This window comes from Pleurodeles waltl, chromosome 4_2 (assembly GCF_031143425.1).
Source record: "Pleurodeles waltl isolate 20211129_DDA chromosome 4_2, aPleWal1.hap1.20221129, whole genome shotgun sequence".
NCBI lineage: Eukaryota > Metazoa > Chordata > Amphibia > Caudata > Salamandridae > Pleurodeles > Pleurodeles waltl.
In genome coordinates, this window is record NC_090443.1 from 111,969,849 (window position 1) to 112,114,027 (window position 144,179).

Below are 144,179 nucleotides of genomic sequence, written 5' to 3' on the forward strand. Positions count from 1 at the left end.
AAAAACTTATCAGAAACTGACAGCCAACCCTATGACTGAACCAACCAGGATTATCAAACAAAGACTTGATGTGTGGAAATAACGTTGTTTAATCTCGGCAGCAGAATATCGATACCTCTTTAACCCCACACCCAGGATACCACACATATATATCTTACCTAACATTTATAGGAGGGATATGACTTTCCCCCAGGTAGACCCATCATGTAGGTTCCCCCACTGAGAACATTTTGGACTATATACATTTATTATTGCAACCTTTCATACTGACCTTGCCAGCTTACATGACTATTGAATAAGTTGACAGATTTTAAATGGACTGAAGGTAGTCTTCTGGGGACACTTGATGTCAATTTCCTTTACAATTGTATTCCTAAGGACAAGGGACTATTAGCTGTGCAACATTTTTTGGATACAAGAAATGCCACACTCTACAAGCACACAGAATTGTTGATGGGCTTGATCAATTTAGTTTTGGATAATAACATTTTCATTCACAATGTCACCTGGTATTGCTAAATACAGGGTGTTGTCATGGGTGCTAGGTTTTCTCCATCCTATGCAAACCTATATATGGGTTGGTATGATAAATGTCATGTATGGTTTAATTGTCTCTCAGGTCTTACTGAACATTTCATTTATTGGGGTAGTTACATAGATGATGTTATTATGTTTTGGCCAGTTAATAAATCTCAATTGCAACTGTTAAAAAAAAAAAAGTATTTTACAGTTTGCTAAAAGATTAAAAAATCAAAAAGGTGATAGCAACTATTTACTGTTTTTGCTTTGCAATCGAGAAGAGAGCGCACATGACTATACACATACATGTTTATGCCAATAGTGGTTTAACATATCATATTAGTTCTTTAAGGATCTGCTAACAAACAGTACATTGAAATGCAGCACTGCACAATTTGATGAGGTGGACAATCCAATATTTGACACCAGGATTCCCAGTTATATTCAGAGTCATTTTTTAAAAACATATTTAATCTTTTGCAGCTTAAATGCACCAACTAAATAGTAGAGACAGTAAAACAAATTGAAACAAAACATAACAACTACAGCAATATGGACTATGGATAACATGAAAATGGCCAACATGGAAATAGGCATTTGGTTGCATAACAGAAAATTAAAAAGAATTAGCATCGCAAAAAGGAAAAAATATATAACTCTAAACGATTGTTAACTCACCCATGTACAACCATTGAAATTCAGATTTATACGTACAGGAGTCATCACAAGGAACCGAGACATAGGTACCTGTGGGGTGGATGTTGCAGTGGCACCACGGGGCGAGAGGGGCCATCCTTACCTCCACTAGCTGCAGTTATTTATAAAAGTTCCAACTTCCTTTTTATGTTCTGAATTTTTTTTTTCATGTATTCAAATGTTTGAATTAACGCATCACTAACGCATAGACACGCTAACGTTCTTTGTAGAGAGAAAACAGGTTCCTTTACTTTTGGATTGAATATAGCTAACGTCGGCCTGAATTTTAAAATGTTTCCCACTGTGTACCATATTGTTCTGTGACACTTGAATATTTTAATTACAAGTGAGCTGGAGTACTAACTAATGAACATGATCTCATTTCCTCATTCACGTGGGAAGACATTTTTTATTTTCTCTGTGATAATCATGGATAGTGCATTCAAAAGACACCTCCAGTGTACATGCTGGTTTCTGTGTCTCATCCAGTTACAGATAGTGTAACTTTGAAGGGCACTGAAAGACGTTTGTGAGAAGTCCTGAGAATCTAACAAGCATATAGTTGTTTCATCTTGTTTCACCTGACTGGACTGTATCAAGAGAACTATCTACAGGTGTGACAAATGTTAGAAGTGTGTGTTGTACTTTAGTGTAGTCTACATTAGATTTTAGAGTTTCGGTGAAGCATAGAGCAGAGTTGAAGATTAGAAGTACTCACTGAGAGAGAGGACTGACTATCTTTTGCCCTTCCCTTTTTAAGAAGACTCTGTGCTAGTTTGTCCCCTGGTTTAAAAGATTAATTTGTACCCCTTTTTATTTGATGCATTTGTATTTTGATTAGTAATTTATACTGTTAGCGCGTTGGTCCTTAATAAGTAAACTTACAAGGTGACGCATATAGGTCGGTGAACCTTTTGATTTACACGGAGTATCCTAGCCACACTGTGACAAGTGTACGCAATAATCAATGCACAGTTCATTAACATTAGTCAAAGCATTAGCAATTTAATCAAGAACACCAATTAATTAACGCACCATTACCTTACAGTCACATATAACCACACCTCAAATATATACGTTTAGTAGATTTATTGCCCTTTGATTACAATTCTAAGTCATGAGGTTAATTCAAAAGTTATTCAATTCAATAAAACACGACTAATCAATCAAAAGATGCCATGAGCATAATCTAATCAAAGCTTGCATCAAGATACATTCTAGAGCATTAGCACAAATCAACAAGAAGATCAATCCCAACAACCCAGTCAATGGCATAAGTTCAGCGGGATCCATCCGTCAATCAATTGTCAAAAGTCATGTCAAGTACCATCATGTAGAGAAACCTTAACTAAACCAGATTAGCATTAGCTTGTGGGGCGTCACGCAAAAACAATTTAGAACACAAATTTGGAGGAAAACATCTAACTAAAGTATGTTATATAGACAGCGCAGCTGGTACCAAGAAAGTAGAAGCAATGCATTACAGTCACATTGTCATATCTGCCTATCCTCAGTATGGGTCAGCAACAGAGTCAGCCTTCGTCCTCAGGTCATCAGTCGATCAGCATCACATCAGGCTGTCAGTCAGAGAGTCGAGCCCTATGACAGAATCTCGACTCGCCGCTGCAAATTTCAATACAATCTGCTCCCCTCTCCCTATCCATCTGATGTCTCTTCCCTCTGTCACGATGTTATATCAAAGCCGCCCAGACTGTCCCCTAATGACTAATTGGTCAACTAGTCACGCGTTATTTACATAGCCAATGGATAAAACACACCAAATCTATAGATTCTAATATTTCATGTTTCTCAGGCTGTTGATTGGCTCATCTTACAATGCCCTCATCAGCTGGCTAGTCAGGTATTGAAAATGTTGCATCTTCTTCTCCAGTCAGTGTCCCCATTGTTCAAGTCCTGGGAAAGTACACCTCGTCCGGCTTGCATGACATTTGCTACATTTCTAACTCTACCAGCTCCTGTCCCTTGGTTCTCAAGAAGACTCCTTGCTAAGCAGATTTTGTTAAACAATAGGCAGCTCATCGTTAGTTCAGCTTTTACCAACAATTTTATATTTACCATCAGAAACGCAGCTTCTGCAATGAGGCCTGGTAAGACTAAGCCTAGACCATTGCTAAGTTAAGGCACATGATTAATACAACATAGGTTATATCCTTCAATATCCTTCAATATGTCACATTACTACATGTTTTTATTACATTTTCATTATTTACGTATCTTCTTTTTAACATTTTCATTAACATTTGACGGCCACTCCCCGTGGTCACAATTTCAAACGTGCACATTATTCTATATTATTCATATTTCTACTTGTTTTATTACATAACCACTCATTAATAATTTCTAATTAATACATTTGCGTTATCAATACTAAACTGATTGTCTTCTGTATACAATTAACCTTTAATAAACCTCCATTGTTTGAAACAAATGTTGTCCTTCTAGTGGAGTCTAATGCACTTCACATTTATTGCACGTAGTGACTTGTTTATTACGCTTTGTTTTGGAACTCACTCCATCCAATAGCACTTCGTGGTCCCCAAACTTGCACAAAGAAAAAGTGCTAACAGTTCCTGTATCTGACTGTTGGCTTTCTTCTACCTTATGACTTGCATAGTGCATACTGACAACTGCGCTGCCTCAAGGTATCTGGGTGAGACCCGTTGTGGGTGGGTGTGCATGATGGGGAAAGACTGAAAGCTTTAGAGTTCAGGTTGAAGGCAGTGTGAGTTTCCCACAGTGCCTCTCAGGGGGTCATAAAGTGTTCAGAAAATGCTCATCCAATACTTGGCCTCTCTGCAGACAGCCGAGAGTCATGTTTACCTATGTGCCAATTTTAAGAAGCATTTAAAGGAAAAGTTTCAAAGGGCGAATACACAGCTACTGAGATTTTGAAGGCATCGAAAGAAATTACTGAGTGTGCTTTAGGTGTTTGATTTTGTTTTTTTGTGATAGGTCTGGATGGACTAACACAAGACTCACAGGGAAGCACCTTAGTAATGTTACCGGAGCGCAGCTATCAATTGTGATGTATGTTTGGTGGTACAGTGGCGTAGGAATATTAGGGGCACCTAATCCTCAATTATGACTTTCTTTAACCATCTTACTGAAAGATGAGGGGCGGGGTCAGTTTGCACGCTATGATAAGGACCCAGGGCTCCCTTGCTATGCCACTGATGAGGAAGAGACACTTGAAAAAAAAAATATTGAGAAAGACTTGGTAGGACAACACCAAATAGGTTCAAATAGCGAGACCACCTTAAATGTAACAACCAGTCTGATAATGACTTCCTGGAGGGCCATCAACAGTTTTCTGTCAGAATGAACAAACATTCCGTGGATTCAGCGTTAGCGTGAGACACACAGTAGTAAGCCAGCAGGTCCAGGCAGTTAGTGCTATGGTTGTAAGTAGTCTAACATACTGTTGAATGCAAGCACTCGAGCAGATGTAACGTATATGCTCAAATTCAGAGCTGAATAGTCCACTGGGCTAAGCTAAGACATGATGGGCCAAGTGTCAAGCCAACTACTGAAAGAAGATGATAGAAGAAAGTCAATGGTTGAAAGTGGTGTACCCAAAGCCCACTCTGTATTTTGTTAGCATTGGACCATTTGTCATCTGCACTGTGAAACTTCAGGCCAACAAATGATTAGAGGAACTGTCCGACAAGTATATAACAGATGCAGGTTGTCACTTTAAGCTATTTTGTTGGGGAATACGGTACAATGATTTTCTTTAGACATAAGTCAGGCCATGTACATAGAGCACAAAGAGTGAAAAAGGTGGGCTAAACGATGCATCCTCACTTGACAGATTTTGTATCTGAATTCAGTGGAAGCTGCATTTTGAATTGTAGACGGCTCAAGACAAGGCATGGGCCCAGGTAGGTTGGGAAGTTTCTTCTTCTCATAGTTCATGATGATGCACTGTACTTTTCAGGTGAGCAGTTGAGCACCAGACCTCACTATGGCCTCGATTATGAATGGTCTCTAAACATTTGGGCTATTTTCCTGCTCTGGAATTGTCGTTACCAGAGGTCCCCATAATGTTGGGGGCACAGAAATACCAGGAATTACACGTTTTTGGGGAAAAAATGCAGAAGTTGATGTTTCCTTTCTGCCCTGTGGTGGAAGAGTTTTATTAAATATTGGGTTCACCGGGCACACTAATAAGGGTGGTAACACCCTGATTGATGTACATGATCGGTTATCTGTGTTATACTCTTCTTCTTAATTTGATTCCCCGTGGCATTCTCCTTAAGACAGGCCATTTGTTCCCCCTCCATTTTGTTGTGCACTTGTTGTCTGGACAGAAGTGTTCCCAACATGATTTGTTGGCATGAGCCTCTGCCTTAGGTGAAGTGGAAAGTTTTGCATTTTAATTTGGTCTTAGTTCAATCAAATATGTGTGTGCTTGCAGAACCCCTGAGTAAGCTACTATGACCCAGAGCGGGCTATTTGATCTGCAGGGGCACACCAAGCAAGCCTTCATTTGTGAGTATGACTACAGTCAGCTCAATAGGTGCAAGCAACAGCCCACGGTGGCAACGTGAACTCCGAGTTGTAGAAAAGGTTTTGTAACGGGTCTCCACATGGTTGTAAAATGACTTGTTCAGTTCATTACAACCAGGTTCTGCACTGCACACCTGTGGGTGTGCGAATGTAGCATGAGAAAGCAGAAATATATTCCGTGCCTTTATGTTAGTGACTTACTATGAACATGCCACTGCATGTGCTACCTTTACATACACTGATATGTGACATGACTGAACTTCAATGTCGCTTTTATATTAACCTGAAGTGCACATTAATGTAATATGTCTGCAAAGTTTCATGTATTCTTGAGGCCTAGAACCATTTTATCCAGTGTTGTAAAATTGCACATTTCTTGCTCCGTGCAGTAAGCGTAGCCTTGACATGATGATTTGCAGAATGAAGGGTATATTTCAGGAAACGGTGAACTCAGCATTAGCCTGGGTATCTGTATCTTATCTCTACCATCTTCTTGGATTCCGCCTTGTGAGAAGATTCTGCATCCTGCTAATCAGTTAGTTTAGTTAAAATAACAGTTTCTATCACGTGTTCACATTTTGATGGACTTGTATTGGGAGAAAAATGTATAAAACCTGTGTCTGAAATATATAGATTTTTGCCTTACTTTTATGATGTTTGGTTTTCGGTTTCAACCGATTTTCCCCAGTAAGAGCGGCAGCAGCTGCAGACCAGAGCGCAGGGCAAGGGACAGGAAGGACTTGAAGTCCCCTCCCTTTCCCCACCAGTGGTACCTGACCTTACTATTGTTTAACACAGTAGGCGGCACAGGTGATGGGAAGCTAGATGAATCCAGGATTGCCCTCAGCTCTAAAAAGCAGGGTTTTCAGCCCCTCCTTCTGTTGCTGTTGACACCCGCGAAGGACCCTGCACTGATGGACTAGAGCCAGGACGACAGGTATTTTGCCCAGCCCCGCTTCCCACCTACACTATGCCGACCCCGTGGGGATCGTTATGCCTGCTGGGCTCAAGAGCCCAGCAGGTTCTTACTAGCAGAGCTGGAAGGAAGAGCTGACTGTCTGCTGGAGTCGGGGTCAAGGCAGACAAGTATTGTAGTGGCTGGCGGAGCACTGTCTCAGTACCCCCATCGGAGGCAGAATGCCAGCCGAGTATGCTGTCCTGGCAGGCACATTGTGGCAGGTTGGGGGGCATTACTGCCTGACAGGGATGTGGTCCCGACAGGCCACTGTCAAAGGCGATGGGGGAGATCTGTGTCAAATCTCTTCACCCCATTGGACCATAATACTTGCCGGGCTTGAAGTACCATCAGGCACATTATAGCATGGCTGGAGCGGGGAGCATAACAGCCTGCTGGATTTGGGATCCTAGTGCACCAGTATCTGAATGGGAGGAGGAGCAATGTGTCAAGCTTCCTCACCCCTGTTGGATCAGAATGCCAACCGGGCTTGTGGTCCTGGCAAGCGCTTACTGGCAGGGCTGGGGGGAGCAAGAAGGCCTGCTGGCGTTGTGGTCCCAGCCGGCCAGTATTGGAGGGGTTGGAGTAGCATCTGTGTAAAACTCCCCCACCCTATGGAGATCAGAATGCCTTTCAGGATTATGGTCCCGGCAGGTGCTTACTGACCAAGCTGAAAAGGAGCATGACAGTCTACCTACTTGCTGCACACTCTCTTATGTCATGCCGAAGAATTAAATATAGCGCATTAACATTTGCTATAAAAAGGAAACATAAAGTGATACCCATTTAGTGGTTAATGCGCACAAACCGGAAAGCTTGGGCTCAATCCTCGCTTCCCCACGTAACCAAACTGTGTTTTTTTAGACCAATATTTTATTTCACTGATCCTCCTTTTCCTTCATTATTACATTTGCGATATCTAACGACCACTAAATATAAGGTAGCCCTATCTGTAATTCGAATCTAGGCCAGATATAGGATGCACATTCCAAATTACTTGCCTTTTAGTTCATTAACGGCATTATCAGGAGCAGGAATGCTTGTAAATCCATTTTTAAAAACGATCACTTCTAATGAGTTGCTCTTAAAGAAATGTTATACTTTGATGTATAATATGATGTACTAAATTGAAACACTTTTGCATGCTAAATACACTTTTTATCATTTTAAGGAGACTTCAACATATTTTTTTCATGAATCATGTGCCAAATATTCTCAAGACTAAACTCGTGCTTTGGATCTTGGAGCCCTAATTCTGCTCTGGCTCAGCTCTGACTGTTAATTTGTTGGCTCACCCAACTATGGAGTTCATGTTTCCAGACCTGCCAAGTTTCCCAGGCCCTTTTGTGATATGCTGCTCCATTCTAGAGGAGAAGTGTGGTACAATGGTTAGAGCGGCAGACCCTGGTGCAGAGAGCTGGCCTGGGAACAGGGTTCAATTCCTACCTTGGTGGGTTTTGGGCTCAATTCCCTTGGACCAGATAATTCTCATCTCAGTGCCTAATCAAATTAATGGGTCCCACTCTGCAACTCTGGGCAATAGCTTCCTTAATCTCCACAACAGCTCTTGCATGCCAGGCTTCACTCTAGGGGTTGCCCAGGAGTGGGTGCCTCACAGGGAAAAGCCATGGGGGGTTCCACAGTGGTATGCATACAGCGCCCTGAGACCCTAATGGGTGAGTAGTGTGCTATACAAGTGCAAAGTTTACAGTTTTTTCTTTGAATTCTGGGACTTACAGTCTACAGCAGCACATTATAAATGGACCTGGGAAACCTGGTAGCTATGGATTTAGAATGGCTGTTCATAATGGCCATGATGGAGAGCTCTGGAGTTGAGCTGAAGGCAATGCAAGTCTCACAGTGCCTGTCTGTGGGTCACAGAGGTGTTCAGAATACTTCATCATCCAATCCTATGTGGATGGAATGTGTCCTAGAAATAATGAAAGCAAACCTGTTTCCGGATATGCTTTATACACTACATCTCAACTTACTGGGGGGCGCCATTTACCCAATGGAAATATACCCAGGTTGCTGAGCTCGTTGTCCTTAATAGAGCTTTTAGTCTTGCACCAAATAACACTGTAGCTGTAGTATGCATTCAGAGTTATGCATTACTTTGGACTTGTCTGATTGCAGAGTGTTTTCCTGACATCTGCAAGCACCCTAATTAAAAATGTACTGTATGGAAAGAACCTGTTTGAGTGCCATGCTTTTGCTGCTCAAAATCACAGTTGACAAATGTGCTGCCCACCAATATTCTCATTATGATCTTTCTCAGGGAAATGTCCTTGCCGATTCTACTGCTAAAGAAGCTGCTTTAAATAGCAGGCAACTATATATATTGCACAGACTGATTTGTTTCATGTCCCTCTGGAAAGGATGTCTCTATTGCTTAAGCACGTTCCGAAAGCTGAAAAACAGTACTGGACAGGGAAAATTGTACAAGGGACCTGGAAGAAATGTGGAAGGACAGCTGAGGGTGTGTGGTCGTACCAAAACTTCTGCTCTCTAACCTTGAGCAGTTGTATCATGGAGCTGCCCATGTTGGAAGGGATGATATGATTCATGCCACTGCAACCCACTGGTAGGCACACTTAATTTCTTCCACCGCCCTGAACTATTGCTAATCCTGTGCCATCTGCCAGCCTCAAGACATTGTAAGGGAATCAAGACACCCCTGCTGCCCATTCACCTTCTTCGTGCCCCTTTATCCACCTGCAGATTTATGCTAATTATTATATTTTCTGAGACTCTAGAAACCATCACCTGGTTTGCAGAAACTGCCTGGTCCATCCTCCTTCCTCCGAGATGGAGGCCTTGGTTAAATCCAAGCCTTTGTTCCCCTCCGTGATGCTGTTGCTTAAATCCTTAAGGCTATCGAGGCTGCCTCTCCCCATGCTCATTAGGAGGGCTTGCATCTGCAGAGTTTATGAATTAGATTTTAAATCAGAGCCACATTTCTGTTGTTTCAGTTCTTGCTAGATGTGTAATGATCAGCAGAATCTGTGATCTTCTACGGCATGATCTATGACCCAGGGGAGTATCTTGATCCAAAGGATTAGGGGGTGTGACCTGTAGATTTTCCAACAATCACAGTGGCATATCCAGTTAAATTACAATAGTACGACAAGCAGGGCATGAGTGGGGTCTAAGGGGTAGTAAGTGGCAAGAAACATAACTAGTTTGTAAAACAACCAAGTGTGTGTGCTTTCATCTGAGTGTATATTTATAAATTCACGAGAATTCACCATACCCGACTGAGAGGACCTATATCCAATGAGTTACTTCAAAATACATTTATTAGGGGGCTGCAACACCCCTGACACCCTTCTTGAAGCTCCTTGTCAGCCTATACCAACTGGCATCAATTATTCTCTCGTTTTCTCTTGTAACACATTAACAAACGCTGACACTAGGGCAGCTTGGCATTTGTTGGCTGCATCCTAATTCCCTGAGTATCTCTGAAATACTTTGATAAACTGCAGAGCGTATAAAGTTTGACTTGTTTTCTCCCTACTTACTTGTAGTGATCATAGTCCAGTCGGTCTTTTAGGGTCATGGTTTCTACAGCTAAATTTGTCTAAGGGTTTTCACAGTGGCTGTGGTATCTCCATTATCATGTCTCTATGATCTGCAGCCTTGGTGAGACACTCCTTTCTCTGTCTATTTTACTTTCTTCTATAACTCGTGTGACATTATTGCAGGCATCAAGGCTATGATCTCTTACTAATATAGTTTATAATAGATTATGATGAACTGAAGAGTTTGTACAAAATTCTCAGGGTTCTATCTAAGAGCTAGAAAGTCCCTGGCTGTGGACATCAATGGGTTCAGTGGAACATAGATAAATGTTTTGTTGTGATCTCATGGACCACGGATCTATTGCAAGGGCATGATCATCCCAGGGTTCTTACTATCCTCATCCTCTCTCTCTACATCCGCTCTGGTCACCTTTGTTTACTTACTCTTTCTAGCCCCTTGCTGCAACTCTAATCAGCTTGGGACACCAGGGGCACAGGAAAATCCCAGTCTTGTTTCCTTTCCTTCTTAGCCTACGACTTTGTGGTCATAGGTCTGCAATTTATTAACTCCTAGTACTTTTTAAAAAAATCATTTTTATTAAGGTTTTGGCTGTTCAATATACAAACATCAAAGTTGCAAGCATCAACGGATGTATTTGAAAGGTCTGCCACATTAAGCGAGAGTACCTGTAAAATACCAGTACTTAAGTAGATGTTGATATGAATAACAGGCTAAAAGAGACAGAGACATTGCTGTAACCAATAATAAATGGTAAATACTTTGTCCTGTCCATTATAAAGTGTTGTATGCAAGTGTTATCTTCACAACGTTAAACACCAAAGAACTAAAAGGCAAACATGTGCAACCTCCTTTCCCCAACCTCTCCTCTGGCACACTGCAGCGGCATCAAGTGTTGTGGGGGACTCAAGGCCTGCAGATAGCATTCGAGCAGGCGTTTGGGCAGTACTCCTTTTATTCAATGTATCAAAAATATAAAAAAAGCAGGTGAATTATTCCTGCCCGCCTCCCAGCCATGGGATTATAAGGGTGCATAAGAGGGAGTGGAAGGCGAGGAAACAAGCTGGTAAGGCCTTGATGTTGTGTGTGTGTGGTAAGGTGCACGAATCAGGAAGTCCCTCCTGACGCCCTGGAAGAATGGCACATAGATATGGTTGCCAATAGCATGAACTTAATTAGGCTGGCATTGCATTGTCCTTAAAATGCTTTATGAAATCATCAAGTCAAGAATGCCAGTAGTCTGCTATTAGTCTTTTGCACAGGCCCCTGTTTAGGACTCCACTAGACAGCACATGTGCTGTCTCTTCGAGACGTGTTGTTTACATTTAATGGGCTTACAGCCCACCGAGAGCTTACTATTTGTTTGCTTCAACATCTCTCTGGTATCTTTCATCCCCATTTGTCATGACATGCATGGGTCATGCCTCTTCTTGTGTTTGGTCCACCCTCAGAGCATGGACCAAGTACTTGTGTCCATTCACTGCTCCTGTTTTTAGGATCTGCTTTTTTATTTGTCTGTAAGCACTCTGTGGGAGTGCTCATGTTTTCAGTCACTTCTTTTACCTCCCGCCCGCCCCTAACCCTGTTGCTAGTTTTCCGCCTAGAGCCAGGTACTCATAGTTTCAATCGCTTCTTTTCCCTCCCACCCATCCTTGATACTTGTTTTCCTTCAAGAGCTCAGTAGCAATCAGGTTAGTGCAGGAAAGATGTGGTGTAATGGCCAGACCTGCTGACTTTGGAGCTGGGGGACCAAGGTTTGAGTATCAGCATTGGCTTGTGATCCTGGGCAAATCACTTAATCTCCCAGTGCTGACAAAACGTTTTCTTGTGTGTTGTAACTGGTAATAGTATACGTGCTCTAGTACCTTCAAATCAAGTTTGCATTTTATTAAGAAATATAAAATGTAAGTCACAGGTTCAAATCCTGTGGCACACGTAAAGCTACTCATCTTTCCAAAGTTAACAAAACAAACAATGCATCTTTCAGAGGTTGGTCAAATAGGTGCCACATATGTGCTTAAAAGTGATAGATGTAGCCCATCTTTGTTACTGATGTTTAACACAAAGTGAAGAGTGCCCTGTGGTAAAGGGGTCTGGATAGGTGGGCCACTGACAATCTAGCCTGGAAAGGAGACTGTGCCCAGATGGCTCTACCTAAATGAACAACTGCCGGCATTGGAAACTGAATTCCATTGCAGGGCCATTTGTGCATTGATGCTGGCAAATGTGTCCTTTTTCTGATCCCTAGCCTTTGTCCTGGAAACAGCAACAGACACGTCATGAGGGGAGGGAATGGAACCCGACCAGCTACCACATGGCTTCTGCATCTATTTGTGCCACCAGTCGTGTGGCCGGTATGCCATGGGCCCTAGAGCAAGAACGCAATGGGCCACCCTGCTGCTCTCTGGATCATGAAATACAGCAATAATCAGGGTTCAGGGGGGCCCTCAGTCCTCTCTGGCCCAGTGCCACTGCACCTGTTGTACCAATGGAAGCTAAGCCTCAATGTGGCGCCTCTGACTTTTGCTGGATGGTTGGTTATGATTTGGACTACAGATGTGTAGTGGAAAAAAAGGAACTTGCTGCTGGTTAGTCAAAATACAAATTGATACAATTAAAAAAACACATTACACAAACCATTAACAAAAACGGAACACAACCTACAGGGATTTCTATCATGGTGTACGACTAAACTGTGAGATTGATCTTAAATGCAAAATATCCGTGAAAGAAGATGTGGCGTAATGGCCACAGCTGCCAACTTTGGAGTTGCAGATCGAGTCTCGGCATCAAAATAACATCCTGTGATTCTGGAAACATCACTTAATTTCCCTGTGCACACAGAAAATGGCTGGCTCTGGGTGTATTGTAACTGGTGCTTATCTAAAGTGTTCCAATATCTTCAGGTCGAGTTCCTGCTTTACAAAACTGGAAAAAAACAGTTAAATTACAGAAGAACTTATTAATTTTTAGGTCTCAACTAGACAGTACATGAGCTGTCTCTTCGCCTACCTGTGTGGAGTTAATTGTCCGAACCCTCCTGCCACAGAAAAGCACTATGACATGGCCAGCGCTGGCCGTATCATAGCACTTTTTGCTGTGGCTTTCAGCCATGCTGAAAAGCAGATGTGCTGCTATATAACATGGCTAAAAGACATTCCTATTAACAACGCCAATAGCTCTTGCAGTGCCATGACCTATTGTATCTACCAATGCTTGTTACTTCTCTGAGAAGAGCAGTATCTTCCACTCTGGCCCATCTTATGACCTCAGTTCTCCAGATGGCCAGAAGAGGAGGGGGGTTGGACTTCCAGCATATGGAATCGCTTGCCTGACTAACAACAGCGAGAGGTCTGTGAATCTAGTAGTGACTTTTTTATCTCTAGTCCTGGGAAGGAGGTCAAGCAGGCAGCCCTGCAGGTTCTCTTCTATTGAACATTTAGTTATGGTGGATAGGTCCATGGTTACCTTTGACCAATGCTGTTGTAATGATGGGCAGCTCTAAAACAAGTGGATATCAGCTGGACCTGTATGGCATCAGATTCAACCTTCTGGCGCCGCCAAGTATATCCTATGAAGTGTGTATGGGGTTAAATAAGCTCTATGCAGGATGTGAAACTGCATATACTTTTGGGGGTATTCCAGGATTTGTACCCACTCTACGTCATTAAAAGACTGCTCACGTGCATGCTCACATTTGTCTCATATACTCGTGCCCCTTTATTGTTGGATTGCTTTATACAACCAGGTGACTCAATGCATGCCATGCCCAATTGTGTATAGTGTTTGCAGGATGCTATTTGAATCTGGTTTGGCCTGCTGTATGTTCCACTGTATTTTTAAGGCTTCATGAACTCTACCATATAACAGGTCAGTCAGAGGCAGGTGGTAATTTTAATGAGGGAAGGCAGCAATCCCAGTCTCGTCACAGAGTGGGATGGGGTCAGTGAGACTGCTGACCCCACACCTCTCTGTGACAAGGTGTCACTGATTGACACTTGTCTCTGGGCACTTCAGGGCTTAAAACTGAAATGCCCAGGTCTGAAGCAATCAGTGACATTCCCCCTCATCATGAGGGGGGAGGGCCTCGAGGCACCTTTGCCAGGCTGAAGAGGTCCTGCTCATAGGGTTGTTACTTCTCCAGCCAGGCAAAGCTCAGCTCAGGCAGTCAGGATCTGCACATTTACCATATGTCCAGTTCCTGGCTGTCTGCCCTGAACCAGAAGAGTATCTGTCAGGCTGTCTTTTGTTCAGCCTGACAGACACTCTTCAGGTCAGAAAAAAGGTACGGGGCATGGCCCCTTAGCCCATATAGATCGGCTGCTGCTGCAGGAAATTGCTTCCATTCAAGTCATGTATTTCCATTAGGTCTTGGAAACTAGCTAGGAAGCCCTCCTTGAAGACATCTCCCACTGTAGTCAAACACACCTCTGTCTATTTGGTGAGCTCTCTACATCAGAGGGGATCCATAGGAGCCAGAAGGCCCGGTTACGGTTTCGCTGGGGCATATGGGTTTAACAATTTTGCATAGAAGATCGCACGTTTTAAACTTCCTAATTCTATATTGAGTACGAGGTGGCGTGTATCTGTCTTTGCCATGCTTGGGGATAGAAGTGGGTGAAGGGCCCTGTGTTGAATCTTGAGTTCGGGAGACACCGGTCTCTTGTGTGTGGTAGTCCCGAGTCCATACCCCAGCCAATGTAGCTGTGCTGCTGCGAGATAATAACCAAGAAATTCTGGTGCCCCTAGACTGCCAGCATTAGATAAGGCAACTTGTGTCCTTCACCTGCCACAGATTAACGTAGCTAAAGAGATTTGAGGCTCCTAATACATTGCAATAAATAACAAGGTCAAGTGGTGGATAGACCTATTATTCAGCATACTGAAACCTAAGAGTGTGGGCTCCAAATCCATTAAGAGCTGCCAACTTTGCTAATAAGCCCTTCAATTGTTATAGCATTTACAGCCTTAAAGATTGCTTCTGGTTCCTCTTTTTCTTTGCGACTAAAACTTAAAATGATTCCAGAGGCCTAGGCATGTCAGTAGGTTGCTTCATGTCTCTTAGTAAATCCCCTGCTTGGGGGGAGGGAGGGAGCTAAGGTTGTGAGTTTGTGGCCTCTTTTCTCCTCGCTCATTACCACCTACCTTCTGACTCTTGAAATGGAGGAGGCTAACAGAAAAGATACACCACTATTGCATCCTGTCGGACTTCCCTTTCTATCTTTTCTTGGGTAGAGCTGGGTACAGCCCATTGCCCCACCCCTGTTGTCCTTAGTCTTTTGTGGAGTTTTGTTTCTAATAGCTTGTTAGATTGTGCTAAACTACACATTCGCAACTGATCTTGTCCTTTGCAGGCTTCCTCAAACCAGCTGCCGGCACCCTTCCACTGCTGCTGACTAACTTTCTTTCCCTTTTTCTTCATTACATATTCAAAATCATGTTGATTATCCTTATTAAATGGCCCCTCTACAGAAAACCTCAGGTCCGACATTTCCGTTGTGCGATAGGTCCATGTTTTCAAATACTGACATGTCTTGGCCCCAAACTTCCACGTGACATACCAGTGAAAGCTTTGCTGGCTTGGGTACTTCCTCCCTCAATCATTCTCCAAATCCTTGACGTTAGATGCAACCATGAAGTCTAACTTGATCTCACCCTCCCCAGTCACAGACATGATGATGTAGCCTCACTCATGCTCCACAGGAGCAGACTCAAACAATCCCTTACAATCTATCTCCGACACACACAAGGAGTCTCACTCATTTCCAAAATCACCATTCTTATACAGTCCTACACAGGTTTATGTGTTTCCCATATTGCCATTCTAGGATGCTCTGATGATATCTCTCAAATTATCGCTAACCACTTATCCCCTGTAGTCTCAGTCTTTCCCAAAAACCCCAGTCATAGAGAGAAGCTTAGAATCTCATTAATTCTAGCCACTTTTAAATGTTCTCACATCAAGACTCCACTACACTCCCATGGATTCTCCCTCATTCTCAGACTCACTTGTTTAAGGCGTTGCTACAGAGTTTAGCTTTTTCCCCACACCACAGTTCTCATATACTTTCATGGAGTTTAACAGGTGTCTCACATCACCAGCACCCTCCAGTTCCATGGAGAATCACTCATTCTACAAATCTCAGTGTGCGCGCAGCACTGGAGTCACCTTGCCAATATTTAAACCTGACTCTTTGAAAGATAATTTGCCTGAATTCAGAGGTGCTTCTTCTCCACACCTTTTGAGACCTTCTAACAGTAGGCACACTTCTACAGACTGAAAAACCTAATCCCAGAAGGCCCTATTCGGTCTTTTATCCTTCTGAGGTCCATTGCAGAGGACCAAGTGGGTACTGGTAACCCAAACATTAAGAGACAAACACATTATTGATGGTCAGAGTGCACAAAACCAATATATTGTGGCAGGATGGGGATGGAGCAACCTGGGCAGTTGCAAAGATGCTGTACTCTATTGCAAGAATTCCATATAATCAGGGCCTCTAGAATCTTGCCATTAAACAGCAGCACTATCTACATTCAAATGGATTCATCCCACTTACTACATAGTCCAGCATCTCCGTCATGACTTGCTCATTTCTTCAGAAATTAAGGGCCTCATCCACAAGAAAATGGTGCAGTGCGGTGCCGCAAGCAATCTTGCTGTGCCGAGCTTCAACATTTCCAAAATGCAGGGATGCGCCATATTTAAAAGACTACAACGCATCCTTGCGTTTCCCCCTGCGCAGCCGCTAAATTAGCTGCCTAGTGCCAACGTGCCACTCTTGAGCCATGGTGCAAGGATGGCTGCGTTGCAGGGGATATTGTTGTTGTGCAAGAAGGGACACCTTCCTACACAAAATCAATCTTTAATTGTGATTTGCTCCTTCTATGTGTACTGCAGAATGCAGCACACATAGAAAGAGCAAAAAACAAGGAGAAATAAAAGTATTTCTCCCAATTGCTCCACTCTAACGCCTCCCTGGGGGAGGCCTTAGTTTTTGGCGCTGCCTCAGGTTTACGATTTCTCGTAAATCTGAGTGTGTCAAAAAACAATGAGTGTTGCCTGGGTACGCTCACAGCAACACCCATTGCACGTCCCTCTGCCGCAGAAAACGGCCTTGGGGCGGCCCATATCTACAGCCTGCGTTAAGTCAGGAAAAGTGATTTAACACTGCCTTGTAGATATGGTGCATTGCACAGTGCCACCGGAGCGTCACAAAAAGTGACACTCCGGTGGCGCTAGGGCTTTGTAAATGAGACCCTTTGCTTCCAGCTCAAATGGATCAAAAGGATAACTGCTCAGCTGTTGGTTGCTGATTGCTGTATCCAGGTGTTAGGCTGGTAATAATGAGCTGAAACGTTTGCAAAGACAATATTAATATCTGTATTTATACTGTCTTGCAAGAATTGTAAAATAATACAACCACAAAATGTGCAGTATTGGTGCATAATTTGCCTTTTTTGCAGCATAATTCAGTTATCCCTGAAGAATCATTTCATCCTCCGCTACTGCCTAATCCTAGTGGCCTTAGGGATGAATCAATTAGCCAAGAAGCCATGAACATTGGTGCTTCCTCACACAACCAATTGATGAACAGGAAGACATTTTTATTACTAGATAACTGTACTTCAGGACTGAAACTAGATCTGCCAAAATCCTTTGCTTAAAGGAGGAATATTTCCTGTTAAGTGGGTCCTGTAAATGCACAGTCTGCAGCACTATCCCTTATGTTCAGAAAGTCATAACGGCTGAAGGCCATTACCGATGTAATACTGCAGCCCCGTATGAGGGGGGCAGAAGGCAGACAGGGTCTACCGGAGTCCAATCATGGCTGGTAAGGCTGTTTGCAATTGGTGTTATCTGTTCATCCTACTATGCTCCCTAAACTGGACCGAGTGCACACCTTTCTGCACTTCATTTCCAGAACAGTGAGGGCGAGCAGTCAAACGCCTCTCAAGGAGGTAGCGATGGGGACATTAGCTCAAACCTCAAGAGTCAGCCAACAGACACCATACCTTACTGTCCAGCCCAGTGTTTATCATTTGAGGTAAAAGAAAAGCACCTTGATCACACAGCACAATGTAACACTGTACATTGTAATTAGGGGAATCCGGCACAGGGTTGTCATCCTATTTCCAATCTCTTTGAGGCTCTACAAAGTTCGGTACACGCCCTCCTATAAATACCAGTAAACACTGGCGTAGAACTCAGGACAAGACACTGATTAAGCACTGGTGCAGGTCTCTCAAATCACCCCCAAGGTATAGGTGCACCCTACAGATCAGTTTGCTTTTACATCTTTCCAGGCACTAGGCACAAGTCCTAAGAGCGTTCCACAGTCCTCAGTTTGCTACTCAGTCTCTCGTTCGCTCACAGTTTTTAAGCCCCTCAGTTGCTCTCCCTCCTTCCTTTCTTTCAGATTGGGATGGAAGAGTGTAGCGCTCCTACTCCAGTGGTAGTAACTCTTGTGCTGTAGTGGCCGTGGCTGTGTCCTCTCATGGAAGCCGATGACCGCAAGATTTCAATGCTTTGCCTCTTGTGGCAACTCTCACCTTTGGAAGTCATTGCCTTCCTAGATCTCGAACAGGTAAATACGACTTAAACCTGAGAGGAGAATGACAGGGCGGATCACTCTTTGCACTCTCAGCAGAGTGCGATAGTACAGGCGGGCCGAAAGCGAGACCTTTGCAAGTACTTATGGTGCCCCGCACGGGAACACTAGAAGCAATCTCCTTTCTGTCCTTGACCTTAGGGAGTTCCATCGCTGGTTTTACACCCGCCACACCTTCTGGAAGGCAGAATCTTATTTCTATGTGTTTCATGGGTTGTACGATTCGAAGTTGAGAAGCATCATATACAAAATATAACACAACACAATTCATAAAAACCTAGAAACACACGGACTTTCTCTCTCTCTCGTGCGCCCACACACACAGACACAAATACCTACGTGTTTCATTCTCACCTCCCCATGTCCAAAAGCAGTACCTCCCAGTCTGGTCTCTGACCCAGCTGAGGTGTGGTCAGCCAGGCAGTCGTGGTCACGTGACCACGTTCGGTTCCCAGAATTTTATTTACTCAGGCCGTCAATTGCGGCGCGGGGACTGAACGACCCTCTAAATCCTTTTTGAGAGGCGAGAAAAGCAACATTTACAGGTACGTTTATAAATGTAAACGCCCCTCCGCATTTCTCTCCTAATCCTCCAACCCCCACCTTCAATTCTCCCCTAACACCCCAATGCTTCCCTCCTGACCTCTGTCTCATGACTGCCTAGGTACTGCAGAGCTTTTAACAATAATCTAAATTAATTATGGGTTTCACTTCTAGGCACAGGAGTCAATGAACTCTCTTTAAGTGCTTCCCCGGGGTAGTATCCCCAAGTGAAAGAAATCAGATGTTAACGCCTGTGGATGGAAAATGTAGCACGAGACATGGGCAGACTGCATTATGGTGTATTACAGCTCGTGTCTGCATCATGAATTTTGACCAGTCATCAATTTAACAAAAAAAAACAATTACACCAGTCTAAAACATCACATAATACTAGTAAACATAAATACAAAAATGTAAAGAATTACTTTGGTGCTATAATGTCGCACCTCATAAAAGCAAAAAAAAAATTGGAACAAATACTAATTCTCATTTCTCAACTCTCAGAAAGAGGACGGCTACTGACGGTGGGTGGGCGGGCATGCTGAAACAAAAAGCAAGCTTCTTTAATTAGTTACTGGGTACCCTCCAGGTCTTTATTTGTATAATATATTGGTAACCATGCCATGCAGCTAAAAACCACCTCAGAGCGTTTGGGTGGACTTACAAAGGAACTATGCAAGAGCAGATCTAGAGAAGAGAATAGGATGTGACTGTATGTTAAATACCAAACTGACCACTGGGGAAGCATGGAAGATCCTTGAGAAAGACCAAGCGGGTCATGTATGGGCCATAGAATAGCTAGAAGTTGGATTTCATCTTAGGTATCCGATCAGGCTTAGGTGCTTTGGAAAGTCTCCAAGGGACTGAAAAAAGAGAACATTTTAGCCATAGGCTGAATGGAAGACAAGTGTCTTCAGACTGTTTGGAAACTTCAGGAAATGTTTCTTTAGTCTGGCGTATGAACAATGTTGCTCATTGAGAAAGACCGGTCTATCACCATAGGGACTCTATCTTTAACAAATGATTTGAGGAAGCTGCGTTTCTTGGAGGCCCAAGCAACAACACTCACACTCCTGATCCTTGCTCATCACATCTCAATATCACCTTGCTTGTCACATGCATTCTACCAGCCTCTCCACATCCCATTGTGCATTTCCAAATTTCACATCTAAGCAGGGAATCACAAGGCATGCGTAAGGCACAACCTGTAATTTCCCGCATTGACAGCACAAGATCCAGGAAATCGCTCAAGAAATAGAACACATTACAGCACCGCACCTTGGATTCAGTGCAAGCCAAAAAGTAGGACATGAAAGTGCATAGGGATATGATTGATTCGAGGTCGACATTCTGAATGTTATGTTACGTTATGTTTAGGGCTCCCGGTTTTATGGTATTTATTTTATTAACAGTTCAGTCTGTATTTATCCATATTTATTTTTGGAACATTTTGTTGGTATTTATCAATATTTCTTTTATGTTTTGAGAATAAATTAAGTGGTAAAATGGGATACTTCCACATTTATTTAACTGATAAACACGCACTTATACTTTGATACCTGTCACATTTTAGCAAATTAAACAGCCAATTATGACAAAACACTACACTGAAAGGTAAATATTAGCATTATAGGCAAATATATGTTAACATATGCCTGTATTTAAGGGAATATCATACTGATTTTAAATCTCCATGGTATCTGTTAGAAATGGGTTTTTTGGTTGGCAGTCAGGTTACCCCCTGTCCAAGCAAAAGCCCTCACTCTAGTCAGGGTAAGTCACACACAATCCAAGATTATCCTGTGCCCACCCTCTGGTAGCTTGGCACGAGCAGTCAGGCTTAACTTAGAAGGCAATGTGTAAAGTATTTGTGCAATAAATCATACAATACCACCATATAGCACCACAAAAATACACCACACAGTGTTTAGAAAAATATATAATATTTATCAGGATAATTGTAGGTCAAAAAGAATAAAGTTTGCAATGGAAAATTGTAGAGATATCACTGAAAAGTGATATAAAGTGTCTTAAGTCTTTAGAATATAAACAAAGTCTCTTTCAAGCACAAGTACCTGGTTTAGAGTGGAAAAATCTCCTCAGAGGGCCACAAAAGAAGAGGTGCGTGGAAAAAGGGTGTGTGCGTCGATTTCTCCCCAGCACACATGGACTTGCGTCGTTATTTTCCACGCCGGGAAGTCGTGCGTCGTTTTCCGGTGCGCGGACAGTCTCTTTTCGTGGATCGCGGGGATTACCAGATGTCCCGGGTCTGTGCGTGGATTTTCCTGCTTGTTTTCCGGCTGCGCGTCGTTCTGCGGGGCTGCGCGTCGAAATTCCGATCTCACGGCAGGCGTCGCGTCGATTTCTCCTCTAGAGGTCGGGCGGCGTTGTCCTTGCGAAGCCGTGCGTCGGATTTTCGGTCATCCAAACAGCGTCGCGTTGATCAGCGTCGGTGTGCGGCGTTTTTCTCGCCGCGGAACAAGCTGTGCATCGAAATTTTCGGCGCACGGAGCGTCCAAGTGAAAGAGGGAAGTCTTTTTGGTCCTGAGACTTCAGGGAACAGGAGGCAAGCTCTATCCAAGCCCTTGGAGAGCACTTTCACAGCCAGACAAGAGTTCAGCAAGGCAGCAGGCCAACAGCAAGGCAGCAGTCCTTTGTAGAAAGCAGACAGGTGAGTCCTTTGAGCAGCCAGGCAGTTCTTCTTGGCAGGGCGTAGTTTCTGGTTCAGGTTTCTTCTCCAGCAAGTGTCTGATGAGGTAGGGCAGAGGCCCTGTTTTATACCCAAATGTGCCTTTGAAGTGGGGGAGACTTCAAAGAGTGGCTAAGAAGTGCACCGGGTCCCCTTTCAGTTCAATCCTGTCTGCCAGGGTCCCAGTAGGGGCTGTGGCAGTCCTTTGTGTGAGAGCAGGCCCTCCACCCTCCCAGCCAAGGAAGACCCATTCAAAATGCAGATGTATGCAAGTGAGGCTGAGTACCCTGTGTTTGGGGTGTGTCTGAGTGAATGCACAAGGAGCTGTCAACCAAGCCCAGCCAGACGTGGATTGTAAGGCAGAGAAAGATTTAAGTGCAAAGAAATGCTCACTTTCTAAAAGTGGCATTTCTAGAATAGTAATATTAAATCCGACTTCACCAGTCAGCAGGATTTTGTATTACCATTCTGGCCATACTAAATATGACCTTCCTGCTCCTTTCAGATCAGCAGCTGCCACTTCAACAGTGTAGGAGGGCAGCCCCAATGTTAGCCTATGAAGGGAGCAGGCCTCACAGTAGTGTAAAAACGGATTTAGGAGTTTTACACTACCAGGACATATAATTACAGAGGTACATGTCCTGCCTTTTACCTACACAGCACCCGGCTCTAGGGGTTACCTAGGGCACACATTAAGGGTGACTTATATGTAGAAAAAGGGGAGTTCTAGGCTTGGCAAGTACTTTTAAATGCCAAGTCGAGGTGGCAGTGAAACTGCACACACAGGCCTTGCAATGGCAAGCCTGAGACAAGGTTAAGGGGGCTACTTAAGTGGGTGGCACAACCAGTGCTGCAGGTCCACTAGTAGCATTTAATCTACAGGCCCTAGGCACATGTAGTGCACATTACTAGGGACTTATAAGTAGATTAAATAGTCCAATCAGGTATGATCCAAAGTTACCATGTTTAAAGAGGAAGAGAGCATATGCACTTTAGCACTGGTTAGCAGTGGTAAAGTGTGCAGAGTCTAAAAGCCAGCAAAACAGGGTCCAAAAAGTGGAGGGAGGCAGGCAAAAAGTTAGGGGTGACCACCCTAAGGCATGTCAGGTCTAACATGTGTCCCCCCCAGCTGAAAGTAGGGAGAGCTACCCCACCTCCTGGGAGCTCTCATCGCTAAGGCGGAAGTATCTGGAGAGACCATCAGCATTGGTGTGGTCAACCCCTGGGCGATGCTCCACTGTAAAGTCCATCCCCTGTAGGGAAATGGACCATCTCAAGAGTTTTGGATTCTCACCCCTCATCTGCATGAGCCATCTGAGGGGCCTGTGGTCTGTCTGAACCCGGAAGTGAGTCCCAAACAGGTAGGGTATTAGCTTCTTCAGTGCCCAGACCACAGCAAATGCTTCTCTTTCAATAGCACTCCACCTTTGTTCCCGTGGTAATAATCTTCTGCTAATAAAGACTACTGGTAGGTCTGAGCCCTCCTCATTCAGCTGTGCTAGAACAGCCCCTATGCCATGCTCTGAAGCGTCTGTCTGAACAATAAATTCCTGGGAGTAGTCAGGGGCCTTGAGCACGGGGGCCGTGCACATGGCTTCCTTCAGAGAATCAAAGGCTTTCTGACAGGCCTCTGTCCAATTCACCAACCTAGATTGTTTCTTGGAAGTGAGTTCAGTCAAGGGGGACACAATGGTACCATAGCCCTTGACGAACTTGCGGTAGTATCCAGTGAGGCCCAAAAAGGCTCTCACATCAGTCTGTGTTCTAGGTGGTTGCCAGGCCTTGATAGTTTCAATCTTGGCCTGGAGCGGCTGCACCCTTCCACCACCTACGAGGTGTCCCAAGTACACCACTGAACCCTGCCCAATCTGGCACTTACTAGCCTTGATAGTCAGGCCTGCCTGTTGCAGGGCCTGAAGCACCTCCTTGAGGTGGAGCAGGTGTTCCTCCCAGCTGGAACTGTAGACAGCTATGTCGTCTAGGTAAGCTGCACAGAAGGCATCTTTACCAGCTAGGACCCCGTTAACCAACCGCTGGAAGGTAGCGGGGGCATTTTTCAGCCCTAATGGCATCACCCGGAATTGGTAATGGCCATCAGGGGTGGAAAAAGCAGATCTTTCTTTAGCCCCCTCAGTCGGGCCGATCTGCCAGTACCCGGAAGTAAGATAGAACGTACTCAGGAACTTGGCAGCGCCTAGCCTGTCAACGAGCTCATCAGCTCGGGGGATGGGGTGAGCATCAGTCCGGGTGACTGAATTGAGACCCCGGTAGTCCACACAGAACCGGAGTTCTGGTTTCGCACCTGGGGCGGTAGCCTTGGGAACCAATACCACAGGGCTGGCCCAGGGACTACTGGATTTCTCAATAACCCCCAAAGTCAACATCTTGGAGACCTCCTCCTTGATGCTGGCATTCACCTTATCTGACAACCTGTAAATTTTGTTCTTTACAGGAGCACTGTCACCTGTGTCAATGTCATGCACACAGAGGTGGGTTAGTCCAGGTGTAAGGGAGAACAGGGGGGAGAACTGCTCTAACAGCTCATAGCAGTCCCCTCTCTGTGTTGGAGTCAGGGAGTCAGAGAGAATGACACCACCTACTAACCCATCCCCTTCTTTGACAGCGAGGAGGTCGGGGAGAGGTTCACTCTCCTCTTCCATGCCCTCATCGGTGACTAGGAGCATACGGACCTCAGACCTCTCAAAGTGAGGTTTGAGCCGGTTGTGATGGAGGACCCTTAGGGGTTGCCTAGGGGTCTTGAGGTCCACTAGGTAAGTGGCCTCCCCTTTACGCTCCTTGATCTCAAAGGGGCCAGTCCAGCGGTCCTGGAGAGCCCTGGGCTCTACTGGCTCCATCACCCAAACTTTGTCTCCAGGTGAGAACTCAACTAGAGTGGCCTTTTGGTCGTACCACTCCTTCATCACCTCTTGACTGGCCTCGAGGTTACTCTGGGCCTCCTTCCAGAAGCGTTGGGTTTGTTTGCGGAGGGCCAGCATGTAGCTGACCACATCCTGGGGAGGGGCTTGGGGAGCTCTCTCCCAGCCCTCCTTAACGATGCTTAGGGGTCCCCTGACAGGGTGACCATAGAGAAGTTCAAAGGGGCTGAACCCCACCCCTTTCTGGGGCACCTCTCTATAAGCAAACAACAGGCAGGGTAGGAGGACGTCCCACTTACGCCTCATGGCCTCAGTCAGGCCACCAATCATGCCTTTCAGGGTCTGGTTGAATCTCTCAACCAGCCCATTGGTTTGAGGATGATAAGGGGTGGTAAACCGGTAGGTCACCCCACACTCATCCCACAGGGTCTTCATGTATGCAGACATGAAGTTTGTGCCCCTGTCAGACACGACCTCCTTAGGGAATCCCACACGGGTAAATATTCCCATCAGGGCTCTGGTCACCACCTTTGCAGTCACTGTTCTCAGAGGGATTGCCTCTGGATAGCGGGTGGCATGGTCCACCAAAACCAGGATAAACCTGTTGCCCAGGGCAGTTTTGGGGTCCAAGGGACCAACAATGTCGATGCCCACCCTTTCAAAGGGGGTGCCAACGACTGGGAGTGGGATCAGGGGAGCTTTAAGCCGTTTCCCTGCCTTCCCACTAGCCTGGCAGGTGGGGCAAGCTCTGCAGAAGTTATCTGAGGCTTTCCTCATTCTGGGCCAATGAAAGTGGGTGTTAAGCCTGTCAAAGGTCTTGTCTTGGCCCAGGTGTCCTGCCAGGGGAATGTTGTGAGCCAGGCCTAGTGGGAATTTCCGGTAACACTGGGGGACCACCAGCACACGGTGTGGCCCAGGACCTGGAATTCTACGCTCACTGTAAAGGAGATCATTCTCCCAGTAAATATGGTGAGCGCCAGAGGCGTCACCTGCTGCGTGGTCTGTGGCCTGCTTCCTCAGACCCTCCAGGGTGGGGCATTCTCTCTGCGCCTTGCAGAAGGCTTCCCTGGTTGGCCCCCCCTCTACTTGCCAGCCAGCAAGTTCAGGTAGGTTACCCAGGGCAGCTATGTCTTCCCCGGTTGGCTCGGGGGCCTCCTCTTCCTCAGGGACCTCGTCTACCACCGTGGGAACATTGGATGCGGGTTTCCCGCACCCCTGGCCCCCCTCTTGGGCGGCGGTCTGGGCCATTTTTCCAGGCTCCAGACGCCCTTGATTCCCTTCCCGGGCAGCCATGGACCTGGTGGTCATGCAGACCCACTCAGGTAACCCTAACATCTCCAGGTGAGATCTGAGCTCTACTTCTTTCCAAGCAGTGTGCTCAAGATCATTGCCTAACAGACAATCTACAGGCATGGCAGGACTCACAGCTACTTTCAGAGTACCAGAGACCCCCCCCCACTCAAAGGGAACCAGAGCCACCGGTAGGTGACTCTCACGATTGTCAGTGACTATGACCTGGTGGAATGTATTAGGGACTATCTGCTCTGTGGACACCAGCTGACTCTTGATAGTAGTCATACTGGCTCCTGTGTCACGCAGAGCCTCCACCTTCTGCCCATTAATGGTGACCCACTGCCTGTACTTGGAAGTATTTCGGGGCATGTGGGCTTTGGGCACCATTTCTCTTTCTCCCAGGGACACTAGGGAAATCTCTACTTGCTCCCCAAAGCTATCTGGGCCCATCTCCCCTCCAAGCGCTACACTAGTTAGCCCAGGTGTCTGTCCGGTAGTGGACGGTGTCCTTTTGGAGCACTGGGGGTCGCCTTTATAGTGACCATACTGGTAACACTCCATACATTTGGGGTTGGATTTTCCTGACTTATCAAATGTCCCTGGCTTCTTCCCAAATCTAGAGAAGGAATGGTTGCCACCCACTCCCTGGGAATTCTTTTGGGGGCCTTTTGAGAGTTCCTTATCTGTAAGTTTATCTCCCCCCTCTTTCTTCTGTTGGGAACCCTGACCACCTTTGTGGGAGTCCCCCCCAGGTACCTTTTTGGACACTCTGGTGCTAACCCAGAGGTCCGCCTCCTCAGCAAGCTTCCTGGGATCAGTCAGCTTACTATCTACCAAGTGCTGGCGCAACTCTGTAAAAGTAGTATTAAGCATATGCTCTCTCAGAATCAAGTCATATAACCCTTTATAGTCATTTACTTTGTTGCCCCGCACCCATCCATTCAGTGCCTTACTGGAAAAGTCAAAGAAATCTACCCATGTTTGTGTGTTTTGTTTGGTGCTGTCCCTGAACCTCTGACGGTATCCATCAGGGGTCAGCCCAAACTTGGCAAGTAAAGTGGCTTTCTGAAGTGGGTATGTGTTTTGATCAGGTTGATCCAATGTGAGAAGTGTGTCCCTCTCCAATGGCGGCACATAACCCCACATAGCTACCCCCCATTGCCCTTCAGGAACCTCATGAGCCCTTAGTGCAACTTCATAAGCAGCTAACCATTTATCTATGTCATCTCCCACCACAAAACTGGGCACCACATTTTTGGGTATACAAACCTTCTTTTCTCCAGCAGGTCCTCTCTGTATGCTGCCACCATTATTGCTGGATTCAGACTGTCTCGCCTTGATCTCCAGCTCCTTGAGACTCAGTTCATGAGCCAACAATAGTTTCTTTTCAGCCAAAGCTCTTTCAGCTTCCACCTGTTTGGCTGCTCTTTCAGGTTCCGCTTGTTTGGCTGCCCTTTCAGCTTCTGCTTGAATCTGTTTGGCTGTTCTTTCAGCTTCAATCTGTTTGGCTGCTCTTTCAGCCTCAGCTTGTTTGGCTTCTCTCTCTGCCCTTCTCTCCTCCTGTTGAGCCTCAATTTTCAGTTTTGCCATTTGCAATTGGAACTCCCTTTCCTCTCTCCTTTCCTCTGCGGTCAGGCTTTGCATAGGGACACTGCTCCCTGGTCTGGAAGGGGGCACAATTGCAGTGGTAACACCATCCACAGATAGTGAAAATTCCCCTGAGGTGCCATTTTCTGGCTCCTCTTCCTCATCATCCTCTAAATGGGCTTCTGCCCAGGACCTCAGCGCCACTTGAAAGTCCTCCTTTCTGGAGGCCCCTTGTGTGGGTACCCTCAATGCCCTGCAGAATCCTCTTAGTTGTTTGACCGTATATGTATCCAACTGGACTAGGTCAAAGTCCCCTGTCTGAGACCCAGTCAGAGACATGTTGAGTGAGGATTTAGTTTTTGAAAATTGTCAGGAAAAAAAACGGATTTGCAAAAAGAGATAAAAAGCCAAGTTGACCTTCAACTGTGGGTAGGTAGTGAAATACTTAGCTACTGTATGTCACTGCACAAATACAAGTCCTATCCTCACCGCTGATCACCAATGTTAGAAATGGGGTTTTTGGTTGGCAGTCAGGTTACCCCCTGTCCAAGCAAAAGCCCTCACTCTAGTCAGGGTAAGTCACACACAATCCAAGATTATCCTGTGCCCACCCTCTGGTAGCTTGGCACGAGCAGTCAGGCTTAACTTAGAAGGCAATGTGTAAAGTATTTGTGCAATAAATCATACAATACCACCATATAGCACCACAAAAATACACCACACAGTGTTTAGAAAAATATATAATATTTATCAGGATAATTGTAGGTCAAAAAGAATAAAGTTTGCAATGGAAAATTGTAGAGATATCACTGAAAAGTGATATAAAGTGTCTTAAGTCTTTAGAATATAAACAAAGTCTCTTTCAAGCACAAGTACCTGGTTTAGAGTGGAAACATCTCCTCAGAGGGCCACAAAAGAAGAGGTGCGTGGAAAAAGGGTGTGTGCGTCGATTTCTCCCCAGCACACACGGACTTGCGTCGTTATTTTCCACGCGGGGAAGTCGTGCGTCGTTTTCCGGCACGCGGACTTTCTCTTTTCGTGGATCGCGGGGATTACCAGATGTCCCGGGTCTGTGCGTGGATTTTCCTGCTTGTTTTCCGGCTGAGCGTCGTTCTGCGGGGCTGCGCGTCGAAATTCCGATCTCATTGCGGGCGTTGCGTCGATTTCTCCTCTAGAGGTCGGGCGGCGTTGTCCTTGCGAAGCCGTGCGTCGGATTTTCGGTCGTCCCAAGAGCGTCGCGTTGATCAGCGTCGGTGTGCGGCGTTTTTCTCGCCGCGGAACAAGCTGTGCGTCGAAATTTTCGGCGCACGGAGCGTCCAAGTGAAAGAGGGAAGTCTTTTTGGTCCTGAGACTTCAGGGAACAGGAGGCAAGCTCTATCCAAGCCCTTGGAGAGAACTTCCACAGCCAGACAAGAGTTCAGCAAGGCAGCAGGCCAACAGCAAGGCAGCAGTCCTTTGTAGAAAGCAGACAGGTGAGTCCTTTGAGCAGCCAGGCAGTTCTTCTTGGCAGGATGTAGTTTCTGGTTCAGGTTTCTTCTCCAGCAAGTGTCTGATGAGGTAGGGCAGAGGCCCTGTTTTATACCCAAATGTGCCTTTGAAGTGGGGGAGACTTCAAAGAGTGGCTAAGAAGTGCACCAGGTCCCCTTTCAGTTCAATCCTGTCTGCCAGGGTCCCAGTAGGGGGTGTGGCAGTCCTTTGTGTGAGAGCAGGCCCTCCACCCTCCCAGCCCAGGAAGACCCATTCAAAATGCAGATGTATGCAAGTGAGGCTGAGTACCCTGTGTTTGGGGTGTGTCTGAGTGAATGCACAAGGAGCTGTCAACCAAGCCCAGCCAGACGTGGATTGTAAGGCACAGAAAGATTTAATTGCAAAGAAATGCTCACTTTCTAAAAGTGGCATTTCTAGAATAGTAATATTAAATCCGACTTCACCAGTCAGCAGGATTTTGTATTACCATTCTGGCCATACTAAATATGACCTTCCTGCTCCTTTCAGATCAGCAGCTGCCACTTCAACAGTGTAGGAGGGCAGCCCCAATGTTAGCCTATGAAGGGAGCAGGCCTCACAGTAGTGTAAAAACGGATTTAGGAGTTTTACACTACCAGGACATATAATTACACAGGTACATGTCCTGCCTTTTACCTACACAGCACCCGGCTCTAGGGGTTACCTAGGGCACACATTAAGGGTGACTTATATGTAGAAAAGGGGAGTTCTAGGCTTGGCAAGTACTTTTAAATACCAAGTCGAGGTGGCAGTGAAACTGCACACACAGGCCTTGCAATGGCAAGCCTGAGACAAGGTTAAGGGGGCTACTTAAGTGGGTGGCACAACCAGTGCTGCAGGTCCACTAGTAGCATTTAATCTACAGGCCATAGGCACATGTAGTGCACATTACTAGGGACTTATAAGTAGATTAAATAGTCCAATCAGGTATGATCCAAAGTTACCATGTTTAAAGAGGAAGAGAGCATATGCACTTTAGCACTGGTTAGCAGTGGCAAAGTGCGCAGAGTCTAAAAGCCAGCAAAACAGGGTCCAAAAAGTGGAGGGAGGCAGGCAAAAAGTTAGGGGTGACCACCCTAAGGCGTGTCAGGTCTAACAGTATCTATCTGCTTAACAGTTGGTCTGGAATTCATGAGTGACAACAAGGAGAGCCACTGATAAGAAGCACAATTGTCTGTATTTTCCTGTGCTTCGAGGCCTCTTGTAGTGCCTACCTGTTCACAGTAGTGGTTACCAGACTTTCACCGGGAGAGACTGTTACCTCGTAAGGATAACACACAATTGGCTGGGATCACGGACATAATATAGTGAACATTAATATTGAGAGACAAAAATATTGTGATCCTATACTTATCACGTAAAATACTAAAATATTGTGTCAAAACTATTGTTGACAAGAATATCAATCAAAATAAGCAAAATATTGTTTTTCAAATAAATAACAACTTTATTAAATAAATACAGGCAGAAAATAGATTATTTTCTGTCCGTATTTATCTGTAAAAATCAGTAAAACTTGAAGCCTTATTCATGTTATTTTATGTTATGCCAGTTTGTAGAGTGCACCAAGTATCCTGGCACTAAGCAAGTGTGAGTCAAGCCAAGCCTAAGGACTCGTGCAATTACTCAGAAAGTCAGGTCTTCAGCTTCTTGTGGAATTTAGGAAGTGAGGAGGAGCTCTTATGTGTAGTGGAAGGTTGTTCCATGCTTTAAGAGCAATATATAAGAAGGCTCGACCACCAGATCTGGCTTTTCATATGTATGGGATGTGAGCAAGTAGAAGTCCGGATGAGCAGAGGTGTCTGTGAAGTCAGATGCAATCTTTAAGGTGTGTTGGGCCAATGTTATATAGTGCCTTGAAAGTCTGGTTAAGAAGTCTGAATTGTGCTCATTTATGTATGGTAAACCCATGGAGCACCTTCAGGTGCAGTGTGATGTGAGTGCAGTATGGTAGGTTGAGAGTGATTCTGGTCGCGAGTTCTGAATGGTCATAGCCTTCTGTTGATGTTTTTGTTGATCCCAGAATAGACAGTGTTCCTGTAGTCCAGCTTGCTTGTGATCAGTGGGTGCCTGACAGTTTTCCGGACACTGCTTGAGAGCCATTTGAAAATCTTCATCAGTATCGTCAGGGTATAGAAGCATGAGGCGGTGTTGGCGTGTGCATTCATGTTGATGACGATCCTGAGGTTCTTGGTGTACATCGTGGGGGTGGGTGTCAGTCCTAGCTCTGTGGCTACTGTTGGAGGCTGCACATTCTGGTTGGCTGAGTCGAGTCCCTAGCCAGGCAGAACCTACCACTCCCATCAGGGGTGGGTGATTATACTCACTGTATAACCTGTGCTCACCCTTGGGTAGCCTGGCAATGAGCAATCAGGCTTATCACAGAGGCAATGTGTAAAGCATTGGCACAGCACTGTTACACAACAAATACACTGAGCGTCACAAATGAGATTTCACACATGTATGTAAAGAAGATTTGTATTCAACACATAAATTACTTAACACAACATGTACATCATCTACTTTTGGGCATAAATCACATTCGGAATAAACCCTAGTAGTACTAGGCCCAACTATGTTAAAACAACATCAGCAATATGTACACTTGGTCAGAAAATACTACTTTCCCTCCCACCACCCTCATGCGGTACAAAACCTTGTCAGCATTAGACTCACCCTAGCAATTATTACAGTTCAATACCACACAGTTATAGGGTGCACCCCGATTCACAACTATAGAGGCAATGTGTACACACCGATATTTACAGTACTTTTAACTAGCCTCGTGGGCCTAGGCTGCATGGGCAGAAACCAATGTCAACTGTGATAATCATTTGGCAAGGAACCAACGTGTAAGGCAATACCGCCATGCGGTGCAGTTGATCACAGGCAGTCACTCCCACACATTCACTCCACGCTGCTATTCAGTGCCACTCAAATTAGGCAGGCTTGTATAGCACGCACTCGCACACACTCTCTCCCAGCACCCTCATGCGGTGCACTGATATCCGGCAGGTGAGTGGTCACTGTACTTGCAAACCGTGTGGGCTCAAACCCTCCTCCACCCTTCAACCAACCCCTTTTGCCCTGTCCTCAAGGGCTGGAGATGAAAGAAACCTTTCCTCCGTTGCTAGGCCGATCATGGCCGGAGTCACACTTATTCAGGGTCCCGGGGGGAAAGGTGGGGGGAAGAAACAGATAACAGGCTGGTCAGGCAGCAATCAATAAATGGGTGTTTCACTCCCACACAGGAAGTTCACTCAAATGTCTCCTCACTGTTCCTTCTAATATGGGCCCTTTTCTGCAAAGCATGGGGAAAGGGTGACCGTAGGACACACGCTGCTCACGATAGCGCCCGCCAAGCCAGGCACTCCAGTAAATAAATCCACTCTTCCACGCCCCCTTGGAAATGGGACACAATGTCTGGTGCGCAATGACTTGAGTTGAACCAGATGATTCCACTCGCAAACGAAGAGTTATCAAATCCGTACCTCCCTGGAATGAGGTGTAACAACTGGTGCGCCATGACTTGAATTGCACCAGACAATCCTGTCACACACAAAGATTAACCAAATCCGTACCTCTCTGGAATGAGGCACAACGTCTGGTGCGCAATGACTTGAATTGCACTAGACAATCCCAGTCACACACAGAGAGCGCAAGTTAAGCGGTGCCACATGAGGTAGAATGCGGCACTGATACAGGTACGACCCCTCATCTGAGGGTCGCAACCTGTGAATCAGACACTACATGCAATGAGCATGCAGTCAGCATGTTGCATGAGAGAAATGCGTCGCGGTCAATGAAGTGGGCCACGCGGGCTCCCGCAACGGGTGAATCCGCTAATCACCAACAAAATGCTTATGCATGTCAAGGCCCCACGATGCAGGGCCACACTCCTTGAATACAGGCCATTCCTCTGGGGTTATGCACCAGGCAATCAGGTCTCCAGACGCAATACTTGGTTCCACGCTCACATGGCTGCTAACAGATGGGATCCAGCAGATGATGTTGGCACTTGAGAGGGCACCGTTCCCCAGATGTCACCGGTAGAAGGTGTAGATCCCTCGTTGGTGGCCTTTGATGCCCCTGAGACCACCACAAGAGAAAAGGGGGCAAGCCAACAAGCCTGTGGAGAGCACACTTTGGGGTGCCAAACAGCAGCAGGCAATCAGTCCAGGCCAGCCACGATTTAGGAAGGTTGTGTGGTCCCTTCCAAAGGCAGTGATTACTCCTTGTGCACAACAGATTCCTCTGGCAGTGTGCACCACACAGTCCAGTACCTCCGGCCCTGCATCCCCACAAGTGTACCTCTAGTTTGCTGCAGTGTGGCACCAGTAGGCATACTGTAGTGTGCCTTTAAGTTGGGGGCGGTTCAGAGGGTTCCCCATTGAACAACCAATGTCTCCCCTAAATTTTAGTCCTGTCTGCCATGGGGCCGTGGAATGCAGATCTTTATCTTTATTGGGGCCATGATCTGGCTCCAAGATGCCAAGTGTCAAAACCTCTCCCTCCAACTGGACCCTCAAAAGGAGGAGGTATGCCATTCCAGTTGTGTGCCCAAGGTTTATAGCTGTCACTGAGAAATGCACAGATGTGCTCTCCGGCCTCCAGTGTGAGCTCAAGTTGAATTTAAAAGGCACAAAAAGCCTTTTTGAGTAGATAAATGCCCACTTTTTAGAAGTGCCATTTCTCAGTTATTATTGACAAAACCACCTTTACCGTAAGGAGGGGTTTGGTAGGACCATTTCAATGATAGGAAACAGTTTGAGGCTGCTCCATTGCAATTGCAGCTAGGAATACTTGCATATTTTCTCTATGGTAACTTGTGGGCAGAGCAGGTCTCAGGTACAGTGAAAACACACATGGGTATACATCACTCCCTTGGCATGTGTGCCCTTGCGCACACACAAACCTGCGATGGCAGGTTGGACACATATTTAAAAATACCATAGGTGCAGGTGCACATACATAGGTCTGCTATGAAAGGCTGCATACATGTTTGAGGTACCATAAGTGGAAGTGCGCACACCCAGGCCTGTAGTGACAGGCTGAACGCATGTTTGGGGCACCAGTGGTGCATGTGTACACACACAGGTAAGCTCCCCTTCCTAACCTGTGTAGGGACGGTGTGCGCACGTTCACACTGTACTTACAGTGGGAAAGTGCTCAGAGGTCTAAGGCCACTGGATAGAGAATCAGTAAAACCAATGGGAAGAGACGATCCTCTAGGTAGAGAAAGCCCACGTTGGGGTTCTTCACTACCGGGGCATGGGACACCCATGTGTTCCTGCCCAGCCTCCCAGCTAGCACCTGCTGCATCCTTCAGGGGGTGCCTTTGGGGTAGCTAAGGCCCCACTCAGGACTGGCCGAGGAGTTAGAAGTGCCAACTGGAGCACCAGTGTAACTGCGCCTCCACAGGCCTGCATTGTCAGGCCAGATACATGTTTGACAGGCTATTCTGGTGGGTGGCGCAATCAATGCAACATCCCACTAGTACCCAGGGCTGTACCTGCCCTGGGTAAGTGGTGTTCCATTTTACAGGGCACTCCTGGGTACAGCACCTGAATCAATCACGTAAGCGAGAAAGTACCCACAGTGATAAGGCCACACAAAGAGAGTCAGCAAAAAAACGAGTGGAATAAGTAAAGAGTTTCAGGTAAATCCCCTAATAAGGGCCATGTTCAACAGCCACCAAGAGGTGTTCCACAGTAAAGTGTTGTTCCTGGAGTTCAGGATTTCGGCCTTTCCGGTGTTCAGCTTCAGGCAGTTGATCTTCATCCGGTGGGCAATTTCTGTCCTGCGGGTACTGGACATCTTGTTCATGAGGGAGAGAAGGAGTTGAGTGCCATCAGCGTAGGAGAGAATGCTGATATCATGAAAGCAGATGATGCTTGCTAGAGGGATCCTGCATGCGATGAAGAGGGTAAGGCTCAGGGAAGATCCTTGAGGGGACTTCACAGATGAGGCTGAGGTGTATGGTGCCAGGTTGACTGACTGGTTCCTTCTAGTCAGGAAGGAGCAGATCCATTGGAGTGTGTGTTCTTTGATTCTGACATTATGTAGTTATTGGATGTGGATTGGATGGGAGACCATGTCAAATGCTGCAGAGAGGTCTAGGAGGATGAGGGCCACTGTGTCTCATGTGGGCAGAGTCATGTAGATGACATCCGTGGCTGTGATGAGGGCAGTTTCTGTGCTGTGGATGGGTCTGAAACCAGATTGAGTGCTGTCCATGAGTTGGTGGGCATTGAGATACTTGGTGAGGCATCTATTGATGATTTTCTCTAAGACCTTGGCCAGGAATAGTAGCAGGAAGATTGGTCTGTAGTTAGAGAGTGTTGAAGGGTCTGCAGAGGGCTTCTTCAGCAATGGAAGGACAGCGGTGTGTTTCAAAGGTATTGCAAATGTTGCCGAATAGGTAGAGGCATTCAGAATGGGCCTGAGCATTGTGCTGATGGGTTCCAGTCCTTTGGAGTTGTGTTGATGGGGGCCGGGGTCTGATTGGGGCCCCTGAATGAATTGACTTCATGGTTGCGGCGGTTTCTTCGGCAGTGATGACAGGACATTTGGTTAGCACTGGTTCTTTGGATAAGGTCGGGAGCTGTGCTGGTGAGGTCTGTAGGGTCTGGTTGGGGGTTGAAGTTGCTATAAATGGTGCTAATTTTATTGCTGAAGAATTGAGGGAGATTGTTGCAGAGGTCCTGCGACAGGCTGAGCAAGTTGGAGGTGGCCACTGGTGAGGCGAAATCCTACACAATGGACGAAGATTTATTTGCTTCTGTTGTTGCTGGCATTGATGTAGTCTGCCAGAGTGGTGTGTTTAGGGGTCTGGATCATTTTGTTGTAGCATTGCAGGGCAGATTTGAATGTGCTCCTGTCTGTTTTGTCCTGGCTCAGTCTCCAGTTGCGCTCCAGTTGTTTGCAGTGGTGTCTCATCAGTAGAGTTCCTCTGTGTACCATCTCACTTGGGGTCTAGTTTTTGTTGTATTGCTGTTTTTGGGTTGGGAGGCGGCAGGGAGTTAGTGCTGGAGGTGATCCAACTGTGGAAATTCTATTCTTGATGGCTTTGGGGATACTATTGCTGTGTTCAGGTTGGTGGGTCAGTGATGCTATTCCAATGTTGGTGTACTGGTCTAGCGGTGGAAAGTGTGTGTTGGACTGGGACGGGGATCCTGAACTTGATGAGGGCGTAGTCTTTCCAGGAGACTGTGTGTGGGCTGGTCAACTCTGATGTTGTCAAGGGTGCTAAAAAGAAGGTAAAGGAAGTGTCTGATGACATGGGTATGACCCTTTACTCACCAGGTGAGACCAGTCCATCAAAGGTCCTCGATGAATCCTTTGAATTGGTGTTGGTGTGATCTTCCAAATGGAAGTTTGGGTCTCTGAGTAGCATGGAATTGCTAGCAAGGGGTGCGACAAACTTTGTCATGGTGTCAGTGAAATTGGTGCGCAGTCCCGGTAGCCTGTAGATGAAAGTGCTGGTTGGGGATTTCTGATAAATCCAAGAAGTAGCACAAGTAGTTGAAGTAAAGTAGCTCAAAATTCCCTGGAGCACAATGACATGATGGTGTGTCTTTCCATTTCCTTGAGGGCACAAGCAGGCACCTGTACTACTTCCTACCCAGCATTGTGGCTATCTTGCCCACGCTCTTGTGATAAAGTCCAGTGGCTGGCACTTGTATAGCCTCTTGTTCAAGGTTTTGCTTAAGTTCTTTGTGGTAATGACCACCTGCTGGCACCTTTGTGACCTACATGACATGTCTTTTATTTCATTTGTGTTTTTAATATTTATGCCCTCATGCTCAAAGCTGCAACACTCAGAACGTCACAGGTGGGTAAAAGGAGAAAATTGGTTTGTAAATGTGAGTGGATTCCCAGCTGAGCAAACAGTTATAAATTGTTATATGATGTTACTGTTATTTTAACATAAATGCATAGTGCCTCAACCACAAACAATATTATTCTACCTTGTCTTACATAGAGCAGGACAACCAGGAGACCTGTGATGGCGTTTTGTGTCCAGCGGGATTAACAAAAAACAGGCTTTTTTAAAGTTTCTTTTCAAAGCATAACATTTATTTGTTAAAGTTGACTCAATAGCCGTGTGGAATGGACTGTTAAACCTTCTCCATCTGCAGATGCTTGGGATACAGTAGAGTTTGTAATAGGTGTCGATTTGAGAGCACAGATCTGAAGTCCTCTTAAGTAGTTAGGGTTTCTCAGCCTTACGTGAATTACTTTTTTTAAATCTTGTTTTGCAACCTTTTGGAAGGATGCAGTTTCTAGCTTTGCTACTTCCATGTGAAAATCAAAATGGCCCAGCATAAAATATATTTCAGTTTAATGTTCTTCTGTTGGGCAAAGCCATTGTGCACACTATATCACAGTACAAGGTAGACTTGCCGAAAAGTAAACATTGTGCAAACAATTGCCAGTGTTACCAGAAAATATTTTCAAAAGATAAACTAGCATAGAAAAATTCTGTACACATGTTCCTGCTTGGCTAGGAGTGATTAGACAATTATTGATGCAATACAGTAAAAAAAAAAAAGCGCCAACATTTAGATCTGTTCTCTGCAGCAGCCATATTAACCCTCTGCGCCACTTTATACACGAGTCAGCACTGCCACTGGACAAAACTCCGATCTCTCTCTAGCAGGAACTTTAATCACAAGAGTTGTCTCGGCATTTTTATTGCTTCCTGAAACTGGACGCACAAGGATCTCTGCGGCAGGTGCTTTTAAATCAAGTTAATACTAAATACAGAGCACCCCTGCGGTCAGTGCCAGCCCTCGCCCTCTAGGTCAGCGCCCAGTGTGGCCGCACCAGTCGCACTGCCCTAAAGGCGGCCCAGTGCCGAACAACTGTGGGTTACACCTGACAGCTTCAGCTAGACCTGGCTTTTTATGCAACAGAACGATGCATTCTTGGGTTTGTAGTTTTGTTTTAAGCATTGAAAGTGTGCAAACAATGTGCTGTTGGAAAAATAAAAACCGGCCTGGCAGAGGTATTTACATAGCTTGGTCTAGAGATAAGATAGAAAAGGGGCACATATTATAGCTAAAGTGTATGCATATCACAAATTGTCTTTAGAGAAGACTATCATGCGCGTGGGAAACGAGAGAAACATGCAATTCTCTCCACAAAAGGGGCTAAATGTTGACAGCGAGTTGAAAACCAGTAATAGGATTTAAAAATGCCTTCACAGACACATGATAATCGTAGTATGAGATCAAAAGCACATTTGGAGACTGAGCAAGGGGTGTGGTGTGACCCCAGGACCCCCACTTTGATGTCCTGGAATATTAGGGCAACTAGCATGAATACCAGGATCTGCAGCAACGCACCTGCCCGGAGAAAGCAGAAACCCCAGTCTGACCCCTCACACGGTGGGGCATTGCTGTCTGAAGGTCGTCTGTCTGTTGACAAATGCACCATTGCATCACTGCCAGCCTGTGATAGCTGAAGTACGTGTTTCGGTGCCTACCCCTTCTTGGGACTTCAGCATAAACATTTCACACCACTCAACTCGACTCCCTTAGTAACGTCTTCCTCTCTCCAACAGAGTTCTTACTTTTCTCGCATCTGTGGCTGTGCTTGATCAGCACATCTAGCCCAACTGTTTTCCCCACCTTACTGGTGCTTATAGTTTTGTTGATTTCATCATAAACCCGTCATAAATTTTGAATTGCAAGTAGCAGAATGCTAAGAAGTGGCGAGGAAGAGCGACTAATGCTTTTGATCGGGCACCTTAACACCTGGTAGACAATGCCAATCGTTTCCATAGATGTCTGTAGGTCCCCCAACCCAGGAAGCCTGCATCCCTCTGCCCACAAGCCTGAAAAAGCGAATCGTTTATTATAGTAAATGCACACAGTAGCAAAGAACATATTGAGACACATGCAGACAGACAGAGCTACCACCGTTTTCACCAACAGATAAAGAGGCATCATTGCAGAGAGGCAATACACTGGACACACAGACATGCTCACTGGAAACAACCTACTAAGAAGTCTCATCCATAAGAAGTCCAGCCCACGTGAAGGACTAGGAAGAAACAATCCAGCGCTCGCTAGAAGCAAGCGATCAAGTTCCATCCAGAGACAGGCGTAGACCAATGGAACGGACTATAAAAAGCTCAGCCACGACTGTAATGATGTGTTGAATAGGAACGCTTTAAGAAAGGTTCCAAATAGAACTCTAGCACGGCAGTTAATGTTAGAGCTTAGATGAGACGGTTCACGGTGTGCGGGGCTTGCTTTACTGAGAAATAAATCCTTCAAAACTTACCTGCTTCTGGACCATCATCACAGAATTTGGCGACGAGGATAACCGCTTTCCTCGTCACCTGTGTCTTCACCTATTACTCTTCGCGTCGTTTGTGATCTACAATCAACACGCCGGGATTAATTTATGTTTAAGGTCTTCGTCCGAGGTTCCTGGTAGGTGCCAGTAATGTCCTCAACTAGGATTATTCCCGCTTCCTAATATGTAGGGTGCGCCTCGCCTCCTGCGACACTCTAGGTGCGAGTTTCCGCACGCGCTTCGGCAGCTTCCAAAGCTGTGTCGCGCACGAGATTCAACGCGCGCAGAGACAACGCGCGCTGATATTCGACGCACACAGTGATTCCAAGTGCTGTACCTGCGTTTTAGACTGTGGTGGGCTATATCCGACGTGCACAGTGGTAGTGCACCCGTTTTGTTAGGCATCCTGGGAAGGCTGACAGCATACAAGTTGACGAAGACACTCTTTAGAGGAAAGAACCTTAAGAGGTACACTCTTAGAGGAAAGAACCTTAAGTAATACACTTTTGTCAAGCTTTTAGGAGAAATTCTCATTTATGATGACTTCTTTGGAGTGTGAGTGATCAAACACCTTTGCATCTTTATTGGAGTGCTCTTTAATTGGGAAAAAAAAAACCTCAATATTCAATTTCTAGTGTGACAATGTCCTCTTTGAATTTACATGCACCACAACCATTTCTTTAAGCTAAAGGGGAGCCTGTCATGCAGTGGCAAGAATGGAGAGGATATTTCTGCAATTATATTGACACTTTCGAAGAAGAAGAATTTTCGGCGGAAAAGAAAAAGAAAATTTTATTGCATTGCATAGGTCCTGGAGGCTTGAAACTGTACAATGAGATGGAAAAAAAACCTAGGAGCGATACAGACAGTGGGAACGTATTTACACAGGCGTTAGAGGATTTAGACGCTCATTTCTCTCCATCAGTTTGTGTAGCAGTAGATAGATTCAAATTTTTTTCAAAGAAAACAATCTAAATCTGAATCTGTTGAAGAGTACATGTCAGCTCTTACGAACTTAGCGAAAACGTGCAGATTTGGAGGATTACAGGAAGAATTAATTTGTGATCAAATTGTTATGCATACCAGTAATCCCGATATCCAAGATAAATTATGGGTAAATGGAGAAGCACCGTTGAAGGAAGTTATAGCGCTTGTTAAAAAAGCTGAACTTACCGGTAGATGCGTCAAAGCCATGGGAGAGGACAAGAATGATATTAAACAAGTTATGTTCACTAAAGAAAATGCTAGTTACAAAAACGACTCGAAGAGTGTGCTTTATAAGAAGAAGGATCAACGAGATCAACATTGTCAACAACGAGATCAGATCAATATTAAAAAATGTTACAGATGTGGAAGTGCTGACCATTTTGCTGATTATAAGAAGTGTCCTGCTAGAAATCAGAAATGTTCTTTATGTGGTCGTTTGGGACATTTCGCAAGAGTATGCAAAAGTTCTAAAAGAGGAAATATTAAATTTGTTGAAGAAGAGAATGATTTGGATAGTCAGGAGGGTCAGGATGATGAAAACGGGTTCTTTTGTATTGAATATGATTTATTGGATATTGAGCAATGACTGAATAAAAAACCTGTATGCGAGCTGAGCATGGGTGGGATAGCAGTCAAAGTTACAGTTGATTCTGGTTCGCCTTTCTCTATAATTGAAAAGAAAATCTGGATGGAAGAATTCAAAGAAACGTATGGACACACACTAGACAAAACGGATGTGAAAGCAAAAATTTATACTGGGGAGAGAATAGATTTTGTAGGGTACAAAAATATGGAATTTGAATTTAAAGGAAAAAAGGCTATGTGCAAATTGTATCTATCAGAAAAAGGTCCTTCAGTTTTGGGGTGGGTAGACCAAGGAAAATTAGGTATAATTCTTAACCCCAACAGTCTTGAACCTGTGTTATCGACTGATAGTAGTGTTGATAATGATGAAATTGTACACAAACACCCCAGGGTGTTTTCAGGAAAAGTGGGGTGTTTGAACAATTTTAATCAAAAGATAGTGTTGAGGAGTGGTGTCAGACCAGTTGTTCACAAAGTTCGCTATGTACCCTTCTCGGTCAGAGATTAAGTTTTAAGCGAACTTAAGTGTCTCACAAATGAGGGCATAATAGAGCGTGTGGAATCAGCAGAATGGATTTCTCCTCTGGTTGTGGTTAAACGTACGAATGGTAAGATCAGATTGTGTGTCGACGTGCGAAGCCTGAATGAGTGTATAATGGTTGATCAATACCCGTTACCGAAGATAAATGAGATGTTTGCATTCACGAAAGGTATGAGTTGGTTTTCTACTCTTGATTTAAAATCGGCTTATCACCAAGTTAAGTTAGATTTGAGTAGCAAGAAATTGACAACGTTCATAACACCATTTGGTTGTTATCAATTCACGAGGGTACCATTCGGACAAGCTTCGGCTGCTGCGATGTTCCAGAGAATTATGAGTGATTTACTATTAGGTATAAAGGGCGTCATGTTCTTTCAGGACGATGTTTTAATAATGGGTAAGACAAAGGAAGAACATGATGAGCGATTACACCAGGTATTGGATGTGTTTGAAATGAAAGGTTTGACTGTGGAATTTGGGAAATGCAAATTAACGAGCAGAAGTGTTAAATACCTGGGTCATGAAATCAGTGAAGACGGCATTAAACCTAAGGAAAAGCCATCATGATGGCACCTATTCCACACAATAAGGTCGAAGTCCGTGCTTTTTTGGGTCTGGTGGAATTGATTTAGAAATTTTTCTGAAAAAACTTTTGCCAGAAGACAACTACTGAAGGCTAGAGTTAAATTTGTTTGGTCCAGGAATTGTCAGGAGGAATTTCATAAGCTAAAAGTAGAAATTAGTAAGGCTCCTTTCTTAAAAGGTTTTGATCCTTTAAGCAAAATTTTTATCACCACAGATGCCAGCGCAAAAGGATTAGGGGCTGTCTTATCCCCAAAAAATTATGAAAATGAATAATGGATTGTTGGCTTTGCTTCTAGATCATTATCTGAGGCGGAGATTAAATACTCAGTCATAGAAAAAGAGATGTTAGCGTGTTCTTGGGCTTTGGTACATTTCAGGCAATATATATGGGGACTTAAAGTAATTGCAAGAACTGATCACAAGCCTTTGACAAAAGTTCTTACCAGCAAGGGGTTGCAGAACGCTTCTCCTAGACTAGCCAGAATGTCTGTAAAACTATTGGATTTCAACTACGAAGTACAATACATACCTGGTACAAAGAATAGAGTTGCTGATTTTTTAACTCGGCTACCAATACCATTTGATTCCAGGAAGGATACTGATGAGGGGTTCATGGAGTATGAACAGGTTGCATTGCTGTTTGATGAAGGTCAGGATGGGGTCAACATAGATGAATGGAAAATGGGCATGAAGACTGACAAAGAATTACAGAAAGTAGTGACGTATGTGCGTCCTGGGTGGCCGAGCAAAAAATTTCTAAGTGAAATAGAACGTAGTTTTGGGGAAGTTCGCAATGAGCTGAGTGAAGAGCAAAACATTCTCTTGAGGGGTGGTAGATTTGTTCCACCAAAGTTGCTACGTGCGAACATTTTGGGAGTGTGCCATGAAGGGCATTTAGGTATTTCCAAGGCGAGAGTGAAGAACATGTACTGGTGGCCAGGTTTGGATGTTGAGGTAGAGAGATTAGTAAGAGAATGTGTCGCCTGTGAGAATGCAGACAAAACACCTGGGACCAGTGGAAAATGTACAGGGTGAAAAGAAATTCATTATAGTAGCTATGGATCACTTTTCTAAATGGCCGGAAGTGAAAATCACAGACAACGTGCAGAGTGAGGATGTTGTGAAGTTTTTGGATAAGTTGTTTATTAAGGAGGGGCTACCAATATGTGTAATTTTTGATAACGGTCCTCAATTTATTGCTGATACATTCAAAAAGTTCCTGCAAAGGAATGGAATTGTTCACAGATTAACTTCTGTATATCATCTGGAAGGCAATGGTTTAGTTGAGCGGTTTAATCGTGTAATTAAGAGCAAATTACAATTGGCAGCTAGTAGCGGTTTGAATTGGGGAAAGGAGGTTTTCAAAATGATTTGGGCGTACAGGATAACCCCCAGTAATAGTACAGGTAAAATTCAGTTTGTAATTATGAGAGGCAGGGAACCAGTGAGTAAGGAGTGTGCATGGGTTCGGGAAGGAAACGTTTCTGAATGGTCATTGGAAAATGGAAAAAAAAAACTATTAGAGGCTAAGAAAATGTACAAGTTAAATTATGATCAGAAGCAGAATGTGAAAATTGTTCCTGTGAAAGTGGGACATTGGGTAAAAGTTAAAGAAAGTTGTAAAGTACGTAAGGGAGAAAGTAGGTTTAGTGAACCTTTGAAAGTTACTGAGTTATTTTGTAATTCGGCGCAATTGAGTGATGGAAGGGTGTGGCATTTAAGCTGCATGGCTAAATGTAGAAATGGGAGTGATAAGGGCAGGATGAGGAATTATGACTGGATGTATGATGTGTGTGGTGGAGGTAGTATTGGAGAAGATGGGGAAAGTCGAGAAGTAAGAGATGAGAATGAAGCAAGAATTGAGAATGAATATAAGGATACTCATTCTGGAGGTAGAATAGGGAGGTTCGGAAGAAACATCAGAACACCAATGAAATTGAGAGATTTGGTACATGAGTTATACGTTAGCTATGTCCATATAAAGTGAATTTGTAATTTGCGTTGCAATGTAATATTACAAAATGTTTTACCATTAGTATATTAACTGTGTTTAAATTTAATGTGTTTGTGTAAGATGTTATAAGGAAAAAAAAACATGTTCAGAGGGAAGATGTGTAATGATGTGTTGAATTGGAACGCTTTAAGAAAGGTTCCAAATAGAACTCTAGCACAGCAGTTGATGTTAGAGCTTAGACGAGATGGTTCACAGTGTGCGGGGCTTGCTTTACTGAGAAATAAATCCTTCAAAACTTACCTGCTTCTGGACCATCATCACAAGGACCATTTACTAGACACAAAGACGTCACGAAAGAAGTAAAAGTCCGGCTCTCAGTATGCACTATTTATAAAGAGGGTTTTGGTCAGCACCACTCACTGCAAACAGTCAGGAAGCAGTAGGAAGTCCCTTTCATTCTCAGTCAGCGCCGCTATATTAAGGCCACAAAGAGCCAAACCAAAGCCAACACCAATTGTTAGAAGCAATCATTCAAGACACGTGAACCACAGATATTTCCTTCTCACAAGAAGTCTCAAGGAGGCCCAGTCCTAAACACAACACTACTTATTTGAACCAAACAAGTATGAGGCCACAGGAAGTCTTATTGACAAGAAATCTATCCAAAGTAGGTACTATAAAAAGCCAATCACTCTCTAGCGCCATTTACTAGAAGGAGAGAACTAGAAAGCCATTTCCACTGGAAGTCCTGCGAAAAGCATTATGTGAACACTATGCTTACCAAGTTTCTAGATGAGAACTGCATATTGGATGCATCAGAAAATGGTTTCAGGGTTTCTCACAGCACGGAATCTGCACTTCTTGTAGTTACTGAGCAACTTCACAGTGCTTTGGATGAAGTAAGATCCTCAGCCCTGATTCTGCTTGACCTGAGTGCCACTTTTGGCATGGTGCCTCATAACATCTTACTTAGGTGCATTTAGAACATTGGCATAGGAAAGGGCTGCTCTGTCCTGGTTTTCTTCTAATCTATCAGAGCGCTCCTTTTAGATCATCTCTCCTCCTTTTTGTTCTCAATCTCATGCGCTACACCAATGTGTCCCTCAGGGCTCCTCACCTAAGGCCCACCATATTTAATATCTATATTCAACTATTAGCTCAGGTGGTTAAATCTCTGGGACTTACGTTGGTGTTGTATGCTCATGATACTCAGCTTGTGCTTTCCTTCTCGTCGGATACCCCGTTGCAAAACATGACCAATTTCCAATAAGGCATGCTCGCCGTTGTAGGGTGGATGAATAACAACCACCTTCCCTCAATGGGAATAAGACCGACATTCTTTTACTGAGCAAACAAACACATTCCTGGTGCAACCACTTTTGGCCTTAAACCCTTGGACCGCCCACTAAACCCAAGTTGTCCATTAGGAACGTAGGAGGTTGGATGGATAACACTTTGGCCTTTGAGACTCAAGCCATTTCAGTTGTTGGCACCTATTTCAGGCTCTTGCGAAAGCTTAAACCGATCTTGAGACTTTTTGACCTACGCACTAGTCAAAGCATCTTTCAGGCGGATATTCTTCCCCATTTGGACTCCTGCAAAAGTTTGTGTATGTGATCCAACAAATCAGTCATCAGAAGGCTTCATCTGGCTCAAAATGCTGCAGCCAGGACATTATTTTCCATCCCTAACTGCTGTTCTGCCTCTGGCTTGCTTCAGAGGTTGCACTGGCTTCCCGTGGACAAGTGTATCAATTTTACTGCCCATAAGATCCTTAATTCTCAAGGTGCTCCAATCCTGAGCAACATCATCTCTTTACACCAGCCTCTACTTTCTTTGCGCTCTGCCAGTCTTAACTTGGCCAGCATCCGTCACGTCAGGAGAGTCAGAGCAGGTGGCCATTTATTCCAGGCTCAGGCACCTTACCTCTGGAACTCCCTTACTTTTTCTATCAGGAACATTCAAAACCACCTGTTTTTCAGGAAATCCCTTAACACCTGACTTTTCTCTATCTATGCCGCCTTCTCCTGTTTTTGTTTTCTGGCATTGCAGTTATTATCCTCGGGGTCTAGCTCTGGAAAGCCCCATTGCTGGGACAGGTATGCGCTATACAAGACTTATAACATAACATAACAGGAAGCACTATATAGACTCAAGCCAGTAACACTCACTACAAGCTAAAGGAAGTCATACCCACAGGAAGTTACATTTTCCCCTAACAGAGTTCACTGGTCAAGCCGGCTATATTTATCAGTGATAAATGTGCAGGAAAAATATATGCGGATATTAATGCAGAAACACTGATTCTACAAGTAATTTCTCATTTTTCTCACACGCACTCAGGTGAGGTGGTATTTACCACTCCATTTAAATTTCTCAACCCAGGTGCAGTAAATACCCCCCTATTTGATCAAACTCTTAATTAGTCTTAAGGCCAGTCACCAATCACCAGTCACTGGACACAACCTAAAAGGAAGCATGTGAAAGGTCCAGAGCAAAGTCCCACCCAAGGAAATCCTAACAATAGCGAATAACAATCCAATTTCAGTAAAAACAGGGAATAAAGAAGTAATGAAGTCCCACCCACAAGAAAGAAAATAAAGAGCCATGTCAGTTCTAGTCACTAGATACGAACTACCAAGAAGCCCCATCCACTGAAGTACTTTCCACTGGAAGGAATATATAGACAGCACCAATAACTAAAAACAAAAAGAATTCCTGCCAACGTGAAGTTGCTCCCACAGGAATGACTACAGAGGCAATTCCATGCCAACACTAGTAACTTGAAGCAATGAAAGTGGAGACGAAAAGAATCATATCAAAGATGCCCCATAAAGAGTGATTCCCAAGCCATCCTCACTCACTGGAAGTAACCACTCTGGTAGGAACAGGGTGTTCCATCCAAAAGCAAGTCTATACAGAGCTAAGCCGGTGACGCTGTCAAAAAGCAACTAATCAGAATGCAATGGAAAGTCCTATCCACAGAAGATCCCCCCTTACAGGAAAGACCACAAAGAGATAATATATAGCAAGCATCAGTTCAAGACTGAGCAACTGGGAAGCAACAGAAATAACGTTTTAAGAACGCCCTACATGTAGGATATCTGAACTAAAGCAAAAACTATAAAGATCAAATCAGCACCATATCGCTCAATAGTCCTAACCAGGAAGCTTCAAAATGACTCATCCACAGAAGAACTATCCACAGGAAGTCCCATAACAAGACACCATAAGCAACCAATCACGAGACAACAGGAACTTCGACCCTTAAGAAGGACTGTAAAGGGTCAAGCTAGTACCACTCAATAGGGCCAACCAATTAGGAAGCAAATGGACGTCCCACTCACAATTAGTCTTACCCAGAGTCATGATTTAAAGACACACCTGATCAGGAAGCCTCAATCAAATTAAGTTTAGGCCACAGAAAGGATTTGAATACAACCAATTAAGAAACAGCATGAGGTTTCGTCCACAAGAAGTCCCAACCACAGAAAGTCTCATGAAAAGCCAATTAATGTCAAACTCAGTCACAAATCACAAAATAATGTGCAATTGACAGGAAGACCTATTCCTATGATGTCCTACCCACAGGAGGTTCCAGTGCAGGACGTTTTATAAACAGACAATTCCAAACCAGAAACACTCACTTTAAGCCAACAATCGGAAGACAAGATGTCCGCTGCACAAAAATAAATCCCATGCCACTATCACTGCTATTCTCCAATTACGAGGTTGGATCACAATTCCGAACCCAGACGGATTTTCCACATGGGTTAATTAATCGGGAGTGAAAAACAATACACAAACCCTGATTTTCCCAGACCAGTTTCAGCAGGTCAAGCCTTCTGAAAAATTGGTTGGAAATGTCTGGAAGGCATGATATATCCAATTTCTGAGTTGAAACTCAAAGAAGAAGGTATTTACAGATATGGTAAACAACTCTCTTTGCGATGTTGGGATTTACTGGGTACAGGACAAACCCCAAACACATTTGGGGTCTTAAAAAGCATCCATCCTAGAAGCAACAGATAGACTCCATCTACGAGACGTTCCAGCACACAAATGATGATAGAAAGCCACTCTTATGCCAGCAATACTCACTAAAACCAATAAAACAATCAGCAAGCTTCAGTCACGGGACTTCCAGCCAACTGCAAGGAGTATAAAGAGCCAAGTCAGCACCGGTTGCTAGATGCAATCACGAAGCAGAGGGAAATTGTGCCAGAGGAAATTCCTCAGACACCAGAAAGGACTGTAAAATACACTCCCAAGCCAGCAGGCATCACTGTGTTATGAGAACCCAAGCTTGCTTTGGGGGTCACACCGGAGTAGATTTCCCAAACAGTTATTTCTTACCCTACCTCAGAATTACACTTAAAGGAGCGAGAGCGTGTTCAAGAGAAAGACAAAAGTGACCTGCCCTGAACCCACAGAGTTAGTGTGCACACAAATGCTGGTATTTTGTTTAATATTTATTATATACTCTTGCTCTGCAAATCATTTGAATAAGAATTGCCACCGTGATTGAAATTATGAAATATTATCAGGATGAAAAAGAGACACCCCAAACACTGTTCCTCGCATATCCTAAGCCAGTTAGAGTAAAACTCCTTTTCAACCCTGCGGTATTGCGTCTGAGCTCACCAATGCTACAAGTAAGAGACAATGTTTTCAGCTTGGTGCTGTAAATAAGGGTTCCGTGTGAGTAAGGAGAAAACTGTAAAAAATGTTCTTATAACTGTAACTCGGAGAGGGGGAGATTAGTTTTTGGCTGAAATGCTGTCAGATGGACGGCGAATTGAAAGCGTTTTGGTTTCTAGGTATCCAGGTGTATTACTTGGCTCAGCAACAAACTAACCAATAATAAGCTCTTTGTTACTTTTGAGATCCGTTAACATGGACAAGGTAAGCTTGTTGATGTGCTGCAGCCGCAATCACTGCCAGCATTCAGCAAGAAAAGGGAAAATTCCCCTCCCAGCTGAAACAAGGTGAAACAAGATATATTGCAATTTTGCACATGCAAACACTGGCAGCTTTCACAAGATGAAGACAGAACCGTCATGTTAATCCTGAGGGGTGATTTTCAGGCCTACCACGCGTATCCTATGTGAACCAGTGCTTAATTGGAGCTTGTGGTTGCCGTTAGGGGGTACAGGCACTTTTCTATATCAGATATTCCCCTAAAGTGAGAGAGGGAAAAAACTGTGTCTGGCAGTGAATTAAAAAGACCTAAAGTTTATTCATGATGGGCACGGACGCCTCTGTTTAATTGCACAGGCCACAGACTTCGGAGCAGAAGCTTGGACACCAGCACTCTTCCTGTTACAAATTAAGGGCCTGATTTAGAGTTTCGTGGACAGGTTACTCCGTCATAAACATGATGGATATTCCGTTCACCTTATTACAATCTCCATAGGCTATAATGGGAATGTAATACACTCCATACACTCTGGGGCCCCCACGGACCCATGCCGCCATCACATCTTCAACAGAGCTGCAGACACCATCGCCCCCAAGCTCTGCCTCACCATCAACTGCTCACTAGCTGCCGTCACCTTCCCCAGCGACTGGAAATATGCCGAGATCAACCCCCTCCTCAAGATACCCTTGGCAGACCCCACTGACCTCAAAAACTTCAGGCCCATCCCCCTATTTCCATTTCCTGCGAAAGTAATTGAAAAAGCAGTCAACAGCCAACTCACCACGTTTTTAGAAGACCACAACATCTTTGACATCTCCCAATCCAGATTCAGGTCAAACCACAGCACCGAAACAGCCCTCCTGGCCGCAACAGACAACATCCGCTCCCTACTGGACAAGGGAGAGACGGCAGCACTCATCCTACTTGACCTCTCGGCAGCTTTTGACACAGTCTCCTATCACACCCTGATAAGAAGACTCCACGAAGCCGGCATCAGGGACAAGGCCTTCGACTGAATCCAATCCTTCCTCTCTGGCAGAACGCAATGAGTGAGACTCGTCCCCTTCCTCGCAGATCCCACACCCACCACTTGCCACCCACCACTCCCTCAGCCCCACGCTGTTCAACATCTACATGGCCCCTCTAGCCACCCTCGTCAGAAGCTACGGAATAAACATCATCTCCTACACCAAAGACACCCAACTCATCCTCTCCCTCTCCAACGAACCTGACAAGGCCAGACACAATATTCACGAAGGCATGAAAGCAGTCACCAATTGGATGAGAGACAGCTGCCTTCAACTCAACACAAACAAGACAGACATACTCATCATGGCCCCTCAACCCAATGCATGGAGCGACTCCAAGTGGCCACCCACACTCGGAAACCCACCCATCCCCGCCAGCCAAGCCTGCAACCTCGGAATCATCCTGGACTGCGACCTCAGCATGAACCATCAAATCAACTCCGCCACCTCCACCTGCTTCCGCACCCTCCACTTCATATGCAAGACCTTCAAATGGATCCCCCTCGGACATAGAAAGACCGTCACACATGCCCTCATCTCCAGCAGACTGGACTACGGCATCACACTCTACGCCTGAATCAACAAAAAACTCAACCACAAATTGCAAAACATCTAGAACGCCGCCACCAGACTGATCCTCGACCTACCCCAACACTGCCACATCTTGCAACACCTACGTACACTGCACTGGCTCCCAAAAGAGAAAGGAATCACTTTCAAGATCCTAACCCACGCACACAAAGCACTCCACAACACCGGACCAGCCTACCTGAATCAGCGACTCAATTTCCACGTACCCCACAGGGCCCTACGTTCAGCCCAGGTCTTTCTTGCAGAAGTACCCTGTATCAGGAAAACCAGAACAGGAGGACACTCCTTCTCCTACCGCAGACACCACCTGGAACGCCCTGCCCATCCACATCACACAAACCACCTCCCTCCCCAGCTTCACGAAGGAACATGGCTTTTTTAATCCACGTCACCGGTACATGCTACACTTCCCTCACCCCCCAGCGCCTTGAGACCCTAACGGGTGGGTAGCTGCGCTTTACAAACACTGATTGATTGATTGATTAATAATAAGGCGGATGGGATATCTGATGGAGATCGTAGTAAGGTGGATGGAATATCTGTCATGTTTGTGATGGGGTATGGCCCTCTGTCAAACTCGAAATCAAGCCCACAGTCCCGATGGGAACATTGCACTAAACATGACTCAATGCACAAACCCAGACATGTTAACATAGCATAAATGCCTGTAATACATTAGTGTGGCTGTGCATAGCAACTAAAAGCCACCAATCAGGAAATCCTTTCAAAATGAAGTCCTCACCCACAGGAAAGAACAGACTAGCCAATTTGTTGCTGACAATATTCTCTATGAACAAACAATTGGGAAGCAACAGGAAAGGGTTCCTTAACAAAATAAAATTTTAAACTAGGTGAGTCTAATGACGAGGGGTCTATTAGTGGCAAGCTCCAGAAGTATAGGCAGGGCCAAAATTTATAATCTACCACAAATGAGTTTCTAGTATTGATGACATGGGAGGCATTCATACACTAATAAGAGCAGAAGTCTTACTGAGATCATGAGAAGAACGTCCATTAGTAACCAAAATATATGTTTTCGATTTAGCAAGCTACTCATTTATTGCTCGCCCTGAGAGTCAAAATACAAGGTGCCTCAGTATTTGAGACAGGCACTTTCTACGGGTAATGTTAGCCTGCGGGAAAAAAAAGCGCGGCTTAAGCAGGTTACAGTTACGTTCATACAGACAGAATGACTCTAAAGTTTTTCACATTTGGTAGGCTTCCCCGTAGGACAAACAGACAACAGAAGGAACTTAGAGCCAAGCAAGCACTAACGACTAGCAGCAACAATTCAGGAGGCTACAGGAAGGTCCACCTCTAGAAAGTATTATAAAGAACTAATTCTAAGGCAGCACCTTGACTAGCAGCAACTAATCAGAAAGCAACAGGAAGTTTATTCATAGGTTTCCCTCAAGAAATAATGACTAGAAAGAGACAATTCTAAGCATGCACTACTAACTAGATGCAATCAATCGAGAAGAAACACAATTTCCCATCCAGAGGAAGTCTCACCCGCACAAAGCAGAAAGAATATACAGAGCTACACTATCATAAATCAGCAGATGGAATGAGAAAACAAAAGCAAATCCTTACAGTAAGGAATAGAATATTAAGAGGCAATCTCAAGCCAACACCACTCATTCGAAACAGCCTGTAGGATGTCTCACTTACAGAAAAGACCACATATAGCCACGAAGTTCCCACTCACAGTAAGGGCCATAAAGAGCTAATTCATCACTAGTGCCTGACACTAGAACAAGCAATCAAAAAACAACAAGTCCTATAAAGAATTATCCTAAACCAGTATCACTCGCTAACAGCAGCCATTCAGGATGCAACAAGAAGTATCAGATACAGAAAACAACACAAGGAAATTCCCATAATGAGTCAATCGCAAGTCTGCAGCACTCACTAGAAGCATGCAATAAGGAACAAAAAGAAGTCCCACCTACGTGAAGGGCTATAGAGAAACAATTCCAAGCTACCCACTACCACAAGAAGTAATTAAATAGGAAACAACAGGATGTCCCATCCACAGGAAGAATTATAATGCAATTAAATTGAAGTAGCAACCAATTTCTCCCCAGGAAGTCCCAGGTATAGAGAGTCACATAAAGAGCCAATCACAAGCCAAGCTAACTCTTTAGAAGCAACCAATGAGGAATCATCAGTAACTCTTACCCACAAAAAAAAGAAAAATGTTAGCACCATTCCCTAGATGCAAACATGAAGACCACTCACAGGAATGGCTATAGAGTCAAGCCAATTCTACTCATTCCAATCAATTGATGAGGAAAACCAGACCCTTTCCTTCTTTTGGATGAGCCATATGGTGTCCTCACTCTGGCTTCTCAATTTAAGGGCAAATAGGTCAAGGGTTGCCCGTATTTGGTTTGTTTATGGCCTAGAAATGTACGGCCCTCTATTACCCACCTCATGTGCCTTTTTTCATAAACACCGTGTACAGTGCCATTTATGAAACACAAGTACATCATGTGTACATAGGCAAGCCTAACAATTATATTCACAAACCACCTTCTATTACAAACTAAACACAATGCATCTCATGTTAGCTGCAGTGAGACATGCTGCCGACATTATTTAGAGCATATAAGGACACAACTGGATGCTCTTTCCATTGCAGGAACTTGGTCAATTACCACTACTACACTTTTTGATGTCGTAGGCCCATCATGTTAGGGTATCTGTATCTTGATGACCATAGATTCTCGAGGAGCCGTACTCTGTCAAGTATTTTAATTTTTAAATCTCTTCATGACATTTCCTTCTACCTACAGCGGGAAACGCCCTTAAGGCCGACTCCCGAACAACGAAGTCCTGGTTAACTAAAGCGGAACAACGCTTTCGTTAACCACGACTTCGTTGTTTTGTGCCTTAACCACGCATGTGTTGAACAACGCACATGCGTGGTTAAGGCACAAACAAGGGAGTCGGCTGAAGAGGACGAGGTGACGACTCAGGAAAGTGGGGCGGGGGTGGGGGGTCGGGGTTTTAGTTTTAGGGGCGGGGTGGGGGTTCGGGGTATTTTCTGTTTTATGGGCGGTGTGGGGGTGGGCGGTCGGGCTTTTAGTTTTAGGGGCGGGGGTGGGGGGTCAGGGTATTTTCCGTTTCAGGGGCGGGGTTGGGGTTTTAGGTTTAGGGCCAGGGGTGGGGGGTCAGGGTATTTTCTGTTTTAGGGGCGGGGTGGGGGGTCGGGGTTTTAGGTTTAGGGCCGGGGGTGGGGGGTCGGGGTATTTTCTGTTTTAGGGATGGGGGCGGGGTGGGGGGGCGGGGTTTTAGTTTTAGGGCCGGGGGTGGGGGTATTTTCTGTTTTAGGGGCGGGCGGGGTTTTAGTTTTAGGGGCGGGGTGGGGGGTGGGGGTATTTTCCATTTTAGGGGTGGGGGCGGAGGTGGGGGGGTTGGGGTTTTAGTTTTAGGGGCGGGGTGGGGGGTCGGGGTATTTTCCGTTTTAGGGGCGGGGTGGGATGGGGGGTCGGGGTTTTAGGTTTAGGGCCAGGGGGTCGGGTATTTTCTGTTTTAGGGGCGGGGTGGGGGGGTCGGGGTTTTAGTTTTAGGGCCGGGGGTGAGGGGTTGGGTATTTTCAGTTTTAGGGGGTGGGGATGGAGGGTTGGGGTTTTAGGTTTAGGGGTGGGTTGGGGGGTCGGGTAATTTTAGGGGCGGGTGGGGGGTTGGGGGGATTTTGGTTTAGGGGCAGGGTGGGGGCTCGGAGTAGTTTTAGGGGTGGGGGTTGGGGTACTTTAGGTTTCAGGGATGGGGTGGGGGTTGGGGTTGTTTTAGGTTTTGGGGGTAGGGTGGGGGTCGCAGTAATTTTAGGGAGGAGGTGGGGGGTTGGGGTAGTTTTAGGGGCAAGGGTGTGGGGTTGGTGTGGTTTTAGGAGGGGGTGGAGGAGTTGCGGTAATTTTTTGGGGTGGGGGGCCAGGGGGGACGCATGCAGGAACAATGGATGCCGGTCACTAATGCCTTTACCAGGAATGCCTTTACAACAAAAAATCGTTGTTAAGGCATTCGTGGTAAAGGCATTAGTGGTAACAACGAGGTTGTTGTTCCGACCTCGTTGTTCAGGCATTCGTTGTTCCGGCAGGCGTCGTTCTGACATACATTCCTTACAGCTCAGCCACAATCCACCTCATGTACAGGCATACAGAACATAGCACCTCCTTCAATCTCAGAATCTCACATTTCATCACGTCAGCCTCATTCCACTGCTTCAGTGATCTTTACCTTTAGGGTTTTTAACCTCTATGGGGATGTGATTGTGAATAACATGAAAGAAGCACACCTCAGCTTCCCGAATACAACCAACAGTAGACTCCACGTGTTACTTTCAGTTCCCATCAATGGCAACATTCTCGACCTTAAATTGTCACCCACCTTTTCTCTTGCACTGCAAAGAATACACTGGCATCCCTTTTGTTTTCACCCATTTCTGAATAGCACCTCATAACCACACAAAGCCATCTATACAGTAGTTCCACTAATCAAGAAACTACCTCATTGACACACTGCAGCAGGACCTGATTATAAAGTCCACTTCATCAGACCTCCTCCACAGATGTCAACTTCCATCTCTAAACACATGCAACCTAAATCTCCACACATCCATGAGGACCCATGCTACACAACCAAAGCTATCAGCCCTCTGGTACCTTCCAAGAGATCACCTAAAGCAGGAGTAGAAGTGAGGAGAAGTGGCATATGCCACAGCTCTGGGAAAACACTGAGGCCATGAAAATATGTTTCTCTTTGCAGCAAAAAAGCATCAAGATTCAAAAGCAACAAATTCCATAAAGCAGCCACAAGCAGAAGCAGGGAGCTTTACAAGGCAATCAAGCACAAGATTTATCCTACTGCTGATCCAACATCAAACATTCCATAAACAAGTACAAAGCAATCAACTTCTTTCATAATCGGGAAAGCACTCAAACTACTGTGAAACATTGTCCAGGTCTCCCATGCAAGGCTTCTTTGAAGGAACAGCTTTAACCATAACCAAGATTACCTCACTAATAACTGTGCATTTATCCTACTCTATTTCATTATCAAGATCTCCAAGAATTAGGCTGCTGGCACTGATTGTCTGACTGTAAAGTTTGATAAAGTACATGGAGGAGTTATAGTTGATAAACAGTTGTCAGCACAGATGAAAGAGCTCTGTTGAGCTATGCACTTTTATGAGCAAGGCATGGATTCTTGTGGTTCCTTAAAACAGAAATAATCCAATGTGCCACAGATCTCACAGCCCTTTATCATTGTTGAAAATGCACACAAAATGTTCAGTAAAGTTTTGGTGATCAGAATCAATCCAATGATTATCGAAGATAAGATAAGAGGGATAACACTGACTGGGAACCCTCCACCCCTCCCAGGCAGGGACTGCAACTCTTTTTTTCACATTTTTTTCAAACAAGTAAAATCATTATAGGTGTGTAGCTAAGGAGGAGTGACTTACACTATTCCTGTTAGCAATTAATTCAAAAAAGGTTTTGATATTGTTGTAACAGTGTTGAAAGCAGCTTCTAGTGAGCACAAACCTCAGTCTTATGCCATAATCTGCATGGATAAAGTAGAGGAGACACGTCATGGTAGTGACCAGTTGGGAAGAGTGGTATAATATCTACTGTACCCCAGGCTTCCCATCATTGGCATCAAACTCCTTAGTATGTGCAGGAGTGGGCTGAAATCTAAAGCGTGGTACAACTGTTGTTTTTTAACACTCAAAGTTCATTGTACTATGAAATGAAGAAGTCCTGCAAATACCTCACCCTAAGCTAGTTCAAGAAATAAATAAAGGGGTAAATACATATGTTTATACATACAATGAGTGGTAAGAATATGTTTAAACTAATGAATTAGGGGAGATCGAAATGACTCATTGCCAACAAATTACGGCTATTTCATCAGGACACGAGGACAGATCAGGAATATGTGCATCTTGACCCTCAAGTAAGTACTCATACCAGGCCAACCAGGATCCTCAGGCGAATATGTGACAAAACAACTAGGTACTATACAACTATAGCCTAAACCACTACTGCTAAACAACTAAAAAGTCTCTATAAATAAGTACTGAACAACTACTGTCTAAACAACAATTGTGCCTCAATAACAATTCCCTGAACAACTAATATATATATATATATATATATATTCTAAACAACTAATAAACCATAAAAAACAAAAAGAAAACCTTACCTTAAAATTAGTTGTTCAGGCAATTGTTATTCAGGCACAATTGTTGTTTAGACAGTAGTTGTTCAGTACTTAGATGTAGAGACTTTTTAGTTGTTTAGCAGTAGTGGTTCAGGCAAGTAGTGGTTTAGACCTAGTTGTTCAGGATGTTTCCCTCCTCAGGCAGGTACACGAATGCTACATTAAGCCTTATGTCGCCCACTACGGGCAGAAACACAGGCCGAGGAGCAGGAAACAGCATCACTCGTTTTTCACAATGGAGTATAAAGTGTTTTTTCACTCCTGCTTAGGTACACCCTTATTGGAGTTTCCTTTCTTGAAAGAAAATCGAAAACAGTGTTGCATCCTCCTGTTGGCAAGCCTCGCAACCAAATTGGAGGCAAGCCTCGCAACCAAACCCGAGGCAAGCCTCACAATCAAACCTGAGGCAAGCCTCGCAACCAAACTGGAGGCAAGCCTCGCAGCCAAATTCGTTTGTCACACAAAGGCATTATTAATATCCAAGAACAGTATGCAGGCATTAGAAATTGGGACTTTACCATGACTTTTACAAACTGTTCAACCACATGTAACTTAAGAGCTTAAATGAACTTGATGTATATGGTTGTTTTCCAAAGTAGGGGCAGGACCATGTTTTCTCATGATTGTGACTGACCCTCAACCCAGAATATAAGGAAACGGATTAGAATATCCTATTTGCCTTGCCACCTTCAGTCAGAGTACCAGTCGCCTCTTCTATCCGTGGCTCCAATCACCAACAGGTACAACTTGGAGACTGCACTTTTTACTTACTCCCTCTGTGCCCTTCAGCATGAAACGAACCCTAATGGGACACTTACTTGATGTGTTTACCACCCAACAGAAGGTCACCAAGACAGTTGTGGCCACACCCAGGGTTCTCTAGCACAAAGTTCCATTCAGCTTCTGGATGGGTCAATTGAAAGGAACCGAAACTACAACTCAAAGAGTACCCAGTATTGCTTTTTTGACACTTTATTTATCATTTTATGAAATTCCATAAAATACAAACATAAACCCCCCGCAGTGAGGGAGACAATAAAAATTACAACAGTATTACATTCAGGTCTTCGGAAGAGACCACATGGCCAATGTACATATCATAATCCCAGTAGCAGAGCAGGATTCTGGAGGAAGGCATAGAGAATAAAGGAAATTAAAAAAAGGGGAGTGGAGGGTTGGAGGTAGTGACCAGTACACATACTCATGTGGGCAACATCACAGATGTGGGAATACTAATGCATTCTGCAGCTCGCACATATACATTGTACTGTTTCGCATACAATGTATAGGCGAGGTGGTGGGTTCAAACGTCAACAAATATGGTTGAAGCAGCTGCCAGATATCTTTTGGGCGGGAAGATGGGGGCTGTAACATGGCAAAGATCTTGCTGGTAGTATCACAACGGATCATACTGCTTCCTCAGTGTAAGGCAGTTTCTCATTTGGTTAACAGTAAAGCAATAGCAGTGAATATGCAGACCCCTTTAGGAATATCTTTAACATACCCAAGTAGGGACAGGAGTGGGTCTGGATCTAGTGCAGACCCTTTCGTTGTGGAGAGCTAGAAAACATCTCACCAGAATCCCCCTACACAACTGCATGTCCAAGTCAGATGGGCAACGTCTGCATCGTGCGCATGACGCTTAGGGCAATTGGCAGGTCTCGACGGGTCGATCCACGCCAGTGCACTAGGTGTTGTATACGCTCTACGAAGGTACTTACGGTGTATATGTTTGTGACTATGGTTCGCAGAGACAAGCCGGGTTTGGGTGCAGCAATAGTTCCAAATTGCATTAGTCAGGGGGCGTCCCAGCTCCCGTTCCCAAGTCTCACTGAGCCTCCCATCTCTTGGGGGTAGAAGGGCAATGCTGGTGCGATAAAGTCTGGAAATTAAGTTGGTCTCCTCAGGAGGGGATCTAGGCCTGCAGCATTCCCTGTATATGCCACAGTAGAAAGAGGCCCATGTAGGTGGCACTGGTGAGCCGGGCATCATCTGTATGTGAGAGGTCATGTCCATCGGGGAACAGGTCTCCGAATGTGTATAAGTTACACTGTGTCAATGTGAATTGGACCAGTTTCTCCTGTGTGACTGGAAGCCATTGATTGTCTGCCAAAAAAAGGCTCAGGGAATAAAGGGGAGCCACTCTTCAAGCAATCGGGTGAGTTTCCTCCACGCCCAGCTGGTGATTGAGAGAGTATGAATATCAGTGTGATCCAGGGGCAGGTCCTTCGGAAGCAGGGTGCGTAGGGGCACAAGATCTGCCTGGTCCCTCTCTGGCTTACCATACAGGAGACACGAGTCTGCATGATACCAGTGGTGTGCTTACTGACATTGAGTGGAGAAGTAATATAATTGGAGGTTGGGAACAACAAGTATACAGTATTGTTAAACGAAAGCCTGGCACTGGAACATGGTTTCCCTGATGACATGGAGTTATCTTTTCACCCTACGTCCATGAGTGAAGTCAAAACATAATGGAACAGATACAACTAGAAGAAGCCTGGGATTATTCGAGTCATTAACCCTGCTCCCAACTGTTTTAGCACAACCTATTCATGGGCAATAAAAACACAGCACCTTCAAAGACCTACTCTAACTCCTCTGGTTGGATCTGAGTGCTCCCTCTTTCTGCGAAGCCCCTTTAATCCAAAAATGTAGGGAACAACCAGATTACCACCAGGCTTACAAAATGCTCTCTGGGTCATCAGTGACAACTAGATGACACTTCCCCACAACAAACTGATAAACACCCCATCTCAACTCAACCCAAAATGGCAAGCCTCATCACTCCTGAGATCACCAATCCATCGGCCTTTTGTATAGATCCAAAGTAAATGCAGCCAAAGATTTACCACAATATGGTGAAAAATGGTTTGGTCACATGGTTCACTCCACTAGAACACCCTGGACCTCCTCGAGCTCAGGACCCTGAATAGTCTACCTTCATTCTAAAAATAGCCTTCAAGAACTTCTCATTCAGCAAGGCCTGCCTCGAACACTCCAATGGTGATGGTACAGCCGCACCTGCTACTCAGAAGATAATACTGACATAGTACATCTTAGAGAGAAAAGGTTGTGTGTCAAGCAACCAAATAAATAAATAAATGAATGAATAAATAATATCAGCAGAGGAGCACTGAAGGAAACAAATACCACACCCCATGTTGGAAGACCTTTCAAGATCTACAGAATCAATTAAATACATTAAAGATGCAGTTAAGTATTACGAAGTGGTGGACTATGTTTGGTTCTATTCTGTAGATATGGAGTGTACCACTCAATGCTCGTCAAATGCTGATGGCCTACCTTGTTACGACCACTGACAACTGCTATACATGGGTGCAGTTACTTTAACTTTTTATTTCAACTAGCATTTAACCCGGGAGAATACCGTAGCAGAATTGCGGTCCTGCCATGGGGCATGATCAGTGTAGTAAAGCCACACACCCTGCAGCTGGTCATGGTGATCTTAGGCCATTGTGGCACTGAAAAAAATAAGACCCATCTGTGCAATGGTGTTAACATTGGTTGTGTACTACCTTCGCACTTTTGGGTCCCTTTTAGACAAGTCAGGTCAGTTGCAGAACTCACTGAGAGTTGTAACAGTACTGGTCACACCTGGCCATATGGATAGCATCAGTGTACCTCTGCAAAGTAGTGGTAAGACTGATTGCATAGGATGTATTTAATAACATCAAGGTTAATATCACCAGCACATATATCATCTAGAGAAAATCTACTATCACTATGCCGTCACGAAAAGCATACATAGAGAAGTATAGATTTAATATTTTTAGCTCCACATCTACTTAAGTTGATGGAATGTTGGTGGGCAATACAGCGGTGTCAATATAAGCACAAGTCGATATTAAAATCTCAGTATTTTGGTAGAACACCTGCACAGCAATAGATTATACTTACCCCACCACGTTGGAGGTGTTCTTCCTTTCACATAAATGCAGTGCACTTATATTCTAAGTGGCTAGATAGACAACCTTGTTCATAATACAGTACGCACAAGCAATCATGGCTGTTGATGATATAAATGCTAATTAATGGGATGTCCAATGTTAGAAGCCAGGGTACCTGACACACAAAGAAATAAAGTAATTTACCAACAAGCAAATCACTTGGTCATCTGTTGAGATGCGAAGCCTGGACTGTAACACAGATCATATAGTTTTATAGTTGGCAATTTAGCTACTACAGCACGAGTCCTTGGCCATCACTGCAAGTGGCTTGGAGTAATCCGTGTTATTTTCTGTTACTGATGGTCTCGATAGTCTCAGGGTTTAGATATAATGGGAATTACAGTTTTTGGGGATGAACATGTGGGAATCTGACTCATCATGCAGGTTCTTCATGTTTTCTCAGATATTCCACTCAGAGACTTTATCAGTTTGCAGCAGGTGAAATCTCATTAACCATTAACCAGCTGAGTGCCAGCTAAACCTATTATTGTGATATGCTCGGCAATAGCAGTTACCAGGCCCATCACAACTAATCAACCACTCGTAATCAGGGCATTTTAGTCCAATCAGAGGAACTTTTAGCTCTCCAGCAGAGCTAATACATCTGTAAAGACCTTCGATAAACCTTTGTTAGACTTTGATTGCGGTGCTGCAACAGAAGAACTTTGCTGCTCGAATACTTCCTCAATGATTTCCCTTCTGTTGCAATATTTGCAGTGCCCCTCAAACCTAGTCATATACAATTAAATACCTTCTTAGCGGCTCATCTAGAACCTGGTCCAAACAGCACTATTTATTTCATACATTTTTACACTTTGATACTAAAATGTGGTACCCCAGAAAAAAGTCAACGAATAACGATCCTTTTGTGAATATATTTTGAAAACTATATAGTAACTATTTCTCTGTACTAGTGAACCTCAGAATTGCAAGTTGTTAAATTCGTGCCCCAGTGTCCCTTGGTGTCTGGTCCAAGCTGCACTAAAACTGGCCACTGGCCAATGGCTTCATACCTTTCATTTTCCATCATTATGCTGCCTTCGACCACAGCTGAGTTAACCGGATGATTGTGCTACCATGTCACAGTACTGCACTAATATCCCACTAATATCACTCTGATCAGTGCACTACTGCCATCCACTACCACCATGCTACAAATAACTTACCTACTGACCCAACAACACATTCAGCCACTCCTTCACCACTGCATGCCCCGCCTTCGGCACCATGGTAAAACCCCCAGAACTGTCCATGGCCTTCCCCCTCCCCTTTTTCACTATTAAAAGAGCAGGCTTATTGGCTTTGTTAATGATTCTTCTTTATCATGGTGCAAATATAATTGCTTAGTCTTTCTTTTCCCAAATGGAGGCATATTCAATGTCGCATTGATATAGATTGTCTCTGTGTCTTCCTTCTATTGTTTTGTTGAGCTTTTCATAGAGTGAGAAGTGCTAAACATATGCCTGAGGTGAAGCCACTGTGGTAACCACACCGTCACTCAAGTCTACCCTCTCCTCCGCAGCTGAGGGTCCATCATGTGGCTGTACCTGGCGACGATCATGGGTCTGTACTTTGTGATTCGCTGGTACCGGGAGAAGCAGATGGTACCAAACCTCACAAATAAGTATGTGTTCATCACTGGCTGTGACTCTGGCTTTGGGAACCTGCTGGCTCGGCAGCTTGACCAGCGTGGACTACGCGTGCTGGCAGCTTGCCTGACACAAAAAGGGGCAGAGGATTTGAAGGAGGCCGCATCCGAGAGACTGCAGACAGTCGTCCTTGACATCAGCAGCCACGCAAGTGTGGCATTGGCTGCGCAGTGGGCGAAACAGCAAGTTGGAGACAAAGGTAACTAAGATAGCAGTCCTAATGATTACATTCTTTTTTTAGGAGTTTCATATAGGTGTATGAGTTACCTACTGGAGTGATGTCAGAGTCTGAGTACAGGTTCCTAAAGTGACGTCACACTCTCAGATCAGGTTCCTGGGTTACAGCCAGTCTCAGATTTGTGAAGTAATGCATAGTTTGAAATCTGACTTCTGAATTTATATTACAGTCTGACTTCAGGTTCTGTGTAATGTCACAGTCTGATATCAGGTACTTGGAGTGCCAGGTACTTGGAGTGATGTCAATGCCATGTCAAGTTTCTTGAGTAAGTTCACAGTCTGGGATCATTTCTCTTTGCAGGACTCTGGGGACTGGTGAACAATGCTGGCACCGGGGTTCCTGGGGCACCCAACGAGTGGTTGACCACGGAGGACTTTACACGAGTGCTGAACGTGAACCTGCTGGGGACCATTGACGTGACACTGGGTCTCCTGCCCCTAGTAAGGAAGGCTCAGGGCAGGGTCGTGGTGGTGACTAGCTTCGTGGGCAGGATCACCTTTTGTGGCGGTGGATACTGCATTTCCAAATTTGGACTGGAAGCTTTTTCAGATAGTCTCAGGTTGGTGCATTTAGGTGCTAAGTAGATTGTTTCTTGCAGTTACGGGGAGTGAAATAACACACGATATGATTATAAAACCTAGGGGATAGCTCTGCTGTCTGAGGCTCGAAGCTGTACGATGTGTACATTGAGGCATATAACTGGTGTCTGTGGCCAGAACGTGCAAGATCTTTATAAAACTGAGATCGGCTGACTGAGTCTTCCACTCAACAAATGTAACCTGGAACATACCTCTGCGCTCTAAGGCCTACAACTGCAAAATCTGTATAATCAGTGGTGTAGGTTTGGTACCAAAGCCTCTTAGATATGTGTAATATGAGGGAGATCCGATTAGAATAACAAGTGTTGGTGCCCAAAGCTCTGCTCTGGTTGTACTAGTAAAAATCGGCACCCCGAAAACGTAGGCTGCGTAGTGCTGAATTCACCTCAAGCCTCTTTAATCTACCACCTGACAATCCCTGCTCTTTTATCTCGCTCTTGCCGGCCCCTGCTTTCTCACATTGTGGCGGTTTTTCCTTCTCTTTTTTCTTTTCCTTCGTCTCTCCCTTTTGTATTTTTCTGCCTCTCTCGCTCGTGGTCAATGTCTGATGAGGAAAAATAACTGGCTGTTCCCAAAAATGAATGCACGTGCCCTCACCTGCAACCATGGACTCAAATAAAGCCCTGCTCAAGATCAAGTTTTCTCCATAGCGGAGAATCCTTTAGTCACCTATGAAGAAAATCTTAATGCACAATGCAAACAACTGAAATGCCCAGGAGCACATACTTCTTCTGTAGGAAAACAGGTGCTGTCTGTATCCTACATCAAAGAAAATTGCCCATCGAGAGTCCTGTGCTAAGAGACACTGCGCTCGCTTTAAATTGAGTGTCACATCCACTGTTGTTCCTACGACAGTTAATAATCCCTCAAACTGTCTAGATTGCCGATAATATGATGCTAAAGGTATCAACCTGCCAAAGGCGCTTATCGAACATGCCTAATGTAGCTAAAAACTGTAGAATGTTACCCTTTCTTGCACTCATTCTTCCAACATGCACTGCTTAGCGATTAATACACATATCTGTTTTTACAAACCCTGTGCTAAATGACAGTCCTCAAACTTCGCAAAGTATGCAAACACCTCTTAGTTATAACTGCTCTGCAAAAGAAGTAGACTGGAAATGAATAGTTTGTAGTATATGTAATTTTTCTAAATGGAGTAGGCCAACATGATGTGATTCTTCAGTTTGGTAGGCTTAGCCAGTCTCGTGAAGCAGGGCTGAGAGAATTCACCACAGGGGAGTGTAGTGAGACTCTGCTAGGTTCTAGCACCACTGAGATCTAGCTCCATCAGTAACACAAGCACTGGCTTATTCTGTCCACAAATCGCGCTGGTTTTATCTGAAAAAAACTGTTTGAAAGTTAGCAAATTTGGTTTTCTGCATGCTGGACCACATCCATTTGGCTGGAAGAACTGATGGTTATGTTTAAGCTGTGTTTTCCAGGAAATTACTGAGCTAGTGTGCTCCAAGGTGCATCCTTGTGACCTGTGATGGCTCGCCTGATTGAAGGTGTTTTTCTCTTCTAGGCGGGAGTTGGCTCCTTTTGGTGTTAAGGTCTCCATCATAGAGCCCGGCTACTTCAAGACCCAGCTAAATGTGCTGGCCAATATGAAGACCCACCTCAGTGACATCTGGGGCCGCCTGCCCGCAGAGGTGAAGGAGAGCTATGGACAGGAATACTATGAAAAATGTAAGTCTCTTATTTATGGAAGCTGGTTTGGATTGTCATCAGAGATGGTGGGAAGTCTGGTCTGCATGCTTTTTGTACGAGCTCTTTGCTGACTCTAAAGACTTTGGTGGTCATCGTAGGGTTTGTGTAAGCTTGTGAGTCAATGTAAGGCCTTGATCAAATTTATTGAAATCTGTGCTTCCTTCATGTCCCCCTGTGGCTGCATAGCCTTGTGGTGTTAATCTACTGACGGGGTTTGCATAAATGACCCCACACTACCCAGGCATTAAACGGAGAAAGAAGAAGAGGATGTAATGTGGGACTAATCTGTAAACAGAACAATCGTATGTTGACAACTTGAATTAATCTCCAGTATAATGGTATATTTATTTCCAAAAACAAATAATTAAACCTTTTTACACAAGCTCAACACCCTGTCCGCAACCTGCTCCAGCCTGGAGCGAGCATTTAAATCACCATAAAAAATGACACAAGTTAATAGACACATTTAACACCATATCACTGATAACACATCAAATAATCACACATAACATCACTACAGCATAGATAGATCGAATGCCAATCTTCGATGTTCAAACGGTGTTGTGTTTTAAAAACAACACGCCAAAAGTAGTACCTTATGGTATAAGGATCAGGTTCTATATAATGACGTATGTAACAAGATAGATTAACTCCAGCCGCTTCAACTCACTCCTCACGCGTCCACTGAATGGATTGATAAACAAATATCAACACACAAAATGAATGCCAAACCGGCAAAAAAAGGTTCAAAAGTGTACTGTCACAGGAAATTTCTAGCTGCCCCATATTTCTCGACCAACTGCTCTTTTGTTGTAGTCAACATGTTAATAGGTGAGGCATCCTTGGGCTTTTTTTATAGGATGTATAAGACTGACCATCGGATACATTTTCAGTGGGATTATGGTTCTGGAAATTTTTTACCAAGAGGGGCGCCGGTCACTACACACCTCATCCTTGATTTGTTTTGCAGTATTTTGACCTTCACAGGTTGTGTTGTTTGTCCTATGTATGTAAGCTCAGATGGGCACTGAATACAGTAAACAACATTTTTTGTATTACAGTTCGAGAATGTCACTTGTTTGTGTATCTTACCATTATTCATAATAGTTTTGGTGTCACTAGTGAACTGGCAAGCAGTACAGTTGTTGCATTTGAAATTGTCGGTTATTGGAGGTAAACCTAGCATTACTCTTAGACCTGATTTCTGTTCTGTGGGACATGCAGCTCTCACTAACCCATTCCTGACATTTTTTCCTTTTTTTAAGAGAACAGCGGTGTAGGGATTCCTAAGGGGCTCAAAATTATTTAATACTTCTGGATTATATTCTTGACCTTGTTGGCTTTAGATGTATACGTTATGACACAAGTCAAGGGTTTGGCCTCTTGGCATATTCTGGGAGTCAACAATGTCTCACTGAGTTACATAAAAACTCCATGAGATTATGCGGAGTTCCACGAACAGACAGAATTCGGGCAAGTTGCACTACTTGGTTGATTTTTAGCACTGGGAGCTTGTTCTGTGCTGTAAAATCAGTTCAAACTGCACCACACGGCTCGCCAGATGGCGCCTCTTCTTTTGTCCGCTTAATTAGGTTTACTCGAGTGGACGATTTCTCAGCGTGAACGGTCGCGACCTGATGAAACTGCCCGCATTGGGAAATCTCACCGGGAGGCGTTCTAGTGCCCTAAAATCGCACAAGAGGATGCAAATTCATGCTTGCGCTTACCAAAATAACGTTGGTAAGTCACGTGCAAGAATTTTTTTTGCCACACAGCGGTTGGCGTAGTTTTGCCAGAACTCCACACTCTGAGTGGTGGAACACAGAGTGGGCGAAACTCTCATGACTTCATCGGCAGCAGAATTTTTCACCCACCCGCAGTATGAACAGCATGAGCTTGGCGGCACACTACATTTTACCACTAATAACTGAGACTGAAAACATGCAAGTGCGCTCATAGTTGTGTGGTTAACTGAGAAATTAAAACTAATCCATCCTTGCATGATAAAGATTTTCTTGCCACCTCATCTAGGGAGAAGTGGTTGAAGGTGTTAAGTGCCATAAATAGGTCAGATTGCTAACTGCCACTCAGCCCAGGATCTTTTGTAGTTTATTTTGAAAATCAACTGACGCCAACTTCGATCCCCAGCCCTCCACCCCCAGGTAAAATGCCTGTTCAGTCATCACCCAGGACCTTGTGTTCCTACTGGCAACTTGGCAACTGCTGGTGTTTCCAACAGCTTTAGGAGAAACAAACTATTCAACAAAGGTCTATAGTCAGGCATCGGTATAAATACTCTCTGTAGTTTTCAGGAAAGAACGTATGCATTGATTGGGATAGTATCACCTTCTACACATGAGTTTGAAACCTCGAAGAAGTGTAATGTGGTATTAATTATGTGATCCAGGCTTTCTGCCTAAGAGCTCAGAACTGATGAAGCATTAAAATCAATGCTGAGTCCAGGATTTATGAAGAACTAAAATAATACATCTATTGTCCACACGTTCTTCATAACAGTTTAGGATTGATAGAATAAATTGATGCATAAAAGGCAGGATTTCACAAGGGTCTGTAATGAGTCTGCAGCCAGCAGAGATGGAGTTTATGCCATTTATTGCTCTCAATCCTTAGTCAAAGTCTTCCAGGCTGTGACGTCCCCACTACAGTTAGAAGAAGATTGTGCTTACTTACTGTTGGGTATGGAGATCCAAGGTAAACCTTTTCAGATGTTACTTGTCACATCTTGAAAGCTTCAACTTTGGCTGCGGTGGATAATTTGGCTGCTCGTCTTAAAACTGGAGAGTGGAAGGAGTACAGAATGCGGTCTCATTCAAATGTAATTCATGAGGTCTTTGGGGATCAGGTGGAAAGTGTATTTCATCAAGTTTTCAACAATCACAAATATGCCCAGGTTTCAAAATCCAGCCTAAGCTCTAGGAGCCAGATTGCTGCCCTTCCCCACAGGAATCATACCACAAGCCGTCACTTTCCAGCTGGCCATAGTTCCAGCCCTTATTTTTTAGTTCCCAAGGGAGTCAAAAATCTATTTTTTCTGCCACCAAGAACAAACAGCCATCAAGACTATGCTATTTCTCTGCGTAAACCTCCAGTGGGAATTTGTCTTTTGCTCTTCTTTCAGGTCTGGGCAGATTTAATCTCAGATTGGTGGGTGGCATTGCATCTGAACCATACTGCAATTAAAACCCAAGATATTCTTGGGCATAAAAAGCAATACACTTTGTTTGCAAGATTGACTTGTTGCAACCTACTCCTGATTCAGGAGTAGTTTCCACAGCTTTGTCCAGGGACTTGAAAAAATAGAACTGTTCATCAAAAAGATTAATTTCAAAATGAAACCTTTCCAACGCACCATTCCATGTTAGTCTTTAGGCGATTGGTTGAGGCATCAGGGTGCCTATTTACACCCTCCAATACATCCAACACACCTGTGATTTCTGACAGACTAAGTAAGGGGGTTTTATTGACAGTTGCATGTGTTATCCTTTGGGTTGACTTCTGCACCAAAGATATTTACCTAGGTGTTATCCCAGCGAATGGCTGTTCTTGATACTGTGGGCACCCTGATTCACCCTTACTTAGATAATTGCCTAGTTCACCCCCACTCCGCAGAAGGGCTTCTGCAGGACTTGAATAGAGTTTGTCATTGTCTTCGAACATAGGTCTTCATGGTCAACCTCAATAAGTCCTATCAAACACCAAACCAAGATTTGGAATTCATTCAGCCTCAATTCCAGACAGAGAAGGGAGTTGTTTCTCTTCTTCGCCAGAAAGACTCCAAACTCCAACTTCACCCCTTTTTGCTGCTATACCTGAAGACAGCCTTAGCCAGGGAGAGGCTACTGGTGAGGATTCATTGCAAGTCATTATGCAGCAAATTCTGAGATTGGGTCCTTGTTCCCTGGAAAATTGGCAGATTCTTTTCTTCTTCTCAAGCATGCTTTGTTGTGCCTGGGGCTAGTCTTTGTTTGGGTCTTTCAGCATTAGTCATCTTTTTTCCCAGTACTTAAAAATTCAGATTCCAGGTATTAGCAACATTCGGTTGGATCTAGAGCATTGCAAATCTCAAATCAAAAAAGGAGTTGGTCTGTCTTTCCCAGCATCTATGTTGGTTACAGCAGATGCCAGGAAGAGCTAACTTGGGGTCTCTGAATGGATTATGGCTCTCTTTGGAACATGATCCCTCCTCTAGTTGCAAAGCTGGAGTAGTTCTCAGAGCCTTCTTCTGAGACTTCTCTCTTTAACAAGGTTGAGTGGTCTTGGGAAGAATCCATGCCTCAGTAGAAAATGCTTCTACGAACAAGCAGTTAGGATCAGGCTGCTGTGCTCTAGCCTTACTAGCAATACAAATCAACAAAAGTGCAGAGTACGCTCATGTATAAGCTTTGTCATCAATCTTCCTTTGGGGGGTGAACAACATAAATGCAGATGTTTTAGCAGTGTGTGTTTCCTCCATTTCTCAAAGTTTCATTCAGACTGTCCCATTTTGTAGAGATATGCAGACGTTTTGAAAATCCAGCAGTAGTCCTTTTTGCCAGTACTGGAAATACACTCCTGACCTGCTTTCCTCACTCCAGGAGAGGTCATGGGGAGCTGATTATCTAACCTCCCCTGGCCTCCACTTTTTTATAGGCCTTTTCTTCTTTCCCTTTAATCACTAGACTGTTGGCATATTTTCTCAGGCAGAGAGCAGATCTAATCTTTATAGACCAATTTTGGCCTTGCACAGGATTGTTTCCTTTTCTAGGGTAAATGGCTTAGTTTCCAGAGTAGATCCTTCCCCCTCTCTCCTAAATGTTATTTCAACATCTTTTGACATGAAGACAGAGAGGAAGGGCTCCAGTAGTTATAGATATCCTCAACTTTGACAGCTTCTGTTCCTGAATATAATAGACCGTCCACTCGCCATTATTACAACCACCACTGGTTTTCTATTCCCTCCTGCTGTTGGGTCATTCTCTCATAAGTTGTCAATGTGCACTTAAATCAGTTTTACATTTGCTGCAGGATGTATTCAATGTAGGTTAAGCAGTTTCCACCCTTTGTGTCCAGAGGGCCGGTGTCAGAGCTATTAAGGCCTGACATGGTCTTTTAAAGGTTGAAGGGCCTGTGTTGTATGCTTCTGAGGGGTTTGGCACTCCATCATCCTCCTCTTAGCTTATCGGTTCCACCCTGATACTTGCTTTTGGTGCTAAGAGCTCTGCAGCTTCCAACTTCAGAATTCCTAGCTGAGTTCTCCCGCAATTTTCCTTACTCTAAAAGTACTTTTTCAAGTGGCCACCACTTGTAGTCGCCAGGTTAGAGTTGCACCCTCTTTCCATCCGAACTTGTTATCTGCATGTCTTCCTTCAAAAATGGCAGTTTCGTCTTTTAATTTAAATCAGGAAATTACTATTCCTTCTATTCATCCTTCTACTTTAGCTAAGGAAAAAGCTTGGCATCACCTGGATGTTTACTGAGCTGTTCGGATATTCCTAAAATGATCCTCTGGCTTTCAGGAAGTGGCATAAGTCGTTTTCTTCTTTTTTAAATCGATGGTTCAAGACAATGGTTTCCCTTGCTTATTCTTTCCAGGGGTCCTCTTTAAAGACTATCTACCCTTGTGATGGCTGGCTCTTGGGTCGAGGCTTCAGTGTTTCCATCCAAGACATCTTTTGGCTAAAGCTTTGGTGGCTCCATCTACATTTATTTTCTTCGAGGGTAGTATGAAGGAATCAATGCTCATTACATGTTTTAATTAAAGTAATTATGACTGTCTCTTCTTGATGAAGTGATTTCCTGTACTGCTGTATTTTTTATTGAATAAGTGTGTGACGTTACTTGGTGCATGCGTCTTTTATTATAAAAGAATCGAGTCATAAGTTGCAAGCTTTGGCATTTCCTCACAAAAGTAAGATCTGGGACGAGGTAGGATTGAGGAGGTAATGTGACAATTAATTACAGTACTTTTTATTACTCTGATTATCCTTCCTCTCCCCCGTATTTTCATCTTATCCTCCTGGGTCAGTGACTTCGATCCCAGATACTTTGGTATGGCAGGATGCTTTGGGATCTCCTTCCATTTTTTGCGCTCCTGTGAAAGGGAGGAGCCTAAAAGGAATGGTGCTCAAGGGAGAAAGGAATTTTTTTTCTTTTATCTAGATCATATGGTGCCTGGAGGAAGGTGGGACACCTCATAAAAGTAAGGAATACAACAAGGAAAGACGATTGGAGCAATGAAGATTACTCGTATGTTATTGCGCATTTAGCACTTGGAGGCAATTTCTTTCTAATCATAGTGATTTAAAAATCCATGGAAAGGGTGCAATGTAGAACTGTAGGGGATTTTGGGGAGCTGACCTGGGGGGCCTGACATACCCTAGATCAGAGTGCCTCAATGCGCCAAAACTGACACAAACAAAAACCTTTCAGCTATTCATAGTTACTATGCGCTATCCAATTGACACCTCAGATGGGACAGGGCCCAGGGATCTCATTTGATGGCAGCGTTTCCTTTATCCATCAATTCAATTCACACAGCATGGAAAAACTGTAAACACTACCTCCCCCTGCAAAGGACCCTTCTGGCCTTAGCACAGCCTCGGGCTGGACTGTTCCCATGAGGAACAGGGTCAAGACTGATTTGCATATGGCTGGGTTCAACCTGGGGTGGCATGGTGAGCAAAATAATGGATGGATTAAACCCAGATCTGTGATTGGGGGTGAATGTTTGATTGGTTCCACATTCCGTCCATCCAGTTACGCTATCCCACAGCGTTTGTGTTTTGCTTCGCTTAGCACAGCCTTCTTCAGGGGAGTCGCTGTTCAATCAATCAAGTGTTCGTAGAGCGCAGCTTGTTACCCGTGAGGGTATCCAGGTGCTTGATACTGTTGAGGAACCAAAAGCTTACTGCAGGCTGCTCAAAACAAAGCCATTGGAATTAGATTTAAAAAAAACAAGATAAGCGACTTGGCCAACAGGCTCTTCAGAGCCTACTAGCCGTGGCCTGCAGTCACTGTAGAGAATATGGTACACAAGATCCCCCTGAAAGAACGACTTGCGACTGGTACTCTCCAAGGCTGATGTTCTGTCTGTTGAGGAGCCCGTCTTTCCTTGCCCTGCAGAGCATGCACTTGCAGCGACATGCCTGTATTTTCACTCTGCTTGTATAGTAGTGTAGCATTTATATAGCGCTTCATACCCGTATGCAGGACAGCAACGCGCTTGAAAAGGCTACAGCAAAGCATCTAATCGGTACATTTTCCTTGTACATTAAAAACAGAGAAGTAGAACAGCCACATGGAGCTCATCATAAAGGGGGCTGCAGAATACCCTGCCCTCCACTGCAGGCTAAAAGCAGAATGTAAGCACAGAGGCTGAGCTGGTTCTTTCTTCTGCGGGTCCACTCGCCAGTTTCAACCTCTTGGGCCTGTAAGACTGTCACTCAACACTGGTGCCGTGCAGAGGCTTTCTTTGCTGTGCACTGCTTCACGCTGTAAAAATCCTAAAAACACAGAGGGCCCTGTCACCCATGGGGTGACACTAGCGGACAGGGTAAGAGCGTTGCTTCCCTTGTACATTAGTAATTATTACCCTCTGGGGATGCCACAGGGACAGTAAGGAGAACGTCAGTGGAGGAGGCAGGAAGTTGCAGAATGGATATAAATCAGTGGTGTACCATTAGCCCCGGAGCCCCCGTGTTGCTGGGGGCCCCAGAGCTCCAGGGGACCCCCTCAGCGCAATACACTGTGCACAGGCTGCAGCCCCCTGACTGGGCCCGGAGGGAGGGTGCCCCTTCTATGTACTTTGCAGAGGGGGACCCCTCACGTTTCGATACACCACTGATACAAAAGGGCCCAGCCTGAGGGGCCTGGTCTCTTTTTGCGGTCAGCCTTCAACAAACCTTGTAGTCAATATGCGTGCATAAAGTGATTATTACTGTCTGCATTCTCAGAAAAATCTAATGTAGCAATAAGTGTGTATCTACATTCGTGCAGTATCGAGGAAAGTAATGGCTTATGTCTATTGCAGGCACCTTAGGAAATCCGGAGGTCTTGCTACCGGCCCTAGGCTATCATTTATCACTCAATGCAGCGTGCACATTGCAATCTTTGCTTGTACTGACCCTACCGTGCCTAAGAATAACGGGTCTCTGTCAGGAATGGCACAGTCAGGGGCGTAGCCCCGTGGGTGGGGAGGGGTGTTTGGGGTGTTACACCCCACCTAAAAATGTTTCCTGTCATAAAAAGTTGGGTGTAAGGGCTTTCGGGGGTAATGTGAAGTGTGCTGGATTTCATCTGTTATTTTTACATTCCTACACTGACAAAAATGCACACACTCTCTTGTCTGTTTCGAAGACCTTAAAAAGTGTTTAGTTTCAAGTGGCTACCCCTACACACGAGACGCACAGTGATACAGGCCCTCATCACCAGCCGACTGAACTAAGGCAATACCCTCTATGTAGGAATCGCCTCACACCTCCTGCAGAGACTTCAGACCATACAGCATGCCGCAGCCAGACTCATCCTTGGCTTTCCGCAAGGAACCCACACCACACCCCCCCTCAGGCAACTCCATTGGCTCCCCCTACAGAAGAGATACAATTGAAGATGTTGACCCACCCACTCAAGTCTCCACACAACCAAGGACCTGCGTACATTAACCACCACCTGAACTTCCACCAACCATCGAGAATACTATGCTCTGCCTCCCTTTCACTTGCCCATGCTCCCCGCATCTACTGAAGCAGAAGTGGAGAACGCTCCTTCTCTTACATCGCAGCAAAAATCTGAAACAGCCTCTGCACGCACCTCCGGACTATCACCTCACTTCTGGAATTCCGAATGGCCCTCAAGACCTGGCTGTTCAAATAAGCCTCCGGGACCTGCAAGCGCCTTGATACCCTATCGGGTGATTAGCCCCACTTTATAAATCCAGATTGATTGATTAACTGAGTTTGAAAAATATTGTGTTTTAAGTACCCTTAACAGCCTGCACCCCTCTCTCTTTCCACTGCCTCTTAAGTCCCCCTCATGTCGTGCTTTTCATATAATATGTTTTAACACGATGTTCCAGAGTGATTGTTGGGAAATCTAAAGTTCCCACTCCCATTCCCACCTCAGTCCCCACTAAAGCCTGGATGAAAAAGATGCAGTTGCAGTTCAGAGAGGGGCAAGTAACAAAGCATCATGGGTGGTCGAGGCAATGGCACAGTCAACAGGAAAGGATGGAGCACTGAGGGGTCGAAGGTGTAGGTGAAAAGTATCACCGGTCTTCACTGAAAGCATTATATCATATTTCAGCATGGCATAGCGGTGAGCAAGCCAGAGAATTTATACGAAGAGCCAACACAAAGCTGAGACATACGTCTGGCTTGTTTCTTAGAGCCAAACAACAAGACAAGCAAAATCACTGTCAAGCTGTTGAAAGTGACGGTGGGAGGAAAGGGGAGCAGGAGAGATGCACAAGTGAAGGGCAGTGGGAGATCGTCCGTTGTTGATATGGGTATGGAGTGACAGGGTGTGCCCCTGCTAGGACGAAAGTGCTGGTGGTCACGGTCAGTCACAAGCCATACTACTGACAGCCCAGCCCTACCTGCTTTCACACCAGCCTGTTGCTATCTCACCCCCTTCCATGGCATGCTTTTCCACCCCCTGCTAGTTCACTGCTCCCCGTGCCAGTTTCCTCTCCCTTCTCGCTCATGTGTCCCTCACCAGATTGTCACCTGTACCCTTCTCTGCCCTGCCTCTTTCTCAGCGCGGTATGTCTTCCTCTGTCCTGTCTCCTTTGCTCCCCTCTGTCCCGTTTCTTCCTATCCGGCCTCTCTTCCCTCCCTCTCTGGCTCATGCCTGTGTTGGAAAAGAGAATCACTCCCTCACAGCCTGACTCTGCTTGTTTTTGGCCAAGGGTGTAAGAGGACCTCGTGCTGAGGGAGAGCGAGTTTTCTGGCTCGAGTCAGGCTCGAGCCTTCAGAGGCTCACCCATCTCTAGCATGGCAGTGTGCATCAGTGTAAGTCAAGTCATTATGCCATGCGTAAGTGCAATACTTGCCGAAGGCAGGACTACTTTGCAGGAGTAATTTAGGCTTTTACTGAAGGACAGGAAGAAGAGCTAAAGCAAGACAACGCTTTGGAAAATGTCCAAGACTAAGGTCCCTATTCATCATGCAGAATTGGAATACTTCTTTGGCATCTAGCGGCTGCACCACCAGATGCCAAAACATAAACAAATTATTTTAAAGGCACTGGTGAAGAAAATAGGATCTCGTCTGCCTTCAAATCCACCCTACCCTCTAGATAGGATCAAACACATTTTGAGTTATCTCACTGTACCGCTTGTACACCTTAATAAACATGTTTAACAAACAAGAAAGAGTACCTGAGTGTTCCATATGGTTAAAGAACATCAGCATGATGCTGTAGAGACAGAAGAGGAGCGGTGAGACAAACAACATATAAATAGGATAGAAACAAGCAACCTCCAGATAAGAGGTAGGATATCTCCTGGGGTTCGGTTGGGGTTTAGTTTTTTACTCTAGGGCCAAGGAACTCAATTATTGAATCCTTGCTCCTTGCCTAACCAGTCTCAGTTCAAGTTTATTACACATTTATAATCACTTCAGAGCCCTGCACCTTTGAAAACCCAAGCAAAAAAATGTACAAAAATGCGGAAATTCAGGAAGAGGGAAACACAAGGTCGACAGATTACAAGGCTCACAATCCACGTCCTCCTTTCCTTGCCAGGCCCAAGAGCGATTGCCAGGCCCAAGAGCGACTCTACCATCTGCGAGGAAAGCAGGTGGACATTCAGCGCGTGGTTCCAAATTACAAGAAAGAGACATGGAAATGTTCTCTGCCCCAAGTGAACGTGTAGCGCTTCAGCGGCCATCATTCATATTTTCCGGAACACTGTTACTCGTCAAGCCTGCCTCTGTCCACAGATTGGCAGGAAATATAGGATTTCATTTGTGGCGCTGTAAAGAGAAACATAGCTGAAAAGAATTCAAGCTTTTCTTTCATTGTGTCTTTTTTTCAAAGTGAGATTCTCTAAGTATCTGGACGTCGGTCCCTTGATCTCTGTGCTTTGGGCTCAAGTGGCACCTCTCCAAGAAGTCATAACCACGTTGGAAACTAGTCAGGGGTTGCTTGTATTGTGGACAAGGAGGAACCTGGCCAACAGTTCGTGCTTGGCAATTCCAGCTGGAGGAAGAACAAAACTGATCTGCACATGGCTGTCCTCTGCCTAGAATAGCATGCTGGGTAAAAAACAATGGGAGGGTAACGCAGCTCCCAAAAATTACCAGGGGCTCAGCTTACTTCAAGCATTCCATCCATCATTGTTTTTTTAGAGCGAGAAATGTGGCAACCCAGGTATGTGTTAAACCTGAATGCAGGGCTGACTGCCAGCTCATGCAGGTCTGATCTGTGAATCTAATTTCAAAGCAGCTTTGTGGCCAGAAGTTCCATTAACTTTTCACTAAGCAGTTGAATTTTCTTAGGAGAAGTTATAATGTTTAATCAATTGAGGTCTCCTCAATACTGGAATACCATTTTTTTCTCTGAATCTGGCATGAGCTGCACATTCCGAAATGGGAGGGTGCGGGGAAGGTTGTCGCGCTTATCAAAAAAAGATAGTAGTGATTTGTTTATGTTTTATAACTCTAAAATACTTCTAAGCATGTTCTTTTTGTGCTTGCGTTTTCAACAAGCACAGGCAACCCTAACAGCTCTGGCTTGCATGCTGAGTCCTAAATAAAATACATTTAAAAAGTAAAGTGTGCTTTAGTGAAAATGTAAACAAGCAATTACTTTCTGCATACAATATTAATTTGAGATAAATAACTGAACTTGTCATTATTTGGTATACTTTTAAGATATGAAATAGTCCCACATGGATCGCAATGCAACTACTTTGTGAGAGTCAAAATGATACACCTAAAGGCCATTAGCATAAGGCGACCTGAAGTCCAATCTTCTGGGCAGAGCATTGGTAATAACAGGTCAATAATTAACTGTCGTGTCAAGCCAGAGCTAACAACGGGAAAATACTGGCTTTTCTGATTTGTCCAAGTTCTTTACTGACTGTCTTAGTAAAACTGAGGCCAGGCGGTAAATCTGAGGGGTTATTTCCCAATCTTTAGAGCAACGTTCACATGGCACAAAGCGTAACACAACAAAATGCACTGACTTACTTATTATTAAAAAGGCCCTTTGGTGCCGTGCATATTAAACAGAGCCCCTGTAATCCTTAGTAAATCTAGACCTAGGTTTTTGGGGTGGAGGTGACTGTGTACGTGGAGCATGCCAGGAAAGTGTGTGTAGTATGATTGTTGTGTTCCAGATTGAGAGGTGTGTTTGGAGTGAAAGAGGTACACCCCAGAATGATTTGTACAAAGTGTAAGTGGCACATTGTAGGATGGTCTGCGTGGGCTAAAAGTGGTACACTCTGCAGTGGTGCATCTTGGTGGTGTGCACCGGAAGTGTGTCAGGGGAGAGCGCAGAGAGTGGCTGACCTTAAATGTCTGTGCATATAACATAAGTGGTGGATACCAATGAAGTGGAGGGATTTGTATTGTGATGTTAGGTCATCAAACTGAATAATATGTGCTACAAATTGTTGGGAACGTGTAAGTTGCCTTGTTGTTGCTGCTGTTATTGGGGATTCACTGTCCCAGATTTCTTGCTGCCAAGGAGGAGGGGAAATTCCTGATTTCCCCGCATCACACGCTTTATAACACCAACCGCCTCTCACAGCATGGGATGTTCAGGGTGCCTTGTTGTTTCTGCTGCCATCGGGGACTCACTGTCTCAGACTTCATTGCTGCCAAGGAGAAGGAGCCGATCCTGATTTTCCTGTGCTGCGCGCTTTATAGTGCCCAACCACTTCCCGCGGCGTGGGACGTTCAAGGGTGCCTTGTTGTTGCTGCTGCCATCGAGGGCTCACTGTCCCAGACTTTATTGATGCCAAGGAGGAAGGATCGAATCTGTTTTCCCTGTGCTACGTGCTTTATAGCACCGAACCACCTTCTGTGGCACGAGCCACATGCGGGCAGCGCCTAGGGGAAGCTGAGGCACAGGGCGGGCCCATTTTGTGCCCATCATTGCCCGGAGGAGACTGGGCTGGGCCACCCCTTTTTCAATGTTGACAAGGAAGGGTTGGTAATTTATTATTCCATCACCTACTCGTGAATCCCATTGTGTCGCCTCTGTGACCCTTCATCATGGGTAAGCATAAGGTGGTTGAGGTCCCTGCTAAACCTGTTACACCCATACCCAGAACACCTAGAACAATACTGGAAGGCTTTTTCCAGACAGCCGTTGGGGTTAGTGATAGGGAGATCGAATTTGCTGTTCTTTAAGAGCCCCGTTACAAGCAACTTTCAATTGAGGCAATACATGAGGGGTCACCCCTAAACTATCGGCTGGGAGCCAAAACTAGGAGCTTTGCAGCCAAAAGAAAGAGAACTTAAGGCGGAGTAAATCCAAAAAACCCATGGCTATCTATGTCCTCCGTTTTATTGAAGGACATGATTGAAGTAAGAAGTAACTCTTAGACTGGTGTTATATGTGACATAAGTGACGCTATTTGCAACAAAGTTATGGAGTTTTTGACTAATAAGCTTGATCAGATTTTGGTTTGTCTGGGGAAGACTGAGCATGAAATATCTAAATTGAGTACATCCTTGTCTGTTCATTTGTCGGCGGCCGCTCCCTTGGTGGTTCCATCCACTGGGGTGGCGATGGCCACTTCTGTGCCCCCCCCCACAATCTGAGCCCCTTTTTCCCCTTGATTTGGCAGTCTCATCTATGGTGGGATGTAGTAGGGCTCAAGGGTGAAATGTATCAAGAACATAGGAAATTGGCAGGAGACCACGGTCCAAGGGGTTATTGCATTGAGACCTCAAGGAAACCTAGAGGGTTGTTCTGCTCCAAACCTTGTGGATAATGGCCAACTGGAGCTTCGTAATGTGCCCCTCCTTAATAAAACGTATTTGAATCTCCCTCCTGATTGCACTCCATATCTCATTGTTTTGGTCGAAGTGCCCCCGTTGAAGTGTCCTGGTAAAGAAAACTTTGACCAATAAAGAAACGAAGTGTGACATTGGCTGAGGTTTAAGGGTGGGTTTCCGGCAAACATTCATGAGCAAATCATTATGGTCCGGAGAATTTTGCCCAAAAACCTTTCCAGGTGATTGTATTGTGGTTAATTTTGGCAAAAGCCAGATTGGAGGTAGAATTCTTGCCTCTTGTCAAAACAAGGTAACCCCCAATGAGAGCACTGGAATCCGACCACTTGGGTTGTTTAACAACCAGGTTCTTTCGCTCTTTTATTTTTAATTGCCCTGCCACTCCATCACCCGTAGGACGAGCAAAGAGAGGGGTATGTACCCTGATATCTCTAACGCTAAACTGCTCTATTGTTGCACTTACTATTAAATCCCCTAACCTATGTGCAGTCTTGCTTACCTTTCCAGATAGGTCGAACTTTTTGATTTTGTAATATTTATATACTGTGGCTAGTAAGGTCACCTTGTTCTTTAGTTTAATGGATCTGACCTCTGCATTTGATTGTGTGAACCACACTCAACTATGGGCTTCGATGTTATCATTAGGAGTTGATCTGGTCTTTCCTAGGCGACCTGCACAAGGATATTTCACCACGCCACCTAGTTTGGACCCACCCATATGCAAATCAGTCTTGACCCTGCTCCCCATGGGAGTAGTCCCACCAAACTGCCAGGCCAGGTCCTCCCTGGAGTCTTTCCTAGGCGACCTGTGGAAGAATATGTCTGCCTCTGTTAGGTTTGGAAGTGATGGCAGTTGTTCGGTATCTTTCCCATATCTCAGGGTGTCAGACAGGGCTGCATTCTGGTGCCTTTTCTGTTTACAATCTATATTAATCGCCTGGAAAGAGTGCTAATTGAGCTGTATTATGATGTGTCAAGAGTGGGCCAGCGGGTGGTCCCAATTCTGCTCTCCATGAATGATGCTGTTCTTATGTCTAGGACAGCTGTAGGGCTGCAAAACGTGCTTGACACCTATTCTGTTTTCATGGCCAGTTTGGATGTCTCTGTAAACAGTCAAACTCTTATGTTATGGCCATCGGCCGATAGCCCTCCAAACCTAAAACCTTTTATTGTAACAAGAGCAAAATTGATCAGGTACCCACTTTTAATTATTTGGGTATCCTGCTTGACAACAAGAATACCTGTGGCCCCCTTCTTAGGTCTAAACGAGTAGTGTTAGCTTGGATGTGGGAGGAGACAATGGATTTTGGTGCTAGGTTAGGTAGGAAATTAGTCAAGCCCCTTCTTCAAATCTTGCTAAATGTGTGTAGGACACAATCTCTGGCAGTGATATTTGGGGTTACAAGGACTGGCATCTGATCCAGGCTGAGGAAAATAGGTTTGTTTGAAGTGTTTTGGGTGTTCTGCAGCATACTTCCACCTATGCTAAACATGAAGAATTGGGACTTACATATATATCAGATATCATTGCATTAAGGCCCTTCTTAGGGTGGATCTCTGTGTGGTACAGGAGTGAGCCATCTTTGAACCAATTGATCATCAGGGCTGTTTATCCTTAGATAACGTGAATGCAATTTTTTGGTTTGGTTATGTCACATCAAAAGTCACCAGTCTGGCCACCTTGATTGCTTATCAAAAGTCACCAGTCTGGCCACCTTGATTGCTTTTTCTTCCCAGATAAAATCATCAAAGCAGACTATGAATTGGCCAAACGCTCTTTTTATACCCATGCTATGGCCTCTAGGGAAAATGAGGAACTTTTGAAACCTGCTGTCCATGCCCATTGTGTGATAAAAACAGTACTCTCTACGCAATGTTATCTAACATGGATAACTCATCTTTATCAACAGCAGCTGTTAACTGGATATAGGTTCATTTTTTTTCATCTTGTTAGCTTCCCTAAGGGCAATTCCTCTTTGGGCACTTTGGGTCCTTGTATATGTGACTACATATCTTCACAAACACGTAACTGTTTTTTATTGTTAGGTCCCCATTTTCCTCTACAGAGAAAACATTTTTAATTACTCTTTTTAAAAATGTTAATCTTCCACAAGTAAGGCTAAAATTTTAAGTTGTATAATCTAGTTGCGAGAGGCTTGGGGTTAGCTTACAGGGAAAACTTGCCTTTTTTGGAGGAGTATACTTGCACTCTTTTCGATGCTGTGTATTTTTTTAAAATAATGATTGTAAATTTGTTACATTGGGGATTCATATATTTGTTATGTGTCCCATTGGAAACTCTTCTAGACAATGCTTTTGAAACTTCTAGGTTGTATGACATGCTTATTTCAGTTGTTCATGTTATTATGACATGCTTTTAATGTTTTTGAGATTTTGCAAATTTTTTATGGTTTTTCCTTAACCGATTAAAGTTTGATACTACTACTACAATTTGTAGACCTAGCGTGTGTGATTTGTAGACTATACGTGTGTATGTGTGTAAAACACATAGGATCATATTCATACAGTGATGTCTATATTTGTGTGTCTGCATGCTCAAACAATGATGCTGCAGTAATGTGTATATGTGTGTGTTTTTTTTAAATAACCAATTTTATTGTTTGTAAACAGTGTGAACACGTCATAGAACGGTACAGGCAAACAAAGAAAATATAGACTCGCAACATCACACGGCTGCCCCTTATATGCACATTGTGATTCCCATTACACTGATAATCCTTAGAGGTTCCACCATTTTCCCCACACTTTGTCATGTTTCTTTGGACACCCCCGAGAGGCATAGATCGGCTTCTTTTGTAGCGCACACCAGTCCAGTCCTGCCCACCACACTACCATCAATGGGATTGTAGGTTGCTTCCACAGACGGGCTATGTCTCCACCCTCGGACCACCCAGTCACTCTAATAGTCCCAAAAGTGAAATTCTATGGGACGACGTTGCGGGCCAGCTACGGTGTAGGGAAGACCCGCAAACAGTACCTTGGATTTGCAGGGCGTCATGATCGTTGCAGTGAGCTCCGGAGAGCGGTGTCACTGACGTTGTGGTCTCGGTTCCGAGTCGGTGCAGGAGTCATCGGGCTCTTGAGGTCGCATGCGTTGCAGATCAAACTTCAGACTAATGAAGTCAAGTGCGCCGGCGTGGATGGCGTCGGGGCTGCGGTGCGAAGCAAGACGATGCGACGTGCGGTGCCCACAGGTCACAGTGCAGGCTGCGGCTCAGTGATAGTGTCCAGCAACATCGGTGAGACCAGGGCTGCAGTGTGAGGCGAGGCGGTGCGACGTGCGGTGTCCACAGGTCATGATGCAGGCAGCGTCATCATCATTGCTGAAGCACTGTCGTCGGTAGGCCCAAGCCAGCAGTGCGGGATGGGATGGTGCTTCGTGACCCTCACGAGCGGTGTCCACAGGCCAGGGTGCAGGCAGGGTGCCTGGTGACGACACAGGAGTTGATGGTGCTGGCGTCGGTGGACTGGGGCTGCGGTGCGGGATGGGACGGTGCTTTGTGTGCCTCGCAAGCGGTGTCCACAGGCCACCGTGCAGGCAGCGGTGCCCATGTCAGCAGGAGCATCATCGTCGGAGATGCCCAGGCTGCGGTGTGAGCAGGCGATGCTGAAGTGCCGGGCCCACAGGTCGCGGTGCGAGCAGCAGCTCAGTGAAGTTGTCCGATGACAGAGTTGGTGAGACCAGGGTCGCGGTGCGAAGCGGGACAATGCGACTCCGTGTGGCGTCAGCAGGCTAGGTGCCGGTCAGCGGAGTCGTTGTTGGCGTCGCAGTGGGTTCTCCTCTTGAACAGCACAAAACACACAGTTCCTAGTGCTGCAGGTCGAGAAAACTGAAGTCTTTGTTGTCCCTGAGACTTCCAACAGGAGGTAAGCTCTACTCCAAGCCCTTGGAGAATTTTCTCAAGAAGGACACACAGCAAAATTCACCCTTTGCACTCTTTTCAGGCAGAAGCAGCAACTGCAGGCCAGTCCAGCAAAGCAACACAGCAAAGGGACAGTACTTCTCCTTCAGCTCTTCAGCTGTTCTCCTGGGCAGAGGTTCCTCTTGATTCCAGAAAGAATCTAAAAGTCTGTGGTTTTGGGTCTTCTTCTTATACCCAGATCTGCCTTTGAAGTTGGCAAACTTCAAAGCAAAGTCTCAAGTGTTTGCAAGATCCTTCCTTGTCCAGGCCAGGCGGGGTGTGAGGGCAGGCACAGTCCTTTCAGGTGTGAGTGACCACTCCTTCCCTCCCCTCCAGCACAGATGGCTAATCAAGATATACAGGCTACACCCCAACCCCCTTTGTCTCACTGTCTAGAGTAGAGGTGTGAACAGCCCAACTGTCAAACTGACCCAGACGGGGAATCCACAAACAGGCAGAGTCACAGAATGGATTAAGCAAGAAAATGCCTACTTTCTAAAAGTGGCATTTTCAAACTAACAATCTAAAAACCAACTTCACTAAAAGATGTAACAATCTAAAAACCAACTTCAGATGTATTTTTAAATTGTGACCTCAGAGACCCTAAACTCCACATTTTTATCTGCTCTCAAAGAGAATCTGTGCTTTAATGATATTTAAAGGCAGCCCCCATGCAGCCCCCCTATGAGAGAGATAGGCCTTGCACAGTGAAAACCGAATTTGGCAGTATTTCACTGTTAGGACCTATAATCACACTAGTGTATGTTCTACCTTAAACATACACTGCACCCTGCCCATAGGGCTAACTAGGGCCTAACTTAGGGGTGCCTTACATGTAGTAAAAGGGAAGGTTGAGGCCTGGCAAGTGGGTACAAATGCCAAGCCGAAATGGCAGTTTAAAACTGCACACACAGACACTGCAATGGCAGGTCTGAGTCATGTTTACATGTCTACTAATGTGGGTGGCACAACAAGTGTTACAGGCCCACTAGTAGCACTTGATTTACAGGCCCTGGGCACCTCTAGTGCACTTTACTAGTAAATCAAATATGCCAATCATGGGTAAATCAATCAACAGTACAATTTCTATAGAGAGCACTTGCACTTTAGCACTGATTAGCAGTGGTAAAGTGTGCAGAGACAATAAACCAGCAAAAACAGACCTAATAAAATAGGAGGAAGAAGGCAAACAGTTTGGGGATAACCCTGCAAAAAGGGCCATTTCCAACAGTAGCATAAGACTGCGGGCCTTTAATGCGGTCCAAAAGACCGTTAAAGTTCCATGATATAATTGAAAGCATTGGGAGTGATGGAATGGTTGTATGGGATCTTGGAGGATTACCCGTGTACAGGGGTTGCCCATCTAGGACAGGCAAGTGTACATGTCTGTGCATCTATAGCCAAATAGTGTATGTCAGTGCGCAAGTAAAACATAAGCTGAAAGAAAACAACAAGTAATAACAACCTTAACTGAGTAAACAATATCCCTACCCCCCAACCCTTCCCCCACCCCATATTCTTACCTAGAAGCATCTGTCGCCGGTATAGTAACCATTCTATAAAACTATCCCCTAGTGGAGGAGGTCCGCGTCATGAGGTTGAATGTACCCTCATCAGTACACTGATACTTTGCCTGACAGAATATTTCTTAATTTGTGAAGAAACAACCTAGGGATTCCTGATCAAGTCTAAAACCCTGAGACCTGTGGTCTGCCCCCCACACGATCCCTCTGTGGCACAGGATGACCTAGAGTCACAAATGAGTAATAGTTGACCGCATGAGGCCGCCTATGTCCACTTTTCAATGTTAAAGTCTCCTTTACCTGAAGCGGTTAAGGCAGGGAGTCAGAGGGACCCTCCTCAGAATGGAAAGTAACCGGTGTGCCCGACACGGAGGTTAACTGAGTCTCCGAGTGCGGTGCCACAGGTTTTGGGGCCGGGCTCACCAACACCTCCCCTCCACCACCATGGCAGAGGTGCCTCATCCAAGAGCCCCTGCGATGCCCCTGGGGCTCTCTGGCAGACCGCGGCAAAGATCTCATGGCCCATCTACTGGGTCATAGTCTGTCCCACCCGAGGATGCAATCGCCCCTGCTCTGTCATTAACTCCCATGCCAGCTGCGGAGTTTCAAAAAAGAATATGGAGGCGCTGTGAATAACCCTAAGCCTGGTAGGGAAGAGGAGCATGTAGAGTATATTAAGGGCCCACAATTTCTGCTTTACTTCCTTGTTGGAGCAGCTGCGTTGTTGGACTGCCCAGGTGTAATCTGGGAAGATCAGAACCTTTGTCTTGAAGTACCATAAGTCTGGCTGGGAGAGGGTCTCACAAAGGATATTATCATAGTCCCTATATTTGAGGATCTGCATCCCCACAGGCCACTGAGGAGTCCCGGTGGGGGGGCTACCTAGCCAACACCCAGTGAGCCCGCTCTACTACAAAGCAGCGGGACTACTTGTCCTGTGGGACCCACAAGTGGAGCCAAGTTTCCATACGTTCCTCCATACCAGCTCCTTCTATGCCCTCCTGCAGTCCCACTAAGCAGACGTTCTTTCTACATGAACAATTTTTGGCATCTTCTGCCCTTTCCTCCAGCCCTGCTACTTTTGAGGTAAGTTGAGAGACTCGTTTTTGGAGGGTAGTTACATTCTCTTCAATTGTGGATATTTGTGTTTCAGCTTCCGTTACCCTTTCAAACACCGTCGCAGATCTTGATGTACCAGGGAAAGATCAATTTGGATACCATTAACCTTAGACTCAATTGCCTCCTAGGAGTCCTGGATTTCCTTCATGAGGACTCTCGTACCAACAATCGTACAGTTGGTCTGATGAAAGTACCACAAGTACTCCACTCAGCAATTTACAGTATTCAAGCGGGCTCTTTTAGAGGTCTAATTATGTGTAGACAGCCTTCCCCCCAGCCCACCGAGAAGAGGGAGGTGGAAGCGCAAACCCCCAAGACAGGGACTGCAGCACCCCACACCAGCCACAGCCTCTGACCAAGCGGCCTCTGTGTTGGCCCAGGAGGAGCGTGCCACGTTTGCCTGCCCCTCACTCCACCGGTCCCAATCCACCGCCGCCTTTGGTGTCTTGATAGAAGTCTGTCTACCACGTCATGGCCTCCTCGATTTGTGTTTTGGTCAGTCTGTTTACCAACAGTGATCGCCTTTGTCCCATCAGTGGTCAGGCGCTCAGCCAGGTCCGCAGGACCCTAATTGGGTGATGTTTGCTGAGTCAGCCAGTGCTGCTATAAAGGGGGTCCCACAGCTACAGGCACCTGCGCTCTGACCACCAGCTCCAGCATCGGGTGACTCAGCCAATTCCAAGGGAGAAAGAGGAGGTGGGGATGGGGCAGGGACCCCCCAAGCCTCCAGGGCTCCACTTGGCACGTCACACCCCCAGGGTGGTGGGAGGGAAGTTCGTTTCCCCGCTGTGAGGCCCACACCTCACCTGACCCCCTGGCGGCCAAACACAGCACTCAACAGGGTCTAGAGGGGCCTGCTCCTGCAGGGCGCTTTGGGGGGTGCGAAAGGGCAAAAGATGAGTCGCTGTCAGGCAATATCACGTTACGGATGTCGGGTAGTAGGAGTTCCCTCAAGATGCGGCCGCCATGTCGGCACGCTCGGCCATGCCTCCGTATGGGTGTGGTTTTGCTTAGAGGTGGGCAAGCCCCTGAAAGCTCAAATGAGGCTCAAGCCTGAAGCCTGGTTCTGATCAAAGCCTTGTTGAAATCTTGAGCTCATAACGAGCCGAGATTTCAAATCTTCTGTCTGCCACCTCCCTCTCAGCTCATGCACAAAGAAGTAAAAACAAAGCGTTACCATTTAAGGTAAAAGGAAAGACCAATAGATACCCATTTAGTGGCTGATTTGTGCAAAATGAAAGCAGATAACCTGTATTAATCACAGCTTCCCCACTTCAACAAACTGTGTGATCTTAGTCACTTATTTTATTTTCAAATATGTGAGTTCAGAATACCAGTTGTACAAAAACCCCATTTGTATGATTTAATGAACTACAATATTCCTCTATCTATAGGAATCTGGGCTACATACATGGTTCACATGACAACTGCCTTGCCCCGTAGTTCACTAATGGCACTGTGACGAAGGCGGGGGTGGGTGCAGAATGGTTCTAAGGTCACATTACCCTCCTGACATGCTCCACAACTGTCTTGCCTTGTAGTTCACTAATGACACTGTTATCAGGGTGGAGTGGGTGCAGATGGGTTCTAAGTTAACATTTAAAAACAATCACTTTTAGTAAGTATACACAGTGCAAAAGGATCCAACATTCTCTTTGATTAGTGCCCTATTTTTGAAAAAGGTATGGGTTACCAGAGAGGTGTGGACCCTTTATATTAACCTCAGAAAGATATAGTTCATCAACAAACAATTGGTAAACCCATTTTGCCCAAAAATTAGTCCATAATTTCACATCAGAATTCGAGTTAGCGTGTCCGAGCCAGGTTTGTGATTCAAGACGGTTTTATTTCCAGGTCCATCAATACAAGACACAGAACATCACTATGGAACACATGGATAAGAAGCAAGTGCCAACACATGTTTCACCCCCTAATGGTTCATAAACCTGGGGCTTTCTCAAGGCAATTCAAATATTTATTAAATCGATTCTTTAAAGAGCTTCTTGGCCATAATGCGTCAAAAAACAGGTTGAGTGAGGTAATAATTTGTCGAAGTCTTTTGTGGGTCAGTTTAGATGTAGGGATTTGTCCCATGACTTCGACGAATACTAGTTATTACCTCACTCAACCTGTTTTTTGATGCATTATGACCTAGAAGCTCTTTTAGTAAGTAGTTCTCAGCGTAGTGCTACATTGTGATGTATTCATGTCAAAGCTACCACATGTTCAGAAAAACCCTTTTTTGACTTATGACTGTATAATACTATATTAAGGTACACATGCTGAGAATAGTATATTCGGCAGTTACAATCCTTGTTCTCTGCTGTCTCTCTGTTGTTTCTGCACCCCAGATGTTGCAGACATGGAGTCTAGCTTTCAGCAGCTTTGCAACACCGACTTGTCTCCAGTGGCGGACTGCATGGAGCATGCCCTGACTGCCAAGCATCCTTGGACGCGGTACTCAGCCGGCTGGGATGCTAAATACTTCCTAATCCCCCTCTCCTACATGCCCACAGTGCTGTCAGACTACGTGATGACTAGGACATTACCAAAACCTGCCAAGAGCATTTAGAACAGCACTGAACACCTGGAATGCAACCAAATGAAAACAAGGAGTATCAGAAGTCAAGATACTCTATAGATGTCACACCCTGGACCAGCCTACCAACATAACCTTGGGAAAAAAATATGTTTCTGCTGACTGTCAAAATATATCATATTTTCTAAGATTGGATACTTCTATGTAATAAAATGTGATCACCTTGTGATCTGTCTTGAAATTTTTTCCCTCTTGTGTTCCCAGAAATGGGGGTTTGAGAGATGGCCTCTGCCATGCATAGTAATGTCATGAATGATGTAATTTCAGATGTTGCAGTGATGCTAGAAATAATGTCATACAACATGCCATGACTGATGTAATATGTGAGGCCATAAGCAGTGTGTGCGAGGGTGCAAGTTATAGTTACCTTAGGGTACGACATGCAGTTACTTGAGATAACTATAACTGGTGAATTTGACTAGTTTTGTTCATTTAAAACAGTATGTTTTAACTGATATTTGCACCTAAATGTAATGCACCTTTAACCATTGTTTTTTCAATTAATTTCCAAGGTTCTTTTTAAATACCTAGCTATACCTGTCACTTTAACATTTTTTTCAGTGAATTTCAATGTTTTTTTTAACATGAAGTAAGATGTCCAACACCATATGCAGTGTGGCATTGGGCACAGAGCCGGGCCTGCACCCAACAACCCCCGCATACCGGCCACTGTGCATGGTAGACCATGTCATGTAACAATATGAAATATGCCACTTTAATTAAGGCAGACCTACTGGCTTTGTCAAAGGCTCAAACAACCAAATAATAGTAGCAGGGCCTATTGACTTTATGAAGGGGTCAGCGCATTAACATACATTAAGCAGACCTATTGGCTTTGACAAAAAGTCCCTAATAACAATAATTAAATGCATATTTCAATAATTTACAAATTGCAATGTTTAATAATAGTGAGTAATAAAAGAAAGTTTTTTTAAAGAACATTAACATGTGCTTGAGTTTTGTTTACATTTTTCAGGCCACAAAGTGCAGGCATAAAAACAAACCATTAAAGGTCCTTGCGTCCAGCTGAAGAGCATACAACCCCAGCATGGAGTGCTTTAAAAACATACGCTAAGCTCTCATGGGGGCATGTATTCAATGACCCAGAAGACTTACAGTGTTTTTAAAAAAAATATTGTTAGGTGTTGCTGCACTATCGCCCCCTCCGAAACCTTAAAAAATGTTAGGCGATGTCCCTGCCCCTTTTAGGGGCAACACCAGGCTCCAAACAAATGTAAGTAAAGAGCCCTCGCAGGCCATTATGATGTGCTCCTTCTCTGGAGTAGAAAATAATAAATGAGTGGCTCCTGCTGTTCATTTATTGTTCATGTTATTGTTTTTTGTATATTTTTAGGTGCTCTGATGCCCATCCAGAGAACCCACGCCTCTGCTTTTGAACTTGGGGGCCGGGGTGTAAGCCCTACGGCCTCTGTGGCCCCTGCCAGTTCCCCAGCTGGCAGGGGAACTGGCATAACTTGTGTCCTCTTCTCTCTTATTTTAAAACCCATCTGAATTGTTTTAGTGATGACCGCACTATTAGTATAGATATTAGAATCCCTACTACAACTGATTGCGATCATAGCACATTTCTGGTGACAAATGTTGAACTACCCAAACCTGATGGTTGAGGTTTGAGATAGATCAAACAGAGGCGTTCCTACCTACAATGGTGAGGGACAATTCTACAAACTTTAAGATCAATTTAGATGGGAAAGCTAGCAACAATGAGATTAAAACTGCCTTTCTAAAAATTTCCAACAGTAAAGGTAGCACTCAAACGGCGGGAAAATTCCAGAGCTCATGAGCTTGATTTGACAATAACTGTGTTAAAGCCCTAGTGGGTCTAATAAAGGGTCTTAAAAATGATAGAGGGATTTCTGAAGAAGTTAGAGCACGCATGCAGAGTTATAAGAGAGTGCTGGAGGTAAGGAGAAGTGCAATGAAAGAAGAGGAATGGGTAGCACTTCTTGAAGCAAGTAAACCAGAGGATAATATAGCTCTCTGACAAGTCATTAAAAGACCCATATTTAAAGAGTGGGAAGGAAGATCAATTGAGATTTCAATATGTTCAGAAGAGCCAGTGGCCCATTTTGGTAGCATATATTTTGACTGGTGTGTTATTAATTACGCCTCTGTTAAATCTCAGTTAAATATCGCCCCTCGTTCGATCTTTGGGGCTGTTATACCTGACATCCTTAGGGTGGTCTCACTCCATACTTTTTGCATTTACCTCCTGTTTGTTGCTGTATCTTTTTGTTGGCCTTCGGACTCTGAGCACTATACAACCGCTAATCAGTGCTAAAGTGCATGTGCTTCTCCCCTAAAACATGGTAACATTGGTGTATCCATAACTGGCATATTTAATTTACCCATAAGTCCCTTGTAGAGTGGTATACCACATACCCAGGGCCTGTAAATTAAATGCTACTAGTAGGCCTGCAGCATTGATTGTGCCACCCATTTAAGTAGCCATGTAAACATGCCCAGGCCTGACACTGCAGACCCTGCCACCCTGACTTGGCATCTAAAACCTCTTGCCAAGCCTAGAACTCACCTTTTTCTTACATTTAAGTCACTCCTAGGGTAGGCATTAGGTAGCTCATAAGGCAGGGTGCAATGTACGCAAAAGGTAGGACCTGTATTCTTAAGTTTTTCATGTCTTAGTAATGAAAAACTCTTAAAGTCATTTTTCATTACTGTGAGGCCTGCCCCTCTCGTAGGCCAACATGGGGAATTCCTTAAAAAATCTTTAAGCTGTAATTTTGTATCTGAGGGGAGTAGCTGCACCTGCATTATGTTTAGTACCATTGCAATGGTAATGATAAATCCAATTTACTGGTAAAGTTGGATTTATTATTACTATTTTAGAAATGCCACTTTTAAAATGTGGACATTTCTCTGCACTCTTTGGCCTGTGTGCCGACAGCCTATCTCCAATACACATTTGGCTTGGGATAGGTGACAGCTACTTTTGTGCATTCCTTTTAGGCACTAACAACACAGGATACTCAGGCACATCTGCATTCATCTGTATACTGATGAGTCTTCCTGGGGAGGAGGTTGGGAAGGGCTCACACTTAAACCTCAAAGGGTAAGGACTAGAGTTTACACAAAGGGGCTGATTACCTCCCACTGGCTGCCTGAAGCCGGGTCTGACCTGAATGGGGGACCTGTGCATTTTACAAGAATTCTATTGTGGCCATCCCCCACATCAAAGGCACTTCCTTGTATAAGTACTAGGTCTCTGGACCCACTCAGTAGTAAACTTCTGGACTTAGATAAAACTCTCCTGGAATAAAGACTGCTGTGCTGCCAAGGTCGTCACCCTGCCAAGTTACTGGTCCCAGGAATTGCTGCCCTGCCTGGTTGTGCTGCCCTGCTGCCTGCTGATCTCTGCTTTGCTAAGAACACCCCAGAATGACTCTAAGTGCTTGCTGGCTTGCTCCCTCTCCTCCTTGAGGTCTCAAGGACATCAAAGACTATGCTAGCTACTTCTCATCCATCTGCAAGAGATTGCCTTGTAATAATCAACACTCCTGGATCTCTGGGACCCAGCGTGTGTGGAGTGCTTCAACGCTTTCCATTCCGAGCGCTGCCTCATGGTTCCACTTCAGCGTAAGCATAACGCTACCGTTCCCAGTTTCAGTCCACATGTGGTGCCCTGGAACTTTGCCACACCGTCTTTCACCCCCGGTGTACAGTTAGTGCTTCCCTGACTCTGTTGCCTTGCTGTACTGACCAGGGTGCAGCGCTTCCAGACTGTGTGACACCTCACCTCGCCTTCTGAGCGCAGCCATGCTTTTGCCCTGACTGACATCGCTCTCTACCCTGCCAGTGCAGGGATCGTAGTCCCAGGCCATTGCCCCATGGGAAGACATCCGGAAAGAGCTGAGTGGTTGCCAGGAAACACAGAACCCCAATGGCATCAGCCTCATAATGCCCTAGCCCGGGCCACCTTGCATGCATCTCCCCCCTGAGGGCATCCCCACCTGGAGAGGCCCTTGGACGGCCCCTTGAGTGTGCCCTGAGCCTGCTCGCTCTGGGACCCTGAGACTCACCATCCAGTCAGAGGACCACAACGAGACCCACAAGCCCGGGGACCCTGCCGCATTTGTCAGTAAGAACATAACCGTATTTCCCATAAAGGGAAGACATGCTATTCTATGAGCACTGTGATTCTTGATGAGATTAACATAGTAAATTTAAACTCACATATCTCTTGATACATTGATTGGATTGTATCGTTTTTGTCCTGTTTTAACCTGATAAATATTCTCTATTTTTCTAGCACAGTGTGGAGTCCTTTTGCGATGTCTTCATTGAGTTACTGTACTTTAAGTATCACACAAATACTTTACACATTGCCTCTTTAGTTAAACCTGACTGCTCTGCACCAAGATACCAGAGGGTGAGCACAGGATAATTTAGGGTGTTTCTAACTTACCCTGACTAGAGTGGTGGGTTCTGCCTGGCTGAGGAACATACCCTACCCAAACAGAAACCCCATTTCCAACAGGGGCCCTTTATTAACCTTCGTGTTAAGATCTACCTGTAGGGTGGGTAAACTGAAAACTTGCTCTAAATCTCTTATCATCCCTATTTTTAAGAAGGCTTGTTGCAGTGACCCAAAGTGTTATCACCCAATATCATTATTGGATTTACTTGTTAAAGTGGTAGAATTTTGTAAACAAGGTGAGAGCAGTGGGCAGAGGAACAGATCGTGTTTCTTCACATCCAATACAGTTTTCGCAAGGGTGGTGGAACTGTTTAGCAGTGTCTCAGCCTTGGCCTGATCATAGAAAATATACAGTGCTGAAGAGGGGACCTAGGTATGTGGCCTTTATTGATTTGTCAAGTGCATTTGACTTAATCAATTACAGTAAACCTTGGTGCTTCATGTTTCAGAAGGGGTAGACAAATCTATTGTTGGTGGGTACAGGACCGTACGTCTTCCTAATTTAAGATTATGGATGCATATTTACAACAAGTAAATACTTTCTCCTATATGGGGGTCATATTTGATGTGTGTGGCTCCTGCAAACAGTTTCTCTAGGCTAGAAAGGATCAGTTTGACAAATCTGTGGAAGGATTTCTTCGATTTGCAGCTAAGTTTAGGAAGAACCCCCTGTAAGAAATGAGCCTGATTTATTAGGAAGAGATTTGTAGTGATAGCAACTTCTGGAACAGGAGTACGGGGGTATGTTGATGCTATAACCTTACAGTTATCAGAAAATTATATTTTAGGAGGCTGCTTGCAGTATCAAAGAGCTTTCCCAGTTAGTTGAGTCGTAACCACCGGGCTTGCTCTTCCTGGAGATCAGGATCCGTCCCCTACTATTATGACACAGGAAGAGGCCATCTTTAATAGATTGATAGTGACTGTTTAAAACTATCCTTTATTGTGGATATTCCATGGTTAAATTATATTCAGTGCCAATGCGACAAGCTGGGCAGACCGGAATATTTTGATGCTCCGCAGTCATTACTACAAATTAGCAAGAAGGAACTCAGACTTTACTGATATCGTTAGACAAAGAAATATGCAATAGGGAATGTAACAATCCCAGTATTAGGATGCATCTTGTTGCTCATTAAATATAGTTTACAACTTTAGCTAGAGTATGCTACTAACATTATTCATAGGTTCGTTCTCACAAGATTTAGATGTTATACTGTGTTTCACCTGGTGATGTTACGGGTGAGAAATGACTGGTCCAGATTACTTACTAAATGCTCCTGTGATGACTTGTTAGAGCAAAGCACATTCGACATATTCTTTTGTAAATGTTACAGTAAGTCTAGATCAAAGTTTATTGTACCACTAATGCAGTAATTTAAATTTAGACAATGTAGACCTGCCCTAATATTCCTGCAACAACTACACACAATTGAGAGTTGTAAGTCTGTTGCCACATTAAATCATCAGGCTTTACATATAAGGAAGAGTATGGGGGGTGTGTGATTAATTCTTGAAGACATATTTCTTTTAATTTCTTTATAGTCAGATTATGCCTATAGTAAGTGATTTATCCTTTGAGAATGATGTTAGCTATTAACGGAGTTTTTAATGTTTGTAATACTATTGATTAATAATGCAGTATCATATGTATTGCACGTTTATTGTTTTAAGAATAACTAAATAAAGTTTCTAATAATGAATGATATGCCAAGCAGGGGCCGAGAAAAAGGGGCTTCCAAAAATATTTCCCCCATTCAATTTCTCATAGAAATTCTAGACAGTAGTTCAGAAAAAATGGCTCAACAAAATTACACAAAATTTGGTTGAAAGCTAGATCTCTGCTCTGAAAGCGTTCTTTTGTGAGTTGTTTTAAATCCCTTCAGCTTTTTTTTGAGAAAGTAAGGTTCAAAGGTTAGTGATATCTGGACAGCCGTCCCCATGGGAATCCCACAGTACTCCAGCGATACCTCAAATAAAAAAAGATAGAGCATTCTGCCAAGATATTTTTTACAATCGGCCGTCTCAATACTGTGGGTCTGGAGTGGTCCCAGCTACTGAGCAATCTGATTAGATGGCCACAATCCAAACCGAGATATTGCAGGAAACAATTAAAATGCCAAGATACATCTTGTGCTTAATGTTCCTGCTAGGGAGAGAGATGGGAGTTTTGCCTAGTGGCAGATTTGACTCAATATAAAGTAGCATAGAAGGTTAATATGCCTACTGCAAAAACTATGGGACATTTAAGAAAAGTGCAGCGCCACGTTTCTTGCACCCCTTAGCACCCCCCTAACGCCACCATGTGTGCGTCATATTTAAAATATGGCGCACCGTGGCGGTAGTTAGCGGGCTAGAGTCTGAATTTTTTAGGCTAGTCTGGCCCTTTGCAGGATTAGCGTCAATTTGACGCTAATCTTGCAAAGCACCCAGAGGCTCATAGTTATCAATGGAAGCCTCCTTTTAATGCCTGCCCTGAGTAGGCGTTAAAAGTGATGGAAAAAATGACGCAAAGAAACTGACAGATTTCTTTGCATCATTTGTTTTGGCCCCCCTAACGGGGGGATGCCCCCTTTGCATACATTATGCCTGGTGCAGGCATAATGTAGCACAAAGGGTTACAAAGTGGCGCAATGCATTGTGCCACTTTGTAAATATGGCGCAGTGTTTTTGGCCTTCTAACGCCACAGTAGCTTGAAAAGAATTACACTAATGTGGCGTTAGAATAGCACTAGATACTCTTAAGTATGCCCCTATATTTTATGTGGATTTCTGGGTGGATTAGTAAAGCCAGCCTTTACAAGTGCTTTAAAACACATGAATGTATGTAAAAGGGAAGAAATGGAGAGATGAGAGGCACATTTGCCGGGTGGTAGTGAGTGAAACCGAGGAGGAGGTCATAGGGTGGGGGGCCGCCAAAATAAACTATCTTACAGGGTGCCACCAGTCCTAACGCCGCCCTGAGTACAAGGGTGACTGCACTGTGGTCAGGATAGTGGGAAGGGTTTCCTACCTGCACCAAAACTATGCTGTAAGGAAATTTGCAGCACACATAGATAAAGGACAAAACAAGGAAAAATAAAATAATTCTTCTTGTTAAACCTGTCTTAGGAAGGCATAGGATTTTGGCTCAAATCCATGTTTTCAAGTCTTTGCAGATTATGAGTTTGCATCAGAATCCATAGATGGATGCACAGTAACACCCATACACCACCCATGGAACACCATGTTATTTCAAAGTAATGCAAGACAGCGCATCATACTGCATTCCATTACGTTTGGTTATAAACGAATGTAAATAGTGATTTGTATTGGTTTATAAAAGCACATTTTGTGTAAGGTCTGTGTTAAAAAGTAATGCAAACCTGAAATAAAATCTTTGGAATGTTGTTTACAATCTATTGTTATACGTGTTTGCTTTTCATTTACATGTTTTAAACAAAGACATACCTTTCTTTATTAAGAATAGACTGTTATAACAGACTAATATGATATACCGACATAAAGAGATGCACATTACAAACAACATTACAGTTTACTATTTTTAAACCAGAATAGGTCGTTCTTTAAAGAACATTTTTTTCTTCTTCTTATAACTTTGTTTTACCTGTTTTATCATTTTTTGTAACTTTGTAATGGGATTTAACAAAAAAACTGAAATTATGGCATTGCAGCTTGGAGATTGCAAACAAAACTACTTTTTGGCACACTGGTGGTCATTCACCAACCTATTCATTGCTGATGTAGATTGCTCCCTGACCATCATCTTACTACATTTGCTGCAAGAGATAACCATACGCTGGTATGTAGCGAAGATGCCAGGTTGCTGCTGGAAGACTTGAGGTAGGACACTGTTCCAAGGTGCAATGGAAGGTCCAGAAGAGGAGGTTGATTCCTCCTGTGGCATCAACATTGACTCTCAGGTCTTGCAAGATATATATTGACCGCATGTGTTTCAAAATATTGCTTGTTCCATGCAAGTACAATTTTTGCTAGTACCCTGTAAGAAGATCTTCTCATGTGTGCAGCGCTTAACAAATGTACTATGGTAGTTACCCGCCACAATGTAAACTATAAAACAAAGTAGCGCACTCAGTGGATGATGTCATCAGTGATGTCATTTGAGATGTTATCAGTGATATTATAATTGATGTCATAGAAAATGTCATGAGAGTTGTAATATGTGAGGTCTTAAGCAGTGCATACGGGGTACTCAAATTATAGTTAACTAACAATGACTGATGGATTTCTGTGGTTTTTGCCACCGGTAGTTATAGTTAGGGCAGCATTTCCTTTGGAAATGTGTTTTTTGTTTTGTTAGTAACTTTCACACACTATAATGAATCTCCACAAAACTTTCCCAAAAAGTTTTTTTTTTTTGCAAAGTTTGTACAAGGAATGTTTCGGGGTGATCTGTCAAGCAGGGGCAGAGAAAAAAAAGGGGTCCCAAAACACTAAGGGGGTCATTCTGACTCCGGCGGTCATGGACCGCCGGGGCCAGGGTTGGCGGGAGCACCGCCAACAGGCTGGCGGTGCCCCGCAGGGCATTCTGACCGCGGCGGTTTTGCCGCGGTCAGAAGTGGAAAACCGGCGGTCTCCCGCCGGTTTTCCGCTGCCCTTAAGAATCCTCCATGGCGGCGCAGCTCGCTGCGCCGCCATCGGGATTCTGACAGCCCATACCGCCATCCTGTTCCTGGCGGTTCGCCCGCCAGGAACAGGATGGCGGTATGGGTTGTCGTGGGGCCCCCGTAAGAGGGCCCCACTTTGTATTTCAGTGTCTGCTTTGCAGACACTGAAATACGCGACGGGTGCCACTGCACCCGTCGCACCTTCCCACTCCGCCGGCTCAATTCTGAGCCGGCGTCCTCGTGGGAAGGTGTTTTGCACTGGGCTGGCGGGCGGCCTTTTGGCGGTCGCCCGCCAGCCCAGTGCAAAACCCAAAATACCTTCAGCGGTCTTTCGACCGCGGAGCGGTATTTTGGAGGGGGGAACTCTGGCGGGCGGCCTCCGCCGCCCGCCAGGGTGAGAATCACCCCCTAAATCCCCATACATTTTCCATAGACCTCTATAAGAAGCTTTGAATATATTTGTGTATCTGGACGGCTGAGTGCACGAGAGGCTTGCAAGCGCATCGATGGAGAGTCAGTTTAAAAATAGAGTGCTCTGATTGGCCCAAGGAGCTTTTTTCTTTTGGACCATCCTGCTTTCTTGGGACTCATATATATATATATATATATATATATAGGTATATATATACACACACATATATATATATATGTGTGTGTACATATATACATATATATATACCTATATATATATATATATACACACACACACACACATACATATTTAAATATGGCCCAATAACACATAATTTAGAGCAATTTTATTACCACAGGGCAAAGATCATATCTGAGTTTATTACCACAGTACTGCTAAATTGATACAAGAAAAATAATTTTTACTGCCTTGTAGACTGAATAGAACAATTGCTTCACACAGAGAAACAGCTCTCCTAATAACCACACGTTCTCTTTAGTCTCCTCATCACTATTTATGTTATTTTTAGGCTACATTGTGTTAAATAATCCTGCATGACTTTGGTATATTGGGTTATTGCAGGGGCCAATCTATTGCCTGTGATGTATTATTTGGCTTGATATGCATATGAGCACCGCTGTACAAGTTCCACCCTCTGGAGGTTTGTCCAGGATGTCACTAATCTTGCTGTTTACTTTGTGTACTACAAACACAGTTTTGGCGTTCTTACTTTCAGAGTCAGTTTCAAGTCCATTTAAAGATTCTCCTGTTACAGCAGCCACTTCACTTTTGAAAGCGCTTTTATTATCACAATGCACTTTTGAAAAATATTCTTCCCTGCCACACACTGCACTTTGATGGCCATATTTATACTTTTTGACACAAAACTGCATAAACGCAGTTTTGCGGCAAAAACGTTAGCACGGGCTAACGCCATTTCTTTGCGCCACCCGTGCGTCAAATTTATACTTTGAGGCATGGTGGCGCAAATCACGGGTTGGAGTCATTTTTTTTTTACTCTAACCATTGCACCACGTCATAAAGCAAAACGACGCTAACGTGGGGAAAATGAATCTAATCCGGTTTGCGACGTCGCAACCGGATATGCGCCATTTTCCACCACATTAGTGTCAAAAAGTGGTGCAAACACAGCAAACAGTGCTAAGGAGCCCCAAAATGTATCTCAGAAGCCAAAAGAGACCCCAGGGAGACCCCAATCGACCAGGAACCAGCCAGAAGGACACAAACAAGACCCAGGAGAGGGAGAAGAAGAAAAGGAAGTCGTTTCAGTGCAGAGGAGCATGAAATACTGGTAAGAGAGGGGATGGAGCACCAGCATCAACTTTTCGTCACATCAAAATTGCCAATTGGGAGGAGAGAGGCAATTTGGCAACAAATTGTCGACAAGATCAACAATGTGGCAGTGGTCCGGAGAACAGTCACTGAGTGCAGGAAATGCTGGCATGACTGCAAGCGCAGGACGAAGGAAAAAATGGCAAGGAACAGGAAGGCAGCACTGCAGGAGGCCCTGGACGAGATGGAGGAGATGGTGGCAGCCGTCATCCCAGAGGAGATCGTCACAGGAATCGCAGGACAGGACAGCGCAGACTACCAGGAAACAAGACATATGCAGGGTAAGTTGCATGGGGGACAAAAATGCCTAAATCTTAACTGCAAGCAGGGGGAGGTACATACCTACTACACAATGCATGTCAGCCATGGAAATCAGGCAGTGGAAAGGGCAAAGGGGCACAGCACAGGTGCATGGGCTGTGCAGGGGAAACCAGGGGCACAGCACAACACAACACCAACAACCTTTGCATGGGGTTACTCTGCCATGCCAAGCCTGTTGGAAAGGCAAAGCCAGTCCAGGAGGGTAGGGTAGAATGTAAAACTGGGCTGCTGTCACAGGACAGCTGGTATTGTCACAACGTGAACTAGGGGACAATGTCCAGTCTCAGGCCATTTCTGAAAGTGGCATTTACCATTTACAACAGTTGCCACTACCACCTGTGCTGTGTGTGCTGATCAAGTAGCAAATGGCAGTTAGGTGCCCATGGATCAAGCACACCCAAAATAGAGGATCCGGGATGACGACGTGATCAATCCTCTTCAATTCCTTACAATGTGTAAATCCTGTCAAATGCTCATGTCTATAGGCACAATAAACATTATGGGGGTCATTACAACCTTGGCAGACCGCCGAGGTTGCGGGCGCCAGAATACCGCCATTGCTGGCGGTATGGCTGGCTCCCTATTTTGACATTTCCGCTGGGCCAGCGGAAAAGTCACATCAACATTGCCGCCGGCTCGTAATTGAGCCGGCGGCAATGCTGATGTGCAGCGGGTGCAGTAGCACCCGTCGTGCATTTCACTGCCCGAAATTCGGGCAGTGAAATGCGCGACGGGGCTCTGCCTGGGGGCCCCTGCACTGCCCATGCCAAGTGCCTGGGCAGTGCAGGGGCCCCCAGGGGCCCCCTGAGTCCCCTTACCGCCAGCCTCTTCCTGGCGGTGCAAACCGCCAGAAACAGGCTGGCGGTAGGGGAGTCATAATCCCCAGGGCAGCGCTGCTTGCAGTGCTGCCCTGGCGGATTATCACCGCCGGGGCTAAAATGGCGGTATACCGCTGGCCCCGGCGGTGCGACCGCAGCGCTACCGCCGCGGTCCAAATACGCCGGGAGGCACCGGCAGCCTGTTGGCGGTGCTCCCGTCGTTTTGGCCCTGGCGGTCAAAGACCGCCAGGGTCATAATGACCCCTATGTATTGTTACTTACATTATGAAGTACACAGCAGTAATGTCATACCCATGCTGCCTATTCCAGTGTCTACCCCGTGCCTGTGTTACAATAGCTGCAATGCCACCTTGCAGCATCTCAACTGTCATACTGCTAAGACAACAGCATTGAGGGGGAGGACATATGTGTATAGCTAGTGAAACACACCCGCACAGTCATAAGAGGAAATGGAACACTGCCAGGCCCATCAGTGCAATCCAATGTAGCACACATTGGCAAACAACTACATGACACACTACCAATGCTGACACCTTTATCGTATCATGCCAATGCAATACATGGTATGTGCTAGGTCTCAGCAACGTATAGGTGTATGTGAAATATCAGAGACTGAGTCAGTCCTACATTGTTATGTGTGGTGCAAGTGGCATCAGAACACCCACAGGCATTGCAAGGTTTCACCATGCTAATGGAAGTAAAGGGAGGGTTGAGTAGGACAAGAAGGTGGTAACACACAATTTGGACAGAACCTACACCTAGAGGATGTGACGCAGACAATTCCCCAAACTGCTCACACTACATGTGACATGCAGGTGGGGCATAGGCCTTTGAGAATGCTAATATTAATGACAGGAACAATGAACAGGAACCAAGATTACAATGTTCCACTAATAGGAAGTCAGTGATGTCACATTATAACTGTCACAACACAGACACACTAATTGTACAATATCTCATTGCAGAGGACGATGGCTCTCCTGTGGATATGCCTGTCCTGGACTACCCTGATGACATGGATGACGAGCTGACAACCATTAGCCAGCAAACCCTCCAAGATGTCCTTGGAACCCTCCAGACCCAACATTCAGTTGCAAGGAGGAGCACAGATGTAGCAGCCATCACAGAGGACCCACTCACCACCTCAATAGTACGACCTGCAGGCTCCAACACAGCTGAGCACTCTGATGACACTGGTACCACCTTTGAGAGGACAGTAGTGGGAGTACAGCGGGAGCTGGCCAAGGAGGTGCGGGTGGGGATGCAAAATATGGCAGCCAGCCTTGAGGGGATGCGCATGTCCATGATGTTATCCGCAGAACAGTCAGCAGCCATGCAAGTCCAACAATCCCTACTGCAAGGACTACAATAGTGTGTGAGGGATTTCACCACAGCAGTTAGGGAGTTGCCACAACACCTGGCATCCCAAACATTTCACTGCGTGCACAACTACAATCATGACCCCCTCAGGGCCGACCTGGCTGCCCACCACAGCGACATAGCTGCTATACTCAATACCCAGCAGCTCCTCCTTGCTGCAGTAATGCCCTTAATAGCCCCATAGTTGGCAGCTACCGGGAATTCAGAGTCCTCTTCTTCAAACACTGAAGTGTGTGTTGCCCCCTCAAACCTACCAGTGCCAAGGGCAGAGGAGACGACATACACATCAGAAGGTGAAGACGTGGAACAGATCACCGTCAGCCGTAGGAGTACCTGGTAGCACCAGTCCATGCCACATGGACACTGATTTTCCTATGTCCTGTGCTTGTTAACATGCCAGTCTTGCTATAGTTGATAACATGCTCTGTTCTCCAACACACTGTTTACCTTACCACTATGGACTGCAATTGTCTCTCACTACCTAATTGCAATTCATGTTCCTCTGCACTGAATGACACTCCATCACAGCATGTCCAATGACATGTCCCTCATCATTGCACTTGTGTTGCGTCACAATAGAAGGCGTCACACTATTGGACCTACAATCCTGGACTATGTAAATATTGAACTACAGCACTTTAAAGTAAACAGCACCTACACAACCACTTTGTCTCTGTGTAATGTGACACATCAACTGTGTAGGAGATTTGTGATGCATGTAACATGTCAATGGCCAACAAATGTCAATACAATAGTGTAGAAAGAATGTGGGCTGATATCTATGCACAAGGGTCTGGATTTTATCATCATCTGTGCTGCCTTTGGCTTATTTCTGAAGTTAAAGCATCACAGACAGTATAATGCTGTGTAGAAATGTATATGTCAGGTCCAAAGTATCTACAAGATGAAACTCAATGTGGCCCACATTCCCTACAAGACAATCATAATGTATGTGACATATGACTCTAACCTTTAATCCCACACCCACACCATACAGCAGGAATGGATGTGTACGAGTGTATGGACAATAACGTCACCTGGGAGTACAATGTAATAAATCATAGGTGTGATTTATGTATACTGAACTTCATAAGATTATGACACCACTCAGTTTATCGGAGTTCACATGAACATCAGGCTGCATGCAGGCGTCCCAGGCCCAGGATTCCAACACAGGACTCAAACGATGACAGTTTTAAAATCACACCAACCTTTTCAACACATTGGAAACCATAGTTACCTTGAGTGGTGGGTGCAATGGATGGCAGATGCATAGAAAAGTAGCTTTGTTGTAGCTGCCAATGTGACAGCTCATTTGGAAATGGGAATAACCATGTCAAGAATGGGATGTGTATGCAAGATGGAACACACAGGCAAACACAAATTTGACACTGTACACTCATGCAAAGGCCCTGATCCCCAAGCCTATGACACATACTGTAAAGGAGTGCATCAAACCTTATTATATATGTATGAAAGGAAACTTAAACTATGGCAAACACCTAAACCAACCTAAGCTATCCTAACTATACATAACCAACAACTGGCCCTAACTACCCTAAGCTAAACTTACTTGCCACATGTAACTAAACACTCTAAACATCAACCCCCCACCCCCGTTATATGACGGGATATGTGTAGGACAACATATACTAACCTAAACACATACTAACTAATCCTGAACATATATATATAAATATATATATATATTTTTTAGTAATACACATAGGGGGTCATTCTGACCCTGGCGGCCGGTGGCCGCCAGGGCCACCGACCACGGGAGCACCGCCAACAGCCTGGCGGTGCCCCTTAGGGCATTCTGACCGCGGCGCTTTGGCCGCGGTCAGTGCAGGAAAACCGGCGGTCTCCCGCCTGTTTTCCGCTGCCCGTCAGAATCCCGCCAATGGCATGGGCACTGCAGGGGCCCCCGTAAGAGGGCCCCGCTTGTATTTCACTGTCTGCATAGCAGACAGTGAAATACGCGACGGGTGCAGTAGCACCCGTCGCACCTTCCCACTCCGCCGGCTCGATTACGAGCCGGCTTCATGGTGGGAAGGTCGTTTTCCCCTGGGCTGGCGGGCGGCCTTTTGAAGGCCGCCCGCCAGCCCAGGGGAAAACTCAAAATACCCGCCGCGGTCTTCCGACCGCGGTACAGTATTTTGGCGGCTCCCGCCGGGCGCGCGGTGACCGCGCCCGGCGGGAGTCAGAATGACCCCCATACACCCTAACATAATCCCCCACCCTCAACCCACTTATCCTAACTAAAATAACAGCCTACTCTAACCTAACAATAAGCCCCCTAAAACCAACTAAAGAAAAGTATGAGGAAAGAGGAGGGAGGGGACGGAATTAGGGGTGAAGATCAATAATTTCAAAGATTGGCCCTCCTCAGGATTTTCCTCATTGCTCGCAGTCTCCTGCTGTTGCGGGCCACCTCCTGCTGTAGAGTGTCTATGCGGCGCAACATACGTTGCCTGTCACGTTGGAGGTTTCTGAAATCTGCCATGTCTATTACTCCAGCTGTGGTGATCTTAGTAGCACTTGATGTAGCAGGTGCTGGTGCCGTGGTTGGAGGTGGAGGTGCAGAAGGTGCTGCTATTGGGCCTTGTGCTGACGAGGTTGAGGGACCAGCTGGAGTGGCTGTCATCCCAGTGTCCACTGTGCTTTGAGTTTGTGTGGTGGTGGCAGTTGTGGCCAATGCTGGCCCCCCTTGGCTAAATGCCACCCCTGCCCCTGTGGCTCTCTCATGACGATACCGCCTAGCCATCATACGGAACCCAGCCGCTACATAGAGGATATGTCAGTTCTGCACTGCCCGCCTCTGAAATTCACGGATTTCATGTGCATTCATGTGGGCATCTGTAAAAACAGAGACAGGCAGACATTAGTGACATCATTATGTGATACATGTACAGATGATAATCTAACACTTCCTCACAAATAGCACATGCAGTCCAAATCACAGTACAGATGATAGAATGTCCCTGAGGAATGACATGCCAACGCAGCCTACCCATCAACTATCTAACAGCACAGCAATGCACAACAAGGTGTGTACTCAATTAAATGATCTGTGCATATTTGTAGTGCTATTCGTCACATAACAAATGCTGCAAGTACTCAACATGTGCCAGGCCAACTAATCCCTATCTTCTGGATCAAATTCAAGGCACACAAGATCTGTGATTTGTATATGGAACTGGCAGGATGGTATGCAGTTGGTAATCATAAGGGGACATTGTAGTTTGGCACACATGAATGCTTGAATTACATGTCTGTCATCTACACTGTGACCATCACACCTAACTACACATATTTTCTCCCCCTAGCCCTGTGCTTCAGGGGGGGATGGGCATGCAATACATATTTTCAACCATCAAGGACAACCACGAAGCTTTGTCCAGCTGTACAGAGATTTAGTCAGTCTACCACAGGTAAGGAGGCCTGCCAACTAGGACTGAGTCAACCACTGGACAATCACATCTACATTCATGTTTCTATTTGTGGACAACCATCAACATCAGATCTCACTGACACATTTCCAAAATCAACCACATTGATGCAAACACCCATCTGGCCTTGACCTGCATGCACGCCTATGACATTTCACTCAAGTGCCACGTAAATGGAGTAAAACATGTGGAGCTAGATGCTGTGGGACAGTCACCCATACAGTCCTACATGTTCGTTACTTAACAGGGATGCGCATGTTGGTGTGTAAAACTGATGCATCACTGTTCTGTGTGAATTAGGGTATGACTTGCTGACTAAATTATGACACTGGCAACCTCCAAATCAATTTTTGGCATACATGTGGCAACAAATCACCTTGTTCACCTGTCCATGCCTATTGCACAGCACTCGACTCCCAATATATGACTCTTTGCCAGTGAATGTCTAACTCTTCCATGGTGTTCTGCTTTCCTGCTCTTATCTCACAACTGAGCTTACAGAACCTCTCTGGAATGCACTTCTGAGTTTAAAGTAGACATTTATTATTATCATTATTTCACCACAAGGTTCCTGAGTGACGAAATTAGTAGGTTGGAAGCACACGTTCAAAAGTAGTCGCAGCAATGAAAGAAAAATATATCAAAGTACTTCTCAGTTGCAATGTACACAGCAAATACATGTGATTATATTATAGCATAACTTCAAAGCAAAGCATAAAAGTCAAAATTCATCACCGTAGGGCAAGGCTGTAGGGCCTATATTCAGCTTCATCTTTCTGGGGCTTTAAGTTGATGACTCCGTTCAACTGCAAGAAAGAGATTTTCTACCCAAACGGGAGACAGGCAACTGACGTCTCCGTTCCTGTCTGAAGTCAAGCAGATTCAATCTAACTAACTCTGCCGTTGTCCAGAGCCATCGTTCCAAAAACGTGCCCCCTCCTCTCAGACTCGGGAAAACTAAGCAAGCCTTTGGAGACTGGCCAGATCTCCTAGACCACTCCTCTTCCCACGGCTGAGCAGAAAGGAAAACACCAAATGTACTCTCTCTTATCAGCTATAGTCTGGTGTGAAAAACACAGCTTGGTCTATCATGTGGAAAAACACAGCTTGTAAAAACACAGCTCATCTGCATTGTCTCAACTGCAATGTCTAACCCCACGTTAAAGCCAATAGGCAGCTAACCTAAATATCAAATGTAATGTCTAATGTCATGTCAAAGCCAATAGGCAGCTAAACTGAATACAGAATGTAATGGCTAATGCCATGTCAAAGCCAATAGGCAGCTAAACTGAATACAGAATGTCTAATGCCATGTCAAAGCCAATAGGCAGCTAAACTGAATACAGAATGTAATGGCTAACTCCATGTTAAAGCCAATAGGCAGCTAAACTGTAATGTAATGTGCGACTGGTGAACATTGAGCAGCTAATATGCGCAGTGGTGAAACACAAAGTCATTGGTCAAACACAATTAATAGCATCAGAAATGGAACACTATGTCAACCTCCAGCCAAGTCACATATCAGATCACGTGCCAGCTCATCATATCTTGCAATGAGTCCAACACACAGCAGCCAATCACATAAAAGCTGCAAACACAACACAGGACAAACATTTTAACACTTACTGGATACGTCTTGGTCCTCGAATCGAGCCACTTCACCTATTGTGTAGAGGGTGGTCCACCTGTAAAACATGGAAGGGTGATATGTGCTCAATGTCTGCTCACTGTACAAAAGTTGGAACAACAAATCACTGTGTGTGACATTTTATATGATAGAGCTGCACATCAGGCATGTAGACACCCCAAAAGACATACCACTGCAAACATGCATTGACACTGTCACTCCAGTGATTGATAGACACACATATGCACACATGCACTGGCCCTAACAATCAAGTGGTGCCAAACATGATTATTCAATTATGTGCTTCATGCATTCCAGTGGGTACGCCATTTCATCTTTTGTAAATGGGAGACACATGCAATGCCACATTCCTGGTGCACTGCAATACCAGTGACTCAGGCATTGTGGCTTGTGCATCAAGGGACAATGAGTAACTGTGTGATGGTCATGTGGGTTGATTTGCTTTCAGGGATTATTGTGCTTTCAGTGGTCCATAATAGGTGTGCCAGTGTTGTATGTAGGTTACATATGCCACATTGGCAGTGTACCCTAAGCCGTATATGCCCCCTATGACAACATGATGGCAGGGATCCTATGTGTGACTTGATGACAATGTTACACTAAACATGGATTGGCCACTTTTCTGATTTAAAATAGGAAAATGATGTATGCTGACAGTGTCTTAGTTGATCATCGTTTACAGAATGCAAGGGCACAGGTGTAGTCATTGCACTTGAAATGTGTTACTTTGGGCCCTGTGTACCTATGTCAGGTATTGTAAATCACACATTGCCAGAATCAGCAACTTAGAATTGCCAAGTTGGGTGATCAGTGGTAGTACACCCGAACTGACACTGTCCGTTAATAAAAAAGGGGTAGCAAATGTCCTACTTCTGCAATCATGATGAGGTAGGTCTCTATTTGAAAACACCTTGGGAATGGCGACACTGACAGGAATGCTGGCCTGCTGATCTCAGCTGACCACCATATCTGTGACTGCCTTCATACTGAGAAGTTTACATTTGTAGAAATGCTGCAATAATTCAACAGGGGTGTACCAAAAGTAAAATAACAACCAATTTCTTCACTAAACTAGTATCAGGGAAGCAGTCAGTGGTCCCTTGCACAGCATCATGCTCAAAAATAGTTTGAGACCATGCATTTACAAAGAGCAGGGATCCCAGGCTGACCCTTTCACTTTAGAAAATGGGTTGGCACCAAAGTGACACAGATGGTAACTGCACTAGCTCAGTCCCAACAATTGTGCCCAAGCAAAAAATGTCATTGGGCCCTGCTACTCAATGATAGGATTTCCACGCCTTCTCCGAAAAGCCACGATATGACCCTGTTTTGTGCTAATGCAATCTGGTAGCATAATGGCCCATTTGGGTTTGGCCATGTGAATGATTATTTGTCCAGACGTAAACACACAGAAACAGTGAACTTAGGCCCAGATGTGTAATTTATTTTGTGTCGCATTTGCTTCATTTGTTGATGCAACAGCTGCGCAAATTAGCAAAATATATTTGAATGTAGCAAGTGTGAGCTACCTTTGAGTCCAGAAATTACGCAAATGCAGTGCAAACAAAGTAGAAACATGAGCCTAAGATAATAGTGAAGGTTATGAAGAGCTTGGTACGTATGGCCCTGAATATAGTTCAGACATGGTTCCACAAAACTGTGGACTTCATTGTTTCCATGTATTACCATGTGAAATACATCCTATTCCTGGTACACTCACAGTTTGTTCAACTTGCTTTCCACAGGTCCACAAACATTGCATGCAGCATGTCACAACATCTGCTACTTTCACTCCAGAGCATTGTACTGCACACATTAGTCAATTTGGTACTCACCAACAGGGCCACCAATCACCACACCCAGGTGGTCCAGCAGGTCCTGCTCTCGGGCTACCAGGTCAGCCCAGCGATGCTTCAGCTGGTGATCGTTGCGTTGGGTGTTGAAAATGCGCCTCAGGTGGAACAGCACCTTTGCCCACCTCAGCCTTCTTACCTCCATGTGATACCCCTGTACCACACGGCCCCCAGCCTCCAAAATCAGGGGGAGGAAGTGGCACACCAGCCACACAAATGCCCCTAGCTCCTCCTCACCCATTCGCCCCAGCCGTGGCCTTCCTGACATCACACCAAAACAATAAATCAAAAGTAAAGAGGGAAAAACAGGGAAAGGAGGTAGAAAAAGGAAACTTATCTACCCCACAGTCAGCCCAATACTACCCCAACTAATATTACCCACAAACAGACTCCCAACAGTACAAAGACAAATCTAAATACAATGAATGACACAAATACACTTACACAGGATACAAAAGACACTTACCAAACACCAAAAGCAATAGAAAGAGCATACAGGAGACACATTCACAATATTCACAGAGAGACAAGTCAAAACACAGCCACACAGTCTAGAATAATCAAAGACTGCAAAGTGAAAGTACACCCACTGTAACATTTCTGCAAACAGGATATCCTATTACATCACTTCCTGTCTCATTTGCCGCCCGTTTTTTGTCTTGCGTGTACATTTTTGACACTTACAGGGTTTGAGTCAATATTTTTTGACGCACATGCGTTAAAATCCCACACATTTATGGATCAATACATTTTCAATGGATATCCACATGCCTTGGGTGCGCTGGTGGACTTAACGCTAGGGACCAATTAATGTATAATGTGCGTAAGCATCATTTTTTAATGCATATGCATCATTTGTTACCACACATGCGGCATTTTTAACGCATATGCATCATTTTTTACACGTTTGCATCAAAAATTCTGTCTTAAACTGTGTTTGAGTCATTTTTCTAATTTTAACAGCATGCAGCCTATAACTAGACAAAGATAGGATGGTATGACCTGCAGTGTGCGTTCTAGTGTTTGGGCACATGTGGCAGACCATACTACTGCGGCCCATAATACTCATGTTGCTGTGCAGGATTAGCTCTCTTAACTGACGCAATAGCAGCACAAACTTTGGAAATTAAATTGGATTTTTCAAGTTTGCGCAGGTGTTGTATCTATAGAGGACAGCAAAGCTACGCTACTAAAAACAGAATCATGGCCTGTGTTTTTTGTGTGTGAATTGTCTGTTCAAATTATTTGTGTGCCTCTGTGGGAACGGCATGCAAAACATTTGGCGTAATGTTCATGTATGAATGTGTTACAAATAGGTAAAACCATAACATGCCATTCAATAAGGTACATCAGTCATGATATGTGTTTGTAATATCTGTTGCCTCTTATTCTGTGTGTACTTGCTTGACAATGGGGACAATCCATTTCCCATGACTAACTATACACAGGAAAGATCGAGGATGGCTGAAGAGGGCTATGTCAGATATGTTACCCCTCACATGTCATGAAATGTTGGCTACCACTTCATGGTCACTTGTGTGTATACTACCCATGAGTCAGGCATTTGAACATGCTAGGTAGGTACAGTGTTTGTGACACAGAGTCTCAAATCCAATCAAAAAATTGTTATGTACACCACAGTTTGACTCATGTAAGTGACCTATGTTTCTCCTGTGGCTGTGGTGGACCAGCAAACTATGCTGCATGTGTTCACATATTTCCAGTGGTTCATTGCACAAAAGTGTCTAGTTCAAGTGTGTGGCCATGTGTACCCTGTGTCAGTATTGGCCTCCATGGTGTAACAGTTACGTGCAGGTCTAGTCAGGAGTCTGTGGAGACAACCCTTGAATTAACTGAGTATCCTTCGAAGCCGATTTGACCTAAAGCCAAAGATCAGGTAACGGCATACAAGGGGGTAGGGCAGCTGTGGTACAGCAGAAATTTCAGAAGGCTGACGACAGAGCAACCTTGGTGTGCTCAAATACGTGATGGATCAGTAATAGAAAAACAGGTAGGTTTCATCACTACATTTGTTCACAGGGTAGGGCTCCAAAATTCCCACCGCAACAGGGAACATCAGTGCCTCTGTGCTGATTAATCTCACAGCTAGTCACCACGCAAGCCCCATCAAAAGGTGGCGGCAGAAGTGAATCTGTGTCTGGACTGCCAGGGCACAAACATGTACTGTCCTTACACACACATTAGCAGCCCTTGTTTGTTGGGCTGGAGGCACAGTACCAAATTCAGGCATACAGCCATAGCACACTGTCACTGTTTGGCACTAATGAATACATGCAAAACCAGACAAGGGATGGGGCTGGATTTGCCCCTTTGAAAAAATGTCCCAGAAAAAATATGATAAGAAAACAAATTAAACTATTCTATACATTTGAGGACTGATCGTAGACCTACCAGACACAATACCCCAAGAAGAAACGGAGGGCATGGAAACCAACTATGAGGCAAATGTAGCCACAGGGAACATCTCTGGTTAATGCAAAGACTGGAACCAGTCTGGCTAACAGGATGCAAGCTCTGTCAGGAACAAGCATGCACAAGGCAAATATACAGTGAGCAGAGTCTGACTGGGACAAACAGGAACAACACTGTGGGAACAAAGAACAGTTTCTGGTGTACTCTACACTGCTACACAATACCCCAAGGTCTCTGGTACACAAATGAATTGTACTGCAATGCACAACAAGGAGATTCAGGAAATGGCAGCTTCTAAGCAGTTCCAGGCAGCAGCAAGGGTAGGGCAGAGTCAATTGGCTGGGCTGCATGAGAGTGCTCACAGGTGTGGGCACCTTCAGTCTCTCACAAGTCCTGGAGTTGAGAATCCAGTTCAATGGGCCAACCGGACCTTTCACATGGGAAGCAATGGACAGAAGATTACAGGTTTTACCGACTACCAGGCAGTGCATTATGGGACCTGAAGTCCATGCAGACTGATGAACTAGAACAATGGCATGCCATACTGAAGAGGGAAGCACACAGGAGTCAGAATGGGAGTCTGGGTGAGTGTAGATGATGATTCTCAGGGTACAGATAGTCCATTTACAGCGCCCCCTAGAGAAGGGTGGGCATAAACTTCAAACATGGCAGTGGCAGGACTTATTACTTGGGATGGACTGCGTAGGGCATGTCTTGTGAGCAATGCTTTTCATACCTGGGGCACTTGTGCTATCCATTTTCAGGTTTGATGCACTTCTTGTCACACATGCTCCTTACAGAGTTAGCTGATGTCACACTTACTGCTGTCAAGGGTCTGGCCATACATTCCTGTTACCAATGCAATTGCACATCCACTGCCTCATGTATGATGCACGTTTTTTACCTTATGATTGATGGTGTCTTAGTTGTGTGTCATATGCTGCAATGGACCATGTTGGCAACATGGATGTGTCTCATAGCTGTGGTCCTATGACATTGCCCTTCAAATGTGAAATAGACAGGATGCATTTCATAAAAACTGTGTGTGATGTTTGCTGTACATTCATACCCATCTAATGTGATGTGGCATCTGAAGTATGCAAATTTGTCTTTCTGCAATGCTCCATGAGGCAATAGTCTAATTAGGATTCCTAGAGATCATGTGATACATAAATAATTACCCAGAGCATGACTGAGTGCTGAAGTGAGGTGTTTAATTCCATATCATAACAAAGTGGTGATAGTGACTATAGTTGGAAAAGGTTTTGTACGATCTGTTGTCTGCAACACATATCTGCAGCTGTGTTAGGATGATCCCCTCATTTTCCTCCTCTTCAGGCAGTTGTTGTTCAGGTTCATATTGGGGAATGTTCCTCCTCACACAAATGTTGTGCAGGATGGCACAGGTCAAAATGAACTTGCAGACCATTTCTGGGGAATGTAGAAGGCTGCCTCCGGTGATGTCCAGGCATCTGAATCTGGACTTCAGGATGCCAAAAGTCTGTTCAACTATGGTGCGTGTCGGGGGCGTGGCCAAGGATTCAGAGATGGCGCACGCCTGATTTCCTCGCTCCGGAGGGGCCGGCTGGAAATCAAGCAGAAACGTGCCCTCTCTGGGCAGATCGGGGTCTGCGCAGAGGTGCAGAACGGTGGGCCGGTGCCGGGCGTGACCGGGCCCCTGTCGCGGCCCCGGAGGGTGCTTGCGGGCAGACCTAGCCCGATCGCGCGAGGTAAGGCTGGCGGCCCGCACTCGCGCCTGAAGCCGAGGCCTCGCGTCGAACCGCGGGCTGGCGCGGTTCGGGGGCAGACGGCCCGAGAACAGCGGGGGACTCTGGATGAGTCTCGCCGCTGCAGCAGAGGTGCCGGCGGGGGCCTGAGGGCCCGAATAAAGGTGCGCCCCATCGGGCGGCGGAGTAGCGCTGCTCCCGGACACGGGCGCGGCCCCTGAAAACGTGGTGGCTGGCCCGTGATCATGGTGGAGCGCCGTAGTGCTGTGGTGGCGGCACGGCCCCTGGACATGTAGCGAGGCCGTTTGACGGACTGAAAAGGACTGGGCCCCAACGGCGACCAGAGCGGTGGCGAGGCCAATAGATTTTGGACCCTGGTGGGCCTCTGTGGGCCCCGAGGAGATCGTGGTGGGCCGGTGTGGCCGATAGAGGTGAGACCGGGCCCGGGACAGCCTGTGAGCGCACTGAACTGGGTCTCCGGGAGCCGGCCTGGAGACAGAGTGAGGCTCACCCCCTGGCAAGACTAAGCCAGCGAGAGAAAAGAACACCCTGTGGAGCCGGTGAGTGAGGGGACATGCCCTGCGGAGGGGAGTGATGGGCAGTTTGCCTGGCAGATGGAAATCACGGTCCCCCCCGGGTACCCTGGAGCGCCAACAACCCCTGAGTGAGCAGTATGATGGGCGGAATACCTGTAGAGAATATGATCCGAGGGGTGGCTGAGTGCGCCTGGACGTGATTCTGGCGCCACGAGTGGAACAAGAAGGAGGCGGTATCGGTGCCAAGAGGAGTGGTGACCGGGCTGGGCCTACGACGCGCCGAAGGGCCCAGACGGAGGAGTATAACCCAGGACACGTAGTGCATGGAAGAGCTGAAGAGACTAGCAGTTAGCCACATATCGACAACGTGAAGCCCCCAGCACTGCAGCCCAAAAACAGAAGGGTCCGGAGAGGTGTCAGGAACCTGTTTGGAATTGCTAAGGGGTTGAGGAGCGGCCTACGGAGTATAGGGCGTGAGGACACAGAGAGGAGCTTACGATAACGCTGGGGCTGCTGTCTGGGCCCGTGGGGTGTGACCCCCTACCCGTTCGATGCCCCCCAAGAGCTGACATAAGAACAGAACCATGGACCCCGTGGTTCCGCCTGAGCGCAAAGAAGCAGGCCCGCAGGACCACTCACAGATCAAAGTGCAGGACACCCTAGATAAAATACTCGGGGCGATTGAAGACACAAAGACAACGTTACAGCGGGAGATCAGCCAGGTTGCGGCTGAGGTGAGTCTGCTGAGAGCGGATCACCACAAACTGGTAGACAGAGTCAAAGAAACAGAATCCGCATTGGCGGACATTGCGCTGAAACAGAAAGACCTGGCGGCTGAGGTGACTTCCCTTGTTGACAGAGTGACGCGCCTCGAAAAGAGAGCTGAGGACGCAGAGGGGAGGAACAGAAGGAATAATGTACGCTTGGTGGGCCTCCCGGAGGGGGCGGAGGGGGCCAGCATGGTGGAATTCCTGGAGAAATGGTTCAACACGACAGTGGCGCCCGGGCGCCTGACTCCCTTCTACACGCTGGAGCGGGCGCATCGAGTGCCGTCGAGGCCACTTGCTCCTGGTAGACCCCCCGTGCTGTGATCGCTAAACTATTACATTATAGAGACAGAGACATCCTCCTGCAGAAGGCCAGAGAATCAGGCCCATTTAAAGTTGCAAACGGGGAGGTGACACTATTCCCGGACTTCACACTGGAGGGTCAAAACAAGCAAGCCTAGTTTCTGACAGTCAAGAGAGCCTTAAGAGAAGAAGGGATCCAATACTCGCTACTCTACCCAGCTAGATTAAGAGTGCTGCTGAAAGGGAAGACTACGTTCCTCCAGTCCCCCGAGGAGGCGTGGGAGTGGCTGGAGACACATGGCTCCCAGGCGGGAAGGTCAACAGGAGAGGGCCTGCCTGGGAGCAGAGCTCGCCGGGCCCCGAGGGGACAGAAGCCCAAGGACCACCTGCGGCTGACGCCTACGCAAACACAGAAAGAGAAAGGCAGAAAAGCAGCCCTGGAAGCAGCGGCTCGCATGGGCTGAGAAACGTCTCCCCAGGAGGGCTCTGGGGAGGAATCGGACGACACATTGGTGTCCTCTGCTGAAGAACTGGAGCGCTCTGCCCGTGCCCCGAAGGTGACCCCACAAACGGCTGACGAACTTGGCTGACTCAGACTTACCGTGGGCCCTGGAAATAAGGCAAGACATGGGAAGAAACGGCCCCTCCGGACCTGGCCACCCCCGGACCAGAACCTCGCCTATCTGAACAGACTGGCGAGTACTGCTGATAAGTGTTTGAACAAGTTGCACAGTTGCACAGTTTACTGGGCAACCTACAGTTTGGGAGGCGCCCTGGGGATTGGGAGTTGGGATACACAGTTACAAGTTAAAATGGCAAAGTGGGTGGTGGAAACCGACTACAGCAAGTACCTGAACATGCGAATGGACAAACCTGAGGCACGGGAGAGCCGGGGAAATTTTTACCAAACTGATATAGTGAGATGGCAGACTACAATCTCTTAACATGGAATGTTAGAGGGATGGGCACACCAGCTAAAAGACATAAAATACTCTCCTATTTAAAGAGAAGGGGTGTACAGGTGGCATTACTACAGGAGACTCACTTGGCACCCGGGGAGGGAGAGAGACTGAGACGCAGATGGAGGGGGCAGGTATTCGCCTCGGAATATTCAGCTTATGCAAGAGTTGTACTGGTGTGGATCAGAGCGGGGGTCCCTTTCACAATAGACACTTCCAACATAGACCGGGAGGGCAGGTTTGTGATATTAGAGGGGAGGCTGCACGGCACACCGATAGTCTTAAGTTGCATTTATGCCCCTAACCAGGACCAGGTACCCTTCATGACAGGCCTGTCGAGCCACCTCACACGTCAAAGCACTGGCGAGCTATTAATTGGGGGGGACTTCAACGCAGTGCTAAACATAAACATGGACAGGTCTATCCCGCCTCTACAGGGGGCAGCGACAATCAAAACAGCCAAAAGGATGTGCAAATGGTTGGACGCGTGGGGGTTGGCGGACGTCTGGCGAGAGCATCACCCAACTGCTAGAGACTACTCGTATTACTCGGGTCTCCACCGGGTGCATACCAGAATTGATAGAGTGGTCTGCACAGCGGGCTTGATAAATAACATGTCGCGCTCTGAATATCTTGCCCGCACTCTGTCCCACCATAATCCCTTGCTAGTGATGATGAGGGTATCGGAGGATAGACCCCCCATACCGTCATGGAGACTGACCACAGCAGCACTCGAAGACCAGGCATACAGGGAGGTTCTGCGCTGCCATCTAACAGAATATATTGAGACGAACAGTGGGTCCACCCCTTGGAGGGCCACGGAATGGGAAGCACTCAAGGTGGTGACAAGGGGCTACTGCTTGGGACAGTCGGTAGGGGTGAAGCGTACACTTGAAAAGGAACTGATTGACCTAGAGAAGGATATGCATGAGGGAGAGCTGAGACAGGGACCTGCAGCTCAGGAGAATGAGAAATACAACCGTGCCCGTAGAGAACATTCCCGGATTGAAGAACAGCTTAGGTGCCATAGCATGCAAAAATACTTATCATCCCTACAATCGGAGGAGGGCAGATCGGGGAGACTGCTGGCGTGGCTGGGACACCCAAGCGGGCATAGTGATCCATCACGTGCGTACTGGATGGGGGGGGACTCCGCAGACTCAGACCAGGTCCCATAAATGACGCATTCAGGGAATATTACACGCAATTATATGGGAAACCTAGCGACCTGGGGACGGAGACTTTTGACAAGTACCTGCAGCAAATCCCACTGCCAACGCTGAACACAGAGGAGAGAGATAGCCTGGGGGGACCAGTGACAGTGGAGGAGATAAACAAGGCCATTGCGCAGTTAGCCCCTGGGAGGACCCCTGGTACTGACGGCCTCCCCATGGATTTTTACAAAAAATATAAGTCCCTGCTGGTTCCCCAGCTGATGGAGTTGTAAGGGAGGCATTGCACTGTGGGGAGCTGCCTCATACGCTCCGGGAGGCCTTGGTGGTGCCACTACCCAAGACAAATGCCAGGGAGGCATCAGTGACGGACTTTCATCCTTTATCGATGCTAAACAGCGATTTTAAGATCCTTAGCAAGATTATGGCTGGCCGGCTGCTCCCCCTTATGACCAAGCTTGCACATGCAGACCAGAACGGCTTTGTTCCTGGCCGCAGCACCTCCCTGAATCTAAGGCGGGTTTTTACCGTTTTGCACATGCCCAAAGAACTGAAACCACCGGCGGGGGTCTTGCTGGCGGTGGATTTCGAGAAGGCCTTCGACTCAATCAGATGGGACTATCTAAGGGCCGTGATGTTAAAAATGGGACTCGGAGAGGGTTGGGTGAAATGGGTGGACCTGTTGTACTCATCCCGCTGGCAAGAGTGAAGACGGGAAAAACAATATCCAGTGCATACCCAGTACACCGGGGAACCAGACAGGGGTGCCCCTTATCCTCACTACTATTTGCCCTGGCAATTGAGCCCCTAGTGTTGCAGCTGCGACAGGAAGGCGTGGGTAAGGGAATTGATTGGGGTCCGGCTGAACATATTGTCTCCCTGTATGCCGATGACATACTTATCTACCTGAGGGACGGGACAAGCGGACTCTCGTGGGCATTGGGGATCCTGGAGGACTTCGGTGTTTGTCTGGACTTCGCCTTAATCGAAGGAAAACATTTGTCTTCCCCGTACTGCCAGGCAGCGTACGTCCTGACACATGCCCAGCGGATGTAAACTGGGCCCCGCGGACTTTTAAATACCTGGGCATACAGATATTTCACGAACTGAGCGACCTCCGGGATAGTAATCTTGGCAGGACACTCAGATCCCTGCGGTCCTCGGTTGGGTTCTGGCGTTCACTGAAGCTAACAATAATGGCCAGAGTGGCGCTCTCTAAAATGATTATGCTCCCCTGCCTCTTCTACTACTTCACTAACTTACCACTATGGGTCCCCTCCGCATGGTTTCGCGAGTTGAATACTCTGCTCAGGGAGTTGGTATGGGATGATGGTCGTAGACGAACGGCGCTGTCGACCATCTGTAGACCGACCCACATGGGAGGACTGGGTGCCCCTGACTTCGAGGCATTTTATCTGGCATCCCAGTTACAATGGGTGGCTGGCTGGCTAGCGGGTAGGGGTCATCTGGACTTGTGTACCGCACACAGTGAATTAGACACAGCTCGGATCGTGGCACGCATGGCAGGCAGGAAGATTGCCCCCCTAGGAGACAACATAATGTGTAGTGTTGCAATGAAATGTTGGAAACGGTGCACGAAAAGGGTCGGAGTGGGCCCACCATACTCCCCGGCTTTGCCGCTAGCGGTCCTCGCCCTGGACCAGGGAGTAGGGGAACAGGGGGGGCTAGGACTGGGACCATGGACGAGAGCAGGAGTGATGACAGTTGGGGGGCTATTCAAGGAAGGAGTGATGAGGAGCTTCACTGACATATCCGAGGGGGGGGTACCTCGGGGACAATTTTTGCTCTTTAGGATGTTAGTGCATACTCTGAAGGACCACTGGGACACGATTAATGCGGAACCTGCCGTCCACGGGGTGTTGCACCTTCTGTTGACAACAGGAGAGGAACCTCACTTGGTTGCTAAAATATACCGGGCCCAAATTGAGGCTGCGATAGACCCTCTGCATTCCCTAAGAGAAAAATGGGCGGGACAGTTGGGCGGGACCTGTCTGAGACAGAGTGGACCAGAGCACTAGCTTATCCCCGGACGATCTCACGCAACACGAGACTAAGAAACATCCAATACAACTACCTACACAGAACATACCTCACCCCTCACCGGCTGCACCGCATTTATGGGGGGACCCCTAGGACGTGCCCCAGGTGTGGGGACGGAGAGGCTGACTTTGACCACATGATATGGGGATGTACGGTGCTTCAGACTGGTTGGAGTGCAATGATGGTGGTCCTGTCAGGGCTGTTTGAGGCGGAGCTACAGCCAACCCCTACTATGTGCTTGCTGGGCCTCAAGGCCAACGCCCTGTGGGGGAAAGTCAGGGGTCGTTTCCTGGACCTTACTTTGGCCCTTTATAAAAGACGGATTATGAAGGACTGGAAGTCCCCCGGCCACCCCTCACTGACTGAATGGAAAGGCGATGTCACAAGATGGTCCAGGGCTGAACTGCAGGTCCTTAAAGCCGAGGAGGCCAAGGGAATTCGCCAGACCCCCATTGCTCCGGAATGGGAGAACCTAGTGACAAACTGGGACGACCTAATGAAGAGACCGATAGCCCCCGAGGGGATAGGGTGAGTTGGCTAATATGCTCAATAGGCGTGTCCGCTGGGGAAGGTCCCCGTAACCAAAACTAGGGAAATGTCAGGCTCCCCACCAGGCTACATGCAATGACATAGGGTAAAATAGAGCTGGACACAATAACCAAATAGATGCTGGAAGGGAGGGGCGTAGATGGCTGGCCATCCCCGCACAATTAGACACTCCCCGGCAGAACCTCCCTTTAATAGCTCCACAGGCCCACCCACACAAGCCAATAAGTTTATACATAGTTTGAAGTTGAGTTAAATCTGTTATAAGGTCACAAAATACAAAATGGTAACAGGAGACATGGAAAAGAAAGACCCCCCAAAAAACGGAACAGTTAATGTGCTGGTAATAGTGAGTGATTAATGAATGCTATATGATAATAAAATGAACAAGAGACTGTGTAACACAATCTCTGTAAAGCATAACATGAGAACGAACTGCATGGGCGATATGCATCATAAGAATAAGATGTTGCCACAAACAGATCTACATATGTAAAACAGTGAACAGTTAATAAAAAAAATATATTTGAAAAAGAAAAAAAACTATGGTGCGTGTCCTACGATGTGTCTCATTATAGGCACGTTCTGCAGCTGTGCTTGGGTTGGCAAAAGGGGTCATGATCCATGGCTGGATCCCGTAACGCTAATCAGCTGAAAGAGAAAATGGGGGTAAGTATTTTGTTGTTGGTTGCACTGGGAATGTCACTTTGCATGGCAGTTGTTATCTTGTGTGGTCTCTAAATCATATGTGTTTGTGGTATTGTGTGGGATCCTAGGCTTCTGTGATGTTCTTTCTGCACTGGGTTTTTTGACTAGCAAAACTGGTGTTTGGCTAATTGACCTGATATCTGTGGTATATTTAGAAACTTGCAGTTCAGTGTGTATCTCCCATGCGTTATGTAGTGAGAAAGATGTGTCTGTGTGCATTCACTGGAGGTGACATGATACTTCAACACACACAATAGATTCCACTGTGGTGTTAACATGGGTGCACTACATGGCCTGGACATCCCATCCAATTGGACATATGTAATTGCAGGTGAAATGCAACAGTGAGGCCCTTTGATTTGCCTAGGTGACAATGCACAATACATCCCATAAGTTAGCAGCACTGAAGTGTCCGGTATTGACAATGCACAATTATCCCATGTGTGACAAGTTCGATGCAAACCTGTTTTTTTTCCCTCGCCCACTTGGCTCATGTGCAACAGTGCACCTACACTACTGAACTTGCTCCAGGTGAGCTGGCTAACTTGGTTGAGGGGGTGAAGGTTTTAGTGTAGGGAGGTCCATCTCCCTGTACATCTGTTATGTATATGGGGAATTGTCTCATTCAGTATGTGTGGCAGTGTGCACTTTGCATTAGTGTCACATCAACATGTTTTCATAGCACAGTCCACTTCCTTATTGCTAGCTGGCAATGTCACCCCAGGAGTAATGTGAGATGTTGGCACTGCCTCAATAATTCCATGTCACCTTCATTTGAGTCAGCGTCATCATGCTATGTGTCTCATGGTGTTTGACCTGCAGCAACACACATTACACACCACTTACACATAACGTATTGCTTGGAAGGGTGTGGGATTGACTGTGGCCTCATGTGATATCGAATGGTTAATCTTCCAAGTTGTACTGCCAGTTGAGGCCATGTCATTGTCACTGTGTGGTTTGAAATTGGTCCCTTGTGGCTCTAGAGTGGCATCTATTGTTATTTGCAGCCGTCATTTATCCATAGGTGTGTATCCCATTGGGTCAGGATATCAAACATGACTACCGGTGTCACACCTCAGTGTCTTCCTGGCCACATGTCAATGTAGTGGTGTATGTCTTGTGTGTCCCACAGGGTTGCTGTGCTGTGTGTAAATTACTAGGTTTCGGTACTTACCGACAAGAAGACCATTGCCATATCGTTCATCCTGGAAGTGCCGATTGATGGTGCTGTGGCGGAAGATGAAGGAATCATGTACACTCCCAGGATACTTTGCCATGATGTTGGTGAACAATCCCTGGTGATCAACAATGGCCTGCACATTGATGGAGTGGGTGTGCTTTCTGTTGCGGTATAGGTGCTCGGTTGCAGCAGGTGGCTCAATCCGGACATGTGTGCAGTCAATGGCACCAAGCAAGTGCGGGAAGCCATTAATTTGATAAAACCCCTGTTTGATCTCCTGCTGCTTCTGCTGCATGTTGGGGGAGCTGATTTGGCGGGGTGTGAGGGAGATGATGGCATCATGTACCTTGGGAAGGAAGGTGGGGAATGAGGGCTGTGAGACCCCGGCAACCAGGGCACTAGTAGTTTGAAATGAGCCACTTGCGTACATGTGCAGGACAGCTAGCAGCTTGGTCTCCGGTGGAATAATGTGGGGTGTCTGCAAGCTGGCTGCTAACTGTGGCTCAGTGTGGCGCATCAGCTGCTGAATGGCTTGCCAGTTGAGTCTGTACCTCTGGATGATATCATGTTCCCTGAGGCCCAGAAGGGTTGTCCTGGTCCTGAATAGCCTCTCCTATCTTCTGTGTTGCCTCTGGGGTCCATGTTGGTGTGGTGGTAGCTGCTGCTGTTGGTCCTGTGCTCTACGTCTTCTGGCAAACTGCATGAGTAGCACCTCCATGTCGTCCTTCTTGAGCAATGATGTTGCTTGTGTGAGTTTTCCTTAAGTAGTGGTGTGTTTGCCCCATTTTAACGCCTGCCCTGACCCACGTGTTAAATTTTGCCGCAATTTGGGATTTGCATCATTTTCCGGCTCCGCCTCCCAGCTGTGCGCCATTTTTGCCCGGTTGGATAAATATGGCGCACAGGTGTTTGAGTTATTTTTTGGACGGGATCGACCTACCTTGCATCTCATTGACGCAAGATGGTTTCATGCATTCCAGAAAATTATGCACACTCTGATATTTTGATGCTAGACAGGTCTAGTGTCAAAATATAAATATGGTGTTAAGTTTGTGCCACATTAGCGTACAAAAAAATGACGCTAATCCGCCGCAAAGGGAGTATAAATATGGGCCCAAGTTTGTTGTCGAACATCCTTTGAATGATGCTATGTATTGTTACACCAGTGGCGCCAAACCATCTTTCTTTCCCTCCTTCGGTTCCTTTCTAGTTCGTATTTGTTATGCTATGTATCTCATTGTCAGATTTTTCATCTTGATTATCATCATTTGTCTCCTTTACCCAGAATAAAGATTTCTCGAAAGATTTTGCCCTCTTCACCATAGTTGGGTTTCCAAGTACCCACAATCTTTCCTGTATTCTCCTGCTGTTGTGGTTACAATTATCCTCCCCTTTTAGTAATGTTCTAAAAATCCCCTGGTCTTGAGATCCCGAACAATGAAGTAATATGCATTTTCTACATTCAGTAGGCATTCTGTTAGCATCTATTGTGACCAAGTTTGTGAGCAATTCATACTTCCAACGATTCCAGGGGGTGGGCAGATCACCTTGATTTGGGTGAAATTTCCGAGGTGGTTTGAATTCCACTTTGAATAAAAAAGGATAATGTGTTAATTAAAGTGAGATAAATTGTGTACAAGTTGTGAAATGTCATACTTGGTAGGGAAACGATAAAAAGTTAATATATTCTGAATTTTGCATAAATTTGTCGGGAGAGAAAAGTTTACAACATACCAAATCCTAATGGAGCAAATACTCAAAGCAAGAACAACTTGTTAGTTATTTTTCAAAATACGTGTACCTGCTGAATAAGGCTATACAATGCTGTTCTTTTCTGATAGAAATCAATTTTAGAGGGTAAAAAGCTTTATCAAGACGATTCCAAGAACTACTCTGAGCTTCTCTTCAGTCATTCAACTTCTCATCGTCCTTTTTTCCCAAGCTACTGTACCCCAATTGACTACTGGAGAAGCTTGGTGAACATTTTGATCAACTTCAGTAGTGAAGTCAGGGATTTGCATGGTCTATAGCATACCTGTGACAGTTGGAGAAATTTAGATTAGTGTTCCTTGACACTAAGGGGCATATTTACAATGCCCCTGCAGCACAATAACGCCGCACGAGCATCACTTTTGTGTCACAGTGTGCCAGCACATATTTACAAGGCCATGTAAATCCACCTTGCGTGGCTTTTCATGGCCTTGTAAATATGGTCCCCTTTCACACATAACTCTGGGTGAAAGGGGCATTCCATGAGTGTTGCTGTGGGTGTTCCCAGGAAACACCAAGGGATTCTGATGCATTTACAGATTTACAAGTCCGGGAATGCGTCAGATTCCTACGCCACCCCAAGGGTAAAGTAAAAGTGATGCAAGCAGGAGAAATAACTTTATTTCTCCTTCTTTTTTGCTCTTTCTAGGTGTGCTGCATTCTGCAGCACACATAGGAGGAAAACGCCATTAATGATTGTTTATGTGCAGGAAGGTTCCCTTCCTGTACATTAACAATCACCCCTGCACACCCTTGCACCATGGTGCAAGACTGCCTGCGTTGGCGCAAGGCAGCTAATTGTGTGCCAGCACAGAGGAAGGAACAGGGATGCGTCATATTGCTGTAAATACGACACATCACTGCACTCTACTAATGACGCAGCGCAGCAAGTTGGCTTGCAGTGCCATGCTCTGTCATTTTTGATACATGGTATATTGCCAGTCTCACTCATCACTGTGCTAGGCCCTGACTTCTACTGGGCCATAGCAAATATCTAAAGACAAGATAAAGCTCTTTACTATCTTATCAATGTATTGCAGTGCCTTACACATCCGTTATATTTGATATATGTGACACAGATGTAAGGGACGTGCACATTGGTGACCAGGGGAGCCTGAACTCCAACGCCCAGGCAGAATTGCAGCAGGAGGGCTGCTCAATGGTGGAACTTGCACCCGGAAACACTTAAAGGCAGCTTTTCATTCCCAGTGCATGGGATGCACCCAGGAATGGGCCGGGCAAAGACCAGGCAAAGAGCTGGCCCATCTGAGCCTGCCAGAGTCTGGAGGAGGTTGGGCTGGGCCACCCCTTTTGCTTTTTTTTGGTTATTCATGTGGCTACTTGCGCACGTTCTGTGAGTATCAATTTTAATAGTTATGGGGAAGCATAAACCAGGTCACCACCAAGGTCCCTTAGGCAACCTCTATTATCACTTCCTACTTGTCTTCAGTTATGGGGGCTATAAACACAGAGATTGATCTGGTGGAGAAGAGAATGGATAAAGTACAACAGAAGTCAGTGGGGGTCCATAAAATTGGTATTGTTACAAAATACAGGGGGAAGTCCCCCCCTCAGCCTGTGGAAAATACTGAGGTGGTGAACAATCCCCCTAGCAGCAGCATAGGAGTGGGGAGCCCTTGTGTTGCTACTGGTGCTCAGATGGAACGGACTGAGGTAGCCGCTTCGAACACTCCTCCTACCAAAAGGAAGAAGCAGGATCTCCAGGACAATTTCACAGGGAAAAAGGAGATCAAACTCTTGCCAGCGGACTACCGGTGGAAAGGGGAAGCATACTCTGAGCCAGCACCTGGGCATGGCGGGTTGGGTACAGATGTAGGGGTGGGATCAGGTAGCTGGTGCTTCTTTCCAAGAGTGGTTAAGGACTTGATATAAGTGTCTTTCCACATGAAAATAGAAAAATGGGAATAAAATGCTCAAAGCGGCTTATTGAGGAATACAACAGACCTGCAAGGAATAGGATAATACTCCAAAGGCTCACTTACACCTCCCCCTGGCCTGTACCACATGTCATTGTTCTCAGAAATGCCCCGACTTTAGCCTGGGGGAGGGCAGAACAGGTACCAGACTTAAAAGGAAAAGTGGTGCATTGAATTGTTAGAAATGTGGGATGAGGTACAGAATTACACAAGGATATCATCCTTGTGACACAGGTAAAAAAGTGGGGTATGCCACGCAAAATCACGAGTCAGATTGTGTGGTGGTTAATTTTAAATCTGCATCGTTAGTAGCAATACTATTACATCAATTTAGGCACACTCAAGATGTGGCTAGTGGTATTCAAGCCCTTGGGTTTTTCTATCGGCCTTCGGCCCAATTGTATTTTCCTGCTTCTGAGAATAGGGCTAGGAGTGTAGGATATGCGCAAAGGTCCCAGGTTGCAACTTATAATAGTTTTGCTCCATGTTCTAAGTTGGATAATCTTGATTGACATCATGGGGCATGGAGGGAAGCTTGTAAGACCTAGGGGAAGCATGCATGTAGAGGTTGAAGAGGTGGGGTTGAGCTCTCCCCGTCTGGATATAGTAGGTAAGTCAGGGGGAGGAAATTGAGGGTGCCATGAATGGGGCTTAGGATTGTTTCCTGGATCATCGCAGGTCTGGGGTTTAAGTTCGACAGTCTAGACCGGAGGGCATTTGTAAATAATTATGATATAATTTTATTACAGGAAACATGGGAGATTGCCCCATTTCAGATGGATGGCTTTTATTTGTATTACTTTCCGGCGGTCCCATTGATTAGGGCACGTCCGAAAAGGTGGTCTTGCTATTATGATCTCCAGTAGTTTGTTGAGTGCTTTAGTAACTTATTTGTATTCCTTTAGCTCTTTTTATATTTTCCAGATTTCATTAAAAGGATTTGGGAAGATGGTTATCTTAAATTACCACTACAATATTTTCGATCATGCAGTGACAGAAGTGGTAGGAAAGCTGGAAGGGGTGATGGAGAAGGTTATGGCTCAAGTTAACCACAAATGCATCTTAGTATGGGCAGGGGATTTTAATTTAAAGCTTTGTAAGTTGTGTAACTCAGCAGTATGTGGGCTGATTGGCCCAGAAGATGACCCGATTATACACTTTCAACACACACTGTATGGGGAAAATTCTATGTAACTTTTGTCTCAGTCTTTACTTTAATTCAACCCTTCTCCCCCAACCCTCTATGGCCATGGGAGGCCTAGCACTATTGACTGTATTATTGTGTCAGCTGAACATTACTCTGGTGAATAAGTTTGAGCTTCTATCGAACTGCATGAGTGACCACAGTGGACTTAAATTGTTATAGAAAATCGGGAGAGGTTAAGAAAGATCAGAAGGTATACTGACTGTAGTAGGAAATGGAGGGCTGACAATTAAATGGGAGAAAGTAAATGCTGGGGTGTTTGTTCAGGAGCTGGTACAAGGGGAGGGGATGACCAAGGACAAATGCCTTGATCCTGATGCGGATTCAAACTCAATTATTAGGAGTTCTTCCTCCATTCATGCCAAAGTTACAGAACTACCTACAGTGAAAAAGGAAAGGCAGATATTGATCATTCTACTTGGTTTGATAAGTCTTATAGGGTGGCTCATCAGCAGTTACGATAGGCCATCAAGGCAGTGCCAAGGAATAAGGGGCAAGTCAGGAGGACCAGGATAGTTTATAGGGACACCCTGGTGGTAAGGAAAGCAGAGATCCCGAAATTTGCCTGGGAAGATTTGGAGTACGCTATGATATGAAGGGACCAAGCTTGTTTCTGGAAAATTATCAGTCATCCATTTCTCAATGCACAAAAGTCCTTGGGGGTAGAATGTTGTATTTCGGTGTAATTATGGATGACACACTACACAAAACTCTTTAGGCAAGGACATTTGAAGGCTACTTGTGTTAGGGATTCCTCAAGGGTAGTAGGGTGAAACGGGTTCTGAGGGACGAGCAAGGAAACTTTATAATTTGTGGGGAAGTAATGTCTGCAATCCAAAAATCTTCTCCCAACAAATTGGTTGGCCCTGATAGGGCCCCTATGGATCTTTTGGAGACCAACATTGATATATGGGGCCCCATGGCTACAAATGTTCTTTGAACGTCAGTACATGGGCCTGTGCCATACTCTTGGCACGAGCCAGTAAGTAGTGCCCATCTTTAAGGAGTGGAATAAGGCAGATCCAGCCTGTTATATACAAATTTCCCTTTTAGATGATACATCTAAGATTCTAGTTGTTTTAACCCTCCTAGAAGCATGGGCAGAGGAACAGAACTTTGTTTCCCAGTTCAATTTGGCTTACGCCCTGGACTGGGCACTGTGGAACAAAGTCTGAATTTAATGCTTTTGGCGGGGAAATATGTTGACGGGGTACTTTGCACTTAGGGTTCATGGACCTCTCCTGTGCGCTCGACAATGTGAATCGTGTTAAGTTGTGGTCATTGTTGCCCTGCAACGGGGGTGGACTCTGCCCTGAAAGATGTAATGAGGAGGATGTACTTTAACACCAGTATGAAAATCAGGTATGGCAAGAAGGGAGAGTGTACTGACCCGATTTTAACATCTAAGGGGGTTAGACAAGGATATATATTGGCCCCGTTCCTTTCTTTACTATACATTAATGAGCTAGATGCACATTTGAGGACCAAGGGCATTGATGGTCTGAAGGTTGGGGGCCGTCAAGTACCATGTCTCCTGTACGTAGATGGTGTGGTACTTATGGCCCAAACTGCATATGGCCTCCATAGACTGTTAGGATTGTTTTTTAATTTTATGAGGGAGCTGGATTTTAAGGTCAATTTTGTTAAGTCCTTCAAAATGATCATGGGGACTAAAAGGACAAAATCTAGAACCCACATAGTGGAGGGGGTCATTCTAAATAGAGTACCAAGTTTTAATTATACTGGCATTCCCTTTGATGGAGCCCTCACTTGGGGCAAACCAATGTCAAGAGGCTGTGGAAGCAATTTTTTGCTTTTCAGCGAGATTCGGGTGTACAAGTATTAGGAAAATGGTATTCCTGTGTAAAAGTAAATGCCTTCCGGTTGAGTTATACAGGGTAGGAGTCTGGGGTTATGGAAATGCAAGCTGCAAGCTGCCTTAAAGTTATGGAAAACCGTTTTATAAATCGTATTCTCCAGGTTCTTCTCTCTACAGCCACATTTATCTGCCACCAGGAATTGGGTTTGAATTTTCTAGGGGACACGGTCCAGCTTGCCCCTCTGTTACTTTGGTCTAGGATCTGTCTTACCCCTGAGCTTGAATTTACGAGATCTGTTGTGGCAGGTTGCCTAGCTCTGGATAGATGAGAAAGGATCCCGTGGCTGATTTACATAAAACAGTCTTTTGATAAAGTGGGTTGAGGTGATCCGTTAAGAATCCCTGCCTCAGCTACCCCCTCAATGAGAGAGCATGTAAAATCAACCTTCACAGATTTAATGCACGAACAGAGACAGAGAAAGCTTGTGAATTTGCACACAGTGAGGGAATATATAGATCTTGTCCCGTCAAATGGGATAGAAGTGTACCTGGTGTATTTCAATACTCGCAGTATAAGTTTATATAAGCAGGTTTGGGCTAAACATAGCTAATTGTTTATGTGCCTTACCCATCCAGGGACCATGGTTTAAAAAGATTCCAAACTGCCCCTGTGATTGTTGTATGCCTCAGACTACCCTGCATTTTACTCTCTGTTGCTTGCTGTTCTCTAATCCACATAAGAGACTTGTATTACCTTGTTTGAGAATAGTAGGCTTAAGACAGCATAGAAGTGCACTCCTTTTTCTTCAGCATATGGATTCGATAAAAATTGCCGTTGCTATGGTAAATTTTATAAGGTGAGCACTAGTGATTAGGAGAGGATATGCAAATTAATTATGTTATGCGGCGCCCCCATGAGTGAACAGATCCTGTGGCCTATTCATGAAATAGAGTGATTATAATTTTTAAATTATAATGATTGTGAGTTGGGTTTTTTGTTCTTATGATAATTTTATAATGTTTGTATTTATATTTTTGGTATGTATTTTACTGTGTAACATCATTTTTAATTGTGCTGTTTGATATTTGTGCTTTTGTGGTCAAATGTGACCGAATAAAGTTTTTATGAGTGACTGACTGACTGATTTAGATTCGGAATATCTCAAAGTCTCAGAATCTCAATTTTTCAATAGAACTCTGAAGTTCCTGAAAAATGCAAAATAACATCTATGAAACCAAGTTCAAAAGGGTTTGGAATTATTTATCGCCTTGCATAGATATGGTCGCTAACTTGTTTTCAATGAGAACATGCTCCCTTGGTAGAAGACATATTTAAAGTTGTTTTCTCAAAGTGTAACCTAACATTACTCAAAAATATAAAGTTCGTACTGATACTAAATAATCGCTTCCCTAGACTAATATCACTTGTTAATACAATAAATGGATCACCAGGAAAGTATCGAGCCTTTAAAGAGATGAGGATTCTTCTCGTTCCTTACAATAAGCAAAGGAAGTGCAAATGAAAATAAGCGTTATTCCCCTTCAACAGTACTTGAACAAATAGATTTTGTTTTCACAATGTGATTGGATTCCTGCAAATGTTCCCCGTATTCAGTACTTTTAAGTAGCTTCCAAAAGTGTTAACAATCTCAAAGTTTTTCCACAAGTTCTGGCTACAAGGTTCTGGTTGCAGCAAAAATGTATCTCGATCACCGAGCAAGCACACTCGGAACCACAAGGAATTCATACTCCATAATTTCAAAATTGCTGCCATCATTTGCGAACCTTGTGAAGTTCGGTGGATTCATGGGAAATGTAGATTTCTTTATCCTATTCAGGCACCTTACATGGGGCATCCTTTGAAGATGGGAAGCCTCTCTCCAAGTGGCACACTGGCAGCTTCACCTTCCACTTAAAACGGGCATGATATGCCAGCTCGGAGTATTTCTCTTGCGCCCGCTTAGAGAGAAAAGGTAAGTGCAGGTCAAAGATCCTAAGAGTATTTTTCTATCTCTATAGCTCATTCGCTGTCTCTCCTTATCTCTCTTACGACCTGTCTGCCTAGCAGCTCTTTCTTTTGCTGTCTATTTATCTCTATCTCTTTTTGTCTCCATCTGCCCCCCCTTTCTCTCTCTGTCCCTGTTTCTTACCATGTCTGTGTGTCTGTCTCACTCTCTAGTTCTCTTGGTCACTTGTTCTCTCTCAACCAGGGGCTGATCTGTGAAGATAAAAGGGTTCCACTGTTGCCTCATCTTACTAAGCAGCAGCCAGGATTCCAACTTCGGTTCCTCTGAGTATGCTATCAGAGTAAAGTCTGGCCATGTGCTCAGTGCTTAATTGTTGCAGGTGGTGAGAACATGGACTCCTGTTTTTTGGAACCAGGGCTTATATTTTTATTATCAGACCTTGTTCATGAGTGAGAAAGGCAGCAAGTTAAGTAATTAAGCTTTTATGGCTTTGCACAAGAATTCACGAAACTGGATGATTTATGAAATCAATAATGGTTTGCAATCTTTTGTTTTATGTGAAGCTGTTTGACACAAAAAAGAACAGTCACCTGTATTATGTCCGTGGGCCAAAGTCTTGAGAAACAAGGGCAAAGCCCACACAGGAGACCTGAGTCCTTTGGAGAGAACACTGCAGGGGCATCAGATGTAAAAACTACAGGCACCTCAGGGGGAAGGGAAGGGGGGGGGCACCACAGCCACATGAGTCCACGACGCCAGATCCACGAGGAGCCACCATGCCCACTGGACCATCCTGGGGAGTGCAAAGCCACAGTCTCTCAATGTCTCTACAGTGGGTGGGCTGCCCACTGGACCATCCTGGGGAGTGCAAAGCCACAGTCTCTCAATGTCTCTACAGTGGGTGGGCTGCCCACTGGACCATCCTGGGGAGTGCAAAGCCACAGTCTCTCAAGTCTCTACAGTGGGTGGGCTGCCCACTGGACCATCCTGGGGAGTGCAAAGCCACAGTCTCTCAAGTCTCTACAGTGGGTGGGCTGCCCACTGGACCATCCTGGGGAGTGCAAAGCCACAGTCTCTCAAGTCTCTACAGTGGGTGGGCTGCCCACTGGACCATCCTGGGGAGTGCAAAGCCACAGTCTCTCAATGTCTCTACAGTGGGTGGGCTGCCCACTGGACCATCCTGGGGAGTGCAAAGCCACAGTCCATCAGGTGGATGACAGTCTCCACTGGTCAAGGAGGAGGCATGGTGGGCACAGTGAACCACAAACGGTGCTTGAGACGGCGGTGCCCAGCGGAGCGGTGCTTGAGACGGCGGGGCCCAGCGGAGCGGTGCTTGAGAGGAAGGGCCCAGCGGAGCGGTGCTTGAGAGGAAGGGCCCAGCGGAGCGGTGCTTGAGAGGAAGGGCCCAGCGGAGCGGTGCTTGAGAGGAAGGGCCCAGCGGAGCGGTGCCTCAGAGGAAGGGCCCAGCGGAGCGGTGCTTGAGAGGAAGGGCCCAGCGGAGCGGTGCTTGAGAGGAAGGGCCCAGCGGAGCGGTGCCTCAGAGGAAGGGCCCAGCGGAGCGGTGCTTGAGACGGCGGGGCCCAGCGGAGCGGTGCTTGAGAGGAAGGGCCCAGCGGAGCGGTGCTTGAGACGGCGGGGCCCAGCGGAGCGGTGCTTGAGACGGCGGGGCCCAGCGGAGCGGTGCCTCAGAGGAAGGGCCCAGCGGAGCGGTGCTTGAGACGGCGGGGCCCAGCGGAGCGGTGCTTGAGAGGAAGGGCCCAGCGTAGCGGTGCTTGAGAGGAAGGGCCCAGCGGAGCGGTGCTTGAGAGGAAGGGCCCAGCGGAGCGGTGCTTGAGACGGCGGGGCCCAGCGGAGCGGTGCCTCAGAGGAAGGGCCCAGCGGAGCGGTGCTTGAGAGGAAGGGCCCAGCGGAGCGGTGCTTGAGAGGAAGGGCCCAGCGGAGCGGTGCTTGAGACGGCGGGGCCCAGCGGAGCGGTGCCTCAGAGGAAGGGCCCAGCAGAGCGGTGCTTGAGAGGAAGGGCCCAGCGGAGCGGTGCCTCAGAGGAAGGGCCCAGCGGAGCGGTGCTTGAGAGGAAGGGCCCAGCGGAGCGGTGCCTCAGAGGAAGGGCCCAGCGGAGCGGTGCTTGAGAGGAAGGGCCCAGCAGAGCGGTGCCTCAGAGGAAGGGCCCAGCGGAGCGGTGCTTGAGAGGAAGGGCCCAGCGGAGCGGTGCTTGAGAGGAAGGGCCCAGTGGAGCGGTGCCTCAGAGGAAGGGCCCAGCGGAGCGGTGCTTGAGACGGCGGGGCCCAGCGGAGCGGTGCTTGAGAGGAAGGGCCCAGCGGAGCGGTGCTTGAGAGGAAGGGCCCAGCGGAGCGGTGCTTGAGAGGAAGGGCCCAGCGGAGCGGTGCTTGAGACGGCGGGGCCCAGCGGAGCGGTGCCTCAGAGGAAGGGCCCAGCGGAGCGGTGCTTGAGAGGAAGGGCCCAGCGGAGCGGTGCCTCAGAGGAAGGGCCCAGCGGGGCGGTGCTTGAGAGGAAGGGCCCAGCGGAGCGGTGCTTGAGAGGAAGGGCCCAGCGGAGCGGTGCCTCAGAGGAAGGGCCCAGCGGAGCGGTGCTTGAGACGGCGGGGCCCAGCGGAGCGGTGCTTGAGAGGAAGGGCCCAGCGGAGCGGTGCTTGAGACGGCGGGGCCCAGCGGAGCGGTGCCTCAGAGGAAGGGCCCAGCGGAGCGGTGCTTGAGACGGCGGGGCCCGGCGGGGCCCAGCGGAGCGGTGCTTGAGAGGAAGGGCCCAGCGTAGCGGTGCTTGAGAGGAAGGGCCCAGCGGAGCAGTGCTTGAGAGGAAGGGCCCAGCGGAGCGGTGCTTGAGACGGCGGGGCCCAGCGGAGCGGTGCCTCAGAGGAAGGGCCCAGCGGAGCGGTGCTTGAGAGGAAGGGCCCAGCGGAGCGGTGCTTGAGACGGCGGGGCCCAGCGGAGCGGTGCCTCAGAGGAAGGGCCCAGCGGAGCGGTGCTTGAGAGGAAGGGCCCAGCGGAGCGGTGCCTCAGAGGAAGGGCCCAGCGGAGCGGTGCTTGAGAGGAAGGGCCCAGCGGAGCGGTGCTTGAGAGGAAGGGCCCAGCGGAGCGGTGCCTCAGAGGAAGGGCCCAGCGGAGCGGTGCTTGAGACGGCGGGGCCCTGTTCAGCGGTGCTCTTCCCCACGGCGGGCCCTGTTCAGCGGTGCCTATCTCCACGGCGGGGCCCTGTTCAGCGGTGCTCTTCTGCACCGCGGGCCCTGTTCAGCGGTGCCTATCTCCACGGCGGGGCCCCGTTCAGCGGTGCTCTTCTGCACCGCGGGCCCTGTTCAGCGGTGCTCTTCTCCACGGCGGGGCCCTGTTCAGCGGTGCTCTTCTGCACTGCGGGCCCTGTTCAGCGGTGCTCTTCTCCACGGCGGGGCCCTGTTCAGCGGTGCTCTTCTGCACCGCGGGCCCTGTTCAGCGGTGCTCTTCTGCACCGCGGGCCCTGTTCAGCGGTGCTCTTCTCCACGGCGGGGCCCTGTTCAGCGGTGCTCTTCTGCACCGCGGGCCCTGTTCAGCGGTGCTCTTCTGCACCGCGGGCCCTGTTCAGCGGTGCCTATCTCCACGGTGGGGCCCTGTTCAGCGGTGCTCTTCTGCACCGCGGGCCCTGTTCAGCGGTGCTCATCCAGCAGGTCAAGGGAGCCAGACCTGGCCTCGACTCCCTGCTCAGTCGCCCTCGGACCGTGACGTTTCTGGACCCTTCGGGGACGGACTCCTGGCCTCCTTAGTGTCCTCCTTCCCAGCTGGGATGTGGCATGTGGGGTCCACCTTCTCCGCGCTCCTGCTGCCCTTCCGCTCCTTTGATGGGGCTCTCGGGCCCTTGCTTCCCCTAGATGGTGTGGGTGGTGAAGTGGCCGCACATTGCTCCTTGGGGGCAGCCCTGTCGGTCCTCGCACGGCGGTCCTTGTTTTTGCGGGTCCTCTTGCCGGGGGGGGGGCTGGACGTGTCCTTGCTGCTGATCGATGTGTCACTGCTGGCAAAGGGTGGGCTCCAGAACCCAGGCACAACAGTGACACCCGAAGCTGGGCTGGTGGTGGCTGCGGTGCTCTTGGGACTCTTTGAAGATGGATGGGGGAGGTCATCGGGGGGAAAGAGGTTAAGGTTAGCCAGGAAAAGTTTTTTAGGGCCAAGGTAAAGGGTAGGAGAAGTGGAGATGGAAGTGGAGGTAGAGGAGGTGGTTGTAGGAGAGTCAGGTGTGCTGTCATTGGGTGAAGGTGCTGGTGCTGTAGGCTGTCGTGAGGTGGATGGCTGTTGGGTGGGTGGCTGCCTGCGTTTATGTGTCTTGGAAGAGGGGGTGACAGACACAGTGGGAGAGGACACAGGGGACGTGTACATGGCAGTGGGGGTGGTGACTGCACGAGTGTGGACTGTACTGGAGGGTGAGGTGGTGATGGAAGCACTGGCTGATGTTGGGGTGCATGCAGGTGTGAGTGTAGATGTCACAGGGAGGGAGGAGGGAGACGAGGAGGAGGGGGACACAGGGGTGGCAGTGGCTGTTGGCATGTCTGCATCTGGGTGTTGCTCGGGTGAGTGTTTGCGGGATCTGTGGTGCTTGTGTTTGGATGAGCTGCTCTTGGGTGTTGAGGTGTGTGCAGGCTGGTCTGATGGTGTGGATGGGATAGGCTGAGGAACAGGAGACAGAGACAGGCTGGAGGCAGTCAGAAGAGGGAGGCTGGAAAAAGGGACAATGGCTGCCGTCAGTGCTGAGGCCAGAGCAGTGAACGCTCGTTGATGGGCAGCCTGACCCGAATGAATGCCCTCCAGGTACGCATTGCTCTGTTGCACCTCCCTTTGCACACCCTGGATGGCATTCAAAAGGGTCGTCTGCCCAACAATGAGCGTCCTTACCAGGTCAATGAGCTCCGCACTGAGGGCAGCAGGGGCAACAGGGGCAGGGGCTGAGGTGCCTGGGGTGAAGGAGACGCGCGCCTTCCTGGGCGAACCGGCACAGAGTGAAGACTGAGGGGCTGCTGGGAGGGCGGTGCTGGTGCGCTGGGTGGCGGCTGTACCTGTAGAGGCGGGGGGCACGGATGTTGCCGCCACCCCTAGGGAGCTCCCATCCGAGGACGTGTCGCTTTCGCTGCTCTCACCAGCGGTCCCCGTCGTGGTGCTCCCCTCGCCCTCCGGATCACTGGTGCCCTCGGTGTCTGTTCCTGGGCCCACCGGGGCCTTGTGTCCTGCAGCTCCCTCGTGCTCCGATGCCATATCTCCTCCGCCTGATGATGCTAATGCACACATGCACAAGAAGATGAAGAGAAAGGGTGGGGGGAGAAAAAAGAAGACCAGGATGAGTGCATGCAATGTCAACACCGTTGGCGGAGAGGACAGACACAGGTGCCTAATGCACTAAGCCGCGCATTCGGGGTACACTACTCAGTACTACTGACTAAGACAACAGGCCAAGAGACGTCAAACGCGCACATGGGAGATGCTGGACCTTCAATGGCTGTACTTGTCACCCTACAGAGGTGGGGGCCGGGGGCACAGGGCCATGCCTAAGGGAGAGGACTACACTACAGAAAGCGCCCTGGCCTAATGTCACCCACAGCCCTCCTCCCCCACCCAGACGCCTCCACTGCGCAGAAAGATAGGAGAATGTGCTGATACTCACCCCCTTGTGTCTGCTGTGATGTCTTAAAGCGCCCATCCAATTCAGGGTAGGCCACCGCCAGGATCCGGGACATCAGGGGGGTCATGGTGCGACTGGCACCCCTCCTAGGTTGGGAGGCCATCCCCAGCAGTGTTTCTGCGGTCTTCCTTGTTCCGCGGCGGATGTCCTCCCACCTCTTGCGGCAGTGGGTGCCCCGTCTGTTGTGGACCCCCAAGGTCCGGACTTCCTTGGCGATGGCACGCCAAATCTCGATCTTCTGATGGGCGCTGACCTATTAGACATGTACAGGGTGGAAAGGAGGAAATCATCAATGACCTGCATGTTAGATGTAATTGGCCCCCACCCACCCACTTTGCCATATGGCACATGCTCTCATCTGTCGGGCGTTGCACTCCTCATTCGCCACCCACCCCACCAACTTACATCCACCCCAATCCACACAGGCATAGCCCATTCCATTAGCACCCGGTGTACTCACTTGTTGGTCTGGAGGACCGTAGAGTAGCGCATACTGGGGGAGGACCCCATCCACGAGCTTCTCCAACTCTTCAGACGTGAAGGCAGGGGCCCTTTCCCCAGTCGCAGCAGCCATTGTATCTTCCAGACCGAGGTCACAGCAGCACTTGCAGTATAGGTCCTCTCCTGTGGATGATCAGGTCTCGAGTGATTAAGCTGATAGAAAATGGCGGTCACGCCCGCGGCGGTGCGTACCGCGGCGGTGCGTACCGCGACCGCCGGCGCACTTCGTCATTGGCTCCTGAAACCCATAGGCTTCAATGTTAACCAATGCGGCTTTGCGCCGCGGTCTTCGACCGCCTACCGCCACGGTGTGCCCCGCCAGCGCATTGACCTCACATCCCATTGTCCCACTTCACAGGTCAGGCAGCCGCCATTTCAAGGGCCCACATGGCTTAATTTTGACTGCGACACACAGGCCTAGGCCTTGCATTGCCACACATACACGCCTTTCAACCCATTGCCATTCTTTAACTGTGCAAGCTGTCTGTACGTACCTGTGGTTTGCCTGACTCTGTGCTCCATGTTGTCCTTCCTAGGCACCGTCCGCTGGGACTTGCGATGAGAAGGAGGAATCCTCGCGTGTACCGACCGCTGGTGGACCTGTCGACAATGGAAGAACGCCATATAATACTTCGATACAGACTTGACCGTGCCACTATCCATGAACTGTGTGCCCAGCTGGAGCCAGCCCTGATGTCCCCCATCCGCCAACCCACAGGGATTCCCCCTCTGGTGCAGGTTTTGTCAGTCCTCCATTTTTTGGCCAGTGGGTCATTCCAGACCACAGTGGCCATGTCATCTGGAATGTCTCAGCCTATGTTTTCTAAGAATTTGAGCAGAGTGTTGTCTGCCCTGATGAAACTCATGCGGAGCTACATCATTTTCCCCGAGGAGGGTGACTTGCCTACAGTGAAGGGTGATTTCTATGCCCTTGGACATATCCCCAACATCATTGGTGCCATTGATGGGACCCATGTGGCTTTGGTACCCCCAAAAGACGATGAGCAGGTGTACCGAAACAGAAAGAATTATCATTCGATGAATGTCCAGGTGGTCTGTTTGGCTGACCAGTACATCTCCCATGTAAATGCCAAGTTCCCAGGGTCAGTGCATGACGCGTATGTGATGCGAAATAGCAGCATCCCCTATGTGATGGAGCAGCTACAGAGACAACGTGTGTGGCTAATAGGTGACTCTGGTTACCCCAACCTGCCGTGGCTACTGACCCCAGTAAGGAATCCCCGGACAAGGGCAGAGGAACGGTACAATGAGGCCCATGGGCGTACTAGGAGGGTGATTGAGCGAACCTTTGGCCTCCTGAAGGCCAGGTTTAGGTGCCTGCATATGACAGGTGGATCCCTAATGCACTCACCAAAGAAGGTGTGCCATATCATTGTGGCGTGCTGTATGCTTCACAACCTGGCTTTGCGACGCCAGGTGCCTTTCCTGCAGGAGGATGGTCCAGATGGTGGTGTTGTAGAAGCCGTGGAGCCTGTGGAGAGTGAAGAGGAGGAAGACTCAGAGGACGACACAGACAATAGGGACAGAGTGATACAACAGTATTTCCAGTAACACCCAGGTAAGAATCACCCACGCCATTTCACAACTGCTTATAGCCTCCTGCATCTGTACTTTCTGTAGTTCCCCACAGATGTTTTTCATTGATCTTTGCCTTTCCCTTCCCTTCTCAGTGCTGTCTGACTCAGTACCTGACTTCTGCTTGGTTCGCCCATGAAATACAGCGTATTGACATTGGTATGTTGTCATGACTAATTGACAGAACAGAAATCGAACAGTAATATGTAATACATTTGTCAATAATACAGCATGACTCAAAACAGATTTGTGTGCAAAATGTGATTTATTTACAGTGCTAGATATCGGTACATGTGATTCTTAGGGTGATGGGTGGGGGTGGAGGAATATCCATGGCAGAGTCCAGTTCTCAGTCTCACAGGTGCATTGTCCTTTTGCCTGTGGAAGGATGGAGCATAGGCAGTTCATGGTTGGACAGGGTGGCAATGTGGGACAGTGGGAAGACTTGAGGGGGTATGTCCTGCAGGCGGGGGTCTTGACATCCTACTCTGTCTTTTTCTTTGGTCTCAGGCTCCTCTTACGGGGTGGTTGTTCTTCAGCAGGAGGTGGGGTTCTGGGGGGCTGTCGAGGTGTTGGGACCTCCTGTCCACTAGCGCCGGCGGAGGTGGTAGGCTGTTCCTGGTCCGGGCTAGTGACAGGGGCCCTGTGTGGTGCACCATGGTCCCGCAACGCGTCCTCTATCCTGTGGAGGGCCAGGACGATGGTCCCCATTGCGGTCCCGATGATTCTCAGCTCCTCCCTGAAACCCATGTAGCGTTCCTCCTGCTGTGCCTGGATCTCAGTGAACCTGGCCAGTACCGTCGCCATCGTTTCTTGGGAGTGGTGGTATGCCCCCATGATGGTGGTGAGGGCCTCTTGGAGAGTGGGTTCCCTGGGCCTCTCCTCCCCCCCCTGTCGCACAGCAGCCCTCCGAGCTGCCCGGTTTCCCCCGGCCTCTGTCCCCTGGACGGTGTGCCCGCCACCACTGCCCCCAGGTCCCTGTTGTTGTTGGGGTGTTGGGTTAGCCTGGGTGCCCTGTAGTGGCAGACACACCGCTGATTGAGCTGTCCTAGAGACAGAGGCATGGGCCCGCTGGGTGGGAGCTGTGCTGGTGTCGGCAGAGGGGGTCGGGTCTGGTGTGGCCTGTGGCTGCCTGAGGGGAACCGACTGCCCAGAGGTCCCCGATGGTCCGGGCTGGTCATCAGGTTCACTGTCGACAGAGCTGCTATCCTCAGTGTGGGCCTGTTCCGGTGGTGGGATGGACACTTCTGGACCCTCCTGGCTGGTGTGTTGTCGTTCGGGTCCTGCATGGGGTAAGAGAGTTTGGTTATTATTTCTGTGTGTGCAATAGCATGCGTGTTGTGGGTGCCCTTGTCCCCCAGTGCAGGCATTCCCTGGAGGGAGGTGTTGTGAGGGTATTTAGTGGGGGGGAGGGGTTAGTGCAGTGGTCATGCTTAGGTGATGGGTGCCCATGATTTGTGTTGGCATGCAGGAGTTGGTGTTGGGATGGGTGGGTTGTGCTGGTGAGACATTGTCAGGGAGGATGTGTGCTGGGGGGTTGGGGGTGAGGGTGGGGGTGTGGGTTGGCATGCTGGTGGGGTGGGGGGGATATAGTAGTTGAGATTGGACTTACCAGAGTCCATTCCTCCGGCTACTCCAGCGAGGCCCTGAGGATGCAGGATGGTCAAGACCTCTTGCTCCCACGATGTAAATTCGGGAGGGGTGGGTGGGGGTCCGCCGCCAGTCTTCTGGACCGCGATGTTGTGCCTGGAGACCATCGATCGGACCTTCCCCCGTAGGTCGTTCCATCTTTTGCGGATGTCCTCCCTATTCCTGGGATGCTGTCCCACCGCGTTGACCCTGTCCACGATCCGCTGCCATAGCTCCGCCTTCCTGGCTATACTGGTGTGCTGCACCTGCGAGCCGAAGAGCTGGGGTTCCACTCTTAGGATTTCCTCCACCATGACCCGGAGTTCTTGGTCCGAAAAGCGTGGGTGCCTTTGGGGTGCCATGGGGTGGTGTGGGTGAGGTGTGGGGTGGTGTATGTGATGAGGAGTGTGTTGGTGAGTGGTGCTTTGTGCTACTATGTGGTGTGTGTGATGGTGTAGTGTGCCTCAGTGTGTCTTGCTGTGGATTGTCTGCTGTGTCTCTCTCTCCTTCTCTCAGTAATTAGGGTCGCAGGGGTTTGTGGGTGATGTGGGTGTGTGTTTTATAGTTGGTTGATTGTGTGGGAGTGGTGTGTGTATGTGTATCAGGTGTGTGTATTTCAAATTGTCCAATGTGGCTGTGTTTTGGTGATGTGTGTGTATTCTGACCGCGGCGGTGTGTACCGCCAATGAAATACCGCGTTTGAATGACCGCCGTGTGGATTCGTGGGTCGTAATGGCATGAGCGTATTTCTGTTGGCGTGACGGTGGAGGTTTGGTCATCTCCAGTTTATCGCTGCCCGCCGATGTGGCGGGCTGCAGTGGAGGACGGATTTTTGGAGGTTTGGCCGTTGTGGGTCAGAATGACCGTGGCGGTTGACCGCGGCCGCGGCGGTGTTATGGCGGTCTTATGACCGGCGGTAAGGGCATTTTACCGCCGAGGTCAGAATGACCCCCCAAGTGTATTGGTTTGTTTTGTTCTACTAAAATCATTGTATCCACCGCAATTTGTAATTACATGCTCTTCATTTGTGCTTTCCCACATGTTCATATATCATGAAATATCAATAGAATTTATTTACAGGTATTTTTTGTTTATGTGCTATAACACAATGACAGCCTAAAGGCATTTCGAACAAACTCTCTATCACCAAAATGCCTATCATATAGTTCACTCTACAACATTCTCTCATTTTGTAGTCAGAAAAAGAAAAGTAAACACCAACCTCTCTTTTAAAAGAATAAACAGTAATTTGTCAGAAGACCTGCCATTTGACCTGTGTCTTTGAACCACACACAATTGTGCAAGATAAAAACAAATTTTAAAGGGTTATTTGTTTCTCATTCTTGTTCTGAACTCCTGCATGTTCACAGGCATGCCTGGCTGATAAACTGGTTGTGCCAAAAATAAGCAGAATTAGTCATGCAAAAGGATAATTCTCAGAGGAAAAGAAATATGCTTGAACACAATGTGGACAGATGACAGAAGCTTGGGGTGATCTGCAGTGAGTGACGGGATGGATAAGAAATCATCCTTGCTGATAAACGTGCAGCAATGCACAAACGTTGGAAGAAACCATTTCAAAGACATACACTACATTTACTACAACCCACCAAGCTTCAGCAGCTGCCCCATGAACTAGCATACAAGGGAGACAGCTGAAAACACAAGGATCACCTCACGGGAAAGAAAAAAAAGAGTTCCCGAAAAGTGAGTCCTCGTTGAATAATACAAGATGGCGGTCAGAGACATGGTAAAGAGGCTATGTTCCACAAGAGGAATTAAGACATGCTGGATGGTCCACAACAAACAAAGACAGTGAAAACAACACAAGCAAATATGTATTACAAAACTCGAAGCCAACTGTAAGCAATGGGCGGAGTGTATTCCTAGGTAAGCTTTCAGCATGTTCTCAATATGGCTTTGAAACCAGACAGCTATGCTGTCTGATAGGCTTCATTCTAACAAAAGAATCAGATCTTTAGAACAGCTGGCCATGTTGGAGCATGTATATGGCACTGTGCTTTGGTGACTTCCCAAATACTCTCATTATTAGAAAAGCTATGAATGAAGGCTAGCAAAGTGCATCTTCTGTAGCCGGTGGGAGGGGGACAGGGCTTGGCGTCAGAAGCACATTTGTAACAATTTCCCACATAGATGAGCATTACTGAAAATTTCTAACGGATCAGAAAAGATGTATTTGGTGTGGCCTTTCAGGCAAACCGTCTAAGTTTAATATCTCTTCCTGATGTCTCCGCATCCTAACCAACATAGAATGTTTATATTTTAATATGCTTCGCTGTTTCAATGGGAAGCATAATTCTTGAATCTGAAGTGTTGTTTCCACTGTCATGGCAAACACACTGTATTGTTGTCCATTGATAAGTGCTAACCTCATGGGTATGAAAAGCTGATTTGTCAGAGGTATTTAGCATTGTCTCAGATCCTAATTAGCCGTCATATGGATCCCTCATCTGAGCAGATCCGGGGAAGGTCAAGGCTAAGCATTTAACTACACATGACTGCAAGCAGGGGTGGACTGGGAGAGAAGATAGCCCAGGGCACCAAATTTAAAGTGGCCCCCATTAGCGAATGGCCAACAAATCAGAACGTTTTGAACTTGTAAAGACACTCTGTATAGGTTTTTGCAAAGTATGGGGGACTACATGTATTTGTGCTAGCTGCTGGTGTTAACACATTTCTTCCTTTGCAGGAGTCAATGCTTGAAGAGTTCAGTGAATCTTTGGAACCAGCTTAAAGGTGTAGCGAACCCAACATAAAATGTAATGTACAAAAAACAAGCGCTGCTCAGTTCTAATAAGCATTAAGGTAAATTAAATCATCTAGATGCAACTAATTTGGGCATGGAAAAACCTTACTGATTAGCTTAAGAGGGATTCATAGGTGCTGGGTGGAACACATGTGGGCAAAACCGAAAAGGACAAAAAGGAAAAAAGAACTTTGAAAGTGGAATTCTCAGGCATCAGGTAACTAACTAAAGAGGGCAAAAATAAGTAAAAAGGGAAGGTGTTAGCATTTCCAAAGCTCGGTCAAGAGTCTTCTTTTTGGGGACATGTTTAAAATCTTTAAGTCTCAGCAAAGCATTTCAAAGGGGCCAGGCCATAGACGACAGTACCTCTCAGAGTTCAGCATTAGAGGGTACTCAAAGGGAAATGCATATTCTTCTTTTCCAACGCTCTCTGATCCAAGTCTAGCTGGGGAGCAGTATATTAAAGTTCATAGACCAAGATGATTCATCAGTTCATCACTCCACATTGATGTTGAAAGGATAACATCCAATAGAAATCAATCTTACAACTCAATCTGCAATATCCACTTAGATTCTCAGGTTGGTCAGGAGAAAGGAGTCCATCTGGACTCTTCCATGTGAGATTGCATTAATTGAATGTATTGCCAGTCCACAGTCCCGGATGTTCTTTACTCAAGTACAACTTGCCATACTGTGTGTAGAACAACAGACATCTATTACCAAGCTAGGATTCCCATGAGAACAAAATCTGAAAAAAGATTGAGGTTGACAAGATGACGTGACGATTCTGTACAGTCACAAATACAGGGCCTAAAGGACTCACTTAGGCTAATGCAAGTGAAATAAACAGCACATGAAATCATGCAAATAAAACATTTAACTCTCAAGATATAATTTCAACAGATCAGCCTCCAGTGGAAGGAAGCACATTCGAAAAGGCACCAAAGGCAACGAAAGACAGGCTGCACACACTCCAGTTCCGGTCTAAATGATAGAGATCAGTTGCACTCCAGCTCATCAAGGAGTGATGCTCCAATGCACTGCATCATGCATTCACAACACATTTGTGCTGGTAGAAGCGCCATCAGTCCTCCTTATTGAGATTGAGCAGGCATTGTCAATGAAAAATAGCAACAGCAGAATGCCACCAATTAAGGCCAAAGTAATTGGGAATCCCCTGAATAAACCTGAAAATATTGAGTGTATGGCTGAAGGAATTATGCCAAATATAGACGAAAAGGTGCTGACTCCCCCTGAAACAACAGCCTTAAACAAGTGTACAATTCCGACAGTACTGGACACATTAAATATCCATCCCACGAGCCCATCAAAGTGTCTTGGAAAGTTTGTATTTAAAAGGGACTGTATTTCCGTGGATGATCTTGCTCCTTGGGGTGCCTAGGCCTCGCGGGCAGATGTCAGCGATCAATGTTTCTGAAACAAAATATCTTTTAGTCTGCTCAGCTTGTCAAAAATTACATTAAAGGTAATATGAGGCAAAATGTCTGCTACTTTAGTCTGTTGCTTAGGGAGAAAAAGGACGTTACCTCAGCAAGTTACAATTTGGGAGACCAGAACTATATAGTCAATTCCAGCTCGCATTCCACAACAGCTCTCGCTTTTTAGAAGTACATGTGAGCACCTGGAATGCTGAGCGAATCAGAGGGACAACAAGCCAAATTTGCTGCAGAAGCATTACATGCTCCATGAAAGGAAAACTGTTTGTAAGCCATTGAGTGGCTCACTGAAGTCTTGCATTCACTGCCACTAAAAAATACCTCTTTCATGCCTTTGAAACATTTGACCAGAAGGGTAGTTCCCACACCTAATGAATATAACTATCTGCCAGCCTTTCATATGACAGGAATGTGAATTGGAGTATTGAAATAGGCAGATTGATAACCACATGAATTAGCCAGACTGCAGATAGTATTTCCACCACTGTAAAAGGAACTTCTTCTTATTTTTTGCTGTTCAGCAAAATATAAGTAGCTTCTTTCTTAGATGTTATTGTAGTTGTCGCATCAAATTGAATGAGGCAAACAGATCCTTAGCCCTGATGTAATGCCATGGGAAGCGCCCTTTTTTTAATGTCTGTAGTGTGCAATCTAACATCGTAATGGACCTAAATTGACTCTGTACATGTTGTAAAGAGGACATGTCAGTTTGCATAATGACAATTGCAGAAGCAATTATGTTGTTAAGAGTGTATATGCAGGTGGACAAGG

General features: G+C 46.2%; 1 protein-coding gene across 1 annotated transcript; it reads left to right on the plus strand.

Annotated features, from left to right (window-relative positions):
* Positions 1-19,330: 19,330 nt before the first annotated feature.
* Positions 19,331-89,278, plus strand: LOC138294087 (retinol dehydrogenase 16-like). The gene is made up of 5 exons (XM_069233320.1): positions 19,331-19,397; positions 62,571-62,896; positions 63,236-63,494; positions 65,063-65,226; positions 88,128-89,278. Exons 2-5 carry the CDS (start codon positions 62,584-62,586, stop codon positions 88,346-88,348), a joined length of 957 nt encoding a protein of 318 aa, XP_069089421.1. The 5' UTR covers positions 19,331-19,397; positions 62,571-62,583; the 3' UTR covers positions 88,349-89,278.
* The last annotated feature ends 54,901 nt before the right edge of the window (positions 89,279-144,179 follow it).

Bases quoted from the DNA above. Each gene is read 5' to 3' on its own strand.
- LOC138294087 (XM_069233320.1), top strand. From the start codon at position 62,584: ATGTGGCTGTACCTGGCGACGATCATGGGTCTGTACTTTGTGATTCGC. The intron at 63,495-65,062 runs GTTGGTGCATTT...TTTCTCTTCTAG, and splicing joins GCTTTTTCAGATAGTCTCAG to GCGGGAGTTGGCTCCTTTTG. The intron at 65,227-88,127 runs GTAAGTCTCTTA...TCTGCACCCCAG, and splicing joins ACAGGAATACTATGAAAAAT to ATGTTGCAGACATGGAGTCT.